This window comes from Pteronotus mesoamericanus, unplaced genomic scaffold, assembly GCF_021234165.1.
Source record: "Pteronotus mesoamericanus isolate MK-2021 breed Mesoamerican mustached bat unplaced genomic scaffold, CSHL_Meso_final scaffold_128, whole genome shotgun sequence".
Classification (NCBI taxonomy): Eukaryota; Metazoa; Chordata; class Mammalia; order Chiroptera; family Mormoopidae; genus Pteronotus; species Pteronotus mesoamericanus.
In genome coordinates this window covers 1,210,765-1,332,660 of record NW_026555305.1, presented here as the reverse complement: position 1 = coordinate 1,332,660, position 121,896 = coordinate 1,210,765, and the positions used below count along the sequence as shown (strand labels likewise).

General features: G+C 49.8%; 6 protein-coding genes and 3 pseudogenes across 6 annotated transcripts; 6 read left to right on the top strand and 3 right to left on the bottom strand.

Moving 5' to 3' along the window:
- The first annotated feature begins 913 nt into the window (after positions 1-913).
- On the top strand, positions 914-12,839 carry LOC129082564 (endothelial zinc finger protein induced by tumor necrosis factor alpha-like). The gene is made up of 4 exons (XM_054588270.1): positions 914-973; positions 3,230-3,298; positions 6,501-6,627; positions 8,926-12,839. Exons 2-4 carry the CDS (start codon positions 3,251-3,253, stop codon positions 10,560-10,562), a joined length of 1,812 nt encoding a protein of 603 aa, XP_054444245.1. The 5' UTR covers positions 914-973; positions 3,230-3,250; the 3' UTR covers positions 10,563-12,839.
- Positions 12,840-13,933: 1,094 nt separating this feature from the next.
- Positions 13,934-15,102, bottom strand: LOC129082435 (60S ribosomal protein L32-like; annotated as a pseudogene).
- Positions 15,103-20,765: 5,663 nt separating this feature from the next.
- On the bottom strand, positions 20,766-22,019 carry LOC129082434 (cysteine protease ATG4A-like; annotated as a pseudogene).
- A 277-nt stretch (positions 22,020-22,296) lies between these two features.
- Positions 22,297-33,591, top strand: LOC129082563 (zinc finger protein ZFP2-like). Its single transcript, XM_054588269.1, has 4 exons — positions 22,297-22,369; positions 24,700-24,768; positions 28,448-28,574; positions 31,420-33,591. Exons 2-4 carry the CDS (start codon positions 24,721-24,723, stop codon positions 33,057-33,059), a joined length of 1,815 nt encoding a protein of 604 aa, XP_054444244.1. The 5' UTR covers positions 22,297-22,369; positions 24,700-24,720; the 3' UTR covers positions 33,060-33,591.
- Positions 33,592-47,501: 13,910 nt separating this feature from the next.
- LOC129082433 (endothelial zinc finger protein induced by tumor necrosis factor alpha-like) lies at positions 47,502-48,608 on the top strand. The gene has a single exon (XM_054588136.1). The coding sequence runs from the start codon at positions 47,502-47,504 to the stop codon at positions 48,606-48,608; it is 1,107 nt and encodes a 368-aa protein (XP_054444111.1).
- An 8,121-nt stretch (positions 48,609-56,729) lies between these two features.
- On the top strand, positions 56,730-66,502 carry SMIM17 (small integral membrane protein 17). Its single transcript, XM_054588286.1, has 4 exons — positions 56,730-56,863; positions 61,013-61,259; positions 63,340-63,413; positions 66,106-66,502. The coding sequence occupies exons 2-4, from the start codon at positions 61,097-61,099 to the stop codon at positions 66,214-66,216; spliced, it is 348 nt and encodes a 115-aa protein (XP_054444261.1). The 5' UTR covers positions 56,730-56,863; positions 61,013-61,096; the 3' UTR covers positions 66,217-66,502.
- Positions 66,503-71,408: 4,906 nt separating this feature from the next.
- ZNF835 (zinc finger protein 835) lies at positions 71,409-73,289 on the bottom strand. The gene is made up of 2 exons (XM_054588135.1): positions 71,844-73,289; positions 71,409-71,811 (listed from the first exon to the last, which is right to left on the bottom strand). The coding sequence occupies exons 1-2, from the start codon at positions 73,287-73,289 to the stop codon at positions 71,746-71,748; spliced, it is 1,512 nt and encodes a 503-aa protein (XP_054444110.1). The 3' UTR covers positions 71,409-71,745.
- A 20,469-nt stretch (positions 73,290-93,758) lies between these two features.
- Positions 93,759-95,130, top strand: LOC129082431 (olfactory receptor 10A7-like; annotated as a pseudogene).
- An 11,289-nt stretch (positions 95,131-106,419) lies between these two features.
- On the top strand, positions 106,420-107,358 carry LOC129082571 (olfactory receptor 5-like). The gene has a single exon (XM_054588282.1). It carries the CDS (start codon positions 106,420-106,422, stop codon positions 107,356-107,358), a length of 939 nt encoding a protein of 312 aa, XP_054444257.1.
- The last annotated feature ends 14,538 nt before the right edge of the window (positions 107,359-121,896 follow it).

The window sequence follows — 121,896 nt, the reverse complement described above, 5'->3', positions numbered from 1 at the left end:
CTCGACACCGGGCGAACCTACAAAGCGGTGAGCTAGAGGGACCTTGTGGTCCTGGAGGCGGCCTGGCTGACGTCGGTTCCTGCTGGTTCTAAGGCGGGGCCGGAAAGCAGACAGTGACCGGGAGCGAGCTGAGCTGCCTGGGTGGCTGCTCAGCGACACCTGCGGTTCCCAAACGACGGTACTTTGAATGGGAGCAGGAACTTGACGCTGCCTTCTAGTCCGGTCTGGCTGAGGACGGCTGGGTGTGTCCTCCGGCTTTGCGGAGAGGAAGGGTTTTGAGACAAAAGTCTGCCGTTCTGCGTGACCCTGCGGCAACTGAATGCAAAGCCTGTTTCTTTTCTCACACGCCTGTCTCGAGATCTTGCCTATTGAGAGGGCGGCGCGGGCTGCAGAACCCCCACTTTGGTTCCGTATCAGTACCTCGACCAGAGCAGGAGCTGTACAGCGCGAACGGCTCATGCTCTCCGACTACCACCGTTCGCTCCCGGCGTCTCCGCACGCTTTCCAAGTTTTCTGCGAGTGAGCGGGACGATCAGGACCCCTGTTGGACGCTGGAGGTCTGCAAAGGGGCTACCGCGTCTTTTTCCGCCTCCACCCACGCCGCGCCTTTTCTGCAAGTCCCTTTCCTCCCCCGCCCGGGCCCCTACTTCGTCCGCCCAATCCGTTCCCGCGGGGACCCTGTCCTGCTTCCTCCTCCGCCTCCCACTTCCGGCACCCCTGCACGTCTTGACCCCTAATCCCCCAAAGACCCGGCCTTCTTGACGCTGGTGCTGAGCGGGAGCATTTGAGACGAGCAGCGTCACGCCAGCCTCTCAGGCTGCCAGCTAGTCAGCTGGGCTCACTCGACGGGAGGCGGGAGAGGAGGAAACGGCGGCGCGCGGGGTTGTGGGAAGTGTAGTCAGCCGGTCTGCGCAGGCGCAGTGTGATCGAGAGTCCAAGCGGACGCAGGTCACTTTCCTGAGGTAGCCGCGTGGTAAGTCCTGCTGCGGATCGGGCAGGGGTGGGAATAGAGAGTTTGCGGCGGTGGGGAAGGGGCATGAGGGTTCGGGAGAGTGTGCGGATGGAATGGGGATGTGCGGTGAAGGTGATGCCTGTGGCTGTGTGAGAGTGTCTGCGTTTGTCACCGCCTGTGTCTGGGTGGCCTCCTGTGTCTCCCCTTTGCTTGTGTGTGTGTGTCGGCTGCTTGTCTCGGCCTCTCCGGGGTCCCTCTGTGTCCACGTCCGTGTGCGCGTCTGCCTTTGTTTCCGTCCGCGGCGTCTCAGCGTGAGGGCGCCGTCCAGGGGTCCCCCTGCGTCTCGTCTCTTCCTCGGCGCCGGCCTGTGTGTCAGGTGTGAGTGTGTCTGTGCGCGTGGGTCTGCGCCTCTCCTGTCCCATCCTCCCCCTGTCTGTGCGCCCCTGCGCCTCTCTCTGTGGGTGCGGCTGACGTGTGTGAGGGTGCGACGGGGGTGCCCTCCCGGGAGCGCGGGGAAGACGCCCTCCTGCACAGGCGGACCTGGCGGCGCTGCCTGCCCGCGGGCCCCACAGCCCGTCTCCTTCCTGCCCTCAGAGGCTCCCCGGCCCCCGGGAGGGCAGGGCGTGTGTGGTCGCCAGGTGCGGGGCTGAGGAAGAGGGTCAGAGGCCCTGACCCGATGGTGTCCGGGGTGGGTTCGTTCAGGGAGGGTGTGTTGGGTGCCCAGGGTGTCGTTCTGGGCATTTCATAGGCCTCCCAGTTAAGTCTGAGGCAGGGACCCTCACCATCCCCATTTTGCAGTTGGGGAAACTGAGGCTCAGAGATTTTAAGTGAAATCCCAAGTCGACATCCGCGTATCAGACCCTCCCACCCTAACCACCCCACAGGGGGAAACCCTTGTGTCCCTTTAGAAACAAGGGACAGAAGGAAATGCCAGAAAGCTTGGACAGAGGGGGAGTGGGAGCAGGAGCAGCTGCCACCCCTGGCTCTGCAGCCACAGACCTGAGGCCACACTGGGTTCAGCGGTCACCTGTGCACATGCCACTTACAGGACCATTGTGATTTCTTGGTCTCCTTTTAAATAAAGTAAAAATTAGAGTTGGGATTGTGTTGCTGTGAGGAGAAAAATATTTCAGGCTGGATTAGATTCGTGTGTCCTCATACAATATTAAGAGATGTGATGGTATTTTCAAGGGCGCCAACAGGTGTCAGGGGCCCTGGGCCCACTGTGCCTCCGGAGTAAGTCAGTTCTGGGCACTTCCTTGTCTTTTAACAGGAGCCAGTGTTGTTCCCCTCGTGGTGCAGGGTTAGGAGTGAGAAACCGCAAGTCCAGGAAAAATACATTTGTACAGATTAGACTCTGTTTAAGAGATCTTGAAGTCGCTGCACTCAGGGGCATAACATAACTCCGGCTTCTGGGAGGCAGCCTGGGATTTCAGACCCGAACCCAGCATCTATCTGTATATCCAGGGTTGGTGGGGTTGGTTGGTTGGTTGGCTTGTGTTTGTTTTTAGGAACAGTACTACAGTAAACATCATTAATGTGCACAGATTTTAGGGAGAGAGGGAGAGAGAGAGAAACAGTGATCAGTTGCCTCCCACTCATACCCCAGCCTGGGATCAGGTGATGAAACCCAAAACCTAGGCCCAGGCCATGACCAGGGATTGACCCCAAGCTTTTGTGTTCAGGAGGACACTCCCACGAGTGGAGTCCCGCAGTTCTAGGGTCCATATATGTGTCTGATCTGTGAGCTTCACAGTCATCCCAGGAGATCTGGAGGAGGCCTGGAGGGCAGTTACCCTGCAGGGGTGACTTCTGCGGCCCGGAGCAGCAGTCAGACCCAGGGCGGGGGCAGAGGGCCCTGTTTTCCTGCCAGGCTGTGGGACTGGCTGTGTGCGCATTCCTGTGTGTTGGGAGAGTGTCAGTTTGTGGTTGTGATACGTGCAGCAAGCACATGGACCCTGCATACTGGACCCCATCATAATCCCAGCCTCATGTTCTTGGGCGCACAGCTTCTCCTTTTGGGCCTCAGTTTCCTCGTCTGTGAAATGGGGTGAGTGAACATAGCCTCTAAACTGTAGCATGTCAGGAGGATTAAATCAGGCCTGTTTGTGGAGTGCCTTAAATGCCATAGGCCCCCAGCACGCGTTCACTATGAACATGTGTGCCTGTCCCTGTCTGCCTGTCTTCTAGTGGGTGTGTGTCTGTCCTGCCTGCACTGTGCTTCAGGCTTCGACCTCATCTCTCACTGGGCCTTTCTCTTTCTCTCCCTCCACACAGTCTGCCCATCCCCTGGTCACCATGGGCACCGGAAGGATGGCCACCGAGCCGATGACCATGAAGGCCCTGGTGAGTCATGTCACCCTCTCACACCTCCTTCCTTAGGGTCAAGCATCTGGGCAGAGATGACCCTCTGTCCCCCAAACTCCCTCAGGGCCCCGGCCCCTGACACATTCTCCAGGGACTGTCCACCCTGAGTTGGGAGAGTACTGTCCTGACACTGGCGTATTCCTACCACAGGGGACAGGATGGCTCAGGAGTGACCTGTCTTGCCCTGGACACCAGCTCTCAGGAGACACCAGTGGTCACTGGGAAGAAGTGGCAGCTTAAACACATTTGATGAAGTGTGACTGAGGCCCCTGGCAGCACATGCTGGACGAGGCACTTTTGGAAGTGGGCGGGGGCCCTGAATGCCCAGGGGACAGGAGGAGGATGGACGGAGGACGCCTGAAGTGAGGGACCGTGAAAGTCCCTGGCTATGGCTGCGATGATGTTTTAACAGTGTTTTAGTGGGTGGCTATTGGTAGTATATTTCTCTAAATTTCCTTCATTGGAAGAAATACTTTATGATAAAAACATACAGATGTAGCTCATTTGGTTAGAGGATCATCTTGGTATGCCAAGGTTGGGGGTTCGATTGCTGGTTGGGGCACACGTGAGAAGCAATGAATTCAACAGTATGCGCACATCTCTTTCACTTGCACCTTCTCTCAAATCGATTTTTTGTGTATATATATATATAGTGTATAGTGTCCGGGGGTAAATCTTTCCTTTTTTTTTTAATCATCACCAGAGGATGTTCACTGAGTTGTAGGGAAAGTAGAAGAGAGAAAATAACAGATGTGAGAAAGAAACATCGATTGGTTGCCTCCCGTCCACACCCCAATCCCAGATCAAATCCAAACTCTTATGGTGTACAGGACAACACTCCAACCAGTTGAGCCACCCAGCCAGGGCTGGGCATATATATTTGCCCTGCATTTTGTATGATTTTCTTTTTATTTTTTTTTTAATTATGGAGGGTGGAGCAACTATGTCAATATTTGTATTTATTTTTTTAGAGAGAGGGGAAGGGAGGGAGAAATAAAGGGAGAGAAACATCAAAGTGTGGTTGCCTCTCACACACCGCCAAATGGGGACACTACTTGCAACCCAGGCCTGTGCGCTGACTAGGAATGAAACTGGTGACCATTTGGTTCACTGACAGGCACTCAGTCCACTGAGCCACACCAGCCAGGGCAGATTTTATTTCTTTTTAGAAGAAGGGAATAGAGGGATAAAAAAAAAAGAGAGAGAAAAGAAACATCAATGTGTGAGAGAAACGTTAATTGGTTGCCTCCCATATGCGCCCGAATCAGGAACTGCACTGTCATCCTCTGGTCGTACAGACATCCCTCCAACCATCTGAGTCACCCGGCCAGGACTGACATTTCTTAACAGTGGAATCGCACAATGTGGTTTTTGTTTCTGGCTGCTTTCACTGAGCCTCCTGTTTTTGATGTTCATCTCTGTTGTAGCAGGTGTTATTTTTCGTGGCTGTCTACTATTTCTGTTGTACTGGTAGACTCTGTGCTTATGCATTTACCTGGTGGTGTACATTTGGGTCGTTTCCACTTTTTGGTGTTAGTAATGCTGCTGTGAACATTCATGTAGAGTTTTTTGTTTGAACTTCTCATTTCTCGTGAGTGTAGGAGAGGAAATTATGGATCCTTCCATAACTGTACATTTAACTATTTAGGGAACAATGTGTTTTCAATGCGGTTGCACCATGATGTCTCCACTGTTACCTTCTTTGTGATCGTTGCCTTAGTTCTCTCCTTGAAAAATATTGTTTAGGATTTCTTTATGGTTGTCATTTCCATGTCGCTGGGATTTGGAGGTTCAATTTTTTTTAATGTGTTTTAGTGTAATTACATTTTCATTTTTCAAAAAATAGAGCCTGCCCTGGCTGTGTCGCTCAGTGGGCTGTAGCGTCATCCCATACACCAAAATGTTGCAGACTGGGTTCCCGGTCGTAGTGTGTGCATAGGCCAACAGATTGATGTCTCTCTCTCTCTCTCTCTGACACTATCTTTCTCTTGCTCTAAAATCAATAAAGATATTCTCCTGTGAGAAAGTAAAAAAAAAAAATAGAGCCTAATTTCAGTTTTTTGGAACTGGGTGATGTTTTTCTTGTGTTGAAGTGTTGTGTGCCATTAGGCAAGAATCCAAAACAGATGGAGCCTGGAATGAGTGGCCTCGATCATGTGCCCGCAGTGCACTCCGAGGGCTTTGGTGCACTTGGACGGAAGGCCCGTTTCCAGGGGAATCTCCCGTCCCTTCTGAGAGGGGCCTCTGTGTCTCACCTCCACATCCTGGCTGTTCCGCGTGGGCTCCCAGACGCCCAGCACCTTCTCAGGGTTTCAGCCTGTCCCAGCCTGGGCTTGGTGCATGGAACCAAATGGTAAAAATTTCATTCAGTGAGTTTATTGAGGTAGAAAAACTGTAAGCACAAGTTATATTTAAAAAATTAAAATGATATAACAATAAGTAGGGCAGAATGAAGTGGGGAAGTGGTGGATGAGTTTGTGGACTCGATGGTTATCTCAAAAGTTTATTCTTCCTGGGCTGACTAAAAGGTCCGTTATGTTTTTTGCATAATGTAAAACACATTTATCATTTTCACCAGTCACTTTTTTTTGCATATTTTGGTGTCTGCATCCTCAGTGCTCCATTTGCCACTTAAGCCTCAGGTCTTGACCCACCCGCCCGCAGTGGGGTCTCCCCACAAGGACTGAACCACAGACCACACCTTCCAGCTTGCCGTCCACCCTCTAGAGCTAATGCCGCTCAGACGTGTCACCCTGGTAGTCCCAGTAATGGGTCCTTTACGGGTGTTTTCATTTGACGGGTGTGAGGTGGTATCTGATTGAGATTTCAGGTTGCAGCTCTCTGATGATGGGTGACGTTGACTGTTTTTTCACATGTTTATTGGACGTGTGTGCCATCTTTGGAGAAGTGTCTATTCTCCAAAGACACTCCTTTGCCCATTATTTACGTGGATAGTTTGTCTTCCTTGTGAACAGCCCCATTGTTTATTTGTCCAAGGCCCATGCAGTGTGCTTAGGCACCGAGGACACTGAGGGGTCAGGCCCTTCAGAGCTCCGCACCTTGTTGACACCACAGCAGATGCATCCCGTGTGCCTTCCTGATCCTCCCGGCCCTGCTGGCCGCGTCTCCTGACCTCCGTGAGGAGGGCCCTGTGGTGAGTGGTGTGCGCTTCCTGTTACAGGGGTCAGTGGCGTTCAGGGATGTGATTGTGGACTTCACCCCGGAGGAGTGGCAGCAGCTGAAGCCTGCGCAGAAGGACCTGTACAGGGACGTGATGATGGAGACCTACTGGAACCTGGTCTCGCTGGGTAAGGGGGCAGCTTTGCTGTGTTACTCTCCCCCTGTCACTTCAGGATGACACAGAAACAGAAAAGATGTACAGGTCTGACATGTAGGATCTTCATATAACTTGAAGCTGAAAATAAAGTTAATAGGTAATTGAGTGGGGAAGAGTATTTACCATATGTATATAACAATCAGAGGATTATATATATATAAATACCTCCTTGGAATAAACGAGAAAAAGACCAAATGATGATAGAGAAATGGACTAAGCTTATGGGTGTGCAATTCACAGATGTAGAAATGCATGCAGTGAAACTTTTAGAAAAGATTTTTAAACTGTACTAATGGTCAAAAAAGTACCACTTGAGTCACAGAAATAAACTCTTGCCCATGAGATACACAGAGAAGAACAAGAATAACAGCCCTGATCAGGTGTAGCTTGGTTGGTTGGAGCTTCGTTCCATACACCAAAAGGTTCTGAGTTCGATTTCCTATCAGGATATACATGTAGGTTGTGATTTGCTTTCCATCAGGGCAGGTATGGGAGGCAAGCAAGGCATATTTTCTTCTTCCTCTCTCTCCCCCTCTTCCTTCCTCCCTCTCTAAGCATATCCTCAAGTGAGGCATTAAAAAAAAAAGAAGAATAACAACATCCTGTATTGTGAGGGTGCAGGGAAAGGGAGTTTAGGAGCATGAAGTCTGAAGTTACAACAACTCACTTGGAAGACAGTCTGATGTTCCCTCCCAAATCTCAAAAGATGAAGGCGATGCCTGTGCTCCCCAGGGTACTGGGAAAGTGCTGGAGGGTTTGGTCTGGCTCTGACGTCTTCCCGCGGAGCGGACCATGGGTGGTAGAGAGCGGGGGAGGCTGCTGCGCTGGTGGTGGCGGCCGTGCATCAGTCTGGGCCAGTTCAAGCTGCTCTCCCGTGCGGCGGCAGTTGTTAGGGTCTGGATGTGGGAGGGAGTCGGGGAGTCAAGGATCGCTAGTAAATCTTTTTTTTCTCTTTTTCATTATAAAAATATTTATCTTTTTAATGGTTGAAAACATACATCATGTAAAATTAACTGTTTACCTATTTGTTTTTGACTGTTTAACTATTTTGACATGCACAGCTCCATGGCATGAAGTTCCCTCACATTATTGTTCAACCATCAGCAGCATCTATCTCCAGTTCTCTCCATCATACCCAGCTGACAGTCTGTCCCTCTGAAGACCAGCTTGCCATCCCCCTCCCTGAGCCCTGGTACCCATGTCCTGCTTTCTGTCTGTGAAATGCCTCATATGAGTGGAATCATATGGTATCAGTCATTGTGTGTCTGACTTATTTTGCTAAGTCTCTTTGATGTGCCTTTTTATTATTTGAGACCGAAGGATTCAAAATCACAAGTCTCTCATCCAGTGCGTTAGGTATGTGATACCGAGTCGGTTGCCAAATAGGCCTTGGATTATTCCTCAGCAGAGCTCAGAGAGGGGGTCTGTGTGGGGGTGTCCATTTAGCAGGTGTCAGCATGGAGAAGAGACACAAATCAGCCTCGCAATACTCAGGGGAGGGGCCTCAAACTTACAGACTGTGGGGCCAGTGGGGGCTTAAATGAGAGTAGGGGAACAGCTGCTTATCCCTCCCACTGTCTCTGTTGCCTCCTAGGAAGGAGGGCTCCCTGTGGCTGGATCTTCCCTTTTTAATGAGTTTTTAGTGTAAGATCTCAGTTTTTCATATTGGCAGGAACCCTGAGTTCTATGTGCAGAGTCTGGAACTAAGGACAGCCCTGTAGGCTGGAAACAGATATTGAGGATCCCCCGGCACAAAGCCCAAGGGGACTGGAGCAGCTGTGGTCAGCAGGGAGAGTGGAGTGTGCATAGAGGGGGAGGAGCCACCTGCAAGGCCAGGTCTCTGGGACAGCATAGTGAGGAGGAGCTTGGCTGGGGGGTGGGTACACAGAGGGCAACCAGCACATCCACAGGAGAGTCAGCTCTTCAGCTTTTCTAATAACAGTTGTCGCTTTAAGAAGCACAGCTGGCAGGCGACATGCAGGACAGGCGCAGTGAATCCTCACTGGGTGTGGGAGCCTTTGATCAGCGACTCGAAGCCCGCCTTCCTTCTCTTTCTCTTTGGGGTCTGTCTACACAGCTCTGCAAGGGGACCTTTTGTGCTCTCTGTCACCTCCCTACAACATATTGTCTCAGCTCACTGCTTGCTTTCTCCCTTGGTTCCCATGACAGGCTATGCCCTGCTCTCGGGCTCTGCCCTGTGTCTTGGGAAGGCCCTCCCTCCCAACATTTTTAACTATGTGTGTCCTCATCTGTTTCCCCCTCCCCTCAGACTTGGAGACTAGACCTGACCTGAAAGAATCGGACCCACAGGAGGACAACTGGGGAGACGGGCCATCCATTGCAGTGATTGCAGAAGGACCTATGAGGAATGGTGCCCAGGGTTGCACCTGGGAAGGAGCAGGGACACAGGGTGACTGGGTGGGACAGCCACATGGGAGCCCAGGGACCTGTCTAGGACATTTGGACATGAATCAAGGATTAGCCTCTGAATGTTGTGAATTTACAGAATTGGTGCACCAACGCTCCACGCCGGCCCCACCAAGATGGGAAGTACAGAAAGGGGAGAGGACGCACCTGTTCACCACGTGTGGGAAACTCGCAGGGACTTCAAGCCTCCATCCTGCCTCCGAACACCATGCAGGGAAGCCTTATGAGTGCCAGGACTGTGGCAAGGCCTTCACACGGAACAGGAGCCTCATTGTGCATCAGAGGACGCACACCGGGGAGAAGCCTTTCACGTGCAGGGACTGCGGCAAAGCCTTCACACGGAAGGTGTACCTCATCACACACCAGAGGACACATACTGGGGAGAAGCCATACGTATGCCAGGACTGTGGCAAGGCCTTCACCCAGAGTAGGAGTCTCATTGTACATCAGAGGACGCACACTGGGGAGAATCCATACGTATGTGGGGAATGTGGCAAGGCCTTCAGCCAGAAGGCACATGTCATACAGCACCAGAGGACGCACACCGGAGAGAAGCCATACACTTGTGCGGAGTGCGGAAAGGCCTTCAGGCAGAAGTCAAACATCATTCGGCACCAGAGAACGCACACTGGGGAGAACCTTTACACATGCAAGGACTGTGGAAAGGCCTTCAGGCTGAACAGAAAACTCATTGAGCATCAGAGGACGCACGCCTGGGTGAAGCCCTATTTCTGTAGGGACTGTGGCATGGTCTTCAGTCGGAATGATTCCCTCATCACACACCAAAGGACGCACATTGGGGAGAAGCCTTTTGTATGTGGGAACTGCGGCAAGGCCTTCAGGCAGAAAAGGAGCCTTATCGACCACCTGAGGACTCACACTGGGGAGAAGCCATATGTGTGCGGGGACTGCAGCAAGGCCTTCAGCCGGCAGGAGTGCCTCAAAGCGCACCAGAGGATACACACTGCAGAGAAGCTGTATGCCTGTGGGGAATGCGGCAAGGCCTTCAGACATAAAGGGTACCTCAAAGTGCACCAGAGGATGCACACTGGGGTGAAGCCATACGTGTGCAGTACCTGCAGCAAGGCCTTCAGCAGGAACACGAGCCTCATCATGCATCAGAGGACGCACACTGGGGAAAAACCGTATACTTGTGCGGACTGTGGAAAGGCTTTCAGCCGGAATGACCACCTCATCCTCCATCAGAGGACGCACATGGGCAAGGAGCCATACATGTACGGCCAGTGTGGCAAGGCCTTCAGGCAAAACTTCTCACTCGGCGTGCACTGGCAAATGCACACTGGGGAGAAGCCCTACGTGTGTAGACAGTGCGGCAAGGCCTTCAGGCTAAACTTCTCGCTCAGGGAGCACCTGCACCTTCACACTGGGGAGAAGCCCTACAGCTGCAGCCAGTGCGGCAAGTTCTTTAGCCTCAAATCCTATCTCAGGAAGCACCAGCGCTTGCACACTGGGGAGTAGCCCTACCAGTGCTCCATCTGCCAGAAGCACCAGAGGAGGGTGCACACGTAGCAGAGGGGCCAGAAATCTCAGAATCCGCACCCAACTGGCAGGTCTTGAGTCCATGGGTCAGTACCAGACTTGACAGTGAGGCCACAGGTAGGGGGCAAGAAAAGTCCTACCCAGATGGGTCATCGGGGGCCCTGGGGACATGCCACACCTTACTCACCTTTGCTTCCGCAGGCTCAGCAGGGCCGTGTGAAAAACAAGTCCCCCTCCAGGTCCTGTATCTGGAAGCATGGCCTGGGGCACTGTAGTTCCTGAATGAGATGGAGTAAGCTGACCTATGAGCTTGGACAACGCATTTAGTGTCTCTGGGTCTCCATCTCCTCAACAGAAAAGTGGAGGAGTGGGAGAAGAAAGGGAAGGGGTAGGTGGTCTCCATGGTAACATTGTCGCTTCCAAAAGCCATTGTCTCATTTTCTATGTCCACCAGCACATGCTGAGAATTTCTTTGCTCTGTGTGCTCGTCAGAACTGAATATGCTCAGCCTTTCTCATTGCAGCCATTCTTGCTGGCGTGCAGTCGTACCCCACTCCAGCTTGCAGCTGGTACTGAGAACCTTGCCAGTGTATTTGCCATCAGTATATTCTTTTGGTGAAGTGTCTGGTTCAAGTCTTTTGCCTTTTTTTTCAGTTGGATTGTTTGCTTTCCCGTTACTCAATTTTAAAAGTTCTTCACATATTCTTTTGTTGTCAATTTTTGCTCTAAGACCTTTATCAGGTGTGTGCTTTGCAACCGTTTCTCCCATTCTGTGGGTAGTTTTTTTCTCTTCCTTGATGGCATCATTTGGAATGCAAATGTTTTTAATGTTGATGGGGTCCAGTTCATTTATTTTGTTGTTGCTTGTGGTTTTGGAGTCATGTCTGAGGCACCGTTGCCTAACCAAAGGCCGTGAAGATTTACTCCTGTTTATTCTACAAGTTTTAGAATTTTAGCTATTTATTATTAAGGGAGACCAACATCATTTTAAACACTCTTCAGGTGCAAAAGATACAGTTATTGGTTGTTTTGTCAAAAGGAGTGTCAAAGTTGAGGGGAGGAAGCAGGAACACCCCACAGGAACCCAGCAGGCCTGCCTCAGGCCACGTGCCCCTCTCAGCCCTGCATTCCTGGCTTAGGAATGGTCAGACCGGAAGGCAGGGCCCAGGCCCTAAGCAGGAGGGATCGTGGAAGGTGCCCCCTGCAGAAACTGAGACTTGTGGATCCCCGCCCTGCAGGGCTGTTTCAGTTACAGGAGAAGAATCCTCTCTCACATCACAGACTGTCCACTACCCACCCTCTGCTGGCTGGAATTCTTGTGAAAATAAAGGGCCTTCAGTCGGACTGGGCCATTATGCAATCTATGCCTCACCTACGTCCATAGTCATGGTGTTCTTAAGGTTTCCTTATTGGGATGAAAGCAATCTATTTCCAATAATAAACATCAAACGATGTAAGGATGGTGCTCTATTAATAATAAGGTAATACAGTATTTTTTAAGGATTTTATTTATTTTTTAGAGAGTGTAAGGGAGAGAAACATCAATGTGCAGTTGCATTTTACCCACCCCCTGCTGGGTGACCCGGCCTGCAACCCAGGCATGTGCCCTACACTGGGAATTGAACCAGTGACCCTTTGGTTCATAGGCAGGCACTCAATCCACTGAGCCTCGCCAGCCAGGGCTACATAAAGCCTTTTTTAAAATATTTTATTTTTAGAGAGAGGGGAAGGGAGGATGAAAGAAGGAGAGAAACATCAATGTGTGGCTGCCTCCTGTGCATTCCCCACTCGGGACCTGGCCCTCAACCCTGGCATGTGCCCTGACTGGGAATTGAACCAGTGACCCCTTGGCTTGCAGGCCGGCACTCAGTCCATGGAGCCACACCAGTCAGGGCATCGTTTTTTAATAAATGGGTAATTAGTTACTACTTTTGTATAGGTTGCTACTCTGTTGAGATGCTTTTGTGAACGTTAGTAAATGACTGCTGAGACCCCTGATGCTGCCTGCAGTCCTGCAGCCTTTTCATCTCCTTCATATCACAAAACGGTACAAGCCGGTGATGCTTAATAGTTGGGCTGGCTCATCCTGCTAACTTAGTGAAATGGGACAGACAGACCCACGTGATCTGAAAGTGGGACACCTCTGGCGGCTCAGGTCATGAAGTATTGCACCTGTATGTCAAAGTTATGGGTTCAATCCATGATTTAGGCACAAAGAAGAAACCAGTGAATCCTTGAATGAGTGGAACAAGGAGTTGATGCCTCTCTTTCTCTCTATTTCTCTGTAATAAATAAAAATTTTAAAAAGTGAAATAGATTTTCCTTGTGGAGTGAATCTTACAGTCTTTAGTTGGTGCCACACAGTCCTGCCTTCTGGGCCACCACTGATGGCCCAGAGGAGGGAACAACAGAAACCTGGCCCATGGCAAAGTCGCCTGACAGAGTCTTAACAGGCATTCTGTGGTCATGGGTGGCACCTGGGCACATCTTGGGCTGCACCCAGTCAACAGATAGACATAATTCAGCTCACTCTCCTTAAATGTAATGTGTTATCCACATTTAAGGCATTGGAATATTTTGTATTTACAAGCATCACCTTTTATTCACTTAATCCTTAAGGAAAAAAATAGAATATGAGTTTACGCTAGCTAGTGTGGGTCAGCATATTGAGCATTGTCCTGCACACTGAACATTTGCCAGTTCCATTCCCACTCAAGGCATGTGCCTCAGTTGGGGCCAGGTCCCCAGTTGGAGGCACGGAAGAGGCAACCAAATGATGTTTCTATGACACGTTGATGCTTCTCTCCCTCTCCTTTACTCCATCTCAAATCAATAAAAGTCTTTTTTTTTAATATTTAGAGAGGGGGGAGGGAGAAAGTGAGGGAGAGAAACATTAATGTGTGGTTGCCTCTTGCGCTCCCCCTACCAGGGACCTGGCCTGCAACCCAAGCATATGCCCTGACTAGGAATTGAACCAGTGACCCTTTGATTTGCAGGCTGGCGCTCGATCCACTGAGCTATACCAGCCAGGGCTAAAATCAGTGAAATTTTTAAATAAAGATTTTAGTTATGTTTAGAGTTGAAGGGACTGAGAGTGAGGGGGAGAGCAACATCAATCTTTGGTTGCCTCTTCCACACCCCCTGCTGGGGACCTGGCCTGCAACCTAGGCACATGCCCTAGACTGGGAATTGAATGAGCCACCCTTTAGTTCATAGGCTGGTTGCTCAATCCACTGAACCACACCAGCCAGGTAGAAAATTAATGAAATTTTAGAAAAAGAATATTTGGTATGTGCCAAGAATATCCTAATGGGTGGAAACTCAGAGATTTATTATAAGAACAGTTCCCATCATCTGTGGACAGGGACAACAGTGTGGAGACACACTGCAGGAACGGTGGGAAGGGGTACAAAGGGCAAAAATTGGGACAACTGTAACAGCATAAACAAAAATGTCTAAAAAAGGAAACATACAGTCTCCGTCACCATGGAGGCCAAATCACAGAAAGCAGGGGAGATAGTATGAAAGGAAAACGATTTTTAACATAATAAATTTAATTTTTAGAGAATTTGGAATATCAAAACCCACTGGGCTAAAAACTCCTTTAGAAAAGTACGGCAGAGCCAGAGTTCAGCGGTCTAGCTGATTTAAAGGTTAAATCAGACACTGAAAGCTTCCTACCCCTTAAAGAGTTGTGGAAATTATCCTCTTAGAGGAAGGGGGATGTGGCTCAAGTGTCTTTTGCAATATTCAGCATCCAGTGGGTGTTTTATGAATGTCTGTGTGTTGAGTGATGGGGGCAGCGGTGGCTTCCCTGGTCACCAGATCTTTGGGAAGAACAAACATCCATCCATTGAGTCATCAATTCCAGAGTGGCTGAATTTTCATGCCTGGGGGTGGGGGTGATTCTTGAAGACATCGCTCCATTCCAGAATTGCATAATTCAGGGCCAACCCTAACAAAAGTGATTGGCATGTCTCTTCACCTGCTAAAGAGATACCAAAATTACAAACACAGTATACAATGTACACAATTAATTATATTAGAAAGTAAGGATTTATAAGAAAATTTTTTCAGAATTTTAAGGTTTTATTAACACAAATACAATGTGTACACAATCTGTCTTCCTTTTCTTCACTGCACAGCCGGGCATTGGGGTTGGTGGCTCTGATGGCCAGCTGGGCTGCTCTTTCCACAACGGCTTTGTGGTTCTTTGAGGAGACATGAGCAATCTCAGCACAGTATAGCTTGGTGCACATCAGCAGCACTTGAAGCTCCTTGTCCTTGTGGACCAGGAACTTTCAAAAACTACTGGGCAGCATGTGGTTTGTTGTTTTCTTGCTCCCATAACCAATGTTGGGCATTAAGATCTGCCGCTTCTGTGCACCTTCCTGTCAATACCTCTGGGTTTGCGCCAGTTCTGCTTAATTTTGGCATATTGGTTTGACTGGTGCCCAATGAACTTCTTGGTCCTCTTTTTGACAATCTTGCGTTCCGCAAAGGGTCTGAGGGCAGCCATGGTGCAGAGTAAGAGGTGGTTCCCATCTCCATAGGCAGCGCCAAGGAAGTGAGCTTAAGAAACTTGTTTTCTTACATATATTTTATTGATTATGTTATTACAGATGTCCCTTTTTTTCCTCCCCTTTATTACCTTCCACCCAGCATCTCCCCCGTCCCGCTTAGTTCATGTCCATGGGTCATGTAAGTTCTTCGGCTTCTCCATTCCCTATACTATTCTTAACATACCCCTATCTATTTTGTACTTACTATTTATGCTTCTTATTCCCCGTACCTTTTCCCCTGTTGTCCCCTCTCCACCTTCCCCGCTGATCTTCATTTCTGTGATTCTGTTCCTGTTTTAGTTGTTAGCTTAGTTTGTTTATGTTTTTGGTTTTTTAGGTTCAGTTGTTGATAGTTGAGTTTATTGTCATTTTACTGTTCAAAGTTTTTGATCTTTTTTTAGATAAGTCCCTTTAACATTTCCTATAATAAGGGTTTGGTGATGATGAACTCCTTTAACTTGACGTTACTTGGGATGCACTTAATCTGCCCTTCCATTCTAAATGATAGCTTTGCTGGATAGAGTAATCTTGGATGTAGATCCTTGCCTTTCATGACTTTGAATATGTCTTTCCAGCCCTTTCTTGCCTGCAAGGATTCTTTTGAGAAGTCAACTGGGAACTCCTTTGTAGGTAACTGTCTTCTTTTCTTGCTTTTAAGATTCTCTCCTTATCTTTAATCTTGGTAATGTAATTATGATGTGCCTTGGTGTGTGCTTCCTTGGGTCCAACTTCTTTGGGACTCTCTGAGCTTCCTGGATCTCCTGGAAGCCTATTTCCTTCACCCAGATGGGGGACGTTCTCTGTGGTGGAGTCCTCTGATTTGCCGCGGATGAAGTAACAAATCATTCCAGACACCAAGTGCTGTCAAGAAAAGGGGAAGGCGATTCTCTAGAGGAGAATGCCCTGAGCCCCTGTGCTCAACAGCTTTCATGGAGAGGGTTACAGGCGGGGGAGGGGCAGGCAGCAGGAATGTCTAGGCAATCTATCTACATCAGCAGCTTAAGCTTACAGAGAATAGATACTGTTTAAAGAAGACAATGGCAGGAACTGCTTCGGGTTAGTGTTGAGCAAACATTACGGTTCCAGGTGGGTTCTGAGTCAGGGTCCAGGAGTTTTGTAAATTTCTTTCCTAGCTTAGAGCTGGCTATTTGGTACAGGATTAACAGAGTTTGAGAGAGAAACCAAGCATGCTTCAAGGAGTGTAATTTACTTCTAAATTCTGCTTCCCCCCAGGGGGCCCTTGGAGTCAGTATTAGGCCTTGCCTACCTCCAGCATTACCAGCATTCCAGCCAAGACTTACAGGTCCTTTCCCAGGCCCCAGCTTGCGCGGGGCTGCAATTCCTGATACCACTCAAAGCGGCCCCCTACAGTTCTCCATTATTTTTAAAAGTTTTCAATTTCTTGCTCTTCCTTTTCTCTTTCTGGTACCCCTAGGATTTGGATGATGAAACGGTTAAAGTTGTCCCAGAGGTTCCTAAGTCTCTCCCCATTTTCTTGAATTCTTGTTTCTTCATTCCATTCTGGTTGAAAATGTATTTCTTCTGTTTCAAATCGTTGACTTGAGTCCCGATTTTCTTCCCTTTATTTTTGGTTCCCTGTATATTTTTCTTTATTTCACTTTGTACAGCCTTTACTTTTTCCTCCATTTTGCAACCATACTCAACCATTTCCGTAAGCATCCTGATTACCAGTGTTTTTGAACTATGCATCTGATGAATTGTCTCTCTCTTCATGGCTTAGTTCTGTTTTTTGAGCTTTGATCTGTTCTTTCATTTGGGTCATATTTCTTTGTCTCAGTGCACCTGTTACATTGGAAGGGGTGGAGACTTAGCTATTGCCAGGGTGGGGCAACACAGGTTGCTGCTTTGTGATGCTGTAGGTTGGGGAGGGGTCTGAGAAGGAACAATGCTGTTTGCTCAGCACTTGGCTGGCTTTCAGTCACTTCCCCCACTACCCACAAGCAAATTGGGCCCTTCTGATGCTGATTCCCAGGTGGGTGGGTTTGTGTATGTTCTAGGACCCTGTGGGTCTCTCCAGCAAACTCTCCTGTGAGGCTGGGAGTTTCTCCCACCACTGCAACACCCACAGGTTTTTTTTTTATAGTCAGAGGTTTTGAGGATTTCTTTTCCCACACTGGAATCTGGATTGCGTTGTCTTTGTCACTCCCTAGCTGTTCCCAGCCCAGGTTTATCCTCATGCAAATGTGGGACTGCCTGGTCTGCCAGCTGCAGCCTTGCCTTGTCCTCTCTGCCCCAGCTGCCTGTCTCCGCCCCTCTACCTGTCTGGATGAATGTTTCTTCTTTAACTCCTTGGTTGTCTGACTTCCATACAGTTCGAATTTCTGGTTGTTCTGGTTATTGCTTTTAAATTTGTTGTTGTCCTTCTTTTGGTTGTGCAAGGAGGCAAAGTGTATCTACCTATGCCTCCATCTTGGCTGGAAGTCTAGCTTAAGAAACTTTAAATTGCAAGGATTCTTGTCATTCCCCAAAATATGCCATTCAAATATTGTGATTTCAAGTGTTTATAATTCAAGTTAGTATAAATCAGCCATACTGTATTCTATTTTTAAAGCGCTTTTAAGTTACAGCATTTGTAGCTTCTTTTTTTAAAAAAAGACTTCATTTACTTTTAGAGAGAGGAGAAGGGAGGGAGAAACAGAGGGAGAGAAACATCCATCACACATCGACTGGTTGCCCTTCACAGGTCCCCCAGTTGAGGACCTGGCTGGCAACCCAGTCAAGTGCCCTGACTAGGAAGCAAACCAGCCACCTTCTGGCTGACGGGCCAGCCCTCAATCCACTGAGCCACACGAGCCAGGGTGCTATGCTGTATTCTTATAAAAACACAATAATATCCTTCTTTGAAACCACCTCCCAAAGTAAAAACTAGAACCTTGCCAATAACTCACATATCCCTACATAGCACTCCCAGAATTTTCCCCAAGGCAAGGAAACCATCATCCTGAATCCTTGCATGTTTATCTTGTTTCTCATTTTTTGGGGGTACATTTTTTCCCCACAGAAATGTGTTTGAAACCCCATGTGAATAATTTCGGTCAGGATGTAGCCAGACCCCGCCATTCTAAAAGACAAAGCTGCCTCTTAAAAATGACCGTGCAGGTTTTGCCCTCATCTGCTTTTATCCCATGCTCCCCACAGCCCAGAGAGCTTTGTTCCCAGACAGATCTATCCTTTGAAGCAGTCAGAGGTAGAGAGCTCTGTGTTCTGCCTAGAGATTTAATCAGGCGCAGCTCCAGCCAGTCTGACTCAGCAGCACAGACATGTCTCTCCATGACGCTCACCATGGCAGATTGGTCTATGGGAAAAGGGTTCAGAACCACAGACAACTGGGCTGGCCTGTCTGGACAGCTTGAACAGGTCTATCTGAAAGGGGGTTCAACCTGGCCTGGGGCTCACTTAGATGGAGCATTGTCCCATGCACCAAAAGGTTGTGGGTCACAATAGATCAATGTTTCTCACATCAATTTCTCTCTCTCCCCCTTCCTCCCTCTCATAATCAATGAGCATTTATATTTGGGTGAGATTTTAAAAAGGAAATAAGAAAAATCAGTCATTAATTACAACCTAAGGTGGCTGCAGTTTGCATTTTTATGGACACTGAGACATTCAGCAAGTGCTTTTGCACTTGTGTTGTAGGTTAGGGTGTAGGAGGGCCCCAGCTCAGAGACCTCTTTCCCGCCTCAACTCCCTTATTTTCCTCTCCTGTGACCTCCCTTGTGTGCATCAATGTCCTCATCTAAAGAGTAGCTTTGTTGCCAGGAATAAATGATTTTGTACATCTTAATGATACAGATAGCCAGGCAGGACCCCTGGGAGGAGACAAGGGCAGGAACCAGAGGGGCATCTGAGATCTACATCTTCCCTGTGCCATTGTGAGACTGTGGGAGGGGCCGAATTGCCTTGGTAACTGAGCTTCCACTTGGAATGTGAAGCATCCAATCCTGGAGGCAGATACCCTGCCCCAGGGCAAGAGGGCAGCAGAAGGAAGTACTGCACTGAATAGGCACAATTCTAGCAAGATGAAAGGATGGGGAAAAGACCTCCTACAACCTATTGGTACCTGATGGGGGTGGGACCAGGGGAAGGTGGGCACATGCACTTTAGGGGTCAGAATGGCAGCAGGGGACAGGTGCTGGAGGGAAGACTAGCCTGTCAGTCTAGCCTGGGGAGAAAAAGCAATTGGTTGTGGGTAGGCCACCCCCTCTTCAGCAAGGGAAAATCTGAAAAGTTAATAGGGCATTCAGACCACCCCATACCTGAAACTAATATAAACACAGGGAACTGAGGAGCTGCTCTCTTGCCCACCTGCTGAAGTTACTACTTGATGAGTTGTAGAACAACCTTGTGAACCTGGAAGCAGTCTTGTGGACTTTAGCCCCAGCGGTTTCCACAAGGGAGCCTGAAACAGGGCGGTGGCCAGGAGCGAGCTGAGCTGCCTGGGTGACTGCTCAGTGGCACCTGGGGTTCCCAAAAGACTGTACTTTCAATGGGAGCAGGAACTCTGCATTTTGTTATCATCTTGCTTAGGACGTTCGGATTTTTCCTTGGTTTTCTGGAGGGGATGAGCTTTGAGACAAGTCTGCTGTTCTCTCTGAACCTGCAGCATCTGAATGAAAAACTTCTTTCCTTTCTCACTGGCCTCTGCCTCTAGAACTTGCCTATTGGGGGCGAGGGGCAGAGGGACCCACATTTGGGTTCTGTAACAATAACATGCCCAGAACATGGGCTGGCAAGTAACGGAAAGGACTGATTCTTCCTTTCTGTTTATAACTTTTACTTTTTTGCACCTCTGCATACTTTAAAATATTGTGCAAGTCAGCATGCCTGTCAGGGCTCCTTGGCCAGATGCAGGATGTCTGCAGAGGGGCTACAGTATCTTTCCCTGCCTCCACCCATGCCCCACCTTTTCTACAATTTCCCTCTCCCTCCCTCCTCTCCAGCTCACTCTGCTCCCATCCCCCTCCCCATCTCCCTTCTGCTGTCTCTCCCTGTCCCCCCTCTCCCTGGAATTCCTCTTCCCCCTCCCATCCCATTCCTCCCTGGGCACCGTCAGACTCCATGGTCTTGCTCCCGCTCCTGGCTCCACTGCGCTACCTGCCCTCTTATCTCTCACTAACCCTGCCTTTCCCCGCCCCCCCACTGATGTAATCACTTTATTATTAGAACAAAAGAATAGACTGCTTCTTAGTATTTATCCCAAAAGAGGTCACACCTGACAGGGTAAGGAAGCACAGGTAATCATATGTCATCTGCTGATGCTTGAAGCAAGATTGGAACTGCCACCTTATCTTCCAGATGTCCACCTCCCCATTTCAGTAATGGCAGAGTTGCTGTGGCCATGTAAGACTAGCTGGGAAGCAAGGGATGACTAATCTTTCTGTTCCTAGATGTCATAATTGTTCTAGTTCTTTCTGGGGAAGGGTTGTTAATTGTTTTTTTCTGAGAACCAGCGATTGTCTCAGTCATAATAGATTGCTATCATGTTTGTATGCTGTTGGCATAACAGGCACTTGCTGACTAGAAAAGTTTTATGTAATGAGTTCATGTTCCTCTGGTAGCAGATCAAAGACACACTTCAAGTTAAGTTCCTACTATTCTTCTATACACTCAGAATCTCAAAATCTTCCTCCAGGTGAAACTCCTCAAGTTGTTCAGTAGAGTTAATGAATTCTGCCCCAGTGGTTGTCACCTCTGGTTTGGCTGGAGGTACAAAGGGAGTCCAGTCTGATGGATGTTTCTGAACTAATTCAAACATCCTTAAGTTTTCCTTTAGAATTTCCTTCTGAACAAGGCTACATCAGCTATCAAAAGTCTTGTCTTCTTTGCAGAAAAATCCTAGTGCCACAGAAGGATCCAAGTCCAGAATGCTCATTCGCTGTGGTGACTGCAGACAATGGAAAGTCTGGCCATCAACTGTCTCTTTCTCTTCAATGTCTACAAAGGGCTGTGTGAGGGTCCAGGAAAATGAGCTCATCACCTAAGAATCCTATGAAATAACAGGCATTATTTGTTTTTCCTTCTAATGCCCCTATAGACTGTGGCATCTAAAAACATTCTTTGAACGCATCAACATAGACAGGATTGATTTGGTTTATGCCCAGGCAGAGGGGCACAATGAGCAGCAGGGGTTTCCAGTCTGGGCAGCGGGCAGGGGTGGCCTTACTGTGTTTAGAGCATTCCAAGGGTCATGGGGGCTCTCGCTGGGTATGTCAGCACTCAAGAGAAGGATGCAATACATTTTTTTAAATCTTCTATGACCACTGTGTTATCCATTGAAACATAAACAGCCAAGGAATTCCATTAATCAAGTAAAGCAAGTTTTGTGGGGTTTTAACACCTGTGCAACTGTATTTGGTCCAAATCATTCACCAATTGACTTCCCTTCTACACGCATTTGTGCCATTTGTTGGGTAGAATAGCAACAGTCTTTTCTATCTGAGAAGCATTGCAGGACCCGCTGGTATTCTTTGGGTGGTTCTTTTTGTTTCTCCCACTTCCAGTCCCTCCCCAAGTGTCTGCAGGTAAGAGCTTGAGCCGGCACCATTGGTCCGCTGCCTAGCACACCTCCCCAGCCAGCTTCTGAGGAAGGGCCTGCTCCCCCAATTGGTGAAAATTTCCTTCTGTATGTGAACCACAGACGAGCACTTGTATAAGCCAACAGCTTAGATTTTCCAGTTGTGTAGCCTTGCCACTGAGATTCACATTCCTCATCTGTTTTAAGGAGATGTTTCCCCAAGTCCCACATCAGCTCATCTCTCTCTGGAAATTCTTCTAGGTAGTCAGTGAAAACAGTCACCTGGTTTTCACACTTGGATAAAACTGACTCCCATCTCCAGCGGTCATTCTGGGCTAACCCCGCCTTCGTGACCCCGGTGCCTCGGGGGTTTCTGGTACGGGGAACAACGCTCGCCCACCAGTCCGGTTCCTGTCGGTTTCCCGTCAGGTCAGGGACGACCGCTCTGAGGAGAGGCCCAAGCTGACGACGTAGCGGCGCGCAGGGTTCTGGGAAGTGTAGTCCGCCCGTCCGCGCAAGCGTAGTACTGTCCCGGGTCTAGGCGGAAGTCGGTCCCTTTCTTGAGGGTGCCGTGTCCGGAGTCACGCAGTAGACAAGTCTGGGGCGGAAGTAAAGAGCTTGCAGGTCCGGTGAAGGGGCCCGTGGACTCGGGAGGGAGTGCGGCTCGAGGCGGGTTCGTGCGGGGGAAGGTGATGCCTGCGGTTGTGTGAGTGTGTGTTGGGCTAAGAAACCCGGGCCTTCGCTGTGTGTCTCTGTGTTTGTCAGCGCGTGTGTCCGGATGTCCTACTGTGTCTCGCCTTTGCGTGTGTATGTGTCGGCTGCCCGTCTTGGCCTCTCCGGGGTCCCTCTGTGTCCACGTCTGTGTGCGTGTTTGCCTTTGTTTCCGCCCGCGGCGTCTCAGCGTGTTGGGCGCCATCCGGGTGTCCCCTTGTGTCTGGTCTCTTCCTCGGCGCCGGTGTCTGGTGTGGGTGTGTCTGTGCGTGTGGGGGTGTGTCTCTCCTCTCCGAACCTTTCCCTGTGCGTCCCTGCGCCTCTGTCTCGGGGCACAGCTGACGTGTGTGGGTGAGTAGGGGTTGCCCTCCTGAGAGCGTGGGAAAGACCGTGGGGAAGACGCCCTCCTGCACAGACGGGCCTGGCGGAGCTGCCTGCCCGCGGGCCCAGAGCCCATCTCCTTCCCGCCCTCAGAGCCTCCCCGGCCCCCGGGAGGGCAGGGCGTGTGTGGTCGCCAGGTGTGGGGCTAAGGAAGAGGGTCAGAGAGACCCCCAACCCCAGGCTGACTGGAGTAGATTTGTTCAGGGAGGGTGTGTTGGGTGCCCAGGGTATGGTTCTGGGGATTTTATAGGCCTCCTAGTAACTCTGAGGTAGGGACCCTTATCATCCCCATTTTGCAGTTGGGGAAACTGAGGCTCAGAGACTTTGAGTGAACCACCCAGCTGGACATCCAGGCATCCGGGTTCCGGAGTCCCCACATCAACCACCCCACAGATGGCAAATCCTTGTTTCCCCTTAGAAACAGTGGATGGAAGGAAATGCCAGAAGGATTGGACGGAGGAGGGGCAGGGGCAGGAGCAGCTGCCACCCTTGGCTCCGCAGCCACAGACCTGAGGCCACTGTAGACACTTGCAGGGCCACTGAGCCTTCCTGACCTCCTTTTAAATAAACTGAGAACTAGAGTTGTGATTGCATTGCTCTAAGGACAACAATAATCTAGGCTGGATTGGCTCCCCATTTTCTCTTGTAAGAGGAACAGTAACGAGGATATTTTCAAGGTCCCCTATGGGTGTCAGGGGCCCTGGGCCCCCTGTGCCTCCTGGGTAAGTCGGCTCTTGGGGCTCCCTTCTCCTGCAGTGACAGCCCGTGTCGTTGCCTTCGTGGTTCAGGGATTGGAGTTAGAAACCCCAAATGCAGGAAGAATACATTTGTAAAAATTAAATTCTGTCTTAAAAATCATAAATGCACTGTGCTCAGGCCCATAACGTAACTCCTGCTTCTGGGTGGCAAACCTGGAGTTTCAGCCCAGACACCCGGCTTCTGCCGAAATCTCCAGGGTTGGTTGGTAGGTTGGTGTTTCTTTCTAGGAACAGTGCTACGATAAACCTCGTTTGTGTGTTTATTGATTTTAGAGAACGAGGAACATTGATCGGATGCCTCCTGCTCGTAGGGGACCTAGGATCAGGTCATGAAACCCACAACCTAGGCTCAGGCCACACCCAGGGATTGAACCCGACCTTTTGTGTTCAGGACGGCGCTCCCGTCAGTGCAGTCCCCGGGCTCCTGGCTCCCTCCATGCGTCTGGTCAGTGAGCCTCACAGTAACCACAGACCTGGAGACGTGGAGACGTGGAGGCCTTGGAGGGTGGTTGTGGCGTTGGGGTGTGTCGTGAGGAAGGGGCCGGCAGGGCCGGCAGTGAGGTGGAGGCCGCGGCAGAGAGACTTGTTCCTCTCTCCAGGCTGTAGGACTGGGTGTGTGCGCATGCGTGTGTTGGGGGAGTGTCAGGGTGTGGGTGTGACGTGTGCACTCACCACATCAACTCTGATATACTCAGCCCAGTCCTAATCCCGGCCTTATCATTTTGGGCGCATGACTTTTGTTTTAGGGCCTCAGTTTCCTCATCTCTAAAATGGGGTGAGTGGAAAGAGGTCCCAGTTTGTAGGGTGTCAGGAGGATTAAATCAGGGACAATGTCAAGTGCCTTGGATGCCATTGGCCTCCCCAGTGTGATCACTGTTATGTGTGTGCGTGTCCCTCTCTGCCGGTGTGTGCGTGTCCCTCTCTGCCACTGTGTGCGTGTCCCTCTCTGCCACTGTGTGCGTGTCCCTCTCTGCCGGTGTGTGCGTGTCCCTCTCTGCCGGTGTGTGCGTGTCCCTCTCTGCCTGTGTGGGCAGGTCCCTCTCTGCCTGTGTGTGTGTGTCCCTCTCTGCCGGTCTCCTAGTTGATGTTTCCGCCTGTCCTGCCTGCACTGTGGGGCCGGCCTTGACCTGGTCTCTCACGGTGCGTTTCTCTTTTTCCCCTGCGCACAGCTTGGCCGTGTCCAGGTCACCATGGGCACTGGAAGGATGGCCACCCAGCCGCTGACCAAGAAGGCCCTGGTGAGTCACGTCACCCTCTGGCACCTCCTTCCTTAGGGTCAGGCTTCTGGGCAGGGGTGGCCCTCTGCCCCCCCACGATATCCCTCAGGGCCCAGGCCGCAGTCCAGGCCTCCTGGGGTTGTGTCCGCCCTGGTTGGGAGAGTACTATCTGGACAGTGGCGTTTTTCTCCCGCAGGGGACAGGATGGCTCAGGAGTGAGCTAACTCTGGGGGCTCTCAGGAGACACCAGCGGGCACCTGGGAAGGGGCGGCTTAAACACATTCGATGAAGTGTGAAGCCCGGGCAGAACGTGCTGGGCGAGGGACCTTTTGAAATGGGCCGGTGGCACTAAATGCTGGAGGGGGACTGGACGCCATAGTGAGGGACCCATGAATGTCCCTTATTGTCACCATGATGTTTTACGATGTTTTAGTGGGTGGCGATTTGTGGTATTTTTCTCTATATTTCGTTCTATGGATGAAATACTTTACAATTAAAACATAGATGTAGCTCATTGGTTAGAAGATCATCTTGATGTACCAAGGTTGTGTGTACCGTCCCTGGTCAGGGCACACACGAGAAGCCAACGATGAATTCACCAAGAAGTGGAACAACCTTTCTTTCTCTTGCTCCTGTCAAATCAGTGAGTTTATGTTTATGTATATACATGCACATAGATATGGGGGTCAATTTTTTTTGTCATCACCAGAGGACGTGTTCATTGAGTTTTAGGGAGAGAGGGAGAGAGAGAGGAAGCACAGACGTGAGAGAGAAGCAGCAGTCTGTTGCCTCCCACACGTGCCCCGACCCCAGATCAAACCCACAGCCTCTTGGTGTACGGGACGGCGCGCCAGCCAACTGAGCGATCCGGCCGCGGCTGCACATAAATCTTTGCCCTGCGTTTTGTATGTTTTTTCTCCTTCTCTTTTATTGTTTTTATTATGGAAGGTTGAGCACCTGTATAAAGATTTTTTAATTTTTTTAGGAAGCGGGGAAGGGATGGAGACATAGAGAGAAACACAATGTTGTGGGAGACAAACATCAGTGGGTTGCCTCTCGCACAACCCCAGCTGGGGACCTGGTGTCCAGCCCAGACATGTGCCCCGAGTGGGAATGGAACAGGAGCCCTTACGGTTCGCAGACCGGTGTTCAGTCCACTGAGTCCTATTAGCCAGGTCTTCATGAGATCTTTCTTTTTTTAATAGATTTTATTTATTTATTTTAATTTTATTTTTTAAGTATATTTTATTGATCCTGCTATTACAGTTGTCCCATTGTCTTCTAACCTTTATTCCCCTCCACCCTGCACCGCCCCCCACCAGCAGTCCCCTCCTTAGTTCATGCCCGTGGGGCGCACAGGCAAGCTCTTTGGCGTCTCCGTTTCCTATACTATTCTTAACCTCCCTCTGTCTGTTTGTACCTACCAGTTATGCTTCTTATTCCATGTACCTTGTCCTCCCTCCTTCCCCTCCCCATCCCTGCTGATAACCCTCCATGTGATCTCCGTTTCTGTGATTCTGTCATTCCTGTGCTAGTTGTTCACTTAGTTTGTTCTTAGGTTCAGTTGTTGATAGCTGTGAGTTTGTTGTCATTTTACTGTTCATAGTTTTTGATCTTTTTCTTACATAAGTCCTTTTAACATTTCATATAATAGGGGTTTGGTGATGATGGACTCCTTTCACTTGACCTTATCTGGGAAGCACTCTGTCTGCCCTTCCATTCTAAATGATAGCTCTTTGCTGGATAGAGTCATCTTGGATGTAGGTCCTTGCGTTTCACGACGTTGAATACCTCGTTGAATGCCTGCAAGGTTACTTTTGAGAAATCAGCTGATAGTCTTATGGGCACTCCTTTGTAGGTAACTAGCTCCTTTTTCTTGCTGCTTTTAAGATTTGCTCCTTATCTTTAATCTCGGGTAATGTAATGATGATGTGCCATGGTGTGTGCTTCCTTGGGTCCCCAGGCAGATGTGGGACTGCCCGGACATCAGCCGCAGGCTCACACACCGAGTCCTCCTCCAGCCCCGTCTCCGCCCCTTCTGCCCGGCTGGGTGACTTTCTTCTTTAACTCCTTGGTTGTCAGACTTCCATACACTTCAATTTACTGGCAGTTCTGGTTCTTTTTTGTTTTTAAATTTGTTTTCCTTCTTTTGGTTGTGCAAGGAGGCAGAGTGTATCTACCTATGCCTCCACCCATCTTGGCAGGAAGCCCTTATTATTTATTTTTAAAGAGAGGGGAAGGGAGGGAGAAAGAGGAAGAGAGAAACATCAATGTGTGGTTGCCTCTCACATGTCCCGTACTTGGGGCCTGGCCTGCTACCCAGGCATGTACCCTGAGTAGGAATCAAACCAGCAACCCTTTGCTTCATAGGCTGGCACTCAGTCCTCCGAGCCGCAGCAGCCAGGGCCCATGTATTTATGATTTCTTTGTGGGCGATTCCTTGCAGAGGAGTGTTGCTGTGGGTAGGTATTTTTAAAGCCTGAAGGAGTCTTCGTATTTCCGAGTTGAGACAGTTTATTCTCCCACCGCTGTTTTCAGTTGGTGGTTTTAGGTGCCGTTTCTTCTATTTGACTATAAATAACAAGTAGTATAAACTATCCTTGTGGTAGGTGCCACTGATGTCACATGATCTCTTTCCGAGTAACATTGTGTGTGATATTAGTGAGATTTAATTTTTAGAAGGTGTTTATTTGCCATTTATGCAGGAGGGCAAATTATTTATTCTGTGCTTGGCTGGTCCCCAGTGGACCGGTCCCCAGTTGGGGGACGCACGAGAGTCAACTGCATGTTGATGTTTCTCTTCCTTTCTTTCTCCCTCCATTCCCCTCTCTCTGAAAATAAAGTAAATAAAATCTTAAAAAAAAAATTAAATAAAAAATTCAAGTTAGTAAGTATAGAAAAAAGAAGTAAGTACAATAATAAAGGGTGCAGGAGAAAATGGGGAGGTGGTGGATGAGCCTGTGGCCTCAATGGTCATTTCAAATGTGTTTCCTAAAAAAAAACCCAAAACACAAGAAGAAAGCTATGTGCTCATTGGGTTGGCCCAAAAGTTCATTATGTTTCTTCTATAAAATAAAAGGCATTTTCATTTTCACTGGTCACCTCATTGATTTGGAGATCTTGGTGTCGGGGTCCTCAGTGCTCCCATCTGCTCTTTAATCAGGTCTTGATCCCCCCATCCCACGTGATCTCTACCCATGGCCCCAGCCACAGACCACAGCTGCTGATTTCCTGGACACCCTCCAGAGCTGCCGCTGCTCAGGGCCCCTGTGTTGATGGTATTGTCTGTGGTGGGTCCTTTACGGGAGTTTTCATTTGACGGGTGTGAGGTGGTATCTGATTGAGGTTTCAGGTTGCAGCTCTCTGATGATGGGTGATGTTGAGTATTTTTTCACGTGTTTATTGGCCATGTGTGTGTCATCTTTGGAAAAGTGTCTACTCAGACCCTTTGCCCATTGTTTACATGGATGCTTTGTCTTCCTGATGAACAGCCCTATTGTTTATTTGTTTGTCCAAGGCCCGTGCAGTGTACTTCAGCACCGCGGACACTGAGGGGTCAGGCCGTTCCGAACTCGCACCTGGTTGACACCACGTCAGGTGCATCCCGTGTGCCTTCCTGATCCTCTCGGCCCTGCTGGCCGCATCTCCCAACCTCTGTGAGGAGGGCGCTGTGGTGAGTGGTGTGCGCTTCCTGTTACAGGGGTCGGTGGCGTTCAGGGATGTGATTGTGGACTTCACCCCGGAGGAGTGGCAGCAGCTGAAGCCTGCGCAGAAGGACCTGTACAGGGACGTAATGATGGAGACCTACTGGAACCTGGTGTCGCTGGGTAAGGGGGCAGCTTCGCTTCGTAACTCATCATCTGCCTGTCACCTCAGGATGACAGAGAAATAGAAAAGATGGCCCTGGCTGGCGTGGCTTAGTGGATTGAGTGCCAGCCTGCGAACCAGAGGGTCACTGTTTTGGTTCCCAGTCAGGGCACATGCCTGGGTTGTGGGCCAGGCCACTGGTGTGGGGTCTGTAAGATGCAACCACACATTGATGTTTCTCTCCCTCTTTTTCTCCCTCCCTTTCCCTCTGTAAAAATAAATGAATAAAATCTTAAAAAAAAAAAAAAAAGGTGGACTGATCTGACAGGTAGGACATTCAAATTTCTTGAAGTCAAAATAAAGTTGATAGGTAATGAGCTGGGGAAGAGTATTTACTGCATGTATAACATTCAGAGGATTATAAATATATAGGAAGCTCCTTGGAAAAAATAAGATGACCAAATGAATAAAAGAGAGAAGGACCATTACATATGAGTGTGCAATTCACAGATGCAGAAATGCATGATGTTACACATGACAAAGGGTTTTTTAAAACATACTAATAGTCAAAGAAGTACCAGTTGAGTCACAGAAATATATTTCTTCCCCATGGGGCAGAGAGATGAAAAAGAGTATTAGACCTGGCTGGATATGGCTCTGCTGGTTGCAGCTTGATCCCATACACTGAAACTTGTGGGTTCGATTTCCTGTCAGGATACATACTTAGGCTGTGAGTTTGCTCCCCAGGTGGGGCATATCTGGCAGGTGACCGACTGATGTTTTTCTCTCTCTCTCTCTCCCCATCTTCCTGCCCACTCCCCTCTTCCCTCTCTACTCATATCCTCAAGTGTGGCATAAAACAAGAGTAATAGCATCCTGTGTTATGAGGGTTACCAGGGAAAGGGACTCTTCATTTTAGGAGCATGAAGTAGCAGCGCTCATTTGGAAGATAGTTCAAGTGTTCTCTTGTGCGGTGGCAGTTGTTAGCAGTCTGGACGGTGGGAGGGAGGGGGTGAGTCAAGGGTGACTACTAAATTTTTTTTTTTTTTTTAATTATAAAAGTATTTAGCCCTGGCTGGTGTGGCTCAGTACATTGAGTCCTGGTCTGAAACTGAAAGGTTGCCAGTTCGATTCCCAGTCAGGGCACATGATAGGGTTGCGGGCCAGGTCCCCAGTTGGGGGAGTGCAAGAGGGAATTGATGTGTCTCTCACACGTCGATATTCCTCTCCCACTCTTTCTCCCTCACTTCCCCTCTCCAAAGTTAAATAGATAAAATCTTTAAAAAAATATATAAAAATATTTATTTTCTTAACCGTTGAAAACATACATAACGTAAAATTGTTTAACTTGTTTTTGACCATTTAACTATTTTGATAGTTAACTTTTTTAACAGTTCTGTGGCATGAAGTTCCTTTACGTTATTGTTCAACCATCACCATCATCCACCTCCAGAATTTTTTTTTTTTTTAAGATTTATGTATTTATTTTTAGGGAGCAGAAGGGAGGAGAAAGGGTGGAAGAGAAACATCAATGTGTGGTTGCTTCTGGCACATGCCCTGTGGGGACCAGGCATGTGCCCTGACTGGGAATGGAACTGTCCACCTTTGGGTTCGCAGTCTGGTGCTCAGTCCACTGAGCCACACCCGCCAGGCACCCCCAGGGTTCTTAATCACCCCCAGCTGACAGTCTGTCACCTCTAAAGAACACATCCCCATTCCCCTCCTGAGCCCTGGCCCTCATGTCCTCCTTCTATCAATTTGACGGCTCTTGTTGCCTCCTATGAGTGGATTCATACGTATCTGTTATGTGTGTCTTATTTTGCTAAATCTCTTTGATGGGACTCTCTCTCTCTTTTTTTTTTTTTCCATTATTTGGGACTGGAGGTTTTGAAATCCCAAGTCTCACTTGCAGTGTGTTAGGTTGCGATACCCGAGAGGGGCGCCCAGAGGCCTCGGATTATCCTCAGCAGAGCTCAGGGAGGGGGTCTGGGCGGGGGCGTCCATTTCGGAGGTGTCAGCATGGAGGCTGAAATCCGGGCTCTTAGGACTCAGGGGAAGGGTCTCAAGCTCAGGGTTTGTGTGGCCAGCGGGGGCTTAAAGAGGGAAGGGGGGCAGCCGCTTACTACGGCCACCTTCTTTGTTCCCTCCTGAGAAGGAGGGCTGTGTGTGGCAGCATCTTCACTTTTTTAATGAGATCTTCGTGTAACACAGTTTTTAGAATTTGGGAGGAACCCTGATGTCCATGTGCAGAGTCCGGGACTCAAGACAGCCCCCTAGGTTGGAAAGAGAGATTGAGGATCCCACAGGACAGAGCACCAGGGGACCGGAGCAGCTGTGGTCAGCAGGGAGGGACGAGTGTGCAAAGGGGAGGGTGAGGAGCCAGCAGCCTGGGCGCGCAGGAAGGCGGGAGCTTGGCTGGGGGTGGGGAGGCAGAGGACAACCAGAACCCACACGAGAGTCAGCTCTTACTTTATCATTTCTAATTGACAGTCAATGCTTTGAGAGGCACAGCTGGCTGGGGACATGCAGGACAGGCCTGGAAGCCAGGAGCCGGGTGAAGTGAACGCTCAGTGTTTGTGGGAGCCTTTGATCTGCTCCTCCAAGCCCGTCTTCCTCCTCTTTCTCTTCAGGGTCTGTCTGCACCGCTCTGAGCTCCCTGGCCACCTTTGTACCCACTCCCAAAGGACCTTTCACGCTCTCTATTCACCTCACTCAACCTCACTGTCTCAGCTCAGTGCTTCCCCTATCCCTCTGTCTCATGACAGGCTGTCCCTGCTCTCAGACTGTGCCTTGTCCTTTCTTTGGATGGTCCTCCATCCCACCGTTGTTAACTACCTATGTGTCATCTCTTCCCCCTCCTCTCAGACTTGGAGACTAGACCCGACATGAAACAGTCGGACCCGCAGGAGGATGACTGGGGAGACAGACCATCCGCTGCAGTGGTTGCAGAAGAACCCACGAGTAATGGTGCCCAGGGTTGCACGTGGGAAGGAGCAGGGACACAGGGTGACCAGGCGGGGCAACAACAGGGGAGCCCAGGGACCTGTCTGGGGCATTTGGACATGTCTCAGGCATTAGCCCCTGAACGTTGTGAATTTAAGGCATTCGTCCGCCAAAGCCTCATACCGGCCCCTGCGAAATTGGAGGGACAGAGAGGATCAGGGAAGCACCCGTTCAGCATGTGCTGGAAGGACTCAGGTACTTCAAGCCTCAGTCCTTCCTCCCAACTCCGTGCAGAGAGGAAGCCCTATAAATGCGGAGAGTGTGGCAAGGCTTTCAGCTATAACTCATCCTTGAAGGAGCACCAACGAATGCACACTGGGGAGAACCCTTTCTCGTGTGCCACGTGCGATAAGCATTTCATCCGGCGGTCTTACCTCGCCACCCACCAGCGCCTACACACTGGGGAGAAGCCTTATGCATGCGGGGACTGTGGCAAGGCCTTCAGCCAGAAGGCGCACCTCATTCAGCACCAGAGGACGCACACCGGTGAGAAGCCTTATGCATGTGGGGATTGCGGCAAGGCCTTCATGCACAACAGGAGCCTCATTGTCCATCAGAGGACGCACACTGGGGAGAAACCATTTGTGTGCAGGGACTGCAGCAAGGCCTTCAGCCGGCAGGATTACCTCAAATCACACCAGAGGACACACACTGGGGAGAAGCTGTACACGTGCAGGGACTGCGGCAAGGCCTTCAGACATAAAGGCAGTCTTAACCTACACCAGAGGACTGACACCGGGGTGAAGGCCTACGTGTGCAGTACCTGTGGCAAGGCCTTCACCCGCAACACAAGCCTCATCACGCATCAGAGGATGCACACTGGGGAGAAGCCGTATGCATGCAAAGACTGCGAAAAGGCCTTCAGCCGGATTGAGCACCTCATGGTGCATCAGAGGACGCACACCGGTGAGAAACCATACATGTGTCGCCAGTGTGGGAAGGACTTCACAAAAAACTACTCGCTCTTGGAACACCAGCGCATGCACACCGGGGAGAAGCCCTACACGTGTGCCCAGTGCGGCAAGGCCTTCAGGCAAAACTTCTCGCTCAGGGAGCACCAGCATGTGCACACCGGGGAGAAGCCCTACACGTGTACCCAGTGCGGCAAGGCCTTCCGGCAAAATTCCTCGCTCAGGGACCACCGGCGTGTGCACACTGGGGAGAAGCCCTACAACTGCAGCCAGTGCGGCAAGTTCTTTAGCCTCAAATCCTCTCTCTGGAAGCACCAGCGCTTGCACACCGGGGAGAAGCCCTACAAGTGTGCCCAGTGTGACAAGGCCTTCAGGCAAAACTTCTCGCTTAGGGAGCATGAGCGTGTGCACAGCGGGGAGAAACCCTACAAGTGTGGCCAGTGTGACAAGGCCTTCAGGCAAAATTCCTCGCTCAGGGACCACCAGAGTGTGCACAGTGGGGAGAAGCCCTACAGCTGCAGCCAGTGCAGCAAGCTCTTTAACCTCAAATCCTCTCTCAGGAAGCACCAGCGCTTGCACACCGGGGAGTAGCCCTACCAGTGCTCCATCTCCAGAGGCCCCAGAGGAGGATACACATGTAGCAGAGGGGCCAGAAATCTCAGAATTCGCACCCAACTGGCAGGTCTTGAGTCCATGGGTCAGTATCAGACTTGACATTGAGCCCACAGGTAGGGGGCAAGAGAAGTCCTACCCAGATGGGTCATCGGGGGCCCCGGGGACAGGCCACACCATGCTTACCTTTGCTTCCGCAGCCTCAGCAGGGCCATGTGGAAAGCAAGTCCCCCTCCAGGTCCTGTATCTGGAAGCATGGCCTGGGGTGCTATGGCTCCTCACCTGGCTGGATGATGAGTATGCCGGGGATGTGGCGGGACCTTTCGCCAGAAGGTGCACATGATCCAGCACCAGAGGACACACCCTGGGGAGAACCTTTTGTGTGCAGGGACTGCCGCAAGGCTTCCGACAGAAAGGGAACCTCAGAGAGCACCAGAGGATGCACATCAGGGAGAAGCCATACACGTGCAGGGACTGCAGAAAGGCCTTCAGCCAAAACTCCTCGCTCAGGAAGCACAGCTGGTGCTCAGGAAGCACAGCTGGGTGCACACGGGAGAGAAGCCCTACAAGTGCTCCATCTGACAGAAGTGCTTCATGGCTCACTCGTCCTTGCAGGAGCGGCAGACCAACCACACACAGTGTGGAGAAAGCTTGTAAGTGCTGCCAGTGCTCAAAGCCTTTGTCAGGAATACCTTCCTCCCTGTCCACCAGAGAATGCACGTGGGAGACAAGCCCTACGAGTGTGACAAGTGCGGGAAACCCTTCAGAGGGAATTTCAACATCATGCGACACCAGAAGAGGATGAGGTGGGGTGTATCAATCCGCACTCAACAGGCAGGTCCTGAGCCCTTGGATGAGTGCCAGACTTGATATTGGAGCCCACAGGTAGGACGCTAGAGGTGACCTGCACAGACGGGCCGTAGGAATGTGGGCGCCGAAGACAGGCCATCCTGTGCTCACCCTTTGTTTTTACAGTGTCCTTGTGGAAATCAAACCCACTCTACAGGTCTAGTAGAGGAGAGCGTGGCCAGGGGCACTGTGGCTCCCAACCGAGCTGGAGTAAACTGTCCTATGAGCGTGGAGAACGCATTTAGCATCTCTGGGTGTCCATCTGCATAGTCAAGTGCAGGAGGGGGAGGAGAAAGGAAGAAGAGAGTGGGCTCCATGGGGACATTGTCACTTTGTCGCACAGGGCGGGATCTAGTCCAGAGGTCAGGTTGTTGCCATCTTGTGTGTTTCCTCTTTTTCCCCCACTCACAGCCCCTAGTTGCCCTGCAACACCAGCTGGAAGGCCCCACGGTCATAAGCTGTAGAATTTACCAGGTGGTTCATGAGGAGAAAAAAATATTTTTTTCAGGATTAGGAAATAACAGTAATCACTTCAGATACCAAAGTTTCTCAGGATGGTCTGTTAAATATTGTTTAAATAAAACTTTTAATTGACACCAACATCATTTTAAACAGTTGTTTCATGCAGAACATACAGGTACTGGTTGTCCCATTCAAAATGAATGTCAATGATTGTGGGGACAGTGCACAAATACCCAACAGGAACCCCCAGAACCCAGCAGCCTGTGCCTGGCCATGCGCCCCTCGCATCCCTGGATTCCTCACTTTGCACTGGTCACACCACGTCTCATGCCTGTTTTTGGAGCAGGTTTCCCTGGGGTTTGCTGGTCTCCCATGACCAGGAAGAAATATTAGCAGGAAATTACATAGGCCCATCTCCCCACCACACACACGTGTGCATGTGCACCAGCAGAATCAGGAGGTTGTGACTTCTCATCTCCTTTATCATGGATGCTCATTTACCCAATAAATATCCCCCATGAGAGAGAAAAGGAAAGAGCAACCCATGTGGTAAGAAGGTCATTCCTCTGCAGACTCAGCGTCTTGCTGAATAGGGTGGACCACTGGGAATGGGGCAAGACCGCCTCCGGTGGCATTTAATGTAGAATTGCTATTAAAAAACAAACAAACAGGTGAATGGGAGGGAGGCAGATATTGTGTGTCCTTGTTAAAAATATTCTGGGTCATTTCTAATTTTTGAGTTGCCATGATCCATGTCCCTGATAGAAAAGTCAATCTTTACCTTAATTGAGCCTATTGTCTCTTGGCCTGTGATGACATACCTTTGAAAGGTAAAGGTAACAAGCACCACACAGAAGCTGAGAACACAGATCCCTTCGTTGTTACTTACCATGTTAATGGATATTACAGTCTTGCACCCACCTATGTTAAAGAAGTATGTGTTTATCATTTTACTTTTTATCCAGTCCCAGAAGTTTTCCCCCTTTGCTTCCCCCCTAAACTATTGCCAGTGGATTTCAGGTAACCCTTTATGTCTCCTCTGAGGGTAATGTATGAAATGTGGTGCTAAAGTGCCATTCAGTGGAACATTTCTCAATCTGTTGTCCTTTCAGCAGAAATTAACTCACTAAAAATCCTACACAGGTTCGAATGTCTTCTTACGCTGACAGTAGCTTCACAGATTTTCTTCAAGTCAGCACGACTATCAGGGACCCTGGGTGGACACAGGATGCCTGCAGACCAGCTTCTTTTCCCACTTCCACCCACAGCACCGACTTCTGTAGAATTTCCCTCCCCCCTCCTTCCCCGGCATCTCGCCCTCCCCCACTCCCCTCCTCCAGTCCGCGGCCCTCCCCGTCTCCCCTCATCCGTCTCCCCTCTCACTCTCCTCCCTGGCCCCACTCCCTCCGTCCACTCCTTCCTGTCTGGCTCCGCTATACTCTCTCGTATTCCTCGCGCCCTACCAGCCCCTGAACGACATTCCGCCTGGTCCCACAGCGGCCCGCCTTCCTGCCCCCGGTGCCACAGGCGACCAACGCTCCGGTTGAGGTGCAGTGGGCAGCGCTCCCTCTGAGGGGAGGATGGACGGCGGCGGGGGTGGCGCGCGCGCTTCTGGGAAGTGTAGTCCGCCCGTCTGCGCACACTCCCTGCTGACGCTGCGGGGTGGCGTGGTCCGGCGGGCGCCATTCATTTTCTCGAGGGGGACTAGTGGTGACTCAGGCAGCTGGCTGCTTGAGGTGGCAGGACACCGGGTGTGGGTCCTGAGAAGGGGCAAGAGGTCCCCGAAGCGGGTACAGATTGAGGCAGGGCCGTGCGAGTGAAGGTGATGCCTGTGGCTCTGCGTGTGTGAGAAGCTGTGTTGCGTTGCGCTGACGCTCCCGCGCCGTGTGTGTGACTGTGTGTCTCCGTGCTTGTAACCGCGTGTGTCCGGGTGGCCTCCTGTGTCTCGCCTTTGCTCGTGCGTGTGTCTGTTGCGTGTCTCGATGTCTCTCGGCTCCCTCTGTGTCCACGTCTGTGTGCGCGTCTGCCTTTATTTCCGTCCGCGGCGTCTCAGCGTGAGGGCGCCGTCCAGGGGTCCCCCTGTGACGGGTCTCTTCCTCGGCGCCGGTCTGTGTGTCAGGTGTGAGTGTGTCTGTGCGCGTGGGTCTGCGCCTCTCCTGTCCCATCCTCCCCCTGTCTGTGCGCCCCTGCGCCTCTGTCTGTGGGCGCGGCTGACGTGTGTGAGGGTGCGACGGGGGTGCCCTCCCGGGAGCGCGGGGAAGACGCCCTCCTGCACAGGCGGGCCTGGCGGCGCTGCCTGCCCGCGGGCCCCGCAGCCCATGGCGGTCCTGCCCTCAGAGCCTCCCCGGCCCCCGGGAGGGCAGGGCGTGGGTGGTCGCCAGGTGTGGGGCTGAGGAAGAGGGTCAGAGGCCCCGACCCGATGGTGACCGGGGTGGGTTTGTTCAGGGAGGGTGTGTTGGGTGCTCAGGGTATCGTTCTGAGCATTTTATAGGCCTCCAAGTGACACTGAGATGGGGGACCCTCACCATCCCCATTTTGCAGCTGGGGAAACTGAGGCTCAGAGACTTTGAGTCACCCAACTCCACACACAGGCAATTGCGTCCAGAGCTCCCATACCAACCACCCCACAGATGGCAAGTCCTTGTTTCCCTTTAGAAACAATGAGCAGAAGGAAATGGCAGAAACCTTGGACAGAGGGGGAGGAGCAGGGACAGCCTCCACCCCTGGCTCTGCAGCCGCAGACCTGAGACTACTTTGGGTTCAGAGGTCACCAGCGCTGTGCACATGCCACTTACAGGGCCACTGTGCCTTCGTGGCCTCCTTTTAAATGTAGTAAAAATTACAGTTGTGATTGCATTGCTATAAGAACAAATATAGTCCAGGCGGGATTAGAGTCACTTTTTCCTCTTAGAATCTTAAAAGAAATGATGATATATTCAAGGATGCCTACAAGCGGCCCTGGACTCACTGTGCCTCCTGGGTGGCTTCCTTGTCCTGCAATAGGAACCCTTGTTGTTGACCTTGTGGAGTATGGATAAGAGTCAGTCAGAAATAGCAAATCCACAAAGTACACATTTGTAAAAATTCTGTTTAAAAAATGATGAAGTCACTGCATTCAGGGACATAACTCCTGCTATCGGGAGGCAAACTGGAATTTCAGACCTAACACTTCGCATCTATCCATATATTCAGGGTTGCTTCGTTTGTTGGTAAGTCGGTGTCTGTTTCAGGAAACAGTGCTACAGTAAACATCGTTTATATGTTTATTGATTTTAGAGAGGGAGGAAAAGAGAGAGAAACATTGATCAGTTGCCTCCCACTGGCACCCCGAGGTGGCATCTGGGGATGAAATTTGCAAGGTAGGTCCTGGCCACAACTAGATATTAAACCTGAACTTCCGTGTTCAGGATGACACTCCCCACCAATGGAGCCACTCGGCTCCAGGTTCCCTCCAGTAGACCTGGAGGCTGTCTTGCTGTTGGGGTGTCTTCTTTGCACCTGGCCAGCAGTCAGACGCAGGGTGTTAGCAGAGTCCTGTTCCTCTCCCAAGGCTGTGGGATTGTCTGTGTGCGCATGCCTGTGTTCGGGGACTGTGAGCGTGTGCGGGTATGACATGTGCACCAAGCTCATGGACCCTGACGTACTCAGCCCAATCCTAACCCTGGCCTTTTCTTCTTTGGCACATGGCTTCTCTTTTTTTGGCCTCAGTTTCCTCATTTGTAAAATGGGGTGAGTGTAAATAGCCTCCACTTCATAGGGTATGAGATGGATTAAATCAGGGATATTTGTCAAGTGAGTGCCTTGGACATACAGGCCTCCTGCATGCGTTCACTACTAATATGTGTACCTGTCCCTGTCTGACCATCTTCTAGTGAGTGTATCTGTCTGTCCTGTCTGTACTGTGGGTCAGGGCTAGACCTGGTCTCTCACTGTGCCTTTCTCTTTCTCCTTCTGCACAGCCTGCCTGGTCCCCAGTCATCATGGGCACTGGAAGGATGGCCACCCAGCCACTGACCAAGAAGGCCCTGGTGAGTCATGTCACTCTCTTGCACCTCCTTCCTAAGGTTCCGGTTTCTGGGCAGGGATGACCCTTGGTCCCTCCCGTGAACCCCTCAGAGCCCAGGCCCCTTTCCAGATTGCCTGGGATTGTGTCCACTCTGAGTTGGGAGAATAATGTCCTGACACTGGCGTTTTTCTGCCGCAGGGGACAGGATGGCTCAGGAGTGACCTGTCTTACCCTGAGGCTCTCAGGAGACACCAGTTAGCACCTGGGAATTGGCAGCTTAAAACCATTCAATGAAGTGTGACAGGCTCTGGGCAGGATGTGCTGGAAGAGGAACCTTCAGAAATGGCCACAGGGCACCAAATGCCCAGGGGATTAGAGGGGGCCGGGAGGAGGACACCTGTGGCTAGGGACCCGTGAAAGCCCCTGGCTATGGCTGTGATGTGTTACGATGTTTCAGTGGGTGGCTATTTGTGGTATCTTTCTCTGAATTTCCTTAATGGAAAAAATACTTTACAATAAAAAACATACAGATGTAGCTCAGTTGGTTACAGGATCATCTTGATGTGCCAAGATTGAGGGGTTCCTTTTCTGCTCAGGGTGCATATGGAAGGAACCAATGAATTCATCAGTAAGCGGGACAACATCTGTTTCTCTCTCTGTCTCTCAAATCAATATATTATATATACATAATGTATTGTATATATAAAAAATTACATATATATATAAAAAATGGATGCCACTGTTTCATGTTGGCAGTTGGGCGCTTATTCTGCTCACTGAATTTTAATAACAAATGGTATAAACTAACCTTATTGTAGGTGACAACTGATGTCATGTGATGTTTTCTGAGTAGCATCGATTGTGGTATTAGTAAGGCTTTCTTTGTAGAAAATGTTTATTTGCCATTTATGTGGGGGGCATATTATTCTATGCTTTGCTGGTCCTCAGGAATCTTAGTATCCTTGAAGGTTTTTACTTTTTTAAGATTTTATTTATTTATTTTTGAGAGAAAGGAATGAAGGGAGTAAGTAAGGGAGAGAAACATCCATGTGTGAGAGAAACATCAATTGGTTGCCTCCCATGTACGCCCCAAACAGGGACCGCGCCCTCAGCCTTTCGTTGTGCAGACAAACCTCCAACCGTCTGAATCCCCCAGCCAGGGCCGGACACTTGGATCAACGGAATCAGACAACATGTGGTTTCTGTATCAGGCTGCTTTCCCTGAGCATAGTTCTTGACGTTCCTCTGTGTTGTATCAGGTGTCCTATTTCATGGCTGTATACTATTCCGCTGTACAGATAGACCCGGTATATATGCATTTACGTGGTGGTATACATTTGGGTTGTTTGCACTTTTTGGCTGTTATTAGCATTGCTGCTGTAAACTTTCTTGTACAGTTTTTTGTTTGAGGTTCTCATTTCTCTGTGGTGTAGGAGTGGAAATTAATGGATCCTTTGAAAACAGTATATTCAGCCACTTAGGGAACAATCTTGACTGTTTTCCTACACGGCTGCACCGTGATGTCTCCACTGTTACCTTCTCTGCGATCGTTGCCTTGGTGTCCTCCTTTACCAACATTGTTTAGGATTTCCTTATGGTTGTCATTTTTGTGTGGTTGGGGCTTAGGGGTTCAATTTCATTTTCTTAATCTCTTTTAGTGTAATTTCATTCTGATTTTTCTAAAAATACAGCCTGACCTGGCTCGGTGCTCCGTTGGTTGTAGCATCATCCTATACACTGAAAGGTTGCAGGTTCGATCCCCGGTCATGGCACATGCATGAGGCAAACAGATCACAGCCTCTCTCTCTCTCTCTCTCTCTCTGATCCTGCCTTCCTCTTCCCCTAAAATCAATAAATATATCCCGGGGTAAGGATTAAAATAAAATTAGAGCCTGTTTTTTGCTCTTTGGAACTGGATGAGGTTTTTCTGTGGGGAAGTGGCTTGTGCCGTTAGGTAAGAATCCAAAACAGATGAAGTCCTGGAAGGGGCAGCCTCAGACACGTGTCCGCAGAGCATTCAGGGGGCTTTTGTGCACTCGGAGAAAGTGCCCTTTCTAGGGGAGTCTCCTGACCCATGTGAGGTGGGGTCCTGTGTGTCACTGCCACATCCTGGCTGTTCCATGTGAACTTCCAGACGCCCGGGACCTCTCTGGATGTCAGCCCCTCCCAGCCTGGGCTTGGTGCATGGAGCTGCTTGGTAACAATTGCATTGAGTGTGTTCACTCAGGCAGGCACTTAGGGAAGGTTTTAGCAAGTTATATTTAAAAAATTAAAATGAAATAAGTACAACAATAAATGGGGGCTGGAGGAAACTTTGGGAGTTGATAGAGTAAAAGACACCTTTTTCATTTTCACCAGTAACTTTATTGATTTGGATACTTAGAGTTTGTCGGTTATCTCCCACTATCGGCTTCCAGTGGGTAGAGGCCAGAGGTGCTGGTAAACATCTTCCAGTGCATGAGGCAACACCGCAGCAAAGAATTATTTTGCTAAAATGTCAATAGTACCAAGACACTTCACAGACCCCTTTTGATATGTTCAATGAGTCACAACACCTTCTCCATACAGTGCACAAATCTTTTTTGTGTTTCAGCTGCATTTTTACCTCTCTTGAAATAATATACCAGAAATGTTGCATATTTTCTTCCATCGTCATTATTAAAGTGGCTGCACAAAAATTCACTAATTTTGACAAGTTTTTTTTTATAAAATGCATGCTGATAACGCACGCTGATGTGACACCTATCTCAATACAATCTAACAAAATTGTTTTGAATGAAGATAGGCGACTAAGCACTACTAGAGCTGTTGTACGAAAGAAATGTAATGGGCTTTTTTGTCCAATGGAATACTTCCAAATTTATCAAATGGTACACCTCTAATACATGCAGCTTTTAGTATACCAGTCATACATCTCAATAAAGGGGTTGTTTTAAATTCAGTTTTTTTTAAAGATTTTATTTATTTATTTTTAGAGAGAGGGGAAGGGAGGGAGAAAGAGAGGGAGAGAAAGATCAATGTGTGGTTGCCTCTCATGTGTCCCTAACTGGGGACCTGGCCTGCAACCCAGGCGTGCGCCCTGATTGGTAAACGAGCCGGTGACTCTATGGTTCGCAGGCCGGCACCCAGTCCACTGAGCCACACCAACCAGGGCTAAAGTGGTTTTTGAAAAAGATAGATTATTGCCCTCGTTGGTGTGTGGTGTGGCTCAGTGGATTGAGTGCTGGCCTATGAACCAAAAGGTTGTCGGTTCAATTCCCAGTCAGGGTACATGCCTGGGTTGTGGGCCAGGTCCCTGTTTGGAGAGCACTTGAGAGGCAACCACACATTCATGTTTCTCTCCTTCCCCTTCTCCCTCCTTGCCCCTCTGTTTAAAAATAAATAAATAAAATCTTTTAAAAAAAAAAAGAGAAAGATTATTGCTGTGGCTGTGTGGTGTATGTGTTGAGAGCATCACCCTGTGCACCAAAACGTTGCGGGTTTGATCCCCAGCTCAGGGCATGTTCAGGAGCCAGTTGATTGATGTTTCTCTCTCAGGTCCATGTTACACTCTCTCACTTTCTCTTTCTCAAATCAATAAACATCTTTAGAAAAGGATTACAAAAGAAAGAAATTTTTCCCTGGTCCCTACCAAAGGATGAATGGGGCAAAGAATCACATAAAAATAAGCCCTGTAAACTAAGCCCTGGCTGGTGTGGTTCAGTGGATTGAGTGCCAGCCTGAGAACTGAAAGGTCACCAGTTTGATTCCCAGTCAGGGCACAGGCCCGGATTGCAGGCCAGGTCCCCAGCTGGGGGCATGCGAGAGGCAACCAATCTATGTATCTCTCCCGCATTGATGTCTCTCTCCCTCTCTTTCTCCCTGCCTTCCCTCGTCTCTTAAATAAATAAATAAATAAATAAATAAATAAGATCTTTTTAAAAATTGTAAAATAAGTACTAATGATAAGGACCATACAGGAGAGATATATGAAATGTCCTATTAGTTCAATGAAAAGAGCAATAGTTGCCATTTCCAAGATTTTCCTGTAGCTGTATCACGCTGAAGAATCGCACACACGTGACCTCACTTAGCCTCTCAACTGCCACAGAGGGGGCGTCGTTGCTAGGAAGTCCATTGAACAAACGGGCTCAGAGAGGCTAATACAGTTGTCCAAGGAAACACAGCTGAGGGGGTGGCAGGCAGAGCTAGAATTTCATTGCTGGCTGCCGATCCCAGACTGTTAACCACTGACCAGTCCCATATTGTTCCGTCATCATGTGGTGGTGGCCCCAAGGCAGGACACCAGGATGAGCCCAGAGTCCCTGGTGGGCACTTGGAGCACAGAGGGACTGGCCAGCAGGTGAGGCCTCCTCCCAGGAACCGTGAGCCGCGGTTCATGGTCCACAACAGATATGTTACTCTGCTTGGGCCATGGGGCTGCCATAACAAAGCACCGGAGGGGGAGGTTTGAACAACAGGAATCTATTTTCCCACAGTTCTGGGGTCTGGAAGTTGGAGTTCAGGCCTCAGCAGGGCGATGCCCCCTCTGAAGTCCAGGGAAGGCCTGTTCCCGGCGTCACTCCCGTCTTCTGCTGGTCCTGTGGCTCATGGCACCATAACTCCTGTCCTCACATGGCTCTGTGTCTGAACTTCTCGTTTTTGTAAGGACATCAGTCCTATTGCCTTAGGGGCCACGCTTCTCCAGTGTGACCTCATCTTACCTCAGTACCCCGGCAATGACCCTGCTCCCAAATCAGGTCTCATCATGAGGCGCTGGGGGTTAGCACTTCAACACAAAACTGAACCGGTAACATGGCTTAGACTAAAACCTGGCACCGAGGAACCACCGAGTGACAGGTGTCCCTACCGCTGTGGTGATGACATTGTCGTCGTCATGTCCTCTCCACCATGTTCTGAGCCCCGTTCATTTCATGGCATAGGGTCATGTCATCGGCATCCTCAGTGCCCCGTCTGCCATTTAAGCCTCTGGTCTTGACCCACCTGTCCCCACCTGGAATGCCCCACCAAGGACCCCACCACAGACCACACCTTCCAGCTTCCCAGATGCCCCCTGGAGCTGCCCTTGCTCAGACCTGTCATGATGGCATCAACTAGTTGCTGTTCTGTTATGGGGGCTTCTGTGTAACAGGTGTGAGGTGATATCTCACTGGGGTTTTAAGTTGCAGCTCTCTCATAATTAGTGATGTTGAGTATTTTTTCATATGTCTATGGCCCTTTGTATGTCCTCTTTGGAGGAGTGTCTATTCAGGCCCTGTTGCCATTGTTTAAGTGGATTGTTTGTCTTTCTGCTGAAGAGCCCCATAGTTTATTTGTCCCTCTGAGGATCATCCAGGGCACTTAGGCATTGAATGGTCAGGCCCTTCAGAGCTCCACACCTTGTTGACATCACGTCAGGTGCATCCCATGTGCCTTCCTTGATCCTGTAGGTCCTTCTGGCATCTCCCAACCTCTGTGAGGAGGGCCCTGTGGTGAGTGGCATGCGCTTCCTGTTACAGGGGTCGGTGGCGTTCAGGGATGTGATTGTGGACTTCACCCCGGAGGAGTGGCAGCAGCTGAAGCCTGCGCAGAAGGACCTGTACAGGGACGTGATGATGGAGACCTACTGGAACCTGGTCTCGCTGGGTAAGGGGGCAGCTTCACCATGTTACTCACCATCTGCCTGTCACTTCAGGATGACACAGAAATAGAAAAGATGTTCAGATCTGACTCCGTCGGTCATTCAAATTACTTGAGGCTAAAAGTAAAGTTGATAGGTGATGAAGTGGGGAAGAGTATTTACTGTATGCATAACAGTCAGAGGATTATAAATATATAAAGAGCTCTTAGGAACAAATGAGAAAAAGCCAGAATGAATGATAGAGAAGTGGATGTAGCTTGTCAGTGTGCAATTCACAGATGTAGAAATGCACGGAGTTACACTTTACAGAAGAGATATAAACCTTACTAATAGTGAAAGAATTACCAGTTGAGTCACAGAAATACAATTTTTGCCCATGGGGTACACAGAGATGAAAAAGAATACCATCCCTGGCCCTGTGCGGCTCATTTGGCTGGAGCGTTGTCCGTATACCAAAAAGTTGCAAGTTTGATCCCCAGTTGGAAGCAACTGGAATAATGGAAGCAATGATCCATTTTTCTCTCTCTCTTTAATGTTTCTCTCTTTCTCTGTCTCCTCGCTGCTTCCTCCTCACCCAGTTCCTCTAAGCATATCCTTGGGTGAAGTATTAAAAATAAAAAGAGTAACATCATCCTGTATTATGTGGGTGCAGGGAAAGGGACTCTTCATTTTAGGAGCATGAAGTTGGGTCAACTCATTTGGAAGGCACTTTGGTGTTATCCACCAAATTTCAAACGGTTCCATTTCTAGAATATAACCTTTCAAATTTTTCCTCTAAGTGTACAGATTTTTTCAAAGGAAGAAAAATCAAAAGAAATGCCCCAGATGCTCACCTACGAGACTGACCAGATAAGCAGGGTGTAGCAATGTGGTGGGAACCACAGCGCTCTTTTAAGATGAGCCCTTTTTGTAGGCACTGACACAGAGAGCTGTCCCTGGATCTTATTGATCGGGAAAAACCCTAACTTTCAGAATTAGTGTACCATCCCATTTCATTAACAGCTCTTTTGGAGGTTTAACTGACCTACAATTAACTTCCCATAGTTAAAGTGAACAATTTGATGCATTTTGACATCTGTATCCACCAGGGAAATCATCGTCGTCATGCAGGCACATCCATTATACCAGAAAGTTTTCCCTTCTTTTCCCCCACCCTCTATCATGCATGACTACGGTGGTTTAGTTTGCCTCTTCTAGAATTTTATATATATAGAATCATAGGGTAGGTACTTTCTTTTCTTTTATCTGACTCCTTACACTAAACATCATTTCTCTGATGTTCACCTGTGTCATCCTTATGTATCGATATCTTCCTTTTATCTTTTTCTTTTTAAATCCTCACCCAAGGATATGTTATTGATTTGAGAGAGAGAGAGAGAGAGAATGAGAAAGATCAATCAGTTGCCTCCCATACAGGCCCTGACTTGGAATTGAACCCACAATGTCCTTTCTGTCGAGAATGGTTGGGTCATACATAGGCACATATTAAAACTTTCAGAATCTGCCAAACTTTTTTCCAAAGCTGTTGTCTTGTTTTTTGCCGGCATGCACTGGGAATTTCATTGCTTTGTGTGCTCCTCAGAACTGAACATGCTCGGTCTTTCTTATTACAACCATTCTTGTTGGTGTGCAGTCTTCGCACAACCCAGCTCGAAGTACTAGACGTGGGAGCGTGGGAAGGGATTGGGTCTCATCCCCAGGGTACTGAGAAGGTGCTGGAGGGTTTGGTCTGGCTCTGAGGTCCTCTTCCTGTTGAGTGGACCGTGGATGGTAGACAGCGGGGAAGGCTGCTGCATCAGCAGCGGTGGCCGTGCGTTGGTCTGGGCCAGTTCAAGCTGCTCTCCTGTGCGGCGGCAGTTGTTAGCAGTTGTTAGCAGTCTGGATGGTGGGAAGGAGGAGGGGAGTCAAGGATGGCTGCTAAATCTCTTTTTTTAATTATAAAAAAATGTATTTCATTTTTTAAAAAATATTTTTAGAGTGTCGGGGAGGGAGAAAGAGAGTGAGAGAAACATTAATATGCAAGAGAAGCATCGATGGATTCCCTGTTGCACGCCCCCAACTGGGGACCTGACCCACAGTCAGGCATGTGCCCGGACAAGAAATTGAACCTGCAGCCTTTTGGTCCACAGGCTGGTGCCCAGTAGGTCTCGGATTATTCCTTAGCAGAGCTCAGAGAAGGGGTATCCGAGTGTGGTTTAGATGTCAGCATGGAGGAGAGACACGGATCCGGCCACCCAATACTCAGGGGAGAGGTCTCAAGCTCAGATGTTGTGGGGCCAGTGGGGGCTTAAATGGGGGAAAGGGGACAGCTACTTACCACTCCAGCTTTCTTTCTTGCCAGTGAGGAAAGAAGGCTCCGCATGGGCAGATCTTCACTTTTTTAATTAGATTTTTGTGTAAGATTTCACATTATAAATGTTGTCCCTGGCTGGTGCGGCTCAGTGGATGGAGCACCAGACTGTGAACCAAAGGGCTGCGGTTTGATTTCCAGTCAGGAAACATGCCTGGGTTGGGGGCCAGGCCCCCATTAGGGGGCACTCAAGGAGCAACCATGCATTGATGTTTCCCTCTCTTTCTCCCTCCCTTCCCCTCTCTAAAAATAAATAAATTAAACAAACAAACAAAAATGTTGGGAGGCACACTGATGTCTATATGCAGAGTCCAGAACTCAGGACAACTCATAGGTGGAAATAGGGATTGAACAACCCCTGGGACACACACAGGAGGGGACTGAAGCAGCTGTGGTCAGCAGGGAGGGGAGAGTGTGCAAAGAGGAGGGCGAGGAGTCGGCCACCAGGGCCAGGCCGCTCCTGGGCAGCACAGGAAGGTGGGAGCTTGGCTGAGGGGTGCGGATACAGAGAACAACCAGCACATCCATGAGAGTCAGCTCCTGCTTTATCGTTTCTAATTACAGTCAATGGTTTGAGAAGCACAGTGGCTGGGGGCATGTAGGTTGAGGCCTGGAAGTGAGTAGCTGGATGCAGGAATCCTCACTGGATTTGCAGGGGCCTTTGATTGGCTCCTCCCTGCCTGCCTTCCTCCTCTTCTTCAGGGTCTGTCCACCCAGCTCTGAGCTCCCTGGCCACCTTTGCACCCACTCCCAAAGGGACCTTTCTCGGTCTCAGCTCACCTCCCTACAGCACATTGTCTCAGCTCACTGCTTCCTGTTTCCCTGTGCACCGACAGTTTGCCTCCTGCTCTCAGGCTGTGCCTTTGTCTTGGGAAGATCCTCCCTCTCAGCGTGGTTAACTGCACGTGTGTCCTCATCTTCTTCCCCCTCCCCTCAGACCTGGAGACTAGACATGACGGGAAAGAACCCGACCCACAGGAGGATGACTGGGGAGACAGACCATCCGTTGCTGTGGTGGCTGAAGGACCTATGAGGAATGGTGACTGGGGTGGCCCCTGTGAAGGAGCCGGGACACAGAATGACTGGGTGCGATGGAGACAGGGGAGCCCAGGAACCCGGCTGGGGCCATCGGACATGACCCTCGTGTTAGCCACTGAAAGTCGTGAAATTAAGGCATCTGTCTGCCAAAGCCCCATGCCGGCCACACTGAGATCGGAAGGACCGAGAGGCGCGGAGGCCTGCCTGTTCAGCGTGCGTAGGAATAACTCAGGTACTTCAGGCCTTGGCGCTCCCTCCAAACTCAGCACAGAGAAGAAGTCCTACAGTTGCCAGGACTGCTGTAAGGCTTCCGGCTGTAGCTCGTCCCAGAAGGAGCAGCAACAAATCCACGGCAGGGGGAAGCCCTTCTCCTGCACGTCGTGTGGGAAGCCATTCAATCGGTGGTCGTATATCACCATCCACCAGTGTGTGCACATTGGGGAGAGGCCATACATGTGCCAAGACTGTGGCAAGGCCTTCAGTGAGAACAGGAGCTTCATCGCGCACCGGAGGATGCACACAGGGGAGAAGCCATATCCATGTGGGGTCTGTGGAATGGCCTTCACCTCCAGCAAGTACCTCGCCAAGCACCAAAGCACGCACAGCAGGGAGAAGCTGTATGCTTATGGTGTCTGTGGAAAGGCTTTCAACCAGAAATGGAAACTCAGCCTGCACCAGAGGACACACACCGGAGAGAAGCCTTACCTGTGCAAGCAGTGCAGCAAGGCCTTCACCCGGAATAGGAGCCTCATGGTGCATCAGAGGACGCACACCAAGCAGAAGCCGTACCTGTGCGGAGAGTGCGGCAAAACCTTCAGTGAGAACAGGAGCCTCATTTTGCACCAGAGGACGCATACCGGGGAGAAGCCATACAAGTGCAGTGAGTGCGGCAGGGCCTTCACCAGGAACGAGTACCTTATCACACACCAGAGGACACACACTGGGGAAAAACCATACGCGTGCAAGGACTGTGGCAAGGCCTTCAGAATGAACGGGAATCTTATAGTGCATCAGAGGACACACACTGGGAAGAAGCCATACGCATGCAGGGACTGTGGCAGGGCCTTCATGAGGAACGAGTATCTCATTGCACACCAGAGGACGCACACTGGGGAGAAGCCATACACATGTGGTCAGTGCGACAAGACCTTCAGGCAAAACTCCTCGCTCTGGAGGCACAGCCTTGTGCACACCAGGGAGTAGCCCTTTCAGTGCCTCACGCCAGAAGTGCTTCATGGGATGCTTAACCCTGCAGGATTAACCAAACTGACCACACATTAGAGAAGCCCTATAAGCACACCGAGTGCAGCAAAACCTAGGTCAGGAACATCATCCTCCCTGTCCACCAGAGGACTGACATGGGAGAAAAGCTCTACATGTGGGGCAAGTGCAGGAAAACCTTCTGCAGGAACTTCAACCTCATGCCACACTGGAGGAGAATGCACATGTGGAAGAGGGCAGGGAATCCCAGAATCCATACCCAACTGGAAGGTCTGAGCCCATGGGCAAGTGTGAGACTTGACAGTTGGATCCCACAGGTAGGCCTGCCCAGACAGGTTGTAGGAAGGCGGGTTCTGGGGACAGACCATGCCATGCTTCCCATTTGCTTCTGTAGCATCTGCATGGTCATATGGAAAGGAAGTCCCCCTACCGGTCTGGTATCTGGGAGTGTGACCAGGGGCACTGTGGCTGCAGACCGAGCTCAAGTAAAGTGCCCTATGAGCTTGGACAAGGCATTTAATGTCTCTGGGTCTCCATCTCCTCAATAGTAAAGTGGAGGATTAAGAGGAGGAAGGAACAGGGGGAGGTGAGCTCCATGGGGACATTGTCACTTTGTCACACATGCCTGAGTGTCGTCTAGAGAGCAGGGTGTCCCCGTCTGTGTGTTGGCTCGTTTTCTCCACACCCAGTCCCGAGTTTCTCTGCAACACCAACTGGAGAGCCTCATGATCATAATCTGTAGAAATTACCAGGGGGGTCACGAGGAAAAAAAATATTTTTTGTCAGGATTAGGATGTAATCGTAGTCTCTTCATATACCAAAGTTTCTCATAGTGGTCTTCTAAAAAAATTTTTTTTAATAAAACTTTTAATTATGTGAGACTAACATCATTTTAAACAGTCGTCAGATTCCAGGCTTGGGAATGGTCACACCATGTCTCAGGCTTATTATCAAAACAGGTTTCCTTGTCTCCCATGACATGGAGAAATACTACCAGGAAGTTACATCTGTCCATCTCCCTACCATCACCTATTCCCATCAGCAGCATCAGGAGGTTCAGTGATTTCCCATCTCCTTTATCATGGGTGCTCATTTACCCAATAAACATCCCCCATGGCATGAAATATCATCAGGGGAATTTTCCTTTGGCCCAAGTTTCTTAAAGAGCTGTCTAGAAGGGAATGTGTCCTTACAGATGATCACCTGCTTTCCAGAGGGGCTGAGAGGGGCAAGAAGTGGAGGAGAAGGAGAGGCAAGTATAGGCTGGCATGTTTTTTACTGGTGAATTCTGTGTGGCACAGGGACGTTCATATGACATGTGAGTGTGGTCAGGAATGGGAGGGAATTGGGTCCAGAAATACCCTGAGTTATTTTCTTTCCTGCTTGGTGGGGGAGTGGCTGTGTGAAGACCTAAGAAAGTGGATGCGTAATAAATAAGACCTTGAATTTCTGCATCCTCTAATAAGCAGGCATCTCAAGAGACAAGAGGCATCAGGTGAATAGCAAGTCACTTATTCAGCAAGTATCTGAGGGCCTCCTTTGTGCCGGGTCCTGTTCCAGGCACTGGGAATCCATCAGTCAGTGAACCACAGCCCCTGGTCTCACCAAGTCCCTCCTGCTCATGTCTGAGCGAGATCACAGGTGGTGAGGTATCAAGTAAAGGGATGGGCTATTTCAGCTTTGGCACTCAGGGAGGATCTCAGAAGGTGACTGGAGCACATTCCCAGTTACTATACAAAAGACAGGTTTCAGACTGCACATTGTGGTGTCTTGGGAAGCCTGCCTCCCACTGTTGTCAACTGCATGTGTGTTGTCACCTCTTTCCCCCTCCTCTCAGTCTTGGGAGACTGGACCTGACACAAAAGAATGAGATTAATAGGAGGGCCTTTGGGAAGACAAACCCTCCCTTGGTGTGGTGGCGGAAGCACCCATGAGGAATGGTTCCCTGGGTGGTGCCTGTGAAGGAGTAGGGACGCAGGGTGACTGGGTGAGGATGCAGTAGTGGAGAACATGGACTTGTCGTAGGCGGTTGGACATGCCCCAAGCATTAGACCCTGAATATTGTGAATTTAAGGTGTTTGAACACCAAAGCCACTTGCCAACCCCTCCGAGATGGGAAAGACCGGGAGGGATGGGTACGCATCTCTTCACCATGCATGGGAAGAACGCAGGTACTTGAACGCTTATCCTCCCTCCAAAGTCTGCACAGAGATAAAGCCCTGTGAGTGCGTGGAGTGCAGCTAGCTTATTACAGCTATAACTTGTGCCTGAAGAAGCAGCAAGTTACCCACACGGGAGAAGCCCTACCTGCGTGCCACGTGCAGGACTCAGTTCACTCAGCAAGTAGTTCCTCACCACCGGCCAGCGCGCGCGTGCGCACTGGGGAGAAGCCATGTGCCTGCATGGACTGGGGCAAGGCCTTCAGGCACAGCTCCACCTCATGGAGCACTGGCGAGTGCACCACATGCAGAAGTCCTACAAGCTCAATGAGGTGGGGCCTTTGGCAAGAACTCCACTCTTGCAGCACAAGTGCGTGCACACTGGAGAGAAGCCCTGGGAATGCTCATCTTCCAGAGGTGCTTGTCCATGCAGATACGCCAGACCATCGAGAAGCCATACAGGTGTAGCCAGTGCAACAGTGCCTTCATCAGGAACTTCTCGCTCACCCTCCACTGGAGGATTCACACAAGAGGAAGGCTCTACAAGAGTGGCAAGTGTGGAAAAAACTTCATCGTGAACTTCAACCTGACGCAATGCCAGAGGAGGATGCACCTGTAGCAGGGAAGGGGAGCCTGGGAATCTGAAAGTCCACAGCTGGTGGGTGTGTCCTGAGCCCATGAGCCAGTGTTAGGAATAATATTGGGGCCCACAGGACTCAAGAGAAGTCCTGCCCTCATGTGTCTAAGGAATTTGACTGCTGGGGACAGGCCACACCATGCACATGAGGTGCTTTTGTAGCATTGGCTGTGCTGCATGGAAAGCAAGCCCCGCTACGGGTCTAGTATGTGAGAGTATGGCCAGGGCTTCTGTGGCTCCAGACCCAGATGGAGTAAACTGTCGTAGGAGCTCGGACAACATATTCAGTGTCTGGTCTCCATATCCTGGATAGTAAAGTGTAGGAGAGAAGGGAGAAAGGGGGAGCTGGGCTCCATGGTGACATAGTCACTTTGTGATGTCGCACATGACTGGACCTAGTTCAGAGGTTAGGTTGTCACCATCTGTGTGTGTCCTAGGTTTTCCCACACCTAGGCCCCAGTTTCCCTGCAACAGTAGAAGGCACCAGGTAGTTCATGAGGGGAGAATTTTTTTTTCAGCTTTCAGAAGTAACAATGATTATATCAGATGCCATAGTTACTCATAGTGGTCTGTTAATTTTTTAAAAATAAAACTTTATGGGAAACCAATGTCATTTTAAACACTCATCAGGTGCAAAAGTTTGTCCTGTCAAAAACGAATGTCGATGCTTAAGGGGAGAGGGTGTGAATACTACACAGTAACCCCAGGAACCCAGCAGACCTGCCCAAATTATAAGGTCACCTACCACTCCCAGCCCTGCATTCCTGACTTGGGAATGGTCAGACCAGGTGGCAGGGCCCAGACCTTCAGCAGCAGAGATCAGGGGACACCCCCCTCTTTCCCTGCCCCACAGAACCCCAGCCTTGTGGATCCCTGCCTTGAAGGGCTGTTACAGGGGAAAAAAAATCTTTTCTCACTTCACAGAATGTGCCCCAACCACCCCCTACCAGCTGGAATTCTTGTGAACATAAACTGCTCTCAGTCAGGCAGGGGTATTACCCAGTCTATGCCTCACTCACAGCCTCAGGCATATTTTAGTTAATATTTCATTGCTGATGATAGCGATCTACTACCAATAATAAACAGAAGATGATACAAGAATGCTGCTCTATTAATAAAATACATAAAGCATTTATTAATAAGTGGGTAATTAGTTACTACTTTTGTATAGGTCATCAATTATTTGGAATGCTTCTATGAACCTTGGTAAATGGCTGCTGACAGAGGCCCCTAAGTCCCTGCCCTGGGCCCTGTGGCTTTGCTCCCTGCTGCTCACCACCAAAACAGTGTGAGCCTGTGGTGATTAATACTTAGACTGGCTCCCGCTTCTGTACAGTTGCTAATTTACTGAAGTGCTCCAGTGGGACAGACAGAGCACAGTGTACTTACACATCTGGCCTGAAACTGGGACCTCTTGTGGCTCAGTTGGTGAAGCATTTCCCGGATATGCCAAGGTTGAGGGTTCGATCTCCAGTCAGGGTTCATGCAAGAAAAGACCAGAGTCTTTCAATGAGTGAAACAAACAAACAAAAAACCTATGTCTCTCTCTCTCAAATAAATAAAAATTTAAAAACTTGAAGCAGATTCTTCTTGTGTGGTGAACGTTACTCTTTGCTGGGTGCCACACACGCCTGCCTTCTGGGGCCCTGCTGATGGCTCAGAGGAAGGAACATCAGATCCCCTGCCCATGGTGGTGTCTGTCTCTCTGCAGAGTCTTACCCAACAAGGATTCCATGATCATGGGTGACTCACCCAACCAACAGATGGACTTGCTCCAGCTCACTCAGTTTATTTTCAATTTAATGAATTGTTCACATTAAGTCATTGGAATATTTTACATTTACAAGCATCACACTTTATTCATTTAATCCTTCAGGAAAAGTCATAGAATGTCTGGTTGCCCTGGCTGGTGTGGCTGAGTGGACTGAGCCTCGGCCTGCAAACCAAAAGATCCTGCGTTTGATTCCTGTTCTGGGCACATGCCTGGGTTGTGGGCCAAATCCCCTGTTGGAGGTGTGCATGTGGCCACCGATTGATATTTCTGTCACACATCAATGTTTCCTTCTCTTATTTTCTCATTTACCCTCTCTCTAAAATAAATAAAACCTTTAATAAAAATAGTTGTTATGTGCCAAGAATACTCCTGAGAGGTGGGGACTCAGTGGTGTATTATAAAAATACATTCCCCCATCACCCGTGGACATGAACAACAGTGTGGGGACTGGCTGTGGGAAGGGGGGCCACTCTGGGGAAGGGGCCAAAGGGGGAATAATTGGGACAACTGTAATAGCATAAACAATAAAAAATTTTTTTTAAAAAAGAAACTCCCTACCATCATGGAGACCAAATTACAGAAAGGAAAAGAGATACAAATAGAGAAAAAAATTTTTCATATAAGTTCAGATTTCTTTATAGAATTTGGAATATCAAAATCCACTGGGCCAACAGCTCCTTTTGAAAACTAGAGCAGAGCTAGAGGTCAGTGGGTCTAAGTGATCAAAAGCTCAAGTCGGACACTGAAACCTTCCTGCCCCTTAGAGAAGAGTGGAGATTATCCTCTTAGCGGAAGGGGACATGCCTGAAGTGTCTCCTGCAATATTCAGCACATTGTGGGTGTTTTATGAGTGTCTGTGTCTTGATTGATGGGGACAGCTGTGGCTTCCTTGGTGACCAGATCTTTGGGAAGATTTGGCAAAACCTAGTGAGAGGTGATTGGCATGTCTCTTTGCCCACTAAAGTGATACCAAAATAACAAACAGTGTACAATATACACAAGTGGTCATATTAGAAAGTAAGGATTTTTAAGAAGTTTTAAATTGCAGGGCTTCTTGTCATTCCAAAGTAGTACACCACTAAAATATCGTGATTTTGTTTTTATAATCCAAGTTAGCATAAAATATAGCCATATTGTATTCTTACAATTACACAATAATATCCATGTCTGATACCATCTCACCACATAAAAACTAGAACCTTGCCAACCCAAGGTAACCATCATCTTGAATTTGGTGCATCTGTGTTTGGTTTATATTGGGTGGGGGCGTTTACATTTTTTCCCCGCAGAAATGTTTTAGAAGCTCTATGTTAATTTCAGTCAGGTTGTAGCCAGACTCCACCATCCTAAAAGCCAAAGCTTCCCCTTGAAAGTGTGCAGTTTTTGCCCTCATGTGCTGTCATCCCCCGCTGCCCATGGACCAGAGCTCTTTGCTTCCAGACGACAGTAGGGCTCTTTCCAGGCGGATCTGTTCTTTGAAGAAGTCAGAGTGAGACAGCTGTGCGCTCTGCCTAGAGATTCAATAACTGACAACTCCAGCCTGTCTGACAGCACCACGGATAGGTCCCCCGGTGATGTTCAGCACCACGACCAAGTGCACGGGGAAACGGGTTCAGCACAAGGGGCAGATTTGTGGGGAAAACGTTTTACCACCGCGGACGGGTCTAATGGGGCCTGGAGTTCGGCATCACCGGCAGGTCTGCAGGGAACCGGTTCAGCACCACGGACAGATCTACATTGGGGACAGGAGGTCCGCTCGAAGGATAGGCCTTTCCCCTGGGGTTCGGTGCCTGGAGAAGTCGATCTGGGGTTTTCAGCACCGCGCACAGTGGCCAGAGCCTGCTTTCCCGGGGTCCTCTGCCCGTCGCAAGTGCTCCTCTGAGCAGTTTTCAGAGCTCACTCCCTAACCCTCACCCCAGCGTCTCCAATCGCTGGCATCTCAGGAATCCGGACTCTCCTGGAGTTAACCTCAGACACACAGGCATCAAATACTTAATGTGCCCCAAAGGGAATTCTGGATTTTTTAAAAGTTTTTATTGATTGATTGATCTTCAAGCGAGAGAGGAAGGAGGAGAGAGAGAGAAACATTGATTTGTTGTTCCACTTATTTATGCATTCAGTGGTTGATCTCGTATGGGCCTTGACTGGGGATCAAACCCTTAACTATGGTGTATCAGGACGATGCTCCAACCAAGTGAGCTACCCAACCAGGGCAGAATTCTAAATTGTCTTCATGCACGCATAATAATAATAATAATAATAATAATAATAATAATAGGTTGATCCTGCTCAGTGCACTGCAGGGCTCAGGCTCAAAGTCAAAAAGTCTTCCCTGAGTTCTCATTCCCTCTCACGTCTCATACCATCCATCAGTGAGTCCTCTCAGCTCCATCTCCAAAGTGTAGGCGGAATCTGTCCCCTGAGCTCCATCTTTCTGCCACCGCCTCATCCCAGCCACCATCATTCTCGCTTGCTTTATTGCAACATCCTTCCTCCCATTTGTACCCGCCCGCTCCCCTCGAGCAGTCTTCACACAGCAGTTTCAGCGATGCCTTGACGATGTAGGTCAGGTTCTGTCACACCCTTCCTCTGTACCCTTCCTCCGTGACTTCCCGGAGCACCCGTGATCACACTCAGAGATGTTACTGTGGCTTTCAAGACCCTGGATGCATCTCTGGCTTCATCCCCCATCCCCCCCTTTCTTGCCTGAACCCTCTGGACACACAGGCCTGGAAAAAATACTTGCTCCAGCTAAACAGGCAAAGGAGGGATAATCCAGAACATATGAAGAAAACCTACAGATCAATAAGTAACCTCTACACAAAGCAGGGAGGGTATCAACAGGGAATTCAAAGAGGAGAAGAGAAACCTAGTCAAAAGCACGGAAATTTTCCCCACCTCGCCAGGGAAATGATGATATGATTATATAAAAGGAGACCTTTCCTCCCTCATCTATGGCTTTATAAAAATAAAATAAAATTTTATGTAGCCACCTGGAGAGTGATCTGGAGGTAGTCGCTGCACTGTCAGCGTGCATAAGAAGAGCTATTAGCTATTAGAAACAGTACATAGGCATTATTTATTATTATTTATTTTTTTTTACCTTCCCAGCAATCTTGCGATGTAGTCAGTATTATTATTTCCCCTGAACAGAACGGGAGACGGAGGCCCAGGGATAAGTGACACACACCTAACGACACGCTAGCGACAAAGGGCAAAGCCAGCCTCTGATCCAAGGGTCCCTGGGGACTGCTACACCGCTGCCCAGCTCCTTCCTTCGCCCTCCCCCATCCCCGACTGGGTTGTGCGAAGTCCATGCCTTAGCAGGACAAGGACAAGGACAAGGACCTCTGTGCCCATCGGCAGGGCATGGACGGCTCATTCCACCGCGGCCGACCTCAGGCGAGCAGAACACCGCCCCGTGCACCCCGCGCCCCCCGCAAGGCCTCGCGAGCGTCGTCACTGTCGCTTCTCCGCTCCCCTCCCCCCGCAGGCGCATGCTCCCGGGGCCCGCGCTGGAGGAGGGGAGAGAGCCACCCACCCGCCTCTTCTCGCCTTCCCCCACCCCTCGCCAACCCCACCTCCCACCCCAGCCTCCGCGTCTGCGCAGCTGCGGGTCGCTGCGGCGCCAGCTCTGCAGAGCCCGGGCAGGGTCTGGTTGGGGAGGGTGAGTCCTCGCGGGGGCCCCGCGGGCGGAAGGGGGCGGGGAAATGGGGCTGGGGGCGCGGGAGACGGTGCGGGGGCTCGCACGAGCAAGTGAGTGTGTGCGCGCGCGCGGGTGCCCGGGGCGCGGGGCCAGGGCCGCCCCGGGAAGGCGGCTTCGGGGAGGGGTCTGTCGCCCACCCGGCGGGCGGAGGCTGGGTTGGGGCTGTTTCTCGGCCAAGGGCCACCGGCCGGTGGCCGGCCCCGGAGTTTCGGCCTCCTGCGAGGAGGGCAGGGGGCCCCCTGCGTCCGTGTCCGCGCGCCCTCGCGGGTCGCCGTGCGCGCTTGTGCTCAGGGCTCGTGTGGGCTCCGTGTCCGTGGGCGCCGTGTGTGTCTGGGTCCCTCCCTCCCCCCGTGGCTGGGCGCTCAGGCCTGGAGGCCGACGGGGTTCGCCGCCCCGCCCCGCCCCCATTAGCCCTGTGGCTTTGACCGAGGGCCTTCTCTGTCGTCCTGTCGGAATCATACCGCGTCTGCCGTGGAAAACCATTGTGCGCATTAGATTGGCAAAAGGACGCGGACCGCCGCGGGGGCCCCGGGACCCCTGGAGCGGGGCAGGCCCCGGGGCCGCGGGGCCGCGATGACTGTTCTTGCGGTGGCGGTCGTTGCTGCGACCGCTTCTCCGCGCTTCCTCCTCGGGGAGCATTTGTTCGCTGTTTTCGCTGGGAACGCAAGCTGGGGGTGTAAACTCCCTTGAACACGCAGCCGGGTGTGCAAGGCCAGTTTGTGGTTTCTCGGGCATTGTCGTCCGCGCTTCCAGCCTCCTCCCCCAGCCGCCCGCACCCTCCCCAACCCACGCGGGCCCCGCGCACCGGAAGCCCCGCCCCGCCCCCTGTGCTCGTGGGGTCCCAGAGGGTCTTCCTTTTCTTTGTAAATCCTCACCAGAGTATATGCTTATCGACTTGAGAGAGAGGGGAGAGAGAGGGCGAGGAACGTCGCTGTCAGAGGGAGACACGGGTCGGTCGCCTGAGCAGGAAAGGGACCTGCCCTTAACCCTTTGGTGTAAAAGTGAGCCGCCCAGCCAGCGCGAGGGTTTTCCTTTTAAATATTTGCAACAATCATTGGCATTTTAAATGCAGAAGATGTCACCTAAAAACGGATTTCCATTGTTCTTGTGAGAAATCAGAAGTCGGGACACATGGGGCCCTACATTTTCGCCAGGCAAACATTGGCCAAGCTGAACGGGGCAGCGGCTTCCGAACGGGCGCCTGGTCTCTCCTTTGCTGCAAATCCCACGGCTCCCTGTGGCCTCTCCCCGGGCCAGGCATCCTTTGCCACCGGTTCACGTTCTCCCTCTAATAGAGAAGTATTTCTATGCTTACAGCCAGGACTTTATAAAAGACCTCGCAATGATGTTGACGATTCAGCAGAATCAGGTTCAAACAACACAACAAAATTCATGCAATGTGTAATTCTAAAAGCCAGCATTTATTTACATACATCTAGATATAGATATCGATTATAGATAGATACAGACATGTGCAGCAAATCACAAGTGAAGTTACCTGAAATTTAAACAATTTGTATTTTATTGTAGTGTCCTGTCTTAGCGGGGTATAAAATAATTTAAGTACTGGGCGAGAAGTGTCCGATTCAGTCCAGGCAGAACTCAGTGAATTTGCACAAATGTCTCCATCCCCGGGACCACCACTCTGATCAAGATATAGAACATCTCCAGGCCCTGACCGGGCAGCTCAATTGGTGAAAGTGTTGTCCTGATGCTCCAGGGCTGCAGGTTCGATCCCGAGACAGGGCACATACAAGAATCAGCCCATCAATTCATAAATAAGTAGAACAACAAAGCGATCTCTCTTTCACCCTCTCTCTCTGGAATCAATTTTAAATATAAAATAGTCGTGTAGTAAACCTCCAGCCCCTCCAAAGCTCCCTGTGCCCCACCCCCCAAGCACGGCCGCTGTTCGGACTTGTGTCAACCCTGATTCATCTCGCCTGTACCAGGCTTTGATTTTAGTCAATGAAATCACACACATATATACTTCTGGGTGTCTGGTCTCTCACTCAGTCCGATGTACATATTCAGGTCTATGTGTGTTGTTGCATGTATGTCCTTGTCCTTTTTATCCTGAGCGGTACTCCATTATATGGATAAACCGTGGCTGACTTGTCCGTTCTCTGGCTGATAGACATCTGGGTTGTTAAAGATTTTTATTATGACTATGAGTCATAATGTGAGCAGTTTTGTATGATGAGTACAGCTGATGGCAGCATTTGGGGACAAGTGTTTGTGTGGACCTCGGTTTTAGGTTTCTCCTGGGTGACGATCTAGGAGCGGCACCGCAGGGTGCTGGGGTGACTGCGTGTTCCCCTTGAGGGGATTTCGCCAAGTTATTTTCCAAAGCGATCAACCAATATACACACCCAACACATGGAAACAACTTGTCTCCGTCATCAAAAAAATATGGTCATTTTTAAAAATATCTAGAAAAGCCATTCCCACGCTTTAAAAAAAATCAATGAGAATTCCTTGATGTCATAGAATACTCAGTCCATCGTCACATTTCCTTGACTGTCTTTTTAAAATTGTTTTTAAAAAATTTATGGGTTTTAGAGAAAGAGAAGAAGCAGGGGGAGAGAGATCGATTTGTTGTTCTACATACTGATGCACTCATTGGTTGATTCTTGTATGTGCTGTGACTGGGAATCAAACCTGCAACGTTGGTGTATCGGGACAATGCTCTAACCAACTGGGATACCAGGCCAGGGCCTAAATTTTATTTTTCTTTTACATCATGTTTTTTTTAAAATCAGACTCCAGACATGATCTCACAGGCATTTTTGAAGTTTAATTAATTTTATTTTTTTAAAATTCTTGTTTATTCTATTACAGTTGTTGGAAACAGGGAACAGACGCACAGGCATTTGATTCTTGAGTTGCTAACTTTTCTTTGAATCTAGATCATCGGCCTTGTGGTTTTTAAATGTGATCTAACACTTTCGTTTTGCATCAATCTAAGCAGGAAGAAAATGCTTCTGAGAGGGTTTTTTAAAAAATGTTGTTTGGTTTGTTTTTTTAACTCACCAAGAGGACTTACTTCTTTTCTTAAAAAATTACTACAGCCCTGGCCAGGTGGTCCAGCTGGTTGGAGTGTGGGCTTATGCACCAAAAGGCTGTGGGTTCAGTCCCCAGCTGGGGTGCATGCAGAAGGCACCTGATCAACGCTTCTGTCTGTCTGTCTCTTCTCTCCTTCCTCTCTCACTAATATCAATAAAAACATACTCTCAAGCGAGGATTAAAAAAAATTACTATCCATGTCCTGACCGGTGTAGCTCAGTTGATTGGGCATCGTCCCAGAAAGCGAAAGGTCCTGGGTTTGATTCCCGGTCAGGTCACATACCTGAGTTGCAGGCGTGATCTCTGGTTGGGGCCTGTGCGAGAGGCAACCGACGATGTTTCTCTCACATCAGTGTTTCGCTCCTTCTCGTTCTTCCTCCTTTCCTCTCTCTAAGAAAAATAAAAATAAAAATAAATAAATCTTTAAAAAAAATTACTATTCATGAGGACAAGCAGAGGGTTATACAACGCCAGGTCAGTAATACATACCATTCCTAGAACAAGAGCATTAAACCAAAGTCTTTACAGTGTCCGGTAAAGGGTCTCTTAATCATAAGTCATAGTTGAGAGAGCTTCTTGCAAACAGCCTCCTGGCTTTCAGCTGACAAGCAACAGAATGAGAACACCGCAGAATATTTAGTTTTAAGTTAGACTTTTTTTTTTTTTTACCTGTACCTGCAAAGGCTTCCTTTTTCACTTATGAAAACAACGCAGAAGGTCAGGGCCGCAGGCAGCCGGCGGGAAGGCGGCCCTTTTCTCTCTGCGGCCAGAGGGATTCTGTACGTGACTGGGTCCTCCTAGAAACTCCAGGCTCTATGCTTTGGGACATGGAATGAGTGTGTGTTTGTATCTCTTGACTTGTCTGCAGAAGACTTACCGTCATCATCACTTGACACGCTGTCTGTCTGTCTCTCCCCCCACCAGAATGTAAGCCCCACGAGGGCAGGGAGCTCTGTTCCTGTCGAGGCACCTTGAATTAGTGCCTGGCACTCAGTGGCACTCTGCAAGTGCTTGTTGAGTGACTAAATGTCTGTCATCCCCCAGGTTCCGAATCCCGTGCCTGGGGAACCCGGCGGGCCCCTGGGACAGAAGGACAAGTCCACCTCGGACGCATCGCCTCCTGGAGCCATGAAGAGCCTCAGGCCTGAGCAGCTGCGGGGGCTGCTGGAGCCCGAGCGGACCAAGACCCTGCTGCCCCGGGAGAGCAGGGCCTGGGACAAGCGTGCCACCTTCCTCAAAGACTGGGTGGCTGTGAAGGTTGGGGCGTCCGTCTGTGACAGCGACCAGAAAGGTGAGGGGCAGGGGCCCTGCGGGAGGTGTTAGGAAAGGGGGTGGTCGAACCCCGGAAAGGTCAGACACTCATCACGTCACTCAGGTATTCGACACACTTTTATGGAGCCTTGTAATAGTCAGCCTTTGCCGTGTAACAAGTCACCCTGAAACACAGTGGCGATAGGGGGCAGCTGGTTGAAGGGAGTGGCCTCACCTGCACGCCCGGCTGGTTTGCGGGTGCTGACTGCGGGCTCCCTGGTCCCCGCTGCCCCCTCCAGACTCATCCTCACAGGCGGTGGCCGGGCAGCGGGCGGAAACCCCAATTCACTCGTGCTCATTACACCTCTGTTGGCAGCCTGGCTGCGCAGGGACCATTGGCCAAAATAAGGAGACCCCCGCCGCCCCTCCCCGCGCCCGGCCCCGGCCATCGGCCTCAGTGAGGGAGGGCACTGCCGAGGGTGTGGACACAGGGAGCGATGGGCAAGGTGAAGGCTTTGGGGGCAAAATGCATCACAAGCACCTATTACCTGTCCGGCTCGAAGGGTCCCCCTATGAGCAAGATGGCCCTAGCGGAGCTCAGATTTGTTTAAATGTTAAAACAAAACAAAACTTCACTCGAGGGTATATTTATTGATTTAGAGAGAAAGGAAGTGGGGGGAGAGAGAGAGATCGACAGGCTGCCTCCTGTTGCCTCCCGCACACACCGACCAGGATCCGCTACCTTTTGTTGCACAGCAGGACGCTCCAACCTCCTGAGCCACCCGGCCGGCGCTGGAGCTCAGATTTTAGCGGAGAAAACAGACCATAAAACAGTTACTAAATACAAAGACAAGGTGAGGAGAGCTGTGAAGAGAGTCAAACAGGGTGGCGTCCGGAGAGCACCGCGGTCAGGGAAGGTGAGGAGAAGGACTCGGCTGCCCCCAGCGCTGGGGCGGGGGGAGCCTGGGGCAGCCCGCGCCGCGCCCACGGCGACCCGCGGGGCCGTGCAGTTTGCCCGTTGGAGGGACCGCGGTGAACGGAGCAGAGGCGGCCCAGCGCGGGCGGAGCAGGGGGCAGCCTGCAGCCCTCGGCAGGGAGTGTGCCACGTGTCTGGTACTGGAGCGTCGGGAAACCCAGGAAAAGCTTTGAAGAGGAGAAAGACAGGACCTACTTTGCATTTCCAAAAGGTTTCTCTAACTGAGGGGTTCTGAGCCGGGGGCAATGGCGCACCCCGCTGCCCTCCCTGGGGATGTGACAAAGTCAGGAAACAGTTCGGGTTGCCCTCTCTGGGAAGGTGCCACTGCCTTGGAGTGGCAGGGGGCAGGGACGCCTCCAGACATCCTGCCAGGCCAGGGCGGCCTCCCCCTACCCTGCTGGGAATGGCGATGCGCGCAGCGAGGTCGGGAAACCCTGCGCCCAGCGCCCGTGAGAATGAATCGCTGAGGAGATCAGGGGGAAGCTGGGCGGCCAGTTAGGAAACCCCTGCAAATGTCCGGGGTACAGGTGGCCAGGCCAGGCGTGGTGGTGGACGTGGGGTGCGTGGAGGGGCCTGAGCACGAGAGGCTGTGCTGGTGGATGCGGGGGGGGGGGGGAGGAGGACAAAAGAGATACCAAGGAGGAGTCCTGGAGTTCGGGCCCAAACGGGAGGCAAAGGGTGGTGCCCTTTGCTGAGATGGGGACCCTGGAAAAACCCCCCACAGCAGAATGGGGTTGGACCTTCTGCCAGGGGCGGGGTCCTTCCTTCTCCCACAGCTCGGGGCAGGCCTGGAACAGAGGCGAGGGTAATCTGGACCCTGTTCTGTGGTGAGGGGGAGGCCGCAGCTCCTAGCAGGGACCTGCAGAGGGAAAGTGGGAAATGCCCGCCTTTGGTCTGACCCCCAGTTCTCACCAGCTTACAGGTGAGGAGGACGTTGAAGCTCGAGGTGGGGAGAGCTCTGATTTTCTCTGCCCCACCTGAACCACTGGGCGTGTGTGTGTGTGTGTGTGTGTGTGTGCGCGCGCGCGCGCGCCTGCGCGCAGAAAAGGGATAGGATGTCAGGTGGAGGAGCAAGTAGAGCCCCCAGCTGGCCTGGTCACTCACGCACGACTCCTTTCTCCCCCACTCCCCCCGCCCCACCCAGACCTGTCTTCTCAGGAGACCAGGTGTCCCCAAGAGTGGAACTCAGTGGAAGAAGATGAGTCAGAGGAATCCAAGGTAAGTTGGGGCTCCCTCCTCTTCCGCAAATGCCCTGCCCTACGGATCTCAGTGAGTTGTCACGTTCCCTCCCTGCAATTTCCCTGCTCGCAAAAGTCTGTTCAGGGATGTGAGCCCCGAGATGTCACTCACAGGAAACAGAACACACTCCTGTGGCCGTCACACACGGTGTGGAGGGGCTCCATGTGGTGTGTGTAACTCGACCAATGTGCACCCTCAGCTCTTCACTCATAAATTCATCGTGATCTACCCATTCGTCCGTCTGTCCCCTCATTCACGCACCCAAACTTTCATTTGTCTACTCATCCGTATATCCATTCTATTCACCCATCCATCATCTATTCACCCACTTATCTATCCATCTCTCTGTCCATCTACCCATCTCTGCATTCACCCACCCACGCACCCACCCATCCATCCATCCGTCTACTCACCCACCCGCCACACCATCCACCCGCTATTTACCTTATCTGTCTACCCACATATCCCTCCATCTATCTGTTGACCCCCCCATTTGCTCACCTTCCCATTTATCCATCTGCCCACTGAACGTCCACTAACCGTTCAGCTGTCCTCTTCCATTCGCTGACTGATCCACGTACCCATTCTACCCAGCCATGTTTCTGGTTGTCTGTGTACCTGCTCACTCACGCAGTCGTCCATATGCAATCAATCCGTCCATTCAACCCACACCTTCACCGATCCACTCATTTACCCACCCACTCATCTACTCCGTGTTGGTCATGGGAAGGATTTGGCTGCCATTTACCCTCCTAAATGCCCACTCAGCCACCCGTCCACCCGTCCACCTCTGTTTGTCCGCCCATCCCTTTATCACCCCACCTACCAGCCCATACACTATCCCTCCATCCACCCACTATCCCTCCATCCACTCAACCATCCATCTACCCATCTATCCAACTGCCTACTGGGTTTTAATCCGAATACTATGAGTGAAACCAGACCGAATTATCAAGCACGTTCCTTTCATTTAAAGGCCTGACATTTTCTTGGGGAGGGGCACAGAAGACATTACTATGTGAAATAATAACTGTGGTTCTTTTATTTAAATATTTATCTTATACATTAGAAAAATCACATAACCAGTCTAAGCAGCACATAGGGGTCCCATCTCCCAGGTACGTGTCTGAGACCCCGCTCGGAGGGGTCTACACCAGAGATTTGTTGACTCCGTGGGAGGGGGCGGCGGGAGGCAAACCGTAAGTGCTGGTTACAGGAAGAGGACGTCCACCCTGTGGCCAGGAGGCCAGGAGGATGTCCCAGAGGGGAGGAGACAACAGACCTGGGATTTGGCGATGCGTCGGAATGTCCCAGGCAGAGCGGGGGAGGGACGCGTACACAGAGGCATGGCGGCGTCGCGTCGCAGGGCCCATCAGGGGAGAGAAGCGGGGGATGTGCGTGAAACCCTGGCCTGGGGAAGATGGCCCATTGCACCACAGCTATTCAGTGAGCCCCTGCTATGTGCCAGGCAGTGTCCAAGGCACCAAGGGTACCACAGTGAGTGGGATAGAAATGGCTCCTGCCTCCGCAGGGCTCCCGTCATGGAGGTGGACAGACAATAAGCAACTAAGTCACTGAACTTATGCCGGGTGGCAGGCAGTAAGTGCTACGGAGAAAAATAAAGCAAGAGAAGGTTCAGAAGCTGTTTTAAGAGCCATGAGTCAGCCTGTCTTCCCACCTTTATCATGGTCTCTCTTTCCATCCATCCATTCATTGGGCAAATATTTACAGAGCTCACACTCTGTGCCAGGTACTGTTCCAGGCACCGAGGAGGCAGCTGTGAGCACACCGAAGTGTTTGCCTTCACGGGGCATGGAGAAAAGAGAGAGCTGGGCATGAGAGGTGGGCAGGGCCAGCGCCTTCTGGGGGCGGGTGCTGGAGGAGGCCTGCCGTTCCAGTAGGGCAGCAAAGAGAGGGTCTTCCAAGGACTGGTGGAAACTGAGAGATAGCGATGAGGCAGACGCCGGAGGAGAGGCATTTACAGCAGAAGAAACCACAAAGGCTGAGAGTCACCGTAAGGCGTGGCCTCAGCATTAGAAGGAACAGCCTGGCCGGCCCCAGGGAGAAGAAATTGGGGTCGGGCAGGTGTCAAGACCGGAAACAAGATGATGGTGGCTTGACCAGGGCGGTGGTGGCGGGGGATGGACGCGCTCAGCTTCTGGCTACTCTTTGAAGGTAAAGCCAACAGCATTCGCTGAGGCGGGCGGGGAGAGAAAGACGCATCAAGGAGTCCAAAGGGCAGATGGGGAAGAACAGCCTGGGGAGCCGCTGGGGGTGCGAGGGATGGGTTGTAGGGTATCTGGGACATGCCCCATTTAAGGTGCCTGTCAGATAGCCAGCCAGCCAGCCAGATGGCAAGAAGACAGAGTCGTAAGATGGGAATTCAGAAGGGGGGTGGGTCAAAACACGCACACGCATTGGGGAGTCATTAGAGTCTAGACGGTGTTTAAAACAGCGAGACTTGGTATTGCTCTTGGAATTTTCATCACATCTGATCTTTCCTTCCTCTTTTGGGGCATAGGGGTCCTACGTACTTTATCTTATAATCTAGCCACTTGATTCACCCAGATGTTCAGTCTGCACGCCAGTCCCATCATCCCGTTTTCCCGCAGGCGACCGTGTGGCCCCCCTTTTTGCTCCCGTATTCACACCTTTACCCCTTCTGTTTCAGGGCGTCACGGAGTGGCCGAGGTCCCCGCAGCAAACCACCTTGCTCCTGATCGTCTGCGTGCTCTTTCTGTTCCTCGTGCTGACAGGGATGCCCATGGCATTCTACATTTAAGTCCTTCGGAAAGAGGTGCCCCGTGTCCTGGGCAGGAGGCGTCCTGGTGAAACACCAGGAGCGGGTGTCGAATCTCATCAAATGCCTTTCACATTCATCCACATGATTTTTTTTTTTTTTGTATTTAACTTTCTGGTGTGAGGTTTTGCTTTACTGTATTTCATTAAACTTAAGCCATCAGTGACTGTCAAATGTATAATTTTATACACCATGGGGAAAGAAAGAAATGCTATTTAATGGTAAGATGCCACCAACTGGGATATGCAGCATGATCACAGGGAAGGTAGTTCGAGAAATACCAATCCCTTGACATTTAGGAAGAACTCACCAGTCAACGTACCAGGTCCTAGAGCTGATGAGACGATCCGGCTAATCCTTGGACGGCTTTCTCAGTTTCTTCCCATGTTATCTTCTTATTAATCTTTTTTGATTTGCTAATTTTGATGATTTAGTCTTCTTTCATTTCCTAGAATAGTCTTCATTCCATTCAGTTTTTCAGATTATCAGCTCAGTTACGCATACTGTTTTACAGTCACACGAAATCTTATCTTCCTTTGGTTCTATGACCTTTCTTCTTTTCAACATCTGTCTGCAGCCTCCCCATCATTATTAGGTTTGCCCAAAGGTTTTTGAGTTTATAATTATTTTTCTGAAGGGCCAGTATTAGGATTTATGTGTCCATTATTTCTATAATTTTTGTTTTCCTTTAATATGCATCAGGTTTATCTTTTATTTCTATCCTTTGCCTCTGTTTCTGAGCACTTAATTAGTTTGTGTCCTCTTTTGACAACATTACTTGCTATGATTGTATACTTAGTCATACAAATGTACTTCCACCTACAGCCTTGGCCACCGTCAAGTTTGACCGTTCTTGTTCTCATCCATGTTGCCCAAATATTAGATTGTAGCATTTCTAAAGAGCGCTTTGAAACTCAGTAATTGGGTTTATTTAAAATTAGTTTTGTTTTCTTGATTTACTGCACCATAAACAGAGAATGTGGCCTATAATATATCTGCTTTCCAAACATTTTTAAAAAGCTTTTACTGTGGCCTAGAACATGCCCAACCTTTCTATGTGTTTCATAGACATTTAAGAGGAAAATTCTGTCTGTAGAATTCAAAACTCTACATGTCTGTTAATAAACTCGGTCTTATCAATCATGTTGCTCAGAGTCAGGTGTTATATAGTTTTGGCCAATCCAATCTGTCAAAAACCAATAAGGTTATGTGAGCCCTGGCCCACGTGGCTCAGTTGGTTGGAGCATCGTCCTATACACCAAAAAGTGGCAGGTTCGATTCCCGGTCAGGGCACACACCTAGGTTGTGGGTTTGATCCCGGTCACAGCACATATGGGAGGCACCCAACTGATATTTCTCTTTCTCTCTCCCTCTCTCTCCAAAATCAATAACATATTTTTTAAAAAGTTTAAAAAAAGTGATGTGCAAATCTGTTAGTACAATTATGTTTGTCAATATATTTTTATAATCTTTGCTTTATGTATTCATAAACTGTGTAATTTGATGCATATAATAAGTATAGCATTGTTATGTCTTTGCCAAATAAACATATGTACACACCATGCACAGTGCCTGGCATTTAGTAGGAACTCAATAAATGTTAGTGAAAACCTGATTCCAAGTCCTTTGTCAAATATATAATGATCACCTTTAACCAATTTAATCCTTTGCTTTAAATCCTAGCATGTCTGATAGTGGTTGACATTGCCGCCCTGATTTTTAAAATTCCTCTGTGTGTGTGTGTGTGTGTGTGTGTGTGTGTGTGTGTGCGTGCGCGCGCGCGCGCGCGCGCGGCCTGTGTGTCATCTTGTTTTGACAGGACTTCCGGTGCCTCGCCTGAGTTTGCTGGGGGGATTCAGGAGGAGTATCGGATCCTCTCTTTTCGGCCCTCTCTCGGGCTGAATGCGTTCAATAAGCCACACCTGAGGAATGAATGTCTCTACTGGTACATTCCGGAGGATTTTATTGGTTGCAAAGAGAGGAGCTCAATTCAAGTGAGCTTAAGCAAAGAGGTGAATTATTCATTCATTCCTGTGCCAAAGTTTGGGCTGAAATTGGCTTAATTTAGAGCAGGTTCCTGGGGCCTTCCCCTCCATGGACCACCTCCCCGCACCCCCCTGCACCTTCCTCTTAGGAGTGACCTCTCTCCCCTCCGCATGGCTGAGGGCGTGGCTATCAATGCCTCCGCGCTCACCTCTGCCGCGTGGCGAAGTGGGGGACTGGAGGCAGATTCCGGTCACACACACCACATCCCTGTAGCTGCTCTGCGGCAGGGACCAGAGTCTTTTTTTTTTTTTAAAGATTTTATTTATTTATATTTAGAGAGAGGGGAAGGGAGGGAGAAAGAGAGGGAGAGAAACATCAATGTGTGGTTACCTCTTGCGCGCTCCCAACTCAACCCCAGTATGTGCCCTGACTGGGAATCAAACCGGCGACCTTTCAGTTCACAGGCGGGCGCTCAGTCCACTGAGCCACACCAGCCAGGGCCCAGGGTCTTTAAATAAAGGATTAAACTCAAGGAACAGCAGCTGCAAAGGCTTGAGCCAAGAATGAGGGTAGGAGGAGCAGGTGGAGAATGGACTGCAGGTGGGAGGGACGGAAATGGGGGGCGGGGCGTGCTGAGCTCCGACGGCGCCAAGGTCCCAATAAAATGGGCGGGGTGTTGAAAATAATCATAATACTAATAGAAGTCACATGAGCTGTAGCCACTCACTTGGGCCCTATCACGTGCCAGGAATTGTCATCCTATGGAGAGTGGGCGCAGCCACCACACCCCTGAAGGTCGTTTTCCACCCAGCAGCCAGAAAGGCCCCATTAAACCATCGTTAAGACCATTCTGCCCTGGCTGGGTGGGTGAGTTGGTTGGAGTATCCTCCCTTCCACCAAAAGGTTGCAGGTTCGATTCCCAGGGAGAGCACCTAGTTAGGCTGTGGGTTCAATCCCCGATGGGGGTGCACACCAGAGGCAACTGATGGATGTTTCTCTCTCACATCTCTCACTCTCTTACCTTTCCTCTCTCTGAAATCAACAAACATATCCTCGGGTGAAGATTAAAAAATCTTCACCCACTTTGGCGGTAAAAGTCAAAGTGCTCACAGTGGCTGTCCGGACCCACCGCGCCTGCCCGGGGTGTCATCCCGCCTGTCCCCATCCCTCCACGGCAGCTTCACTGACCTCCTTGCTGCTCCCACAGCCTATCGTGCACCTGCCTCAGGACCTTTGCATCGACTGTTCCCTCTGCCCGGAATGCTCTTCCCCGAGAAGCTCACATGGCTTTGCCACGCCCTTCAGGTTTCCACTCAAATGTTGTCACCTCCTTGGAGAGCCCTTCCCTGACCTTCCGCCCTAGGTCACCACCTCCCTCTCTTTACAATTATGCGTGAGTGTGTTCTTGCCTAGGGCCCTAACAACCACTTTTCACCTGGTGGCTCTCCCTGGAGAAACTGAGTCCCAGGAAGCCTGAACAGGGGGGAGGGGGTTGTAGAGTTTGGGCTGTGCCCCCCAGTAGCTTCCCCGGACACGCCCACTAGCTGTGGGACCCCACACTGTCTGACCTCCACCCCGCGCACTAGAAGCTGCTCTGTCCCTTCCTGAGAAGGGACATGTCGGACCCAGGGTTGTGTCTGCTTGTCGCATCTGGGGAACACGGTGGAGGGGGGAATGTGTCAAATATCGCTAGTGTAAAAGCGGTGGGGAAAAAATGCCGAGTGCCATCTCCTTGCCTTCTCCGTAACCGCGTTTCGAACGCTCCGAAACAAGGATTTTGCCTAACTCCTCCACCAGGGGGCGCAGCCTCCCCCGCAGCAGGAGGGACCCAGGGCCGACTCTCTGCACACCCGCCCCCGACCGCTCGCCCTGCGGACGCAGCCCGGCGCTTGCGCACTGTGATCAGGCCGGTTTTCCTAGAAGGGGCCGGGGATCCGAGCAACGGCGCTGGCCCCGCCCTCGGCCTTTTTTTTTTTTTTTTTTTTTTTTTTTTTTTTGCTGCGGAGAGCGTTTCTCTGGTTCTCTTCACTCATTCACCCAGCATTCTCTGAGCACCTACTGTGTGCGGAGGCTGGAGCTGGGTGAGTTTGGATCAGAGGGAGGAGTCAGACTCCGGTCTATGGTCCTGAGGGAACGACAGGGCTGGTGCTGAGGATATTCACCTATTGTTCGTATATCTGACCTATCAATTCTTATTTTTTTAGAGAGAGGAGAAGGGAAGGAGGAGAGGAAGAGAAACATCAATATGAGAGAAACATCAATAGGCTGCCTTCTGTAGGTGCCCCGAGTGGGGACTGAACTCACAACCCAGGCATGCGCCCTGACCCGGAACCAAACCTGCAACCTTTTGGTTTGCGGCACGATGCCCAATCCACTGAGCCCCACGCCAGCTGGGGCCCTGCCCTGTTAATGTGCATCTCCTGAGGCCCGAGCGGAGCCGAGTCTGCGGCACAGGGAGGAAACAGCTGTGTCCTCCGCACCCCTGAATGATTGCAGGGCTGGTGCTGGGATGCACGTCTATTCATTCGGTCCCCTGGCACTTCTGGAGGACCTACTATGTCCTTAACACTAGGTGCTGGGGCCCAGGCTCCGCCACGTTTGGGGCGCAGGAAAGAATCAGGATGTCCGGTGCCCGACCCCAAGGGGATCCAGGACTGGTGCTGAGCATGCCTACCTCCTGTTCATTCACCTGGCTTGTTCAACTTCTATCTCCTGAGGACAGGGCCTACTATGTGCTGAGACCTGGCGTGGGCAAGGTCTGGGGTACAGGAACGAACAAACTACCGTATTTTACCATTTATAATGCACACCTTTTTTGTCCAAATTTTTTGACGGAAAAGTAAGGATGCGCATTATACATGGGTATATGATTACATACCATGGGTGTAATAATCCCATGTATAATGTGCACAAAAACATAGGTGTGCATTACACACAGGAGCACATCATACACGGCAAAATATGGCCTGTCAACCCCCACCCTGAATGACTCCAAGGCTGGTGCCAGGACATACAGCTGTTCGTTCAGTAACCCAGTGCGTCTTGAGAAACTACCCTGGGCTGGGCCTGCCCAGAAGATGCTAAAAGTAAGGAAAGGCATAGTCTCTCCTCCCAGGGCCTCGGCTGAACCCTTCATCCATTTATTGAACAAATGCCTACTCAGTCATGGCAACAATTACAAGGCCACCCAGAGACCCACGGGTACTTATTTGGGTCTGCTTTGGTAGGTCACGTTTATAACTGAAAGAGAGGTGGTGGGGAGAGGCGTCAGGTAGTCCAGCAGATGTAGGGCACAGTCCCAGCCCTGTGACATCCTCCCTGTGTGACCTTGGGCAAGTCACCAAGCTTCTCTGAGCCTCAGTGTCCTCACAGGCAGCGTAGGGGTGAGAGGGTGTCTCCCCTCTAGAGCCATGATGTTGGACACGAGGCGTAAACACGTCCAGCACAGTGTCTGGTCCAGGAGGCCCGGTTAACCCTCAGCTCTTATCCTCCTGGTCCTTGGAGGCTTTTCCGGGGTCACGGCTGCTAACAGGCTTCTCCCTGAGCGAGTATAGGGGTCCAGTCGGGCGTGGCGGCTGGGCAGTGCTGTCCCTGAACAGGCTGCACCGGTGGGGCTTCTTGGCGGCGCGCATCCTTTGGTGCCGGGTGAGGGCGGAGGAGAAGCCGAAGGCCCTGCCACAGCCGCCGCGCTCAAAGGGCCGCTGCCCGGTGTGCACACTATGGTGCCGGGTCAGGTAGGCGCGGTTGCGGGAGCCCTTGCCACACTGCGGACACGTGTAGGGCCGCTCCCCGGTGTGGATGCGGCGGCGCAGTGTGAGCGCAGAGCCCTGGCTGAAGGCCTTGCCACAGTCCCCGCACCGGAAGGGCTTCTCTCCCGTGTGAATCTTCTGGTGCTCGAGGACGGAGGACACGTGGCTGAAGGTGGCTCCGCACTCCAGGCACTTGGCGCCCGTGTGCACCAGGTGGTGCTGCACCAGGTGCGAGCGGTTGCTGAAGGCGCGGTCGCAGTCCCCACACGCGTAGGGCCGCTGACCCGTGTGCACATGGCGGTGCTGACTCAAGTGGGACACCTGCATGAAGGCCTCGCTGCACTGCGTGCACACAAAAGGCTTCTCACCTGTGTGGACGCGCCGGTGCTCGGCCAGTGAGGCACTCTGGCTGAAGGACGTGCCGCACTCCGCACACATGTAGGGCTTCTCGCCCGTGTGCACACGCTGGTGCTGCAGCAGGTGCGCCACCTGCGTGAAGGCCTTGGGGCACTGGCCGCAGGTGTAGGGCCGCTCGGCTGTGTATGTGCGCTGGTGGCGCAGCAGCGCCGAGGAGAAACGAAAGGCCTCGGGGCCCTGTGCGCAGGCGAATGGCTTCTCTCCTGTGTGCACGCGCTGGTGCTCTAGCAGGGCCGTGTGGCTGCGGAAGGCCTTTGCACACTGGCCACAGGAGAAGGGCCGCTCGCCCGAGTGCACGCGCCGGTGCTGCGCCAGGTGCGCAGGGCGCCTGAAGGCCTTGCCACAGTCAGGACACGCGGGCGGCCGCTCGCCTGTGTGTGCGCGCCAGTGCGCTGCCAGGTACGAGCCCTGGCTGAAGGCCTTGCCGCACTTGACGCAGGCATGCGACCGCTCGCCCGTGTGCACGCGCCGGTGCAGGGTCAGGTGCACGCGCTGGCTGAAGGAGCGCCCGCACTCCAGGCACGCAAACTGGGGTTTCTCCCCAGTGTGTGTCCTGCGGTGCAGGGTGAACGCCGAGCAGCAGCGGAAGGCCTTGCCGCAGTCCTCACACTTCCAAGGCTTCCCAGGGCCCCCAGCTGCTGCATCCGAGGGGCTCTTTCCCTGTGCACCGCGCCTCTGGGGCCCACAGGCGGCCTGGGTAACGGGACGGCTTGGTCTGGTTCCCGGGACATCACCAAAGTCATCACACTCCAGGGCACTGTCTCCGGCGGGGTCTTCCTCATGGGCCTCTGGCTTCAAACTGCCATCCTGGCTTTCCTGTCGCTCCTTGAAATGACCCTCGTGTATCCAGGCTTCTCCCAACCTGGGGCCCCAGGAGGCGGCAGTGACCAGGGGCGTATCCATCCCTGCTCCTGAGCTGCGGCCTCGATTTCACCTCTCGGCAGCAGATCTGGAAGAAATAGAGGTAAAAAAAAAAAACTAAAGAGGTTTGTCATTTGTCCGCTGCTGGGAAGGGCCCAGCACTGGGTCTCAGCCTCTGTGCTGGTGACAGTTCGGATCAGATTACTGTGGCCTAAGACGGGCCTGTGCCTTGGAGGACAGGAGCAACATCCCCCGGCTGGACACACTGGACGTCGGTAGCCCTGCTGCCACCATTCAGGTGTGACAACCAGAAAGGTCTGCAGACATTGCCGAGTATCCTCTGGGGGTACAAAACCAACCCTGGCTGAGAATTACTGACTTAATGGAACTAAAAACAATGTATTTACTTTTTTAAAAAAAACTATTTATTTCTAGAGAGGAGAAGGGAGGAAGCGAGGGAGAGACACATCAGTGTGTGGTTGCATTTCTTGCGCCCCCTGCTGGGGACCTGGCTTGCAACCCAGGCCCTGACTGGGAATTGTACCCGCGACTCTCTGGTTCACAGGCCGGCACTCAATCCACTGAGCCACACCAACCAGGGCCAAAAACAATTTTAAAAGATCCTGCAAAAAAGGTCTTCAGCTCTTAAATACAGCTTTGTACTAGGACCAAAATGTGTGTCTTCCCTCCCCCCCGCCCCCCATCCGTATGTGGAAGCTCTAACCCTTTAAGTGATGATATTCGGAAGCAGGGCCTTTGGAAGGCAATTGGGGTTAAATGAGGTCATGAGGGAGGGGCCCCCCATGATGGGATCAGTGTCCTCAGAGGAAGAGAAAGAGGCCAGAGCTGGCTCTCTACACCGTATGAGGACTCAGTGAGGAGGCGACCGTTTACAAGCTGAGAAGGGAGTCCTCACCAGAACCTGGACCATGGTAGTGCCCTGATCGCAGACTCCCCACCTCCAGAAATGTAACAAAATAAATATCTATTGTTTGAGCTGCTCTGTCCATGGCATTTTGTCACAGCAGCCTGAACTGACTTCTACACCCACAAGGACGGTTCCCTTTTTGGGAGAAAAGTCAGTCCACTGCACACACAGAGGAAGAAGTAGCCCCAACATTCCATGCACGAAATACTGCTAAGGAGAGCACGCGCTGGGAAAACCACGTTCCCTAGGAGAGCTGAAGACACACAACCCCAGTGGCCCAGTGCTTACGTTTTCTGGAATGTCGGACACACGTGGGCCAGGAGGCCGGTCGGAGATTGTCTGTATGAGCTGAACATCAGTAACAATCCACCCACCCATCAACAAGAGACTAGACAACTGAATGGGGTACGTTCACACGATGGAACAGCTCACAGCATAAATACCAGCGACCGTCAGCTAATGCACCAGCTCAGAACCTCAAATCGGGTGTTTGCAAACAAGGCAGGATGCAGAAGAACTTATCAGGTATAATACAGTTTAGGCTTCAAAACAGGCAAAATGAAAACATTCCTTTTTTAGGGATTATGTGGCAAAGGTTCACAGGTCCACTCTGGCCTGGGACCATCACCTGTGACAAATGCAGAGATCAGTCCGTTCCCACGCTTGGCCACTTACAAAAAGCCCCGGAGAGCTTGTGGGCACAGGAATGTCTGAGAGGCGTTGGTCGCGGCAGTTCTGGAGCCAGCACGGCAGTATTGCAATGGCCACAATGATGACTGGCACTCACTGGACACAGCTATGTGCCCAGCACGCTTTAAGCTCTTGCCACACATTAGCTCGTTTATTCCCCAGCGAGGCCCCAGAAGTACGCTGGGGCCACCTGGCTCCAGACCTCGTCCTCTACAATGGCCCCCGCCTGCCTGGGGAGAACTGCTCCTGTTCAACAAACACGACAGGTGTCGCTCCTGCCTCAGGGCCTTTGCACTGGCTGTTCCAGGTGCCTGGAATGCTCTTCCCGCAGCACAGGCCTCGGGGCACGTGACTTCTGAGCAGGGACCTGTAGTTGTGCTGCGCCCCCACGGGTGGTCCTCTGGCCCGTGGGAGCCCAGCTGGGTCCCCAGAGAGGGCAGCAGTACCCACCTCGAGATCTCGGGAGCATCAGGTACCATCCATGCCTCTCAGGTTGCGGACCCTGCTCTGGCCACCATATCTCAGTGGGTCCAGGTGGCATCTGTGGGAGAAAGAAACGGGGACCTACGAAGGAGGAATCCGGGGGCAGACACCGGCAGGCAGGGCAAAGATGCGGGGTGTTCAGTGTGTGTGCGGGTGAGAGGTAGGTAGATTCAGGGGGCAAACCCAGGAAGAGCACAAACAGGCAACCAACGGGGAGACACAGACACGCTCAGGGGCAGACACAGCATGTCACACACAGACACACAAGGAGCCGCATACAATCGCACCTTGGGGGGCAGTTCCGGCCCCTCACTCTGGCCGGGCACTCACACACCGCGCACAGAGGAGGCAGGCAGCCTGGCACACCGGCACGGCTCCAAGCGCACCTGCATCCTTGCACATGCGCACGTAGCTACACGCACAAGGTGACACACACAGCCCTTGCACGCAGAGTCACACACAGAGCGACGCAGGCACTCGGGCCGCGCGGGTCCACCCCGGCAGGCGCACGCGCACTGGGCCATCCTGCACAGTGGCTCATGCAGAAACACGCAGGCGGAATCACACCCCTCACGCCCAGGAGAACAAGCTGCACGCGTGCCCGAAGCCGCACGGAAGCAGAGGTCCCCACGTGCACAGACACACGCTCGTCGACGCACAGCCACCAGGGTCGGGTATGCGCGAACCCACAGTGACATGTGCGGACACACCGGTGCGCTGAGGCTGAGTAGGGTGAACAAGTTATACACTTGCACGGGCCCAAAGTTCTGGAGCGACGCAGGCGCAAACACACGGTGACTCATGCACATGCCAAGGGAGTCACGAACATAACACGGACACGCGCGCATGCACTCGCGCACGCGCACACCACATGCCCGCTTCCTCGCCCCCTGCGACCAGCTCCGAAGGTCTGCGGCGGCTGCCGCTTAGCCTGGTGGGTTCGGGTCAGGTTCCCCTCAGCCCCCGGCCCTACGAGGCCCGCGGAGGCCTCCGGTGACGCCCCTCGTCCCGGGGTGGCACGAACGTGCAGGCCGCACAAGTCAAGTCCTGGGGATGGAGCTCAAACGCCAAGTCGGTGCGGCTGCGTGTGCGCACCTGGAGAGGGCGGCCCGCGCGCGGCTCCAAAAACTACAGCTCCCAGAAGGCGCCGCGCTCCGTCTGTGCCACGCTGGGGGCTTAGCACCTGGGTCAACGAAACTACAACTCCCAGAAGGCCCTGTGTCGGAATAAAATGGGACTAGGACTTTATTAAAGTGCTTCCCATGTAGAAATTCTCTTATCCTTCATAAATTCTTTCCTCGTTCGTTAGAAAAATGGGCACAGATCATTTTTAGATACTTGGGAAAGTGGAGAAACGTGTGAACAGAGAATGGGAAGACGAATGTATCTCACCATCAGCGTGCTGTTTATTGTGAGAAGCCACATTATTTTATGTACCTCGAAGGCTGCCCATTAAACCATCGCACATTATTTGTTTGCACGTCAAATTTTAATTTTCCATGTAGACCTCAATGGCATGGTGTGTTTCCTGTCATTCTTCTGGAGTCTTCCGGTCTTACCGTGGTAAGAAGGTACCCAGGTTCTGGCCAGTGTGGCTCAGTTGGTTGAAGCATCGTTCCATACACCAAAGGTCGCAGGTTTGGTTCCCAGTCAGGGCACATACCTACGTTGTGGGTCCGGTCCCCGGTCGGGGCGCCTATGGAAGGCAACTGATTCTCTCTGATATTTTCTCCCTCTCTCCCTTCCTCTCTCTTTAAAAAAGAAAAAGAAAAAAAAATCAGTAAATATAGCCTCAGGTGAAGAAAAGAGCCTTCACAGAGATTAGACGTCCATCCACAAGCCAAGGAGACTGGCCAGGATAGTCCCCTCCCTTGCGGCCCTCACAAGGCACCAACCCCATCGTCACCTGCATTTCAGACTTTAGGCCCCAGAGCTGTGACACCATAAACCTGCGTTGTCTGAGCTGCGCAGTCTGTGGTATTGGGTTGGCCAAAAAGTCTGCTGCGTTTTTTTTCGGTAGGATGGTTCTAGTAGCACTTTGTTGTCTTAACTTCTTTTGAAACAATTTTATTAGATTGTATTGTGACAGCTGTCATATCAGCGTGCATTTAAACAAATAAAAATTGGTGAATTTTTGTGTTGTTATTTTAATATTGAAGATGGAAGAAAATACGCAACCTTTTCAGCATATTATGTTGTATTATTTCAAGAGAGGTTAAAATGCAACCAAAACGCAAAAAAGGATTTGTGCAGTATATGGAGACGGTGCTGTGACTGATCGAACGTGTCAAAAGTGGATTGCGAAATTTCTTGGTACCATTGACATGTTAGCAAAATAATCCTTTGCTGTGGGGCTGTCTTATGCATAGGAAGGTGTTTAGCAGCACCCCTGGCCTCTGCCCACTAGGAGGCAATAGCAGGAGATGGCCACATACTCAAAGTATCCAAATCAGAGTTATTGGTGAAAATGAAAAATATGACTTTTATTTTATTGGAAAAAATGTAAAGGACTTTTTGGCCAACCCAATACATTATTAAGGCAGCCCAGGCCAACTCACTCAGAGGCCATAAACAACCACCATGTTTTTTTGATTAGCTGGGAACTGGGTTCGGTTCGGTCCTTCTGGACCACGCACACCATCTGTGGTCGCTGCCGGGCCTCCTGGGGCTGGGTCACCAAACGGCTAGCCTCTGCTGAGACGCCCCCTCTGCTCCCTGGGCTCAGCCACCCTCCAACAGGCCGGCCCGGGCCTGGGCCCGTGGCTGCGGGTGGGGTTCACAGAGGGCTCATGGGACCCGCACAGCCTCTTGACTCCCAGGCTCGGTGTGCCGACCTTTCCACGTTCAGAGCGTTCCGCGGGCCGAAGGAACCTGCACGGACAGCCCAGAGTGGGAAGAAAACGCACGCGTTGCAAAGCAGGTGGGCTCAAGGAGGCGGGGAGGAAAGCAAGGTTTAGGAAAACACACCTAAACGTAGTGACTCAGACATTTCACACGCGCCGCCTCTATTAAAAAAAAAATAATAATAAATGTGCAAGAATCTTCTAACTACTCTTTAAGAGAGTTTATCCGCAGAACTTCCCTACGGGTCGGCCCCGTTCAGGTGCAGACAGAGCACTCTCTGTATCTGTGTCTCCTTATACGTATCTGCCCGCCTACGAGAGACGGAGTTTCCCCGGCACGAACTGGCTCGCGGGCCGGCGGGCGCCGCAGGGCTGCCGGCTGCAGGGCTGGTCCGCTCCGGCGGGCGCGGGCGCGGCAGCCTGGAGACAGAACGGCCGCTCCCTCGGGGGAACGCTCAGCCTTAGCTCTGAAGCCCTTCGGCGGATTGCAGGAAGCCCGCCCACCTCACCGAGGGCGCGCCTTCCTCGGAGCAGGCGGACTGGCGACGTCAGCCACACCTACGAAACGCCGCCGCCGCCGCGCCCCGGTCAGTGCGCGCGCGGTTCAGCCGCTGGGCGCCGGAGCCCGGCCGAGTCAACGCAGAAAACAGCCGCCGCAGCAATGTCCTGGGGCAGTGGGTAGAAACTTAGAGAGAAGTGACAGAGAAAGACACACGAGACAAACGGTGGCTCTAATTATTACAGTGGTGCCTCGCTACTCGCCGTCAGTTCGCTCTGGAACGGGCGTGAGGGCCTGCAAGTAGCAGGTACAGGGTCCGACGGTTCTGCAGCCGACGATGACCGAGGTATGGCTGTGTGAGAAAAATCACCACTGAGCCTTGCTTATAATTTTTTTTTAAAATTAACTTTTAAAGAGAGGGAGCGGCAGAGAGAGAAAGAGGGAGAAACATCGAAATGTGGTTCCGCTTTTTAACGCACTCATTGGTTGATTCTTGCCCGTGCCCCGATCAGGGATCGAACCAGCATCCTTGGTGCGTCGAGATGACGCTCTAACCAACCGAACTACCCAGTCAGGGTCGCCAAACGTCTTTTTAAAAAGTGGTCCTATAGTGTCTCCTCTGAGGACGTGACGCCAGAGCCGAGGCTGTGCGCACGTGCGCGCGCGCGTGGGTGTGACACGGTCGAGAAGGAGACGGTCCCGGGCGTTCTCAGTGGCTGAAGGGAAGGGACGGATACTGTCACGGGCTCACTGCCTGCTCGGGGCTTGTGCAGCCCGGGTCCTGGGGCCCGGAGGGGAGGGGCGGGGCGCGGACCAGAGCCCGGCGCAGGCTGTCCCAGCCGCGGAGCAAGGTCAGCCCCGGTGCTGACGGGGCGAAGGAGGGGAGCCGGGAGGACGAGGTGGCGAGGGCGGTGGGAGACGATGGGAAAGAGGTGGAGACAGACCCTCAGAGACGCCGGGAGGAGCGGGGACGCTGAGAACCGTGCGGGTGGCGAGGGTGGCGGAGGGAAGGAAGGACAGGCAGGGGAAAGGGGAGACAAGGTGAGGGCCAGGCAGAGGCAAAAGGCGGGCGCCACGAGGACACGTGAAGCTGGGAAGGGGGGCAGAGAAGAGATGGGGAGACCGAGGAGGGGCAGGAGGAAGCGGGGCAGCGGAGACCCCCTGAGAGGACCCGCAGCCGGAGGCGCGGGGAGGACATAAAACAAATCACGGGGAAAACCAGAAATGGAAGGGAGACGCGGGGAAGCAAAGCGAGAGATGGGGAGGGCCAGGGGAGGGGGGACCTGACTGCGTCTCCTGAGCCCCGGAGGGGATGTGGTGGCGAAGGAAAGGCGCCTGCAGAGATGGGGGGGCACTTGCTGGGGGTCCCGGGCGTTGAGTGAGATACCCTCCTCCCGGCAAAATGCACAAAGGCCTCTGCGAGGGGACGCGGGCTCCCGGCTCCGGCGATGCGCCCGCGGGCGTCAGGTGAGCTGCGCTTTGCGCGCGCAGGGAAGAGACGTCAGAATCGCGGGGGCGGGGCGGGGGGCGACCGGGGCGGGGCAGGAATGGAGGGAGAGGAGAAGATGGGAGAGACAAGGCGGCAGCGTGGGACGTGGCGGTGTGCACGCCACGCGGTGCGACCCGCGGGGCTTCTATTTGCGTGAGGGGGTCATGATGCCCTGGGAGTGGGCTCCGGACTCCCCCGCCCCGCCCGGCGCACGAATGCGCGCATCCCTGCCACGTGATGAGGGAGAGACTCGCAATGGAGATGAAGACAGAAATGGGGGGAGGGGACGGGCGAGGGAGAGGAAATAAAAGAGACGACACGGGAGAGGAATGGGAAGAGAGCGGAATGCATTTTACCAAATTTTCCAAATAATGGATAGAGCAATTCTCTGCCAAATATTACAAAAGTAAAAACAGAGAGAGAGAGCTGTCTAGCGTATTTCACGCACCAATGATTTTGATTGGCAGCCGGCCAAAAGATGGAGGGTCGACCTAACTTTATCTTTTAAATCTTTACCCGAGGGCACGCTTATTGATTTTAGAGAGGGAGGGAGGGAGGAAAGGGAGGGGGAGGGGGGAGAGAGAGAGAGATCAATGTGAGGGAGAAACATCAATCGGGTTCCCTTCCACAAGCTCCTGGACGGATCGAACGCACAACCTGGGTATGTGCCCAGATCAGGAATCGAACCTGCGACCTGTTGGTCCACAGGACAACACTCGAACCACCTGAGGCACCTGGCCAGGGGCGGGCCGCCCTAACTTGGTCGGGCATGGATGATTTGGATCCAATAGCGGGTTGAAAATCACGTCAGAAATGTACTGTAAGGAAGAGAGAATGGTGACTGACACGGGAGTGCTAAATAAAATTGTCCTTAAACAGGCCCCCCGGGAAGCAAGGGAGGCTTCTCCCTGCGACGCACAGAGGAGGCATCAACACCTCGGGGGTGTGCGGAGGGCGACAGAATGTCAGGGTCGGGCCCCCACTTGAAGAGACAGCAAAGGAACACAAACAGGGGAATGGGAGCGGGCGCGGCCGGGTGTGTCCACGCCGCCCGCCTGCGCCACCCTGCGCCCCTGCGCCCCTGCGCCCCTGCGCCCCTCCGCGGCGGGTTTCGGAATCCTGCCCTGAAGAGAGAGAGGAGTCAGGTTTGGAAAGGTCGGCAGTTACCTTCCCAAAGTCACAGGCCCGGCAAGCGGCGGAGAAGGAAGTGAAGGCAGAGGATGAGAGTCCCAGAGGGGCAAAAAGTACTGCAAAAGGAAAAGGAAAAGGAAGGAAGGAAGGAAAGGAAGAGGGGTGTTGAGAGGACCAGGGAGATGGGAGCGGAGGGAGGGAGAGGAACAGCGAGCTCGGGGAGAGGAGCTAGGGGGAGGGAGGAGGGAGGAAGCAGAGACGGAAGGATCGGCGCAGACACCCCCAGCCCAGAAGTGCACGCAGTGGAGCCTCACAACTGCGCTTCCACCCCGGCTGCGCCCTGGCACCGTGCTGCTGGGGCTGCGGGCGCGCCACCCCGGCGGCCCCTGCTGCGGGCGGCCCTCCTGGACCCGCGGCTGGACCGGCCCATGAGTCCCCTGCCCGCTCCCCCGGCGCTGCTGGACCTGGCGCCCGGGAACAGCGCGCGCGCCCGCCGGCCCTGGTGTCCATGCTGACGCGCCCCGGGGCCCAGGTCTACGTGGGGACCTCCCCAGGCAGCTGCGAGGCCATTCTCCTGGCGTCCAGGGCGCCGGGCAGCGGCCGGGCCGTGCGCCGCCCCTGCGCTGAGGGGCCGTCGTGATGGACCCTCGCTGCACCTGCCCTTCTGTCCCCGAGGCCCGGGGCCTGGTTCCTCTGTGAGCTGCCCGCGGTGCCGCCCGCAGGTGGGTCTATGGCGTGGCCGAGCCCACCCTTTTGGCACCGCGGGCCTTCACCGGCCCCTCCTACACCCTGATCCTGGCGGTCCTGCGCACGCAGCCTTTGGTCAGGAGCCGCCTCAAGGCTCTGTCCACCTTCGCAGTGGACACGGCGCGTGGATGGCGCGTGGATGGCACGTGGCTGTGATGGCTCTCGCCTACCTCACGGTGACTGCTAGGTCCCCGCTCGCCGCAGGACTCCAGAGCCCTCCCCGCCAAGCGCCACAAGCTGGCGCACATTTTCTGTCTCGTCACCACGCCCATCCTGAAAGCCACGCACCTACAGCCTTCGGAACTGCGGGGTCCTTGCGCGGTGGCAGGGGTTGTGCCTTGAGCTGGGCTGACGGAACAGCTGGAAGGGCAGAGCTGGGAGATGACACAGCTCTGTGACCCCATGCGCATCGCTGTCCCTCGGAATCTGGGCGCCTCTTGGTGTGTCTGTCTTGGTGACTCTAAACAGGTCCTGGCTGGGTGGTTCAGTTGGTTGGAGGGCTGTCCAGCACATCCAAAGGCTGTGGGTTTGATCCCTGGTGGGGGCCGTGCAGGAGGCAACCGATCTCTCTCTCTCCCCGCTTCTCTTCCTTCCTCTCTCTCTAGAGTCAATAAAAATCATATCCTTGGGTGAGAATTTTTAAAACACACACCCCCCCCCCAAAATATCCCCAAATCCTGTATGTATGGACCCTGAAATTTGAAGTTTATCTAATGCTCACACATCATGAAATAGTCTTCCTTTGATTTTTTTCCGACCACTTAAAAATAACGTGAGGAACGGTTTTAGCAATGGCTGCCAGATGCCGATTCCTGATATGGGGCAGAAGAGGGACCCACAGCATCGCTGTCAGGAAGAAACAAGTAAGGGGAGCCAGGCATGGGCTTCGTGGGTTTCTGGGCCCCAAGCCAATGTAACATGTTCATTTCCATCATCATCCAGATATAACAGGTGACACTTTATACGGGTTTGTTATGTGCCAAGCATTTTTTAAAATCATCACCGGAGGATATGTTCATTGATTTGGGAGAGAGGGAGGGAGAAACATCAATTTAATGGCCCGCTCATTTACGCAGTCATTGGTTGATTCTTGTATGTGCCCTGACCAGGGATCAGATCTACGACCTGGGCACATGGGGATGATGCTCTCACCAGCTGAGTCACCCAGCCGGGGCTGCCCCATTCCGTTTCAAATGCCATCTGTGTCTTACCGATCCAGGGTTGTTAAGACACTTAAACAGGCATCTGGCATACAGGAAGCATTTAATAAATGGCAACGGTCCTTTGCTCACTCATTCGTTCTACAAATGCGTAGGGAGCGCTCCCAACGGGATGTGCACTATTGCAGGCCTTGGGCATGTGGCGTGTGGTTGGGCCCCCAGCGCTAACAGTCCTGGAGAAGCTTTACTGACGGGGCGGAAGGAGCCAGGCGTTGCGCTAAGCACTTAGACACAGGCCTTGTGCGGATCGTCACGCACACACCCAACATTAGGAGGTAGGTAGGGCTTTCGCGACTCATCTACGGAGGCGAAAACTGAGCCACAGAGTTCAAAGCCTCTCCCCAAGGGAGCCAGGGGAGAGGTCTGAAGGCGGAGCCCGCGCTCCCAATCACCATCGTCAGTAGCTAGCGTTTCCATTTTCTGCAATAAGGCCCTTCAAATGCCACTGTTGCCTTTGTCATTGAAGCACGGGTCACAAGCACGCAACTTACTTCAGCTTCCCCGGCGTAACTGGGGGTCCCGGGGTGGGGCACAGTGTGGCCAGGGCACAGTGAGACATGAAGGTGGGGAAGCAGGCGGGGGGAATTTTATGGGGGCCTTGAACGCCCGGATGAAGAGTGGGGATTTCTTAGGGGGGTGATAGGAACAGACAGAGTTGGGCCCCTCTGGGACATCCTGGATGAAGGAAGTCAGAAGGGCCACGCGACAGAGAAGTTTCAGGGGGAAGGGATGTGGAGCGGCCCTCAGCCTCCAGGGACACGGAGGTTGCGCCTTGCCCACCCTCCTCCACCTCCACGCAAGGGGCGCGCGGCTTGGCGCCCGTAATGAGCGCAAGTCTCTGCGGGGTGGGCCCTCGGGGCTCTATCCTGCGGCCAAAGATCCAAGTCTCTGGTTCCTCTGATCCCTGTCAGTCGCGGCAGCTCCCGGGTCGGGTCCAGGGCGCAGGCGGAGCTTGTCCTCCGCTCCAGACGGACGGAGAGGCAGACGGTGAGGGGCCGTCCGTGAAGGCAGGGCTGCAGGCTGGGGGCGGGGAAAGGCCGGGTCCTGCCTGACTCCGTGACGCTGGGGCGGCCGCAGCCGCTTTCCCGACGGGAACGGCAATTTCTAACAGAGCATCCTGATGTTATCATTCTTTTTTAAATATGTATTTTATTGATTATGCTATTACCGTTGTCCCATTTTTCTCCCCTTTATTCTCCTCCTCCCTGCACCCCCCTCCTGCCACCAGCAGTCCCCCCACTTAGTTCATGTCCATGGGTCGTACATGTAAGTCCTTTGGCTTCTCCATTTCCTTTCCTATTCTTAACCTCCCCCTGCCTCTTTTGTACCTACTATTTATGCTGCTTATTCCCTGTGCCTTTTCCCCCCTTCTCCCCTCCGATCTCCATTTCTGTGATTCTGTTCTTGTTCTCATTGTCGGTTTAGTTTGTTTGCGTTTTTGTTTTTCAGGTTCCGTTGTTGATAGTTGTGAGTTTGTTGTCATTTTACTGTTCATAGTTTTTGATCTTTTTCTTACATAAGTCCTTTTAACATTTCATATAATAAGGGCTTTGTGATGGTGAATTCCTTTAACTTTACCTTATCTAGGAAACACTCTATCTGCCCTTCTATTCTAAATGAGAGCCCTTCTATTCTACATGATCTTGCATGTAGGTCCTTGCTTTTCATGACTTTGAATACTCCTTTCCAGCCCCTTCTTGCCTGCAAGGTTTCTTTTGAGAAATCAGCGGATAGCCTTATGGGATCTCCTTTGTAGGTAACTAGCTCCTTCTCTCTTGCTGCTTTTAAGATTCTCTCCTTGTCTTTAATCTTGGGTTGTGTAATTTACGATGTGCCTTGGCATGTGCTTCCTCGGGTCCAACTTCTTTGGGACTCTCTGAGCTTCCTGGATCTCCGGGAAGTCTATTTCCTTGGCCGGATTGGGGAAGTTCTCCCTCGTTATTTTTTCAAATAAGTTTTCAATTTCTTGCTCTTCCTCTTCTCCTTCTGGCACCCCTATGATTTGGATATTGAAACATTTAAAGTTGTCGCAGAGGTTTCTAAGCCTCTCCTCATTTTTTTAAATTCTTGTTTCTTCATTCTGTTCTGGTTGAATGTTTATCTCTTCCTTCTGTTACAAATCATTGATTTGAGCTCCGGTTTCCTTCCCTTCACTATTAGTTCCCTGTATATTTTCCTTTATTTCACTTGGCATAGCCTTCACTTTTCCCTCCATTTTGTGACCATACTCCACCATTTCTGTGAGCATCCGGATTACCAGTGTTTTGAACTCTGCATCCACAAGCTTGGCTATCTCTTCATTGCTTAGTTCTGTTTTTGGAGCTTTCATCTGTTCTTGCATTGGGGCCATATTTCTTGGTCTGAGTGCACCTGTTACGCTGGAAGGGGCAGAACCTTAGGTGTCTGCCAGGGCGGGGTAGCCCAGGTTGCTGCCTTGTGACACTGCAGGTGGGGGAGGGGTCTGAGAGGGAACAACACCACTTGCTCGGCTCAGTGCGGGCTTTCAGCCACTTTCTCCGCTACCCACAAGCAAACTGGGCCCTTCTGGTACTGATTCCCAGGTGGGTGGGTTTGTGTACATTCTAGGACCCCCCTGGGTCTCTCCAGTGGATTCTCCTGTGAGGCTGGGAGTTCCTCCCTCTGCCACAACCCCCACAGTTTTTACAGCCAGGGGTTTTGAGGCTTCCTTTCCCTGCACCGGAACCCTGGGTTATGTGGTCTGTCTTGCTCCCCAGCCATTCCTCCCAGTTTATCCTCATGCAACTGTGGGACTGCAGGTCCTCCAGCCACTGCCTCGCTGGGTGTCCTCTCTGCCTCAGCTGCCCGTCTCCGCCTCTCCTACCGGTCTGGACAAATGTTTCTTTTCTTTTCTTTCTTTTCTTTTTTTTTTTTAAACTCCTTGGTCGTCAGACTTCCATACAGTTTGATTTTCTGGCAGTTCTGGTTACTTTTTGTTTTTAAATTTGTTGTCCTTCTTTGGTTGTACAAGGAGGCAGTGTATCTATCTACCTGATGTTGTCATTCTTTGATGGCGATGATGGAGGTGATCGTGGTGATGATGATGATGATGGTGGTGGGGGTGGTGGGGGTGGGGGTGGTGATGAGGCTGTGTCCATTGCTTAGTTATTGAAGGCTCACTGTGTCCCAAAGCTTGCACATAAGCTCAATCAATTCCCACAGCAGCCTCACTGGGGAGACACCACTGTTATCATCAGCTTGCAGGGGAGGAAACATAGGCTCAGAGAGGTTTAGTAATTCACACAGTTAATCAATGGCAGAGCTGGGGTTTAAGTTCACATCTGGCTGGCTTGATAGCCAGCTCCCTGGGGCACCTTCCCTTTGCCAGGCCTTCCTCCCACAAGCACTGAGCCACAGGTATTGCTCCTCTTTCCCAGGTGAAGGAATGGCGGTCTCATCAAACTTAAGCCACTTGCCCAAGGTCTCACTGTGGCCTGTTCGCACCCTGGCACTTGGTGGGATAGCTCAGCTCTAACTCCAACTTCCCATTTAAGGCCATGGGCGTTAAACCTCTGTTTCAGAGAATAACTCCAAGGCCAATGGTGGCCTTGAGATGAGACTCCATCTCTGTCCAGAGATGAGACTCCTCAAACAGAGGACTCACCTCTATGTGCCAGGCACTAGGCATTCAGCGTCTGTTCTCAGAGAGGGTCAGTGTGTGAATTTTTCCTATCTGGTGGGCCCAGCTAGAGAATTTGAGAATCTTTTATCAGATTAAAAATATTCTTATTGTTGCATGGACCACTGGTCAAATTCCCCTGCATAGCCTAAAAGCCCCTGAAAAAATTCTCCAAGATTCACCAGGATTGTAATGATTTCTCTGTATCTGTCTCCGTCTCCCTTTTTCTCTGTCTCTTCTGCCTCCCTTTCACTCTCTCTATAAGAAAGACGGGCTTAACACATTATGACTGGTAGCCATTGTTTGTCAGGTAGCCCCCCACACCCCCCAGCAGAAACGTGGACACGTCTCACAAAGCCAGTCACACAGCGCAGTGTGTGAGAAGCAGTGTGGTCCGGAGGGGCACCGGAATCCCCAGCCGTCCTGTTCAGAGACAGGCTCTGACTGATTCAGAGGGTCTGGGTGGGGCCTGAGATCCTGCGTTTCTAAGCAACCCCCAGGCGATGCTGGTAGTGCTGGGCCTCAGAGCACAGTCTGAGGAGAGAGCATCGAGGAGGCCTCTTCCGGAGCCTGGCAAAACCTCCTAAACCACCGACAGCCACTCCTGCCAAAAGCAACGGTGGGGACGATCCGAAGCGCAGACCAGGGTGCGGATATCTCCCCGGCAGCAAGGGTCCAGCATTCTGGCCAAGGTTCAGACCTTGGCTGACGTGTCCCCTATGAGCTGTGGGGACCCCAGCGCGTTACTTAACCTTTCGAGTCTTGGTCCCCTACCCTGGTGGGTGAGGCGACAGCACCTGGTTGGTAAGGCTGCTGCGAGGATTCGGGGCATTGTAACGTGCGTAAGGCAGTGTCTAGTCCAGAGTAGGTCCCACAGGAGTGCTTGCTGGGGTCACACTGAGCCCCTCCCGTTCCCTCCCTGGGCAGAACCTCCAGTGTGAAGCTTTATCTGTGTCCTTTCCGTGAAGGAGAAGAAAATAAACCAGAATTTTACAGGAGCGGGAGTGGACTTAGCTGAGCTTGGAGAGGACAGATTTTGGGCAGAGTGCCGGTGCGGAGGCTGCAGTGATGGTCCCGGAGGGGGCCGTTGTAGAAGGAAGAGAGTTTCCAAAAGTGTGTGAAGGTTGAACTAAAACTCTCAGGCATCGTAGTAAAAAGAAAACTGAGAGCACAGCTGTAGCAGGAGGAGGAACCAGGAGCCTGGCCCCCGGCCTTTCCGTGGGAGCTGCGGGGGCTTTCCACAGATGCCAAAGATAAGGGCGGGGGATCAGGGACTTGGTGAACTGCTGAGTCCTTCAGGCAAAAGGATACAATTTCGGAGCTGCCACAGATCTTCGCTGCCACCTGCCAGTGTTTTTGCTACTTGTTTTGCAAAGATCTAAAACAATGTTTCTGGGTCTTCAATGTAGCTCAAACTGAAGGAGGCCCTATGCATTTCTTCTCCAACAGAAAGCAATTGCTATCACAGTATTCCTCAAATTCCTCCGGACAACGAGAACAAGGAAGAAATAGGGTTTACTTTCTGTCTGGTTAAGTGCACACGCACACTGAAATGAAAATTTCCTGAAGCAACTCTCACCCATATTATTTTACCCCCCTCCACCCATTCCACCCCCATCCCCCACTCCCACAGTCAGTTCCCACTCTGTTGTCCATGTCCATGGGTCCTTCATACATGTTCCTTCTCTAGTCCCTTCCCCTTCTTTCCACCATTGTCCTCTTTACCCATCCCCTCTGGTCACTTTCAGTCTGTTCCATGTTTCCGTGCCTGTGGTTTATTAGCTTAATATTCTCCAGTTCCATCCATGTTGTTGCAAAAAGTAGGAGTTCCATCTCTCTCTCTCTCTCTCTTTCTTTCTTCTTTCTTTCTTAAATGCAGATTGATTTTATTTATTTTTTTAAATGTCAAATTATAAAATATTAAAAAATGTAAAACCATTATAAAGTCTCAGCAATTAAACCAACATGACACCAGCACAGAAATAATCAAGTAAATCAATGAAATATAATGAGCATTCTAGAGACAAATATATATATATCTGTCTAACAATGTAATATATGATTAAGTTGATGTTTCAAATCAATGGGTAAAATAAGGCTTATTAAAAAATAAGACGCATGGACTACTATTACTTGAAATAAAAAAAAGAGCCTTATTTCACACATTATATAAGAAATATTCATGTAAGTTAAAAATCAATATGTAGAATCTAAGGAGTTTTTGGAGAAAATACAAACTAATATTTTTTTCTTACCCTGAAGTAAAATATTCAAACCCAGAAGCTATAAAGTCAAATGTTGTCAATATGACTATATTAAACATTTAAGACTGTAGAGTAATATGCATATGAAAAAGTTAAGGGACAAGTAATAGAAGAGGGAAGTATTTGCAACATATCTAAAAAAGGGTTAATGGTTTCTTTTCTTTTCTTTTTTTTTTTGAGAGGGAAAATATTCTACAAACATTTAATCAAAAAATGGATAAAGAATACCAAAAAGTCATTTAAAGCTTTTTAAAAATAATAGAAATAGGTGAGAAATATACAAAAACAGGTTTAGTTTCAACAAATAATAAAAGAATAATTAAAATAACACATCATTGTCACAATCAGATTAATACATATTAAAAAATATTGGTAATATCAAGTATTGGCAACTGAGAAAGGAACTGGGTGTTCATAGACTCTTTTTCTTCATCTTAAAGCAGTCCCTTTAGCATATTTTGCAATGCTGGTTTGGTGGAGGTGTGTTCTTTTAGCCTTTTTTTGTCTGGGACACTCCTTATTTCGCCTTCCATTTTAATTGAGAGCCTTGCTGGGTAGAGCAGTCTTGGTTGCAGGCCTTTGCTTTTCATGGCTTGGAATATTTCTTGCCATTCCCTTCTGGCTTGCAGTGTTTCTGTTGAGAAGTCAGCTTCTAGCCATATTAGGGATCCTATATATGTTACTACCTCTTTCTCCCTTGCTGCCTTTAGGATTCTCTGTTTGTCTTTGATATTTGCCATTTTAATGATGCTGTGTCTTGGAGTGGGCCTCATTGGGTTCCTCTTGAATGGGACCCTCTGCGCTTCCTGGACTTGTGTGACTTTTTCTCTTCTCCAATTAGGGAAGTTTTCCATCATGAATTTTTCAAACAGGTTCTCTATCCCTTCCTCATCCTCTTCTCCTTCGGGTATCCCTATTATACGGATATTATTATGTTTCAGGTTGTCCTGCATTTCCCTAAATGCCTCTTCATTCTTTCTGAGTCTTTTTTCATCTTCTTGCTCTTTCTGGGAGCTTTTTTCTACCTTGTCCTCCAGCTCGCTGATTCGGTCCTCAGCTTCATCTAGCCTGCTTTTGATTCCTTCCCCTGTGTTCTTCAATTCAGAGATTGTATTCTTCATTTCCTCTTGTGTTTTGTTGATAGTTTCTATGTCCTTTTTCATGCCGATATAGCTTGCAGTAAGTTCCTCATAGTTTCCCTGTAGTTTTTGTAATTCTTTCTGAGCTCACTGAGCTCATTGAGCTTCCTTAGAACCGTTGTTTTGAACTCAATATCTGATAGTTTACTGGCCTCTATTTCATTTAGTTCTCTTTCTGGGGATTCCTCCTTTCCCTTCAAGTGGGGGGTATTTCTTTGTCTTCCCATTATTTGTGAGACTCTTCTCTTTTGCTTCTGATTCTTAAGTTGATCTGTCCTGATTTCCTGAACTTCTATGTTAGGAGTGAATTTCTATGGTAGGAGACCACTTTTTTTACTTTCTGGATCTGCCTCTTATGATGTCAGATATCATCCCTGTCTGACCTTAGGCAGTCTGTTCGAGACTTCCAGGAGTCTGCTGTCTGTGGCTGTCTCCCTCAGCTGTTAATCTAATCACTCTGCACTCAGAAGGCTGCCGTTGACGGCTCAGGGTGTGGACGGAGTCCCTTCTGGGGGCGGGGTTATTGGGTCCTCTCACCTGCTGCTTTATTGGGGAGGAGTCAGCACCAGGATCCTGCTGGCTACTCTCTCTTTTCTCTCCCCAAAGCCTCCATCCCCCGTCTTTCCTCAAGTGTTGCCAGACCTCTCTGCGCCCCCTTTAGCCAGGGATCTACTGTAGGAGGCTTAGCACAGGATGGGGTAGAATCCCTCCTGGGAGCAGGGCAATTGGGTCCTCTGACACTGCCACTCAGGGGGAGTGCTCTCTGCCTGAGCAAGATGGCTGCTGCCACATGGGGGATGAGTCAGCACTGATATCCCACTGGCTACTTTCTCAGTTCTCTCCCCAAGGCCTCCCTCCCCAGTCTCTCCTCAGGTGCCTCTAGCCCACTCTGCCCCTGCCTTTGCCAGAGACCAAGGTCAGTGGCTGCGAAGAAAAATTTATGCATTAGCCCTTTAAACGGTTCTTTGCATATCCAGCCTCCTGTCTCTGGCAGAGAGCAACCCTGCTGCTTTTCACAGCTGGCTGTTTTTTGTGCACTTTTTGGGCTCTGGTGCTGTGGGATAGAGATCCCCGCTTTTGGTTTAGACCCCACTCTCCTCAGGGGGATCCCACTGGCCGTTTCAATATCCTTCTGGTGCTGCCGCCCGTGGGTGCCCTGCCCACCTTCTCAGGTCTGTACCGCACTCCTGACCGGTTAGATTGGGCTAAAGCTGATTCTTCTGTCTCCGAGGTTACAAGGCTCCTCTCTCACTATTGTTCAGTTGTTTATTCCAGGTGATTTCTCCACAGTTGAGTTGTAATTCCAGGTTGGTCCTGGGAGGAGGTCAGTGTGACTTCCGCTCACTCCTCTGCCATCTTGATTCCCTAATTTTTTTTTTTTAAATCACCAGGGCTGTCCATGTTTTTCGGTGAGTGCTAAGTGCTTTAGTAGCATTATTTCACGTCATCCTTCAAGAGAGGGAAATGTTATCACCACCTCACAGATCAGAAAACAGGCCTTAGAGGTGTGAACCTCTCTGGTTTACCCAGCCCACACAGCAGGGCTGATAATAACCCTGCTTCCTATCATCCCATCTCTCAGCCAAGACCCTCTCTACCTGCCAATATTGCTCTATTGCGCTTTCCTGTTTATAGGCCCAGTTGCTCCTGCTCGCTGGGCTACTTTCTCTTCTAACTGCAGTGCATGGATCATTAGCAGATCCTGAAATCCATTTATATCAGGGATTCTCAGCCTCAGTTCTACTCACGTGGCGAATACTGGGTTGGCCAAAAAGTCTGCTGCGTTTTTTTCCATACAATAGCTCTAGTAACGTTTAGTTGTCTTTAACTTAACTCAAAACAATCTTGTTAGATTGTATTGTGACAGCTGTCATATCAGTGTGTATTTTTAAAAAATTTGTCAAAATTGGTGAACTTTTGTGCAGATATTTTAATATTGAAGATGGAAGAAAATACGCAACATTTTTGGAGTACTATGTTTTATTATTTCAAGAAAGGTAAAAGTGCATCTGAAACACACAAAAAAGATTTGTGCAGTGTATGGAGAAGGTGCTGTGAGTGACCTAATGTGTCAAAAGTGGTTTGCAAAGTTTGTTGGTATTATTGACACTTTGGCAAAATAATTCTTTGCTGTGGTGTTGTCTTATACGTTGGAAGATGTTTAGCAGCACCCCTGGCCTCTGCCCACTAGAAGCCAATAGCAGGAGAAAGCCAACATGCTCAAAATATCCAAATCAATAAAGTTATTGGTGGAAATGAAAAATATGTTTTTTACTTTACAGAAAAAACTAAATGGACTTTTTGGCCAACCCAACAGACTCATTCGTGTGTGTGTGTGTGTGTGTGTGTGTGTGTGTGTGTGTGTTTAGCAGGAGGCTGTTCTGAGACTTGTAGGATGGCTAACAGCATCCCTTGCTACCTGCCAGTAACACTGCAGTTGTTACATCACAAAATGTCACCACAGACTGCCAAATGTCCCCTTGTGGGGGGGGGGGCAACCATTCCCAGATGAGATACACTGATTTAAACGGTCAAAACCAACATTTTAAAAAATGAGATAGGCCCCAGCTGGTGTGGCTCAGTGGATTGGGGACCGGCCTGAGAACCAGTTGCTGGTTCAATTTCCAGGGTAGGGCACATGCCTGGGATGCAGGCCAGGTTCCCAGTAGGCGGCGTGCAAAATGCAACCGCACATCGATGTTTCTCTCCCTCTCTTTCCCCCTCCTTTCCCCTCTCTAAAAATAAATTTTAAAATCTTAAAATAAAAAGACAGATAGAATAGATTCAAACCAAATAGAATATAAAATACTGTGTGGGGAGAAAGTACGTCTTATGTTGATTTTCTACCGGAAAAAAGACTCAACCATTTTCTGAGCACCTACTATGTGCCAGGCACTTTTTCCTGTGCCATAAACACAGCTGCACATGAGGCAGAAAGCCCTCATGGATGAGGCACTCAAAGCGGGACAGATAGACAGCAAACAAGCAAATAAACAGGGCTACTTCAGATGTGCTTTTAGGAATCAGATGGAGTCTTAGACAGTGACCAGTGTCTGACCATGTAGGGGAGGGGCTACCTTTTTTATTGATGGGGTGGGGAGAGAAATGTTGATTTGTTGTACCACTTACTCATGCATTCACTGGTCGCTTTTTGTCTGTGCCCTGACCCAGATCTCACGGCAGGCAACCTTGACTTCAGGACCACAATCTAACCAACCGAGCTGCCCGGCCAGGGCGGGGGGAGGGGGGATGGGGGGATGGGGAGGGCGGGGGAGGGGCAGGGCGCTACTTTAATTCAGGTCATTGAGAGAGGACTGTCTGACAAGAAAGGGCACCTTAGCTGACATTTGCAGAAAGAGAACAAGAAGCAATTACACAAATGCAGGAAGGAAGCATCTCAAACAAAGGCCCTGGGGTGAGGGCCCTGCAGTGTTACGGAAGATGCAGGGGTCTTTGAACCTGGACCCAGGGAGTAAGGTCAGGGGCAGGGGGGACAGAGAGGTAGGCAAACATCAGCCCTCCCAGGACCTTGTCAGAGGGAAACAGTGAGGGAACATCCAGGGGGAAAGCATTTCCGGGGGACGGAATGGGCCGTGCAAAGGCCCTGAGGCAGAACAAGCCATTCTGGATGCAGCTCCGGGGAGATGAGGTCACCGAGGGGAGCGGGGCCAGGCCAGGCAGGGCTGCTGGGCCTTGGAGAAGCCTTTAGAATCACCCCAGTTTCATGGGGTGGGAGTGGGGGGCGGTCTTCAAAGAGGCCCTTCCTGGGCTGGGGCACAGGGTGAGAAGGGCTCTGTGCTCCCGTTCATTCTGCGTTCCTCCTCCCTCCCCAGGCTCCTCCGGCCCGGGCGCCTCCCCTGCGCCAGTTCATGCCGCCGGCCCCGGGCCCCCCCAGGCGCCCCCACGGCCCCGCTCTGGGCCAGCCAGAGCTGGGCGCGCGAGTTCGTGCTGCTCGGCTTCGCGCGCGTGCCGGCGCTCTGCCCGCTGCTCACCGCGCTCTTCCGGGCCGCCTGCCTGCCGGCCCTGCACCCGGCCCTGCACCCGGCCCTGCGCGCCCGTGTACTTCCTCCTGCGCCAGCTGGCCCTGCCGGAGATCTGCTTCTCGCTGGACTTGGTGCCGTGGCGGCTGCTGACGCTGCTGCGGCCCGGGCGCGGCGTGTCCCCTGCTGGCTGCGCGCTGCAGCTGCTCCTGGTGCTGTCCTGCCTCAGTCCGAGTGCTTCCTCCTCACGGCCATGGCCTGGGACCGCTGCGTGGCAGTCTGCAGGCCCCTGCACTATGTAGCCATCGTGAGCCCACGGCGCTGTCACGTGCTGGCCGGCACGTGCTGGCTGGCGGGTGTCCCGTGTCCCCGGTCTTCACCGTCTGGCTGTTCCGCTTCCCCTTCTGCGGGCCCCGTGGCATCCGCCACTTCTTCTGTGACATTGCGCCTCTGCTGAGCCTGGTGTGTGCGGACACCAGGGCCTTCGAGGCCACCGCGTTGGCAGCCACAGTGCCGATCATGATTGTCCCCTTCTGCCTGATAACCGCGTCCTACACCAAGATTCTGGCCACTGTCCTGCGGATGCCATCTACCGCTGGGCGCCATAAAGCCCTGTCCACGTGTGCCTCCCACCTGGTCGTGGTCATTCTGTCTTACGGCACCACGGGGTCATCCACTTGCGACCCAAGGCCAGCTATTCCCAGGTGGTGTCCCTTTCCTACACCCTGGTGACCCCCATGCTCAACCCGCTCATCTACAGCCTTCGGAACAAGGAAGTGAAAGCCGCTCTCCACCAGGTGCGTCTTCAAAGAAGAGGGACCCATCGTCCATGACCTGCTCATCAGTCCTCTGCCGGACCCCCTCCCGGGAGGGGTCTTTAGTGCCTCCGTGTGCACCAGCTTGAATTCCTTCTGATCCTCCTCTGGTAGTTCCCTGTTGTGGCAATGGCACCGACCCCCCTCGCGGCTGCCTTGAGCCCAGATACCCTCCAGGTGAGTATGATAGGGTCCCGTTCCTGGGAGGGGAGCAGGAACTGTATCCATGTTTAAAATCAGAGCAATAGCACAGGTCGCGTGAAGTGCTGTTGCTAGTTTTAGCAACTATAAATGCAGACACCCTGTTACATTTGAATTTCAGATCAACAACCAATAATTTTTTAGTATAAATATGTTCCAGGCAATATGTATATATATATTTTTGCAATTGCTTTTTAATCTAAGTATGTCCTTTTTTCATGGCTGGGTAATATTCCATTGTGTATATGTACCACACCTTCTTCATCCATTCATCCTTTGATGGATGCTTAGTTTGTTCCATATCTTGGCTGTTGTGAATAACGCTGCAATAAACAGGAATGCATATATCTCTTTGACATACTGTTTTCATTTCCTTTGGGTAATTATCAAGAAGTGGGATTACTGGGTCATAAGGCAGTTCCATTTTTAATTTTTTGAGGAAACTACATACTGTTTTCCATAGTGGCCACACTAGTCTGCATTCCCACCAACAGTGCACAAGGGTTCCCTTTTCTCCACATCCCCTCCAACACTTGTTGGTTGATTTGTTGATGGTGGCCATTCTGACAGGTATGAGGTGTTCTCTCATTGTGGTTTTAATCAGCATCTCTGTGGTGATTAGCAATGTTGAGCATCTTTTCATTCAGCTGTTGGTCATTGGCATGTCTTCTTCTTTGGAAAAACATCTATTATGATTTTAACTATATCTGTGCAATGACTAAACTGTAAGTTGGTCGCATCCATTTTTACTCATTATTTTTCCCTCAGCACCTAGCACTATGTCCGGTGCTTCGCAGTCACTCAGTAAATATTTGTCACAAGAATGATGAGTGACTATTCAGAAGTGGCCTCAGGACATCCCCTCTTTGAGGAGACAGGGTCTCCCACAGGGCAGCCAGCCCTGGCGTGGTGCCTTAAGATGGCTTGAGTCCAGTTTTGGGAGATCCGTCGCTCCCCACCCTTGCCATTTCAGTTAGCGCTGACCTTTCCTTGGAGCCACTACTATGTTCGATCTCCACAAGCGGTTTTTGTTTCTGAGATGGTTCTGACTGTATCAGGTCAGACTGGTCAGAATAAATCCCGAGCTCTGTGCTGGTCACGCTGGGGGAGGACTGGCTGTCACCTTGAGACTGGTGGGATGGAGACCAGGACCTTCCAAGAGGCTCCTAGAAGGAATACGTATGGAACAAAACCCACGTAGAGGTAAGGAGAGTCTTCAGCCCTGACCAGCATGGCTCGGCGTGTGGGCTTCATCCTGCAAAGCAAAATTCCTGGTCAGGGCCCAGGCCCAGGTCGTGGGCCTGAGAAAGACATTGAATGTTGATCTTGTTGTTGGAGTATCTGGATTTCCCTGTGCCACAGGACCCCAGATAGTCAGTTCATGAGATAAAAATTTCCCATTTTTCTCTTAATCTATTTTGAGTATTTTTTTGTGCTTGCAAGTAAGAGAGGCCTTCCAAGATGTCAAAGAAGCTATTGGAGTCCTGAATTCCATCCACACCTGATACATTCAGTTTGAAGCCTGTTATAATAGCTCCAGCTCGCGGGTGGGACACAGCTACAGTTTGGAGTTTGTGTTTGTCCTCCACATCCATTTCCTGTGGCCAAAAGTCATGCTCACCTGACTCCACAGTCCTCTCAGAATAACTTCCTTCCTCCTTTCCTTTCTGCCAATATTTATGTGGAGCCCCTGTGCTGCGTGCCAAGGATGGAGGATGGCCATGCCCATATCCTGTCTTCAAGGATCTCGTGGCATAGCACTGACTTCCTGATCTGAGGTGCTCTAAAAAGTCTTTATAAAGATTATTCTCTTTTCTCATTCACTGTCAGTCAGAAGGTACATAGAAACTAACTTCTAGGAAACAATTTGGCCGTATCTCTCCACATTTATATTATATATTTTTTTGATCCAAAAAATGCCACAACTAGGAATGTACCTTACAAACATGCTTGCACCAATGCAGAGACATTTGTACAAAAATGTTCATTGTAGAATTGTTTAATATGGTAATAAAATGGGAAACATTTATTACCAATCACCGGGATTGGTAAAATAAATTATGGTGCCTAAATACAAGGCAATATGATATAACTGTTAAAAATCATGAGGGAGACCTATGTGTACTGATACGGAATGATGAACTGGATTAGAGGGTTAAATAAAGAAATCATAAAAGTAGGTATGGTGTGATCTCATTTGTGAAAAACAAAAGCATGTATATATTTGCATATAGAAATATTTCTAGAAAGATATATAACAACAGTTTCTTATGGATAGCTGATTTGAAAATGAGAAAGGGAATATTTACTTCCATAAGGGTCAGGCATTTTTATAAAAAGTAAATATTTGCTTCATAACTTAAACAATTGAAAATTTTTTCCCAGTATGTTGACATCTCCAATCTTTTTATATGGGTAGAAATCCACACCAAGACCTCCACTACTAAGGCATGAAAAGATCAACTAAATTAACACAAAAGGTACAGTTATAGTAGACATAGTTTCACACAACTAGTATCTGGCACAGTCAGGAAGTCAACCTGAGCCTTCCCCGAAAGCCCTCACGTTGTGCTTGCCTGACTCAGGTGTGGTTTGCCGTGGTCGGTCCCCGGGCGGGACGCATATGGAGGCAACCAATCTGTGTTTCTCACATTGACGTTTCTCTCTCTCTCTCCCTACTCCTTCCTCTTCCTCTAAAGTCAATAAACATATTTTTTAAAAAGGAAGGAAAGTCTAACGAGCAACAGCGTGAATGAACCTTGAGGACATTATGGTAACTGACATAAGCCGGGCACAAACAGGCAAACGCTGTATGATTTCACTTACAGGACTTCACTCACCAAGCGCGGCCCCATTCATAGAGACAGAAAGCAGAAGGGTGGGTGTCAGGGGCTGGAGGTGGAGTAAATGGGGAATTTGTGTTTAATGGGGGCAGAGTTTCAATTTTGCAGGATGAAGAGTTCTGTGGATAGAAGGTGGAGATGGTTGCACAACAATGTGCATGTAATTAATGCCACTAAACTGTACACCTTAAAAATTGCTAAGATAGCCCTGGCGGGTGGCTTAACTGGTTGGAGCATCATCCTGTACACATGCACGAGAAAAGGTCGCAGGTTCGATGTCCAGCCAGGGCACATACCTGGGTTGTGGGTTCCATCCCTGGTGGGCGGCACGTAAGGAGGCAACTGACAGATGTTTCTCTGGCACCTCTCTTGCTCTCTCTCTCCCCTCCCCTCTCTCTAAAATCAATAAGCCTATCCTTGGGTGAGGATATAAAATAAAATAAAATGGCTAAGATAGCAAGTTTCCTGTAATATGTTATTTTACCAGTTTTAAAAATCCATAAAGAAAGAAGAGGGGACAGGGTCAAAGATAAAGGAGGCTAGTGAGAGCTTTTCCAAGTGTTCAGCCTTAAAAGATCAATAGTTTTTGCAGGAGGGAAGGGGCCAGGGGACAGTACTCAAGGCAGAAGGATCAGAATAGGCCAAAGTATGGAAGCATGAAAAGGAACCACATGTTTCAGGTACAGGCAGGAGTCGGTGACCGTGGAGAGCTGTAGCAAGCGAGGCATGGAAACATGCAGTGGAGGGTCTGAAACACTACCCTAAGAAATTCAACATTTATTCAGAAGACAAGAGAGTGCACTAAAAGAATCTTGCATATGACCTAATATGTGCCTGCTACACAGAGTGTTTCTTTTTAAAAAGAGGTTTTATTTATTTATTTTTAGAGAGAGGGAAAAGGCGGGGAGGAAACATTGATAGGTTGCCTCTCGCACAGCCCTGGACCCTGCAGTGCAAACCTGTGCCCTGGCTGGGAACTGAACCAGCAAACTTTTGGGTTGTGGAAGGATACCCAACCCACTGAGCCACACCAGTCAGAGCATACATACAGGATGTTTTCTTGCCTTGTGTCTAATGAAGATAACTTTAGAAGGCTTTCTGAGACTTCATCTTGGTTACCACATTCTCCCGAAAGTTTCCTATAAGTCCTCATACCAGACTAGGCCCCTTCCCCAATCTCTGGTCCTCATCTGTGTCCATATCCACCTTTGCCACAGACCTTCAAAGCAGAGGTGGGCTTCGAGTCAAGATGGTCGCACAGGCAGACACGATTCACCTCCTCACACAACCACATCAAAATTACAACTAAACCATAGAACAACCATCACTCAGAAACATCAGAAATTGAGCCTGACAACTACAGAATTAAAGAAAAAACATCCATCAAGACTGATAAGAGGGGCGCAGATGTGGAATGGGCTGGATAAAAATTCAGGAGCGATATCTCGGCCGCAGGGAGTCCAAGACCTTCATCAGGTCCAGGATTCTAGTGCCAGGAAGGTAAGTCCCCACAATTTCTGGCTGCAAAAAACCAGCGGGAATTGAGTCAGTGGAAGAAACTTCTGGAGCTCAAAGTAGTTCCTCTTAAAGAACCCACACACAGACCCACCTACTCAGACTCACTCCCTCTGAGTTCTGGCACCAGGGTAGTAGCTTGGAAGGCACCAGTGGTACAGGGAGAAATTGCAGTGTCTGACATCAAGGCCAGCAGAGGTCATTGTCCTTTTGCTAATCCCTCCCCCCACAGACCTGGCAAGCTGGTGCCTTATCTGAGACTCCATCAACCTGGCTAACACTGTTTGACTTGCCTTAGATATCCCCAGAGGCTCTGCTCTATCCAATGTATGCCCCCACCCAAGCTTCTTTTCCATAAGAATGGATGGTCTTGGCTCCTAAATCCTATCAAACAAGCAACACCTGACTTCAGTAAATCCTAGTTAGATTCGCAGCTTGGCTTCACCTGGGAATGCCTAAGCCCAGCACAAGTAGCAGCCATCTCAGATTGCTTTATAGCCCAGGCAGGGTGGCCCCGGGCAAAACGAAGGTGGGGGCTGGACTTGTTCTGCACCACATGGGAAATACCAGGGCCAGCGCACCCAGTGGACAGCTACAGACCACATCAGAGCCCCACCACCCTGCTCCTGCACAGCTGACCCTCCACAGAGGGCAAAGGTTGGTGGTCAGTGGTCACAGCCAGTCCTTGCAGCTACTGGCCTGGGCAAATCCGTCCCATTGGTCTGTCAGCAGCAATGAAGCCTCAACTACAAGAGGAGGGTATACTCAGCCCACAAAAAAGGTGCACCTCAAGTACCCTATTGGGTGTTAGGGGAGGCTGTGGCACTGGACCCTATAGGACACCTATGACATAAGTCCACACTACTAAGACACAGAGTCAAAGCAGCTCTACCTAATATATAGAAACAGATACAGGGAGGCTGCCAAAATGAGGAGACAAAGAAACATGACCCAAATTAAAGAACAGATCAAAACTCCAGAAAAAGAGCTAAACATAATGAGATAGGCAATCTATCAGATGCAGAGTTCAGAACACTGTTTATAAGGATGCTCAAGGAACTTAGTGAGGACCTCAGCAACATAAAAAAGACTAGTCAGAAATGAAGGATACGTTAACTGAAACAAAGAACAATTTACACAAACGACAGTAGAGTGGATGAAGCTGAGGATAAAATCAATGATTTGGAACATAAAGAAGCAAAAAACAACCATGCAGAACAACAGGAAGAAAAAAAGAATAAAAAAAATGAGGATAGTATAAACAGCCTCTGGGACAACTTCAAGAGGTCCAACATACACATCATAGGGGTGCCATAAAGAGAAGAGAAAGAGCAAAAAATTGGAAATCTATCTGAAAAAAATAGTGAAAGGAAACTTCCCTAATTTGGTGAAGGAAATAGACATGCAAGTCCAGAAAGCATGGGGAGTCCCAAACAAGATGGACACAAAGAAGCCCACTCCAAGACACATCATAATTAAAAGGCCAAAGGCTAAAGATAAAGAGAGACTCTTAAAAGCAGCAAAAGAAAAGAAGTTAGTTACCAGATGGTTGCCAGATGGTTGGGGGGATGTGGGACAATGGGTGAAGGGGTGAGGGAATTAAGAAGTACAAACAGGTAGTTACAGAATAACCATGGGGATGTAAAGTATAGTATAGGAAATGAAGTACACGAAGAACTTATATGCATGACCCATGGACATGAAGAATGGTTGGGGGATTGCCTGAGGGAATGGGGGCGGGGTGCTGGGTGGATGAGAGCAAAGGAGAAAACATGAGGATAACTGTAATAGCATAATCAATAGAGTATAATTTTTAAAAATACAAAAAAAGCAGAAATAAAGTCTGGTTAATTTTTGTGTCCCAAGCATACAGAGCACATTCTAGCACACAGTAGGGTCTCAGTACATGCTTACTGATATGGCCTACAGATGGGTTCTCACTGAGGTGTGCCATTGCCCAATAGAGATTTAGCCAAAAAAAAAAAAAAAATCTTTCTCATCTGTTCTTGAATTCCACAGAGATTAGGGGAGGGAAGTGTTGGACAGCTTGAGCTCTGGTTTAAGTTGACTCCTCTGGCTGTGAGGACAGGATGGAAGCAACGTGGTGGCCCAAGCCATGCCCAATTCAGGACGTGCCACTGGGAAAAGTGTGAGGTGGGTCTGATGCGAACTCTCGCTGAGGACAAGGACAGCTCCCTGCAGGTGGACAGGACCTCAGGGATCTCCTCTTCCTCTGATGCCTGAGCCCTCTGGCTCTGTTCCTGAAAATTCTGTCCTGGAGCAAATGTTCAGGTCATCCAGTCACTGACTGGACAGCCTGAGGAAGCAAGGAGTCCGGCTGTATCCATCCTGAGAGACCCATCTTATTTAAGCTATTCAGGTAAGGAGACCAGACAGCTCATTTGGGGGGCCATGGGAAAGGACTTCAAAAGCTGCTTGGTTTCTATTTTGCTTAATATTAAAAAAACAAACAAATAAAAGAAGGGGAACAAAAAAACTCCACTTAGCTTGATTTCATACAAGCAGGCAGGAGAGGATTTGGATTTGGAGTCCAGGTCCATGTGATTCTAAAGCCTGAATTCTTTCTACCAGGAGGGAAGGACTGGGTCGGGAGCAGAAAACCTGGGCTGAGGCTCCCAGGTACCTGAGTGGCTTTGGTCAAAGTGTATTCTCACCTTTATGTCTGTGCTGGTGCTGTTCATTCCTCTTGGGCTGCCCATAACTCTGTTCTAACTTTCACATTTCTGCTAATCTTCAAGATTGACGGTGGGAGCAGGGTGTGGGCTGGTTGGAGGAGGACAAAGAGGGGAAAACTGGGGCAACTCTAACAGAATAAACAAGAATAATTGTTTTTAAAAAGGGAACAAGAGGTTCAGTTAAAATTTCAGATCCTTCATGAGGTTTCCCCAGTCCTTCCTTCTGGAAGTACATACTCCTTCATCAAACTCCTGCCCTGCCTTGTTGCTTGCATGACTCCCTTCTCTGTTAGAAAGGACTGGGTTAATATACTAGCACTGAAATCACTTGGAAGTCAGGCCAAAGCATCACTTCATTGTACAGACTCAAACACATGTAACTCCTTCCCCATAGAGAGATGGCGAAGCCTAGAAAAAGGACCACTGGCTTCAGAATCAGATAGACCCAGGTGTGATTGCCCTTCTCTGTGTGACCTTAGTCAAGTTTCTTCTCCCCTCTGAGTTTTAGTTCCTCTTCTGAACAATGCAGAGAATAATATTTCACTCACAAGTGGGTTTCAAACTGGGTTAAGGAAATAATGGATATATCATAAACGCATATCTGTGTTTGCACGACATACTACTTAATAATAATAGCTACTATTTATTGTTTATCATGTGCCAGAAACTTGGAACATGGCAACCTGATAAATCACCAAGTAATCCCCAACTTACATATGAGAAAGCTGAAGTTCTATGAGGACATGCAACTTGTCCAAAATCTCACAGCTATTCAGTGAAAGATCCTGCATTCTGCGCCAGGTCTCTCTGACTCTTATTCAAATAGTGGAGCTATTAAGAATTTGAGATGAAGATAACTACATCTATCTTTTTCTCAGAAAAGTCTGTTGTGGGTCAGGCAGTTTATGCAACATGTCCAACTTTAGCCACGGAGAAAGCATCAGATAAACCCTGACTGGGCAGCTCCTGGTTGGAGTATCGTCCCCTGATATATCAAGGTTGCACAATCCCCAGTCCGGGCACATACAAGAAGCAATCAACGAATGGATCAATAAATGCAACAAGAAATCCCTCTCTCAGTAAATAAAAAAAAATTAAAAAGAAAGCATCAGCTAGAAATCCTCATATCTTTTCCATCTCCTTGTCTCATCTGTGCCTAACACAGAATTCAGTACATAGTTCATGCTCAATAAATGTTTATGGGATGAAACAAAAATCCTAAACAGTCACCATGCACCCTGATTCTTGGCTGAAAAATTCCGAAGTGGCCTTTTTCAAAAATTTCAAGGAGGCATGAGATAAACACCTATTAGCATCTAAGGTAACTGGCTGAGACCTCGCAGCAGAGTTAAGTCTGACCCAGGGGCAAAGACAGGAATTAGGAACAGACACAGGAGCAGAAAGTAAGTGGGTCACGGAAGAAGAGAGTCTGAAGAGGGTAGGGAAATGCCAAGGGAAGAGGGCAGTTGAGGAGTTGTCGCTTGGAACCAACAGGAGCCCCACCAGCCTGTGCTACAGCTGCTGGGTTGCTGTCTTATTCAGCACCGCGGACAGCGGCCGCTGCGCGGGGGCCCTGTCCCGGGGCACGGCTGCGGGCATAGTTTCAGGACCGGGGACAGCTCCAAACTCCAAAGGACTGAACAGGTCCTAGTTGAGCATTAAATACCTCAAGACTTCACTTAATCTTCTCTGGAGTTAGATGAGTCTTCAGGCAACCGTCACACAGACCAAGGCCATGATTCATAAACAATGCAAATCTCATGCAAGGTTCTGACAGAACTGAATTGAAAAATATGAGGCTTCTCGCTTTGAACTTACAGCCTCTGGGAACCTCGGGGTTTGGTCTTTGATAATAAGAAAAATGAGAGCCACGTTGAAAGGTATTGAAAGTGAATGAAATATTTTATTAAAAGGACCTACCCTGAACATGGGTATATGCAATAAACTTTATCTCAATCTTTATAGTAAAGATTTTGGGAGGGGGAATATAGTCCTCTGCAGAATAAATCAGGAATCAAATTTCCATTGGTTTTTACGCAAAATATCCATAGCTTACTTTATTAATAGATAGTGGAAAACTTCAATAAACGATAGTACATCAATGGAGATACTGAAGCATAGGGAGATGAGGATTTTTCTCTACTTCAAGATACCCACTGTAGTGTTGTGTTTTTAAATGACACCTATAAACAGACTGACCCAAGTCTATGAAAAGTGATAACTCATTCGTATAGAACTTTTCCTTTCATTTTTTAATGTAATCCTCACAACATCTCATGGGAGCCAATATCATTCTCACCACTTCACGGATAAAAAAAACTAAGACTTGAATAAATCAAGCAACATGCTAAACAGTGCAATAAGCAGGTTAGGCAGGTTTCTGAGCTCAGGATGACACTCCATATATTCCCTTGCAAATCAGCAATCATCAGAGGATGAAGGGAAGGCCAGCTGGGAAGAGTCCCAATGCTCTCAGCCAACACTCCCTTCTGTTTTTCTCTGTTCCTTCTCCTTCTCCTTCACCTTCTTCTTTTTCTTCTTCTAAACATTTTGGTATGTTTATTAACAGTGTTTTTTCTTATGGATCCTTTTCTTTAAACGTAATTGCATAAGAAATAATACATATACAATTTTATAGCTTATTTTTTAAAAAGTTAATATTAACTGTTTATATTAGACAATGTTACCGGTAGATTGAATTTTTTAAACCAATCTTCTATTGTTGACCATTTGTACTGTTTCTTTTCCTTTTTAAAAGATATTATTTATTATTTTTTTAAAGAGAAGAGAAAGGAAGGAGAAAGAGAGGGAGAGAAACATTGATGTGAGAGAAAAACATCAATCAGTTGCCTTTTGCATGCCCCCAACTGGGAACCTGGCCTGCAACCCAGGCATGTGTCCTGACCAGGGATTGAACTGGTGACCTTTTGGTTTGCATCATGATGTCCAGCCCACTGAGCCACACCAGTCAGGGCTCCCCTACTATTTCTTGCTGCATCTATTAAGATGAGTGATGCCTGGCCAGCCAGCTCTGATCTGCCACGCATTAAAGAACATGTACTGTATACTGGACAGTGGTGTGCTTTTTCCACCAGGTGCCAGGGATGCAGTTCTGAGTCAGACAGACCCAGCCCTTCCACCCAAGTCTACAGCTCAGTTGGAGAGACACTGAATCACTGAACAAACACACAAAAAATTGAAGACAACGAGAATCACTCTGAAAGGGATTAAGGAGATGTATAGGTAGAGAACAAGAAAAGGGCTTGATAAAGGATGCACAAGGAAGCCTTATTTGAAGATAATATATTGAAAAATTTATGCCAAGGATGATGAAGATTCCCAGAAATAATTAAAGTGAGAAGTGGGAGTAGGATGTTCCAGGCAGAAGGAACTTTATGTAGGAATTATTTAAGGTGTAAAGGACCTTGGAGCTTTTGAGGAAGTGAAAGAGTGCCCATGGGCCTTCAGTAGATAGGAGATCAGGACCCATGCATGACATGTGTTAAACCAGGAGCAATAAGCAGGGATCTGAAAATTGAGGGGCTTTGAGGCTGTGACAGGGAATGTGATGTTTATTCTAAAAGTAATGGAGAAAGCTGTCAGGCTTAAGCAGGAGAATGACCACATATGATCTATGATTTTTTTAAATCCTCACCTGCAGATATGTTTTTATTGGTTTTGAGAGAGAGAGAGAGAGAGAGAGAGAGAGATGCAAGAGAGAAACTTTGATCAGTTGCTTCCTGTACACACACCAACCAGTAATTGAACCTACAACTTAGGTATGTGTGCTGACTGGGAATCAAACTCACAACCTTTTGGTTTACAGGACAATGCTCTAACTAACTGGCCACACAGCCAAGGCTATGATCAATGATTTTGAAAGACCACACTAGCTGCTACGTGGATAAGGACTGTGGAAGACAAGACTGAGAGCAGAGGAACCAGGTAAGGTTACTTCATTAACTCAGGTGAGACACTGGCTGGATCTAGGATGAGGCAAGGTGTAGAGAGAGAGATTAACAACATATTTGATGGGTGAGTTTTGTTCTCAGATGGAGAGGCCCCAGAAACCTGGCAACATGACCAGAGTACAAGAGTTCATCTTGCTGGGGTTGTCCACGAGCTCAGACATAAGGGATGTCCTGTTTGCCATCTTCCTGACTCTCTACCTGGTGACCCTGCTGGAGAACAGCCTGATCATCTACCTTGTCTGCATAGACAGTGAGCTCCACAAGCCCATGTACTTCTTCCTGGGCAACCTGAGCTGCCTGGAGGTAAGCTATGTGTCAGTGATCATGCCCAGCCTGCTTGCGGGGCTTTGGGGTGGACCTGGCCCCATGCCCTTCATAGCCTGCATGACCCAGCTCTTCTTCTTCATCTCCCTCATCTGTACTGAGTGCACCCTCCTGGCTGCTATGGCCTATGATCGCTATGTGGCCATCTGCCACCCACTGCATTACCTGCTGCTCATGAGGCCCCAGGTCTGCCTGGCTTTGTCCTTGTCCTCATGGCTGAGCGGGCTGCTGGTCTCAGTGGTCAAGACATCGTGTATTGCTAGCCTGTCTTACTGTGGCCCCAATGTCCTCAACCACTTCTTCTGCGATGTCTCCCCTCTTCTCAAACTGTCCTGCACCCACGTGGCCCTGACAGAACTGGTGGACTTCATCTCTGCCATTGTCATACTCTGGGGTTCCCTCCTCGTGGCCATAGCCTCCTATGCAGCCATTGGGAGGGCTGTGCTGCGTATACCCTCAGCTGCCGGTCGCTGCAAAGCCTTCTCCACCTGCGCCTCCCACCTGCTGGTGGTGGGGATCTTCTACTCAGCCACTCTCTTCATCTATGCCCGTCCCAGCCGCTTGGAAGCTGCGGATCTCAACAAGATGCTGTCTGTCATCTACACGGTAGTCACGCCCATGTGTAATCCTGTCATCTACTGTCTGCGGAACAAGGAGGTCCAGGCAGCTCTCCACAGAACTCTGCGCTGGTCCTGAGGCTGACCAGGACGCTGGGTGTGGCACAGTTCTCACACTATCAATACTTTATATTTGTATGGAGACAAAATCCACACACCATGTATTTTACTCTTTGCAAATATACAGTTCTGGGGGTTTTAGTATATTCACAAAGTTGTGTGACCCTCTCCACTATCAAATTCTGCATTTCATCACCACCAGGGGAAACCCATACATATTGGAACTCACTCCCAATCCTCTGCACCCAAGGCCTCAGGAACCACTAATCTTTCTGTCTCTAAGGATCTGTTTGCTTTGGGTATTTCACATAAATAGAATCATATCAAATTTGGCCTTTTGCGTAGTGTCTTTCACTTAACATAATGTGTCCAAAGTTTGTGCATGTGGTAGCAGGTGTCGGTATGTCATTCATTTTTTATGGTTGAATAATATTCCATTTTATGTATATACCATGTTCTGTTTACCCACTCATCAGTGGATGGATATCTGCATTGTTTCCAGTTTTTAATCTGCTAGGAATAATTCATGAGAATAAACAACATGTTTTAAGACACTGCATTTTAGGAGAGTTTATTACACAGCGTTCTTGTGGCCCCTGCAGACCAATACACTGCAGTTGGCTCAAATTAGGTTTGTTTGTTCACCATTACCAAGTAATTGTGATCAAGGACCAAGGCTTGGTTTCCGGGGCTCCTGGGAGGCCCAGGCCAGAGAACACACCCAGAGCAGAGAAGCCTGGGGCGGGAGAAGGAAAGAAGAATGAACAAGAGAATAGAGCCCACCTCGTCCTGTCCCCCAGTGCAGGCGGTCCCCCTTAAATGCCTCCACCACGAATGTGGAATGAATCTAAAGGCCTCTCCAAGGCCCAGCAGCTCCTGGCTGGCCCCGCCCCGCCCCCCGTGACCTCATTTCCACTGAGCTGCGTCCACAGTGGCCTTTTCTGCCTCAGAGTCTTTGCACTGCCCATTCCCTTCCCTGGAGATGCTTTTCCCTAGATATTCATGTCCTTTTTAAAAAAATCCTCACCTGAGAATATGTTCATTGATTTGAGTGGGGCGGAGAGAAACATTGATTGGTTGCCTCCCACACTCACTCTGTCTAGGGACCAAACCTGCAACCTTCTGGGGCACAGGTGGCACTCTAACCAACTGAGCTTCCCAGCCAGGACCACTGTTTCCATTTGACAAGGTCTTGGGTGGGCTGGTGTTTGGCTATGTCTCTGTCCCCCTCTCCTGCTGACCTTGCTCCCTGAGCCCAGCCTCAAAGACCTCTGCATTTTCCATGACCCCTGCCATGTCCTCGCCCCAGGGCCTTTGTGTTTGCACAATCCAGTCCCTGCAGCTGTTGGCGTTGTTGGGCCTTTCTCACACTCTTGGTCTCCATTCAAATATCTCCTTTCAGGATTCCTGCCCCTGATGCAAGAAATAACATAATCAGCCACCCCTCCACTACTCCCATTGTCTGGAATGGAATTTAGTGTTTGCTCAATAAAGTCTATTTTCCCTGCAGACTGTGAACACCATGCAATGCCCTGCATAGTTCATTTTCCATTATGTGGTTGCACAGCTTCTCTCTCATAGGAGTTGTTGTGAAGAATCAATGAGGCACCCTGGCTGGGTGGCTCAGTGGGTTGGACATCATCCTGCCAATCAAAAGGTTGCAGGTTCGATTCCCAGTCAGGGCACGTGCCTGCGTTGCGGGGTCAGCGCTGGGCATGCACGAGAGGTGACTGATAGATGTTTCTCTCTCACATTAATGTTTCTCTCCCTCTCTTTCTCCTTCTGTTCCCATCTCTCAATAACAAACAAACAAACACTCTTTTAAAAAGGATCCATGAGGTAATGGACAGAAGCTCTTCGCACCAGGGTGGGTGCACACAGGAGCTGAGTAACTGTGGGTGAACGTGTTGTGGGCACCAACATTTGTTCAATGACCCCAGCAGTCCCATCATGTCATTTCCATGCTCCTATTATATACAAGATGAAGCTTAAATACAACACCGTGGCTGTCGAGGCCCAGAGAGGTATGACTCCCACATTCATTCATTCGTTCCAACTGCAGTGTGTTGAGAGTACCAGGTACTGTCACAGGCCCTGAGCTTGGGTTTGGGGATTCAGCAAAGTCACAGCTGTCCCCTACCCTCACAACGCAAGGGGAGAGCAGAGATAATGTCCTCAGAAAAGGGACACAAAAATTTTTCTAGAATGGCATCCTGACCCCGCTCTCTGTCTACTAGCTCCTAGGAGATGCTCAATCAACATTTATTGCAAGCATTAACCTGTGCATTACCAACAGCTTTATCCCTGGCACCAACACCATGTCTGGCCCATACTGGGTGCTGCATGAATATTTACTGATGGCTGAACATCTATCTTGTACACAGTCACATTCCCCTAGATCAGCATCTGGTACATACAGTTGTTGCTCAAAATATTTGTTGAATGACTAAAGAGAGGCTATGCTCTCGGTTCTCACCACTCCCCTTCACTTAAAGGCATTATTTTTTAAAAACTGATTTGAGAGAAAGAGGAAGAAAGGGAGAGAGACATCAAGAGACATTCATTTGTTTTTCCACTCATTCACACATTCATTAGTTGGTTCTTGCATGTGCCCTGACTGGAGATTGAACCCACACCTTTTGATGCCCCAGATGATGCTCTAACCAACTGAGCCACCTGGCCAGGGTTGAGCCTTACTTTTTTATCCGTAAGTGGATGACACTAAAAATAAGTAAATAATAACCACTAAGTCTTGGGACTGTGGGTGAAGAGAATTAAGTCCAGAGAATACATGTGTGTTACTCAAAGTCAAGAGGAGACAGAAACTCTTAAACGGAATTGCTTTCCTACAGTCTCACTGCTGGTGAACAGGAGAGATTCAGTCTGCCAAGTTCACAGTCACACTTCCTGAAGTTGCGGATGCAATGAACATCTGCTCTGCACCCCTATCAGAGGTCCTGCATTGGACCATCTCTGTGAAAACCATCCTGATACACACTCATCACATAAAGAATGTCAACAGGCTCCTAAGGGGTCCCTTGGCTTCTGCGCTGGCCAGCCCACCCCTGCACTGCCCACCAGAGCAATGTGACTGGATTCTCTGTGGGAAATGGAGGGGTGACTGGGGGTCTGCCGAGGAACACAGACATAGCTCCTGCATTCCATGCTGGACACTGTCCATCGCCTGGTGGACACAGGTTAAACTTAAAAATTAAAAAAAAATCCTCACCCAAGGTATGTCTATTGATTTGAGAGGGGAGGGGGGGGGAGGGAAATTTCAATGTGAGAAAGAAACATCGATTGGTTGCCTCCCATATGTGACCTGACCAGGAATGGAACCCACAGTATTTTGGTGTATGGAGTGATGCTCCAACCAACTGAGCCACTCAGCCAGGGCTCCTGATGGACACGGTTTCGATCCCTCTTCCAGTACCTGAACTAATGAAGGTCCTCATCACCTCTCCAGGGACCCATATTTGCCTCTGCTCTTCTGAAAATTTCTCCCTAGACTCATTCATTCAGCTGATATTTACTGAGCACCTATTCTAATCTCAAGATTGTGCTAGAACAGCCTTGACGGGTGTGGCTCAGTGGGTTGAACACCAGCCTGTAAACTGAAAAGTTGCCAGTTAAATTCCCGCTCAGGGCACATGCCTGTGGGTTGCAGGTTTGATCTCTAGAAGGGGTACATGGGAGAGGCACCTGATCGATGTGTCCCTCACACATCGATGTTTCTCTCTCTTTCTTTTTCCCTCTCTTCTCCTCTCTCTAAGAAACAAATAAAATCTTTAAAGAATAAACTTTGTGCCAGAACAAGCTACAGGGGGGCAGTCAGGAGGCAACTCAGCAGTCCTGGTGTGGATGAGAGTGGCTGAGACCGTCGGGGCACAGGTTTAGATGAAGACACCTGGACTCTTCAAGATAAACTTTGGAGGTGGAGTCCATAGACATTGCTGGTGGATTGGCTATGAGGGATAAAGGGTCACTGTAGATGTCTGGCTTGAGCCATGCAATGACATCACTTATTGAGATGGCCAAGTTTGGGGCGAGGTGAGGAGAATAAGGGTTGAGCACGCACATGAGTATGAAAGGTCTCTGAGACCCTCAGCTGGGTTGCACTAAACATGGCTGGACTTACAGGTTGGGGTTCAGATGAGAGCTCAGGATGGGGATAAACACTCAGGCATTGTTAGCACAGAGATACTTTTTGAGGTCAACGATGGCATGAGCTTGCTCAGGAAGACGATGTTGGTTTAACCTCCAAGTTTCTCTCCTGATCTGTCAGTGGAGGAGGGCGTAGGAAGGGCTCCCCTTAACTGGGCTCTCACTGCTGCATGTAGTGCTATTATTATCATCCTACTTTTTTAAATCCTCACCGGAGGATATGTTTATTGATTTTAGAGAGAAAGAGAAAAGGAGAGGGGAGGGGAGAGAGAGAGAGAGATTCATTTGTTGTTCTATTTATTTATGTACTCGTTGGTTGATTCTTGTATGTGCCCTGACCAAGGATCGAACCCAAAACTTTGGTGTATCAGGATAATGCTCTAGCCAACTGAGCTACCTGGTCAGGGTTCAATTCAGGTCAGCGCACATACCTAGGTTGCAGGGCATTTATGGGAGGCAACTCATTGTTTCTCTCTCACATTGATGTTTCTCTCTCTCTCTCTCTCTCTCTCTCTCTCTCTCTCTCAAATCAATAAATATATCTTCAGATGAGGATTAAAGAAAATATTTTGTCCACTTGCATGCATTCCCTCGAGTCATCAAATTCATCAGGACAGAAAGTAGATGGGGGATGCCAGGGGCTGGGGGAGAGGGAGGGTGAGTTAATGTTTAATGGGGACAGAGTTTCAGTTTTACAAGATGGAAAAGTTCTAGAGATGATGGTGGTGATGGTTGAACAACAATGTGAATGTACTCTATGCCACTGAACTGTGCACTTAAAAATATTTAAGATGGTAAATATGCTATGTGTCTTTTACACCAAATTAATAAAATAAAAAATTTAAATATACTTGAAATAGAAAGAGAGCATTTCTCAGGAACCAATCCCTGTTTCCAGGGTTTATTATTTAGCTTTTATCCTTCAGATTTTTGTTATGTATACAAAATGTTTTATGGGATTTGACTCCTCCCATAATTTCATCTAAGACTTTAGAATCAGAGAAAAATTAGGTTTGTGGAAATTTACCTGCATTACTCAAAGACCCTCCCTTTGAAGGGGAGGCAGGGAGGAGGGAGGAGCAGGGAGAGAGTGAGGGAAGATTGTTTTACAGTTAGGGTGTAGGTGAGCCATCGCTCTTCATTTTCAGAGCAAAATAAGTGAAGCTGAGAGAGGGGGACTCTCTGCCCCAAGGTCCAGCCATCCTCTTCCCCACTCCACGCTCCCACCACCAGGCTGCTCTGTAAGGTTATCCTCAGATGGCGGATGAGGCAGGAAGCAGCAGCCCAGGCAGCTTCGGCAGCTCACAGAGCACAATGGGTGGAGGGAAGTGGCATCCATAGCTCCTGTTCCCAGTCAGATCCTCAGAAGAACCACCTTTTTCTCTCTGAATAACCAAACGATGCTCTGGTCCCAAAGAGGACAAAGATGAAGTCGCGGCTCCCAGTGCATCCACATCTCAGTGTCTTGACTAAAGCCAGGGACATTGGGGCTGTCCTCCTGGAATAATTCCAAATCACGGTTCGTTATCTCTGTGCCCCCCACAGTAGTAGGGAGATAGCCCTTGCATTCTGTCCACACCCGCCTTCCATGACAAGCGCTGAGGAGTCAGTTCTCCACCATGGAAGACACTATTTATGCTTGATGCTGGCAAGGGCTTGAACAAGCAGGTCCTCACTCGTTCTTCTGGTGGAAGTGTCAATGGAGGGCCAGCTGACGGAACCAAGATAATGTTAAAGCATGCCTTCCCGTATGCATGCCTTATGAATGTCCGTTTAGTTCTTATAACAATACTGTGGGCTGAGCCCTGGCCGGCTAGCTCACTGGGTTAGAGCATCACCCTGATAGGCCAAGGTTGCAGGTTCAGTCCCTGGTCAGGGCACATTCAGGAAACAACCAATGAATGCATAAATAAGTGGAACAACAAAGCAGTGTTTCTTTCTCTTTCTCTCAAGCCAAATTAGTAAATAAAATTTAAAAAATACGGTGGGCCAATTATCACCATCCTCATCATCCCTGTTTTGCAGATGAAGAAAATCAAGTCATAGAGAGGATGAGTCATTGATCCAATGCCACATAACCAGAAAAAAAAAGTCAGGATTTGGACTCACGCAGTCTTCTCCAGAGAACATATATCCATTACCTTCTACTGCCTTTTGAAACAGTAATGAATTCACCATCTCTTAAAGTTGTCAGCTAAAACACAGTGCACCCAGCTATATTTAAATTTCATATAAAAAAATCTTTCTTTAAAGTATAATTATACAAAGAATTTTTAACATAAGTATGTCCTAAATAATGCATGGGCCTACTTATATTTTTTAGAAGTTTGTTTATCTGAAACTCCTATTTAACCAAGTATCCTGCACTTTTATTTGCTAAATCTGACAACCCTACTACCTCATATAACAAAATAACTACATATGAGTAGTTCCAGGATTGGTAAATTCAATGTTTCAATATCAGTGCTTTAAATTTGCTTCTCTGTGATTCTTTAGGTTTCCCCCTCATGGTTACAAAATGGCTGCTAGTGCCCCATTCTTATAGGATAACATCCAAAAGCATCAGAGAAGAAGAAAAGGTAGGAAGGGGAAGAATGAGGAATGCAGTTTCTTCTGGTTCTTTCTTTCTTTTTTTTTTTTTAAATTCCTCAACCCAGGATATGTTTATTGATTTTAGAGCAAGAAGAAGAGAGAGAGACACACATCAATGTGACAGAGAAACATCGATTGGTTGCCTTCCTTATGTGCCCCAACCAGGGTTTGAACCTGCAACCTTTTCAGTGTATGGCATGAGCCTCTAACTTGCATTCCCACCAACAGTGCATGAGGGTTCCTTTTCTCCACATCTTCGCTGGCACTTGTTTGTTGCTTTATTGATAATAAACATTCTGACAGGTGTGAGGTAGTATACTACTGTTTTTAAGTGTTTTAATCTGTAAGAATTCCCCTCTGCAAAATTTATTCACAATTTATTTGCTGAAGAAATAGTAGGACTCTTGCTATCTTGATAGCATAGTGGTTAAGTGCATGAATTCTCAAAATAAAATAGCCTAGTCCATTTTTTAGTAAACTTACCATACAAGTGTTACTTACATACAGAAAAGCACATGAACCATAATTGTGCAGCTTGATGAATCTTCACAAATGAACACACCCTTGTAACCAGCAACCAGATCAGGAAACAAATATTATTTGCACCCCAGAACCACCCCACACACACCACTAGACTCTACTCTCCTACAAAGGGAATTGCAGTCTGGTCTTCATATTACCATTGATTAGTTTTGCCTATTTTAAACTTTCTATAAACAGAATCATACTATGAAGCAGGTGGACAGAGCGTATTATTGTTCATTCCACCCGGTAGTATTTATGGGGCATCTACTGAGTCAGACAAGGTTCTACTTGCTGCAGAGTCAGCAGCGAGTGCGTCAGACAAAAGTCTCTGGATCTTATGCTCCGGTGGAGGGAGGTCAGTCGTAAACCAGTAAATCAATTTTCCAACTTCTGCACTGCTGACATTGGGGCTGAATCCCTCTTTGTTGTGGGGGAGGGGCAGTCCTGCACATTGTAGGATTTTGAGCAGCATCCCTGCTTTCTAACCACCAAGAACGACTGGTCTTTCCTGTGGACAACCAAAAATATTCCAAACATTACCAAGTGTCCCCTGGGGAGCAAAGTCACCCCTATGGAGAGCCACTGCGGTAAAGAAACAAAGATCATTTTAGTCCTTCAGTCATTCAACAAGTTTTCATGGTCTCTGCTACGTGCTGGGCACTGTTCTCGGCACTGAAGGTGGAAAGGAAAAACCAGCCAATGCTCAGTCCTCACCCACGTGCCCATTTTAGGAAGAGGAAATCATTTCTCGAAGAGCTGAACTACACGCAGCTAAGCTGGGCCGTTCTGGCTCACACTGAAAACTTTTCCTCTCTGGCAACCCTGGGAGGTGTTTTCTCCAACCAAGGCACCCATGGGAAGGAGGCACCTGCCAGGCTTCCTGGTTAATGAAGTCAACAAATCAAAAAGTTCCTTCAAGACTCCCAGGCCAGTCTCGGCCGCCTGCTCCTAACAAGCTCAGAGCCCCAGTCCCCAGCGGCTCTTGAAGGTCAGTGGAGGCCAATTATTCCAGTCCCGCCTGGCATCTCCGGCTGAGGACCCCGGCCGCCCATCACCAGGCGGGGCCTCTCTTGGGCACTGAGCGTGTTAGCAGAGTTCTCATCCTTGGGGAGCCACCAGGAGCTTCAGCTTAATGAGGAATTGGCATTAGTTGCACTTCCAGGTTCTTATTAAGTTACTTTGTCTCTCTGTGGGCACTAATGACACTTAATAGGCCAAGTAGCAACACTAAAGATGTATTCTCTCTAATTGCCATGATTTCCTGCTCAAAAACACCCAGCCCTGTGTCTTTAATTGACATTGATGTGCTGATGATGCCCTCAAAATTATCGTCTAGCCCGGACCTCCCCCTGCCACCAGCACCCATCCCTTGTGTCCCCCTTGTTTTTCTGTTTCTCCACTTAAATTTCTAACAGCCATCTCACAATTAACATAGTAAAGTAGAAACTTGATGTTAGGTCCCCAAACCCATTCTTCCTACAACTTCCCCCAGTTCAGTAAACAGCATCATTGTTCACCCAGAGACTCAGACCAAAAGCCTTTAACTCACCCCGTCACCAACACATGATGGTTAGAAGTACAGGGTCATGTGGCCGGGTTCAAATCCTGATGTCCCCATTTACTCACTCTGTGGCTTTGGACACAATTCTCTCTGCCTCTGTTTCCTCATCTGTAAACTGGGACTCTATTGAGACCTACCAGATAGGATTATTGTGAGGTCCAAACGTGTGTGTAATCATATATGTGTATGATCATACACACTACATGTATGTGACAGCACATGGAACAGAGTAAGTGGTTTATTATTAGGCATTATACTACTATTATGTTATTGTATAATATTAAATTACTATATTTTTATATTACGTACCATCAGGTATTATATTACTGCTACGTAGATATTACCATATTATGATGTTATGTATTGTCTTGTATTATATTACTATTATTCCTTTTTAAAAAAATTTTCTTCATTGATATTAGAGAGACAGGAAGAGAAACATCAACTTGGTGTTCCACTTACGTGGGCATTCATTGGTTGCTTATTGTATGTGCCCTAACTGGGGATCAATGTGTGTTGGGACAATGCTCTAACCCACTGAGTGACCCAGCCAGGGCACTATTATTTCTTCCACAGCCCACATGCTACCATGGGCGAGAATTTTCATTTCCATCTTCACAATATATACATTTATGCCCACCGTCACCACCTCTACTGTTACCATGCTAGTACAAGCCACCATCGTCCTTGATCAGACCCCGGCCGGACCACCTAGACTCCCTGGGTTCACTGTTGCCCCCTAAAGTTTAGTCCCTACACTGCAATTGCAGTGGTCTTCATTTATTTATTTTTATTATTGATTTTAGAGAGGAAACAGGGGAGAGAGGGGGAGAGAGAGAGAGAGAGACATCAATTTGTTTTTCCACTTATTGATGCCTTCATTGGCGGATTCTCGTATGTGGCCTGACCGGGGATCCAACCCCCAACCTTGGCACATTGGGACAACGCTCTGACCAAGTGAGCAACCCAACCAGGGCACAGTGGTCTCTCAGAAACAGAGTTCAGACCGTGTCACACTCTGATCCCAGCCCTACCTACCATGCTGCCCCTCCAGCCCACACTCTTCAGCAGGGCCCTCAGGAACCACTTGGTCTCCCCATTCCCTACCTCTCCTCCTCCTCTCTTGCTCCGCCATACCTGCACTCAGCTCCAGTCACATCAGGCCTTTCTTTCAGGTGCTCAGCATGCCAAGTGCCTCGCAACCTTAAGACCTTTGCACATGTCGTTCCCTCTGCTTCCATCGTCTCTTCTCAGTTCACTGGGTGGCTCATTCTGCCACTTCGTCCGGGTCTCAGCCCAGCTGTCCCTTCTTCATTAAGCTGTCCTTGATCAGCCTGACTCAATAAGCCCCTCACTGTCTGCCTGTGCTCATCATCCTGCTTTACTGTTCATCATCCACTTACCACCACCTGGAACTTGAAAATATATTTGTTTACTTATCTATTGTCTGATTTCCAACTAGAATATAATATCTATGATTTAAGAGACCTGGAATTTCTGGTTTACAGTGGTCCTTCAAAATAAAAAAAAAGTAGATGCATTAAATTTTAAAACTCAAGAATGAGCCCTTGCTGGGTAGCTCAGTTTGTTAGAATGTCATTTCTATATGCCAGGTTTACAGGTTCTATCCCCAGTCAGGGCACATACAAGAGTCAACCAATGAGTACATAAATAAGTGAAGTAAAAAAAAATCGATGTTTCTCTCTCTCTTTCTCAAATCAATAAATAAAAATTTTTAAAAAGAATGTTCAATGATATGGACTGTTGCAGCTTTTGATAGAGGAAATATTTTGGTATTTCTAGAGAACACTCTAGAAAGTGGTCAAGAGGCATGGCTGATGACTTACTGTCAAGGAGTCTTGTTCTCAGAGCCTAGAGCCACTGTGGGACAGAAAGTCCCCAGAGGTGCCCTTGGATGAATTCCCAAGAGGATGAGAAACGGCTAAGAGGGGTGGATGGCTCAGAGCCAACCCCACCCGAAGTCATTGATGCTGGCTCATCCCCAAGGTCTTCCTTGCCCACAGTTTATAAATTGGGATTCATCTGGAATCCCAGCCTGGATCTCTATCAATTGCCTCGGCCCCTTGGAGATCTAGCCTTCCACCAGCCCTGCTCAGAAAGGTGGCTTCACCTGCTGCTGGTGGGCTTGGCCAGGATGCTCAGCCAGGTAGGTCCTGATGCTTAACCTTCCCTTGGCTCCTGTCTCACACCTGGGGTGACTGGAGGCAGCAGAGCAGTCATTAAAACCTGCAGAATCATCAGCCAGGTTTGAAACCCAGCACGGCCACTACTGGCTATGAGACCTTGGGCAAATTGCTTAACCTCTCTGTGCCTTGGTTTTTCTATCTGTGAAATCGAACCATAAAATAGTGCCTTCCTTCTCAGGTGGCTCAGATGGGTGGAGCGTCGCCCTGTATGCCAGGAAGTTACAGGTTTAATTTCTGGTCAGGGTGCCTACGAGAGGCAACCAGTTGATGTTTCTCTCTCACCCTTCCTCTCTCTCAAATCAATAAACATACATTGGGTGAGGATTAAAACAAACAGTGCCTGCCTTCAAGGGTCATTGGGAGGATTGCGTGACATGCACGAAAAGTGCCCAGTCTCTTGGGGAGTAACATTTAAATGCTGGAGATCGCTCTGCTGACGTGGTACAAAGAGCTCGAGACTAAGTCAGCACAGCACCCTCGGTGCTGTTGGCGCTTTGGGGTCAGATCATTCTGCTGTGGGGCTGCCCTGTGTACTGTTGAATATTTAGCAGCAGCCCTGGGCTCTGCCCACTGGAAGCCAGGACCATCTTCCCCAGTTGTGACAACAAGAAATGTCTCCAGACACTGCCACACGCCCTCCCCCCTGTGGGGACATGGTCACCCCTGGTCGAGAATCGCTGCTCTGAGGAAGGTCCCCATGAGTAGAGGTGTGTGCGCGACGCTATGAGACTGCAGGGCGGCAGTACTTTGGGGAACACACAGGCTTTGGTGAAGAGGCGTTCCTGAAATTTCATGCACCCCCCGAAGTGCTATACTTCTGTGTCCCACATCGGCCAGGCTCACTTCTCCCAGGGCTGATGGCTCCAATCTGGGGTCTCTGCTCTTCTCCATTATTTCAAATTATGATGTTTGGGGTATTAATTTACCTCCAGGAAGTTCTGAGAAACACAGAGTCAGCCACTTGGAGAAAATGGTAAAGACACACTGTGTTTAGGTGCCAGGCACCATTCTGAGGGCTGCACTTAATCACCCTGACACCTTCGTGGTGGGAGATGTCTTTGTTATTCCTGTGCCTTACGGATAAAGAAACCAAAACACAAACAAAAGAGACAGACTCAGATACAGAGAACAGACTGACAGCTGTAAGAGGGAAGAGGGTTGGGGAGGTAGAAGAGGGTAAAAGAGGGATAAACGGTGATGGAAGGAGACCTGACTTGGGGTGGTGATCACACAATACAACATACAGATGATGTACTATAGAATTGTTCCCCTGAAACCTATATAATTTTGTTAACCAATGTCACCCCAATAAATTCAATTAAAAACAAAAAAAATATAAAAGAAAAGAGAAGGAACCAAAGGACAGGGAAGTAATTTTCCTAAGGTCACACAGCTAGTAGGTGGCAGGGATGGGGTCTGAACCCCCGCAGCCTCTCCCCTAGTCTGTGCTGTAAACCATGACGCAAACCTCCTCTTGGCTGAGCCAGCGCTGGTGAATTTGAAACTTATTTTCTCATGACAGGCTCCTGTCATCCAACAAAAGCTGAGCTGCTAATCCAGTAACCAGTTAATAATAAACATGGGACTGCCTGCAGCTGAAGGAAAGGGGCCAGATGCCTGCCAGACAAAGTCCCCATGCCTTGGTGGCCCCTGAGGGCTCCGTGGAACTGTGTGGAAATGCCTTTGCAAGCTCCTGGGTTTGCAGGTGAGAAAGCTGAAACAAAGTAGTGCAATAATGATAACTAAAAGCCCAGGCTGGGTGGCTAGGTTGGTTGGACCGTCGGCCCGTACACCAAAAGTTTGTGGGTTTGATCCCTGGTCAGGGCACATTCCTGAGTTGTGGGTTGGATTCCTGATCAGGGCGCATATGGGAGGCAACCAATTGCTGTTTCTCTCTCACGTTGATGTTTCTCTTTCACCTCCCCATCACCCTGCCTAAAAAATCAATTAAAAAAAACAACATATCCTCTCGTGAGGATTAAAAATAAATAAATAAATGGAAGGGCTGACCATGTCAATGCATAACATTATTCCTTTCCAAGCGATACATACATACATGCCGTATTTCTTTTTTTAAGTAAATTTTGAAAAACATGAGTGAGATGAGAAAATATGTGTAGAGAAGGCAGGATGAGTTGGCCAAGGTGTGCAGAATTGAACTTCCTGCAAGCTGTGTTCTGTTGGAACACTGTAATTTTCTACGGTGGTAACAGATGTTGCCACACTTCTGTTCATCGGCTCTTTGCAGAATACCAGTGCACATTTTATCTCCTCCCTGAGTGCAATATCTGAAAAGCTGAGGGTGTGTTTTTCTCCAGTCACACATTAAAAGAACTCATAGCCTTGGCCAGGTAGCTCAGCTGGTTAGAGCATTTTCCCAATACACTAAGGTTGTGGGTTTGATCCCTGTTCAGGGCACACATGCAAGAATCAACCAAGTGGAACAACAAAACAATGTTTCTCTCTCTCTCTCTCAAATCAATAAATGAAAATATTAAATTAAAATAATTCTCAGCCCTGGTGAGTGCGGCTTGGTTGGTTGGAGTGTCATCCTGTAAACCGAAAGGTCATGGGTTCGATTCCCCATCAGGGCATGTGCCTGGGTTGCGGGTTTGGTCTCTGGTCAGGTTTGGTTTCCGGTCATGTGAGAGGCAACCAATCAATGTGTCTCTCTTACATAGGTGTTTCCCTCTCTTTCCTTTCCTTCCCTCCCTCTTTAAAATCAGTAAGCATGTCCTTGGGTGAGGATAAAAAAAATAATTCCCAACTGTACAGTTAGCAATGTTCATCCATTTACCCCGTGAGGCCATCTCATGCAGGTACCTGTGTGATGCTAAGGGAAACCAGGTTACAATGTCTGTTCCCCAGGATCTTGTGGCAGATGAGAAGGGGACAAAGGACATTAGCCATGTGGCTGTGTTGCTTATCTTTTTCACTTCAACATGGGAAGGCTCTAGTTCTTGAGGAGGAGCAGAATCAGGTGATTCAAGCAAGAGGGCTGGGAAGGCGGGAGGCTGTTTCATTGCCTAGGGCTACTGTAACAATCTCCACCAACACAGTCTTTTAAAACAACACACATGTGCTTTCTTACAGGTTCAGAAGCCCAAAGAATGAAAAGGATCTCACAGAGCTGAAAACAGGAGGGTGGCTGACTGCATCTTTCCCTGGAGGGTCTGGGAGAAGATGTCCCCTTACCTTTAAAAAAAAAAAAAGCTTTTTATTTATTGATTTTGGAGGGTGGGGTGGGGGGGAGGAGAGAGAGATTTGTTGTTCTACTTATTTATGCATCCATTGGTTGAATATTGTATGTGCCCCAACTGGGGATTAATCTGGCAACCTTTTGGTGCATGGAAAGTTGTCCCAAAGAATTGAGCCACCTGGCCAGGGCATTTATACTTGTTTAATGAGCAATATTTGAGTCTCATTCCAGCCTCCACTCACCCAGCTTCTTCCCCACTTCCTCCCAGGTTTTAGGTACTGTTGGCTCCTCTCACGTGCTGCTCCCAGA

Bases quoted from the DNA above. Each gene is read 5' to 3' on its own strand.
- LOC129082564 (XM_054588270.1), top strand. From the start codon at position 3,251: ATGGGCACCGGAAGGATGGCCACCGAGCCGATGACCATGAAGGCCCTG. The intron at 3,299-6,500 runs GTGAGTCATGTC...TTCCTGTTACAG, and splicing joins CGATGACCATGAAGGCCCTG to GGGTCAGTGGCGTTCAGGGA. The intron at 6,628-8,925 runs GTAAGGGGGCAG...CCCTCCCCTCAG, and splicing joins CTGGAACCTGGTCTCGCTGG to ACTTGGAGACTAGACCTGAC.
- LOC129082563 (XM_054588269.1), top strand. From the start codon at position 24,721: ATGGGCACTGGAAGGATGGCCACCCAGCCGCTGACCAAGAAGGCCCTG. The intron at 24,769-28,447 runs GTGAGTCACGTC...TTCCTGTTACAG, and splicing joins CGCTGACCAAGAAGGCCCTG to GGGTCGGTGGCGTTCAGGGA. The intron at 28,575-31,419 runs GTAAGGGGGCAG...CCCTCCTCTCAG, and splicing joins CTGGAACCTGGTGTCGCTGG to ACTTGGAGACTAGACCCGAC.
- LOC129082433 (XM_054588136.1), top strand. From the start codon at position 47,502: ATGACCCTCGTGTTAGCCACTGAAAGTCGTGAAATTAAGGCATCTGTC.
- SMIM17 (XM_054588286.1), top strand. From the start codon at position 61,097: ATGAAGAGCCTCAGGCCTGAGCAGCTGCGGGGGCTGCTGGAGCCCGAG. The intron at 61,260-63,339 runs GTGAGGGGCAGG...CGCCCCACCCAG, and splicing joins CTGTGACAGCGACCAGAAAG to ACCTGTCTTCTCAGGAGACC. The intron at 63,414-66,105 runs GTAAGTTGGGGC...CTTCTGTTTCAG, and splicing joins ATGAGTCAGAGGAATCCAAG to GGCGTCACGGAGTGGCCGAG.
- ZNF835 (XM_054588135.1), bottom strand. From the start codon at position 73,289: ATGGATACGCCCCTGGTCACTGCCGCCTCCTGGGGCCCCAGGTTGGGA. The intron at 71,812-71,843 runs GCCAAGAAGCCC...CAGCCTGTTCAG, and splicing joins GGCACCAAAGGATGCGCGCC to GGACAGCACTGCCCAGCCGC.
- LOC129082571 (XM_054588282.1), top strand. From the start codon at position 106,420: ATGGAGAGGCCCCAGAAACCTGGCAACATGACCAGAGTACAAGAGTTC.